The sequence below is a fragment of the Homo sapiens genome, chromosome 20 (genome assembly GCF_000001405.40).
Source record: "Homo sapiens chromosome 20, GRCh38.p14 Primary Assembly".
In the NCBI taxonomy this organism is placed as follows: Eukaryota; Metazoa; Chordata; class Mammalia; order Primates; family Hominidae; genus Homo; species Homo sapiens.
Window position 1 is genome coordinate 22,369,307 of NC_000020.11, and position 144,179 is coordinate 22,513,485.

Consider the following 144,179-nt stretch of genomic DNA (forward strand, 5'->3'; position numbering starts at 1 on the left):
ATCTTTGAAAATTAAAGTTGTTCAAGAGTAAACAACAGAAAGCCAGAGAAGGAATGACTTTATAAACAAAATGCTTTGTGCAGTCAACCTTCAGATGATTTTTCAGGTCTGTCGTTTCTCTCAAAGAGATGAATACTCCGGGCCTGCCTAAGACAGGGTGGAAGCTCTGCAGCTTCAGCCAATCTTTGCTACAGTTAGGATGAGTGAGGATGTTCACCTGGATAGAATAACACCTGGATTTCTTCCGCTTTCTGTGTACAGTGCTTTGTCTTTTCCTTTGTCCCTCAGTAGTAGTTTGTAGCATCTGTACAATAGCTGGCAAGGGATGCAACTGTTCCTAAATGTAAAAACAGGAAGACACAAAGGTTTCTGAATGATGTGCTGTGGTCTCTTTTTGACAAGGAAGAATGTAAAGGGAACAAAACTGGTGCTGGTGGAAAGAGGCACTACACAGCAGCTGCTGGAAAACTGAGTGGAGGCCATCTTCCTTGCTCCTTGTCACTTGTGGGAAAATCTCCAAAAGCTGCCATAGAACGAGAGGTGGAACCATTTAGGATGGCAGCCAAACACCTGCAGATCCTCGTGATTATACTGCATTCTGTGGCTGTGGATGAAAGTTTGGCCACTTTGTTTCCTTTTTATTGTAAGTAATGAATGATGTTTTTAGAGAGTGCTTTGAATTTCTACTGACTTGCAAATGAGTATCTTACCTGAGATGGACATTGCATATTTCTGAGAGCTATTCTTTAAGACTCTATTCTTTAAGGACTTTTGTGTTCTTTGGAAATTGATACCAAGGAAACAAACATAAAGACACCAAAGTGAGGTACATTAATATATAGAAAGTGACCACATTTATTGCATTCCCTGTGAAAGCAAGATGCTCAAATACACATCTTTAACCCCTACACAGGGAGCATCTAATACATACAGTGGCTGTCACTCCTCTCCAATCCCAGGCTGAAGGCCGGCACTGCTACCCATTACAACTCTCTTTGTTACTAAGCCAGGACTGACCTCATAATGAAATGGCCCTGGGTGGTGAATGCCAATAAATCAGAGTTACCCAAGAGGTGATGCCTCTTTGACATGCCCTCCCACCCTGAGTTTGCTAAAACTACCAGCAAAAGGAAAGACTTCAAACAGCAGGAGTTGCTAGTTGTTTGTCAAAATACATTTGCTCCTTCTTTAGTCGAAGGTGCAGATACAGCTCCAGGATCCCTTTCAGTTCTTGTGGGCATAGAACTAAATTCTGCCCACTGTGATGTGAGCAGAAAGGATGTGAACAGTCCTCTGGGTTCAAAAGGAGAGGAGCCCTCTTCTTCCTTCTCACTGGCTGAGGGATAAAGAAGCTAAAGCAGCCACTTTGCACCGAAAGACAGAAGCCAGGCTTTGAGAATGGAAAATTATCTACCTGAGGGAGAAGTGAACTTCTGTCTTGTGCCAGCCGCTGGATATGGGGTCTCCTGTTACAGTGGCACAGCCTGTACCTCTTCCAATACATGTGACCAGCAGGAGAATCCCCTTTCTTTGCTTTTCTCTGGGGCTCCTTGCTCTGTTCCAACTCTCTCGACAGCCCTCCATGATCTCAAGGCTTGAGAAAATAGAGTAGCTTTCTTATAAAAATATCAAGGATTGCTGCTTTGGAACGAAAAGCTGAAAAGAAGTGAATATATGCAAGTCATAAATCAGGAAAAGGGGAAAATACTGACTCCATTCCTGCCTTTGGCCCTGTGTGTGGTCCAGGAGGTTGAAGAAAGTTACAGTCCTCAATGGACAGAGGAGTGAGGAACCCAGATTCACCGGGTACTGGCAAATTTATACTTTGCACAAGGTTTTCTCGTTAATTTTTTTTCTGATTAAATGAGATCTAATCTGAAGTTGCTTTTTAATGCACACTTTTGTTATGTGACTGTGTTTTCATTCCTGCCCCAGTAATTTTCTTTACTTGTGGCAACTTTCTTTGATATTGGAGAACATCAATGTCTCCAAATCTCCATTCTAATCAACAAGAAAAAAAAAATAGAGACAGGGCTGAATTGTTCATTGCTGATTTAAAAATAAACATTTTTTAAAAATCCACATTTGTATTCCACTCTAGTTTGCCTAACATTCTTTTTCTAATGGGAAGAAAGCAGCATATGCAGAGACTGGGTGCAGACACTCCACCCTCACCGGGAGGAGGGAAACTGGCCTTTTTCAAAATAGGAAAAATCTTCCTTTGTTATGAGCAATTTCCTAGTGACAGAGGCAACCATCTATAGACATTTGTCATGTTTTCTAGAACCTACTCTTTGGACAACAAGCAATTGCCCAGGTGGGAGAGAAACATGGGGTGTGAACAGGAGACAATCACATTGCCTCTCATTATGGCATCTGCATCCCTCCCCAGCTGGGCAACTCCGTATGGCCAGAAGCTCCTGTTGTTTTCTGCCTCAGATGACCCAGTGGTGATGCACTGAGAAAACACCGCTGTCCATTGGGTCCAACACAATTCCTGTTGAATGAGGAAAGGAGAAACAGTTGGTTTGGACCCTCTGACTCCCAAATGCCATTTTTGCTAAGTATGTAAGAAGCTAGAAAGTCTTACCCAGGATTTGACATCTGAGTCAAGAGCTCAAAAGTCAATAATGTGACCTGAACCTGAACCTTCGCGAACAGCTTCCAACGCCTGGCTGAGAAGAAAGGGCTCGTGGGGTATTTGGTTGCATTTCTCTTGGCCACAAAGGATCCTGGTTGTTTCAAGTTCCTCTATTTGAAGTGCACATTTCCTGTTGTTTTAATTTGCTTGTGAGTGCACCTCCTGAGAACCTGGTCTCTGTTTCATTCACTTTCCGTGCATTCCTCTTTCTATGCTTGATGCTGCAGCTTGTATTGTTTTCCTCCCCTTCTCTCTCTTTCCTACTCCCCTCCTGGTGTTCTGAGATCATCTCCCAGGTGAATTACCTGCACTCACATCTTTGTCACAGGCCTGCTTTCGGGGCAATCCAAGCTAAGAACACACACAGACACACACACACACGTACACACACACACACACTCGCACACACGTTTTGAACAAGCTCAGGGAACAAGAGCAGATATGCAAAAAATACAATTTTCTTTATTTTTAGAGACAATTTATTACTTTCAGCCCTGATTCTCACTGGTGTCTAAAGGAAATTAAGATTAACTCAACCTTCTTACCCATGATCCTCCCAGGAGTGTGTGTTACTCTAGGAACCTTCAGCACTGTGTTTAACAACTGGTCTCTAAAGGCTCATTCTTGGGTGTCCTCGCCTTGTCCTGGAGTCCATCAGCTCAGCACACCATGTCTGGGCACATCCTACTGTTCCCATGGCATGTTGGGTGGAAGTTTACAGAAATAAGGCATATATATACTTACCTTATATATATTTACATTTATATATATAAAGTATATGTACATTTACATTTAAAATTTACACAGTTTTATCCCAACAAGCAGCAGTTCAAATATCATTCTAGATGTCATGATTTTTTTTCCCTAATTGTGTGTCTTGTTTTTTTGAGACAGGGTCTTTCCATGTTGCCTAGGCTGGTCTTGAACTGGGCTCAAGTGATTCTCCTGCCTCAGCCTCCCAAGTAACTGGGATTACAGGTGTGCACCATCATGCTTGGCTATTCCCCTAATTCTTAAATGTTGGTGGCCAGAAAAAGCACTTGGCATTTCTAAACTCCATTGTCTGAGGTCTGAAATGGGGCCCAGGAATCTGTATGTTTCAAGGGCCCAGGAATCTGTATGTTTAACAGTGCCCAGGTTAGGAAGCTCATGGGAAGAACATAATGAAGTCTAATAAAATAAATTTCTGATCAGACATGTCTTACATCCCAGCTCTCATCTTTTTTGGCGGAATGATCTTGGGGGAGGAACTTAATCACCCTACCTCTCAATTTCTTCAACACCAAAGTGGAGATCAGAGTGCCTACTTCTCAAGTTTATTCTGAGGATGTAATGAGGTTGTAACAGTGAAACACAGAATTCACATATTTGTTCAGCACAAATATGTGCTGGACACACGTCATCCAGGAGCTCTGGGACAGGCTCTGAGCAGTGCTGTGCCTTCAAGAAATAAACAAGGGAAGTGAAGTCCCTGAAGGTGTGTGCTTGACATAAAGAAAGTGCTCATGGCTTTTGGAAGAGAACTAAAACAGGCTGTTCCTGGGGACCCTGGCCTTTCAGCTCAATCCCACTTCCCAGGAAAGGCACCTGGGATTTGGATTTATTGATGCACGACCAAGCGACATGAATTAATTTGAGATCTTTTATGTAAATGGCATCATCCAGGTGCAGTTTTAGTTTAGGCTCTCTCAGCAGCACACCCTGTCCTGCCCAAGGTTCAACTGGGAGGAGGCACTCCCAGGAGAAACTGGCAAGGGATCTGGGAGCAGGACAGGGAAAGGAAGGAAGTGAAATGAGGGTATGATTTCAGGTGAAGTCTCAGCCTCTGCGTGATTCCCTAGGGAGCTCTTAACAGTAAGTTATAAGGCAGAGTTTTTGGTCAAGGGGGTGAAGGGTCTCTGTCTGTGTTTTCAAGGATGTTCCAGTGCCCATGGGCAATCTCTGAAGATTGTAAATGAACCCTCATCAGCAGAGCTTGCAGCTGCTGGGAAACAGGGGCACAGAGCTGGTTTAAAAAGGGCTCCAAAGGCCTCTGGCCAGGCACCACAACCAACTGCCCACTACAGATGTGGGCCCAGGTGTTCCGGCTCCACTCCCAGGGCTTCTGCTCCAACTCTTGCTTTGGATTCTAAGTGGATGACCCACCTTAAAGCCTTGGAGCTTTAGTGTCCCCATGATTAAAATGGGGGCTATGATGGAAACCCATACCTTGTAGTCTCATGCAAACAATAAAAAGTCTTGCAGTTTAAAAATCATGATGAATCATTGTACTACCATCCTCATTTTCCACCTATGTAAACAGATGCAGCAAGTATCACCTGCCCAAGATTGCACAGCTGTTAAATCACAGTAGCAGTCGCCTTCATCCAAGGTTTGCCGTGTGCCGGGCAGTCTTCCAAGGGCTTTACATCAGTTATCACACTTAATCCTCAAACAACATATGAATTAACATTATGGTTAGCCCTGCTGAAGGGATATTAAAAATAATAATAATAATAATAAATAACTTGCCTAAGATCCAAAACTAGTGGACACAGAGCTGGATTTTGAACCCAAGTCTGTTTCACTAAATTGGTCAGCTCCACCACATTCTCTCTAGTATTTGATTATTTAGGTGACTCTGGGATCCTTTCCTATCTACCCTGGTATCTCCAGTATCTGGCAGACTAATTAGACATTTGTACACATTTGCAAGAAGTAAATAATTTTGAAACCACCTTGAAACACTTTGGCCTATAATTGTAACTTGGACTAGAATGAGCCCAACAACAACAAATTTGTGAAAATCAGCCTTATTAACTCATTCAAGAAAAATATATTGGGCGCCCAGTACAGGCTTGGCATTGTGTTGAGTATTGCAGGAACAAGGGTGGAATCAGATCTATTTTCCCAGCCCACATGAGGCCCAAGGAGTTGAGCAGGGCTGTTCATTTAGAAGGTTCCCATGCTCCCACCATGGTGTCTGACAATGGGCCTCTGGCACGGGCCTGGCCAGTGTGTGCTGTACAGTCCTGACACTGCGCCAGAGGAGACTCGGGTCCATCTTTCCACTTTTGGCATATTGGCAATTGAACTATATTCCTTTTCTCTTCTCCTTTCCCTCTCCCCTTCTTTCCCTATGATTATCAGAGGCAAATATCTCAGAGAGTTATAATTAGAAGAAATTGAGCAGAGGGTGGGGGAAGGGGATATTGTTTCAGAAATAATTCTGAGTCACTGGATCAGGTTTCTCAATGTGGAACATGCCATGAAAATATTCTCTTACATCAAGAATTAGAATCACTTCCTGCAACTCCTATGTGTCTTTATAATTAGTAACTGTTAAGTATTTCTAGAAGAGAGGGTTTTCTTTGAATTGTTTACCTTTTTCTGCATCTGTGTTTTCTATCTGATGGGCAAAAACACGTGTTGCTTTTTAATGAAAGAAAAAGTAACGTAAACATGTTTTCTTTTGTCCTCCTCTCAGGTTTGGTGAGTAATTGTGGTGATGAATTGTTTTTCATTCTATGGCGAGGATGAAAAGGACACTTTCTTTGCTTCTTCACCTCTGCCCCACAATGGAGAGCGGCAGCGCCTCTGAAGGCAAGGGGAGTGGGGTTTCCGAATCCCCAGGAGAAAACACAGGTCTCTGCTGCGGCGGTCTGGTCCAGAGAACCTACATCCGGAGGCTTTCATTTCCTCATCTGTACCATCTCCCAAACAGACATTTCTGAGAGTGAAAAGAGGCACCATTAGAATTAGCCTGGGTTAGCCAGAAAGGAGGTGGTCTTGGGCAAAACTAGATGTGATGCGATCCCAGGGGACTCTAGGGTCTCTCCCAGCTGAGACATCCTAAATTATGAAAATGCAAGGCCCATTCTGTATCCCACAAGGGCCTGAGTAAGCTCCGTGAGCCATCATAAGCTGCCAACCTTTAGCTGCACAAGAGAAATGAACTCTGTAGGGGACATATCCAATTCCGATTTAAATTTAATCTGTGTGGTCAATTATTTGTGTAATAATGGAGGAAAATAAAGTCTATTTCACAAAAGTCAACTCTGTAATTTTAGAGCCTTTAAGACATTTGAAAATGCCTTGTGCAATTATGTGGCGCTTAATACTCAGATAATGGAACAATGAAAGATGTATGTTTGCATTTTGTAAAATTAAACTGTATGCAGTTATTTATCTTTTACCTTAATTGTTTGAGCTTGTTTCTAATGTAAACTGTTGTAATTTTAAATAAATATAATAGAAAAAACTTTCATAGGTATCAAGAATCCAGAGTAAATTTACTTTGCAAATAGGCTTTGTAGGTATGTTTTATGCTGAGGATCTTAAACTGACACTTTCATTCAAAAATATTTTGAATTACTCACTGTTTGCCTCTCTGAGGTCAGACAGATTGCAAGGAGACTAGATTTCACAATGGAGTTTGGGTGACTTCATCTTATTCCAAAGCCTGAAATATGATAAATGTATGAAATAAATATGTGAGAAGATTGAAAGTGCATTATTGATTGACTTTTTAAGTACATTGATCTTTATGCTTTTATTTTTCTGTTTTTATTCTTGGTTCCATTTTACATGCTCAATTTGTTCTCCCCTCTAGTCATATTTTTCATCTACTTAACTTTGTTAGCTTGATATATTATGGAGGTTTCAGATTTGGGGATAGATAAGGCAAATTATGGTATATGAATACCTTTGATAATATATAAAATCGTCAGTATAAGACAAATATACTATTGTTTAAATTCCAATGCTGTGAGTCGTCCTGCTGTGATATTCACAGCATGACTATAAATGTGTGTATGATAAATAAAAGAAAGAGGGAGGCCAGGCGCGGTGGCTCATGCCTGTAATCCTAACACTTTGGGAGCTAAGGCAGGCGGATCACTTGAAATCAGGAGTTCAAGACAAGCCTGGCCAACATGGTGAAACCCCGTCTCTACTAAAAATACAAAAATTAGACAGGCATGGTGGTGGCGGGCACCTGTAATCCCAGCTGCTTGGAAGGCTGAGGCATGAGAATAATTTGAACCTGGGGGGCAGAGGTTGTAGCGAGCCAAGATCACACCACTGCACTCCAGCCTGGGTAACAGAGCAAGACCCCATCTCAAAAAAAAAAAAAAATGACAGAGGATAAAACAAAAATGATTCCCCATGAATTTCAGGGCCCTGCGGGATCATGCTCAACCACATTCACCCAGTCCCCTGGGTCAGTTGGTTTGATATCACTTCAGGGTCACTGAGAGTAGGGCAGAGTCCTTAGGAGCGTGAACCTGGAATCCAGATTCAAGTCCAGCTCTGCCTTTTACTGGCTGTGGGACCTCACCCATGTCATCTGAATTCTCCATGCCTCAGTTTCCTTATCTGTAAAACAGGTCATGAAGAAGAAGGGTCATTTGTTTTTTAATGAAAATTTATGTATTAATATATTTAAAAATACTTTAACCATCATCTGGCATATATTAAGCCATATATATATATATATATATATATATATATAACACCTTAGATAACATTTTATTGTTAAATCATTTCAGATTTACAGAAAATTTGCAAAAATGTACAAAGAACTGCTCTAAGTTGCTCACCAAGATTCACTAGTTGTTTATATTTTGACATATTTGCTTTAGACATCATAGTTTTATTTTGCTATGTAACAAATTATCACAAATTTAGTATCTTAAAACAATACACTTTTATTACCTTGCAATTTCTATGGGTCAAGAGTACAGGTACAGGTTAGCAGAGATCTCTATTCAGGGTCTCACCAGGCTGACTTTAAGGTGTTAGCTGGAGCTATTCTCTCACCTGAGGCTAAGGGCCCTCTTCCAAGCTCACTTTTTACTGGTCAAATTTAGTTCCTTGTGGTTGTAGGACTCATGAGGTTCCCCATTTTCTCACCAGATATCAGCCAGGGATCAGGCTTAACTCCTAGAGGCTTCCTGGCATTTCCTGCTGAGTGGCTCTTCCCATACTCCCACAACATGTTGGCTTGCTCTCCAGCAGCATGGAGTCTTTCTGATGCTTCACCTTCATCTAATGGGCTCACCTGCTTAGGCAAGGTGCACCCAGGATCACTTCCCTTTGGATTAACTCAAAGTCAACTGATGAGTAATCAAATCATGGGAGTGGTCTCCCATCATATGCATACATTCTGCTCAAACCCATGGAGAAGCAATTAATTTCTACACCCTGTGTACCAGGGTGTAGAAAGCTTGGGAACTATCTTAGAATTCTACTATATTCATATTTTTTCCCGAGCTGTTTGAGAGTAAGATACAAACATAATGCCTCATCATCCCCAAATAATTTAGTATGTATTTTCTGTGATCTAGGACATTCTTTTACAGAACTATAGCATAATTAAAATCAGAATTTAACATTAGTATATTACTACTTAGAGACCTTACTCATGTGTTGTAAATTATCCCGAAATTATCCTTTATATTAAATATATATATGTATATATATGTGTGTGTATATATATATATGTATATATATGTATATATGTATATATATGTGTATATATGTATATATGTATATATATGTGTATATATGTATATATATGTGTATATATATGTGTATATATATATGTGTGTGTATATATATATATGTGTGTGTGTGTGTGTATATATATATATATATATATATATATATATGTGTGTGTGTGTATATATATATATATATTCCAGGAAACAATTCAATCACATATGTTGTATTTGATTATCATCATTCTTCAGTCTCTTTTAAATCTGGAATAGTTCCTTAATCTGTTTTGCTTTTTATGACCTTGACACTTTTGAAGAAGATAGGCCACTTGTTTTATAGAATAGCCCTCATTTGGATTTTGTCTGGTATTTCCTCATAATGAGAGGTAATTGATGCGTTTTCACCAGGAAAATTGTGGAAGTGAGGTTTTATCCTCCTCAGTGTATCATATCAAGAGACACATAATGTGAGTTTGTCCAGTTACTTATGATCATATGGTTAAGATGGTGTCTGCCAGATTCGTTGCCATAAAGTTAGTTTCCATATAGTTACTTCTACTAATTATTATCAAAAATAAGCATTGTCCAGGGAAAAAGAGTTGATAAAAAAAGCAAAAATAATGAATGATTGTTGCGCATTTCTCTACAGGCCACAAAGCACTTGGCACGTAAACCTTAGACAGTTAGAGAACTCATCTGAGTTTGGGCATCTGTCTACCAGGCTCCCAAACCCTTGTCTTTCAAGTGTCCTGTCCCTTGATTATGGAGTTCTCCCTCTTATCAAGATTCTCTCTCTCTCTGCTGAATGATTCTTAATACCACATCATTACACCTTAGTTTGTTTCATCAAAAAGTGTATCAACAACGTCTTCAAAAGAGTTGCTTACACTCACAGTCTTAATCTACTTGGCATAGCTCTGAGCAGGCTCCTGTCCTCAGCATACCAACAAGAACAAAACAGATCTTATTAAGGTCACCAAGACTCCCCATGACATTAAATCCAAAGGACATTTTTTTCTATCTTCATCATTTTTGATTATCAACGGAATCCAACACAGCCAGCCACAATCTCCTTGAAACATCCCCAATCTTGCCTTCTCTAGCAGCACATTTTGTGGGTTTCCTCCTGTCTCACTGGCTATTCCTTTGGAGTCTTAAACATTACCTGGGAGGGCCACTGGATTGACTCATCTCTGCTCCCCAGGGCCTCTCATCCTCCAGCAGGCTAGCCCAGGCAACTGCCCATGGCCCTGGCTGGGTTCCAAATGAGTAACAGCATGCAATGCCTCTTAAGCCTAAGCTTGTTTTGCCCCCCAAACCCCAACATTTCTGCAGCATTCTATAGGGCATAGTGAGTCACAGGGGAAGCCCTTATTCATAGGGAAGGAAATAGATTTGGGAAGACTTGCAAAGTCACATTTCAGAAGATGTAAATACAGGGAGCTGTGGAGAATTGGCACCATTCTTGAAATTAATCTATCTACTCTTAATCCACCAAAAATAATTCCAGGATAAGAATCATGAACTGTTCCTTCTGCTTTGTATCTGGGGTCAGGTACAGTTCCATGGTTCTCACAGCTCCTGACACATACTCAGATTTTCTCAAGTTTTTCTGTAAAAGACATCAGCTTCTCCCACACCTCTGCAATTTCCTCGTGATGTTGAACTTCATTGATTTCTCTTTTTGCCAGCCTTTGCATCACACCAAGTTCCAAGGCTGGTGAACAATGTGAGGAGGAAGTGGAGGTAAAGGGGGCACCTTGTAGGCACTCAGTCAAGCAATATGATCATGAGTTCAACTTCATTCAAATTTGAATCTTCTTTCTAACTTCACCCAGCTCAGATGAATTACTTTTTTTCTGCCATATTCACTTGTTCTTGTTGAAAAACTGAGATTATTTTTTCCTTTGGTTGAAGAATCCTCTGTCCCTCTATTATTTTGATTTATTTCTTTTCCTTCCTGAGTGATTTCTTTCTGAAGATAAGTCCAAATTTACAAGCCAAGTAGAATTAGAAATGAAGATTGTTTTTCTTCTTTTACTAAAAGAGAATATAACCAAACTGTACATGAATTGGAGAAGGGCTGCCCATCACATCCTTCCTGCAGATTACAGTATCCATGAAGGCCATGAGACCCACCTAAGCATCTTCTTTCTTGGAGTATCATTGGAATCTCCCAGGTTATTTAGAAATACACACGTCCAGTGACCCCTACCTATGGTAACCTTCTACCCTGGAGACATTGGATATTAAGAGGTGAGCTCTTCTGTAGGTTCTGGGATTCGAGATAGTAAGATATCCTATTCTACAGGAGACAGCCTCTCCTTGAAGACAGATGGGTGTAACAGTCACAAAGCAATGATAAAAGTTCAGTCCCACATGTCACCAGAAGTGTTCTAAGGGCATCCATGAAGGTGGGGAGGAAAAGTGAGGTATGGGACATAAGACCAACCGCTCTATGAGTGGTTCAAGGTTCAGGTAGCTTTTGACAGTGTTTATGAGCTGTGTGAGGGTGAAGAAGTCCCTTTCAATAGAGAGGAGATACAGTAGTGCAGTCATATTTGACCTTTCAAAAAATGTGGGATAGCATATAAAATATGCTACCTATTTTGTAAGAAAGGGGAAAGTAAAAATCTATGTTTGAATGCGCTTGTGTGTGCTAAAAATCTTGGATGATTACATGAGAAACTAAGAACAAGGATTATCCAATCAGAGTCTTGGTATATGGGACCAGAAGGGAGATAATTTTACAGATATAAATAATGGATAATTTTATTCTATATCTTTTGACATTTTCTATTTTTTGAACCATGTCTAAACTGCTCATTTAAAAATTTTAAGTTTGAGGATCTACACATAATATTAGCTCTACTCTTATCCATCTATAGAGAAAATATTTAAAGACAGACTGTTACTGTGAACTCAGCAAGATTTTTACATTAATTGTATTTTATCAATCACAGTAGCGTTTATCTGTTTGATATAGAATGGTGCAAATCACTTTAAGACAGACCATGTATGCGGGCCATGGATGATGCTTAGAGCATGTATGATTTGTGGACCCTGTAGTGACTCCTTCTCATGCCACTTCCCAGGGACATCATGGCCTTCTGCAAAGAGGTCTCTCTCTCTCTCTTTCTCTCTCTCTCTCTCTCTCTGGGTACCTGTGCATGTGTTGCAGGTGACCTGACATTCTTGGATCACTCTCCCAGAAAGCCATGTGTTGGACCCCTCCCTTTCTATCTTAAAATGCCCGATGTTAGAAGCTCATAGTAGTTGTAAAGGAGCTAATGTGATGCTTAAAAAGGGCTCAAAACATTGGTTCCCCCGCCCCCACCCCTCAGGGCCTGGGAAGTTTCCCTTTCTCTTTGGGAGAAAAGTTGCTTTTCATTTTTCACTTGTGCCTGTGTGTTCTCTGTTACGTTATTACTATTTCCATCAAAAAGCATTTTATAGTTCAATGTTTGGGGGAAATACAGTCCCATAAGCAGGCCCCTATTCAGGCCCCTATCCAGCCTCCTCGTCCTTTTGCCTCCTCACCCCTTCCTAGGGCCCATACCTTGCAGTGCCTTGTGTGAAATTTTCGAAGGCAGTCCTCACTCACAGCCCCACTTGGAATGTCACAAGCATTTAGCAGATTAAAGGCTCTGAAAAGCCCTGCAGTAAAGTAATGTTTAACTTCAATTAAACCACCCTCTCTCAAATTCACTTGACTGCTAAACTCTTTTTCAAAGAACACCTGTATGTATTCCAAAAAGTTCTGGATTAAATATTGTTAACCTCTCAAAGAACACAGGGTGGGGCCTATTTATCCTCTGTGTGCCTTCAAATCCCAGGAGGCTCAGGCCTTTTCTGCAATAAAAAATGTATTCATAACTCTTTAATTGCTCTCTTCCCTTCTTCCTCTCTGACTTATTTGTATAATATAAAGTTAGTGCGCTATATTTGAATAACATGGATAGAAATAAACTTTTAATGCCAGAACCTCCTCTCAAAAAAAAGTGGTAAAGCTAGAACTCTCACTGTAGTTGCCTGTAATTTAAAGTGAAAGGCTCCAAACAGGTGTTTCCCCTGGAAGAAATGTTCAAGCCTTGTTAAGAGTCTATAATATGTCAATATACACTGTTAAAAGAGATGACAGGTCATGTGCCACATGACAACAGTTTAGTCAAGATAGACTGCATATCAAATAGTGGTCCCATAAGATTATAATATTGTATTTTTAGGGTAGCTTTCCTATATTAGCTATGTTTAGATACACAAATACTTACCGTTGTGTTACAACTGCCTACAGTATTTGGTACAGCAACGTGCTGCCCCAGTGTGTAGTCCAGGAGCAATAGGCTAATGCCACATAGCCTGGGGGTGTAGCAGGTTCTACCATCTAGATTTGTGCAAGTACACTCCATGATGTTCACACAACAGCAAAATAGCCTAACAATGCATTTCTCAGAATATACTCACTCGGTTAAGCAACGTGTTTGTACTTTTCTTGTGACTTGAATCACTTCCGTTTTAAATCTGTAAGAAGCTGAAATACTATATCCTCTTTCTTTCTTTTAATAAACGAGTAGGAGACAGTGCACCTGGGCTCACTCGTCAGAGAGGCTGACCCATGTGAAAGGCAAGGAGTCCTGCCCCAGTCACTCATGCCTGTCGCCCATTATTTTAGTGAATTGTGGTGAAAACCCCAGCTCCATATAGGCTGGCTGTGTCTAGATGGTACAACTGAGTCAGCTGGGGAACACACAAGGCAGCATTGCAGACCATCATTGCAAAATAGCTGTGCATTCCTTCACCTGAGCTTTTGTGACGGGTGCATTGGGTTGGTAAAATGACTAAAATTATTCAGTTGCCCCTGTTCCGGTTGTAGAAAAATGCTCTTCACACAAGGAATGTTTTTGTGGTTTGCCACATTTGGAAATGTCAGCTACTTTGGAAATGCTGTATTTAGCCTCAAATCCCACACCCATTCAATGCTGTTAACCAGATCTCCAGGGTGTAGCGACAGTGCAAGTCCATGTATTTTGAGATCTATTAATACCTTTTGGTTACCAAGTGGCATTTGCTTCCCGTATATTGCCATGAAACAGAACAGCAAGGTCCAAGTTTGCCCTGGTTTATGAAAAGGACCTCATCGTACTGAGATAGTTTGTCAAAGTTAAAGTTAAAATCCCAGAGGGGCTTTCTTATTCTCCTGTCCTCCCATGAATTTTTGATGCATCAGAAAATCACATTTTAAAGGCATGAAAGTGGGGTGAAGCAACAATTTTCACCAGAACTGTGAGTGTGAAGGAGTGTGTGTGTGTGTGTGTATGTGTGTGTTTTGTTTCTCCAAGTCTGTTTAATGGGAATACTCAATGTTAAGTCTCCCAGTGGTGCCTGAACTTATATATGGTAATATTCACATAAATGCAATATGTGCTTCCCTTTTTTGACATATATATAACTTGTCATTTCATTTCTTGGGACTAATAGGCAAAACTAATATTTCTAGAGAAATCTGAGAAAGCATGTGTGTGCTGTATACACGTGTATGTCCCCAGAGTGTTTTATTGCTTAGAAACCAAAAGGGATCACAAGATTAGAATCTGTGCAGGGCAGCCTAACCTGACCCTGTTCATTGATTCATTCATTCATTCAGTGGGATTTGAGTGCCAACTGCATACCAGGACTATCTGGATGCTTCACTGAATAGAAACCACCCACTGGACTTATTTTGGGGGAGTTGGTAGGGAAAGGGGAGGATGACAGACCATGAAGACAATACTTGAGTAAATTGCTCTCGGCCCTCCTCTCACCCCAAGGGCCCTCTTGGGTAGGGAGGGGTTGGGAGGTCCTCTCCTTAAGGGAGGGGTCTCTCTCAAGCACCTTCCCCCTGTAGCTAAGCAACCCCCAACTAGACCATGTTACTTAAGGGCCTGGCTCAGGTCACCTGCCCCCTTCCCACAACCCCACTCTCCCCGAAATGCCAACCTCATCACTGTGCTGATTCATTCCAAGCCATCCCCTGAAACCTAAAATCCTTTAAAATGCCTCTACCTCTTTCTTTATTAATCCACCCATTTTTCAGATCACCGAGGTACTTTCTGGATGCAGAAGCAATCGGAGTGTCTGCTGTCTGGCAGCAGCTGGTCTCTAAAATTGTTCAGGTCATCATGTCAGATCTTGAGATCGGGCTGAGAATGCGCTTCCTGGCTGGATGACTTGGGTCTCATTTGACTCTGTCCAGCGAGAGACACAGCTCTACTCTTTCTCCCCACCCCAACCCACCCCTCAGGTGCTCTCTTTCCCATTTCCACTTTCTGGATGTGAGGTCTACCCAGACCCTCCTTTCCCAGGTAGGCGGTGTCCTTGGTTTCGGGGGTATGTGGCCCAAATCCCCTCCCTTGTCCTGCCCCAGTGGGTTACAGGAACTTTCTTGCCCACCCCCCACCCAGATACGAGGGGCGAATGAGTGAGTGTCCAAGTCTAACTCCCATGTGAAACACTTTCTATGGAAAAACTAAACTCCAGTTGGTAATGAGAGGGAGACACCACATTCATTCATTCATTCATTCCAAAAGCATTCACCAAGAACTTTCTGGGTACCAGGTCCAGGCAGCCAGGGATCCTCCTGGCACTGAGAGGCACCAACAGACAGCACAGGACTGGCCCATGGGGTCACCAAGGGAGTGCAGGCTTAGTGGAGGGAGTTCCGTCTTTGCCTGGGGAAAGGAGGCAGTTTACTTAAGGATTAGCTGCCCCCACCTGCATGGAAGGTACCTTCTACTCTTCCACAATGCAGGCTATTCAGGTCTGAAAATAACACCGTGTTTCCGGGCCTGGGCCTTGAGCCCCAGGCTGACCAGAAGCTAACCAGCTTGATCTCACATTAGCAGCTTCAGCTTGTTGGCTCACTGGGCAGTGATAACCATGCCAGGGTCTCTTCCAGCCTAGACAGGCTGATTCTATGAAATAAACAAAAGACATCTGAGATGTTTTTCTCATCTGAGACACGGGCCCCTGGGCAAACTCCCCACTCCTGCCCAGAAACTGAGGCCTTCCAACCCTTTCTCCTGTACTCCAGAGCCCCTGGAGGGAGCCTGGCTGTGCCCTTCAGGGGCATTCTCCACTCCCTGTCCTGGTGAAACCTCAAGAATGAAGCGCTTCCTTTTCTGAGAATAGCCACCACATTATTCCATTCATGACCCCATGCTTGCAGAAACGCCATGGTCCTGGAAGCAGCTAGAATAGCATTGTGGCTTGCCAACAGTCCCATCTGAGGGTCATTTATTGCACTTCTCTGTTTCACTTTCCTTGAATATATGGACAAATGCAATAGTTTGTGAAAACTAAAGGTGAAATTTCATATTGCTTGTATGAAAGCAAAATATCCTGCACGAAATAAACTTTCCAACCCTCTTTTCTCCCTCCCTTTTTCCTCTCTGTGCCCCCAACCCCTCCCGCCTTTTTCTCTGCCCTGTTCTTTCTCCTCGTCTCCCTCTCATCTGGCATGCCTAATCAATGGTACCTAATCACTCCTCTACAGGCTGACAGATGAGAAGTTCACTGTATAGAGATGGGTTTCAGAAAAACTGGCAACATCTGTCCCATTCCTAACTCCACCTGATAACCAGTTGTGTTAGTAACATGGTAGAATTCAATTTTGTGTTTTCTGTTAAAAATTCAAGTGCAGAAATCTGGCTGTCCAGGGACTAGAAGAGCGTACCTATCCTGTCTCCTTTGCGAGTACCACTTGGGTGGTTTTTCTCTCCTCTCCTTTAGATGGCACCAGTTTATTGCAGTGTGGCCACCCAGACACTCCCTTCTGCTACCTCAATTAGTATTCATTGTGCAAAAATAAGAAAATTCCTTCATTACGCTGGTGCCTGGTGGCAATCTGATAACTAAGGCGGTGCATCTGCATTTCCATTATAAACCACATTTCTCACTTAGGGTTGTCGCTCAGCAATAAAAACTTGCTAGCAAGGTCTTAACCCTCGGACATTTAAAAATAAACATTGCATTTAGCTTTTAAAGGGTCTGTCTTTTCCTAATTATATATGTCAAGTCTGAGAATTTTTTTTTCTCCATGTGACCAAAAAAGAATTAGGACTTTATCTAGGTTTTTGGAAATTTCAACAAGGTATCAGTTTGTATTAAAATAAAATGCAAAAAGTGAAAGGTATTTCAATAGAAACCAAAGAGGAATATAATCCTTTTAATTTTGAAATTTATCTTCCCAGAGATGTGAATGATGGATGGTCTATTCTATCACCTTCTACTTTTTGTGTCTCTGGTCAAACCTGCTACAATAAGGCAAAGCTAACATCTGCAACAATTAACCAGAACTTCGTCCACAGTGCATTCCTTTAGGAATCACCTAGATCCTCACTGCATTTGCTTCTCCACTGTTTCAGGAGAAACTCAGTCATAAAGCGAATGCAGAGGTGAGGGCTCCTTGTCGAAGGCCTCAGCCACCCACATTCACAGTAAATGGAATTACCTTCTTCATGGGCCCACTTCAAGACTCCTGTGTTTTTCACAATAGTTCGTATTTCAAGTATTCTGTCCTGTTATCAGGCATTGTATCAAATCATGCATCCTGTTTTTTGATCATAAAAATATCTGGCCTGGAAAATATCTGGTCAGATTGGGTTTCCCAGTCTGGAACTTTTTCACACACGGCTTCTACATGAACCAACCAAAATAAAATCTCAAATCAATGTTGGCTTTCTTTCATCTGTACAGATACTCCTTCTTTTAAAAATAATTTGAGATTGGTAGTTACTTAAATGTTTTCTGTTTAACTCTCTGAATGTCATTAAAATTGGAATTTGTGAATTAACATAAAATAGCAAAGTCGTAGATTTTCATCAATTATAATGCTTCCCTGGTCTATATTCACTTTGTGTGATCAAGCTAAAATGTCTCAGGTACACATTTGAACTGATCCACATAGAAGAGTGACATTTGAATGTTTGTTACTGATCTCTCTCCATCTGCTATTAGCTGCTATTGATGTTAAGTGATACCAGTTTGCTCAACTGAAAGGCAGATTTGGGATTAAAGCATAAACAGGTCACAGTTATAAGAGAAAAGAAATGTTGCGCACCAGAGTTAATTGATTGTTTCTCCCTCTTGGGCAGCTTCTGAAATGTATGCAAATGACTAGAGCCACAGATGAAAGAAAGAAGTGAAAGAGAGAAAGAAAGAGTCACACACACAGGTTTTATGGGTCTGTGCTACTCCCTGAAAGTATATGTGATGCCTTTGAAAGGGTATTCAGAGATGAATCATGAGAATGGGAGTAGAATTACTTGTGTGTGTAACTGACACAAATGTGGAAAACAATTCCTTTCTCTTCCTTGTGTTGGCTTCAGACTGCAATCCCCATTTCCCAACATAAAAAAATAGCTAGATCTTGAAATGCCAATTTAATTGTAAGTCAAGATGGATCACCAGGAAGCCTCAGCTAGGCAGGACTTGCCCAAAGTGAGGTGGGGATAGCGTTGGAGCAGAGTAGCAGAAAGAAATTGTGCAGAGAAAGCAGGGTTGGTAAGGTGTATCACAAAGGAGAGTTGACTCTAGGTTGCAGCACTGCAGTAAATTATGAGGAAGAGGATGGGTGCTGTCACTCACAGCTAAGTCAGTTAGGAAAGTCATGAAAGAGAAAAAATGCACCACTATGGTGGTGCTTGGGGTAACTCCCATTATTCAGTGAAGCGAGTTGGAGCAGAAACTTAGGAGGCCACTGAGGTTTCAGAGTGTAAGTGACTGCAGAAGGATAATTTTCACCCAAAACATCAGCATGGAAAAGTGTAACCACTATTGAAGAGGTTGAGAAACTTATTTTATAACAAAACCATGTCTATAACTAAATGTGTCTGTGCCCTTTTAAGTTGCTTGGGGATGGAACCTGCTGACTAGGAATTATACCCCAATTCACTGTGGAGCAGGGGTCCCAAAGAGTAGCAACAAAAGATCAGGTGAGGCTGGGTGCGGTGGCTCACGCCTGTAATCCCAGCACTTTGGGAGGCTAAGGCGGGAGGATTGCTTGAGCCCAGGAGTTTGAAAACAGCCTGAGCAACATGGCAAGACCTTGTCTCTACAAAATTTATTTTAATTAGCCAGGAGTGGTGACATGCACCTGTAGTCCCAGCTACTTGGGAGGCTGAGGTGGGAGGATGGCTTGAGCCCAGAAAGTTGAGACTGCAGCGAGCCGTGTTTGTGCCACTGCATTCCAGCCTAGGTGACAGAGGGAGATCCTGTCTCAAAAAATTTAAAAAAAGGTCATGTGGGTCTCTAAGCCAGAGATGCACCTGACCTCCTCCTCTGCCAGACACACTCCTATTCACCTTTCAAGATCCAAGTCCAATATCACCTTACACCTGTTTGGATGGCTATTATCAAACAATGAAAGAGATATTAAATGTTGGCAACAGTGTGGGGAAAGGGAACCCTTGTACACTGTTGGTCAGACTGTAAATTGGTGCAGCCATTCTTAAAAACAGTATGGAGTTCCCTAAAGACATTAAAAATAGATCTACCCTATGGCCTAAATATCTATCTTCTGGGTACATGCCCGAAGGAAATGAAATCATCACCTTTAAAGATATATGCACTTCTCTGTTTACTGCAGCACTATTCACAATAATCAAGATATGGAAACAACCTAAGTGTCCCTTGACAGACAAATGAATGAGGAAACTGTGGTGTGGCCAGGATGGTCTTGATCTCTGGATCTCATGATCCACCCGCCTTGGCCTCCCAAATTGCTGGGTTTACAGGCGTGAGCCACTGTGCCTGGCCAGGAATATTATTTAATCTTTAAAAAGAAAGAGATCCTGCCATTTGCCACAACGTGGATGAAACCGGAGGACATTATTCTAAGTGAAATAAGTCAGACACAGAAAAAAAAATTTGCATTATCTCAGTTACATATGGAAGCTAAAAAAAAGTCAAATATACAGAGATAGAAAATAAAACAGTGGTTATCTGGACCAGGGGTGGGGTGGGAATAAAGAGATGTAGGTCCAAGGAACAAAGCAGCAGCTATACAGAATGAACAAGTCTAGAGCTAAGGCACAATAAGGGGACTACACTGATGATATTGTACTGTCCTCAGGATTTTTCCCAAATTGGTAGATTTTAGCTGCTCTTGCCACACACAAAAAGAGGGTAACTACCTAAGATGATGGATATGTTCATTTGTTTCACTACAGTAACTATTTTACTACCTCTATATATCCCATAACATCATGTTGTGTACCTTAAATACACATAATCAAAATTATTTTTAAAAACGAGACAGAGAAAGAAACACTCAACTCCACATGCCCCACCCCCTGTGAAAGTTTATTTCTTTCCTCACACCCAATTCTTCCTCTATAGCATTTTGTTCATACTTCCTCTGTATGATATTTACTGCTATAGGACACTTAATAGATTAAAAAGCTGATCATCCCATATGACTGAGTTCTTGATGAGTTCTTGAGTGCTTCAGGATTTGATCTTAGCCATATTTGTATCCTCAGCATTTGGTACAAGGTTTTCAGGTAAAACTAGATAACGTAACTGGTTATTGGCTAATGGACAGGTGGATACATGCATGGATGTTGGGAGGGTCTTGCTCTCGAATTAGTCCTTTATGCTGGAGTGGTTATGAAGAAATAACCAGGGGCAGAAAGCCAGACATTTTTCATTATGGCAATGGCGCACACTTTTGTCCTGTAATTTAGTTTGAAGACAATGTCCATACACCAACCTGTGTTCCCGAATAAATGCCTAAGACTTCTTGGGGTGGGTAGGGGACCAATCTAATTGAGGATGTCATTCCATTATTGGCCCTGGGACACATGTCCACCCTGCTACTCTTGGAGAAAGTTAGTTTGTAGGAGGCATTTGCTGGCTGGAGCTGCGGTCAGTCAGCAGTGAATCATTCAGGTGCCCTGCAGCCGTTTCCTAAGAGACCACACGCTGAGTACCTGCTGAATCATGAGCTTCCGTTGAGTAACAATAGCCACTCTGACAAGCTGGAGGGAGGGTTTTGCTGGAGCAGATACTTGGCACACACCTGAGCTGCCCAATCTGAAATTAAGGGAAGAAAAAGGGAAATGTGCAGCTTGACTCACCGATAATCTATCGTGATGGGAGTTGCTCCCAAGGCAATGGTGTGTTTTCAGGTCAGAAGAAGCCAGGCAAACTTTTTACTTCATTCATTTTTAATAGGTATTTTCCTACCCTCCTTTATGTTGCTATGCCATCATATGAAACTAACTCCCTTTTAGTTCTCACTACATAGGCACTAACGGCCTACTTAGTCATGGAAAGAAAATGCAGCCCCACATCTTCTAAAGGAGGGGATACTTTATAACTTTCTACCTTAAAGTGGATGCTAAAGGCCAATGTGTGACCAAGAACAAATCATGAGGTGGTTCCAATGAGACTCAAGGAAAACGTTCAGAATGCAGACGAAATAAACTTGGAGTTTGGAATGGATAAAACTTCTTGACTGAAGTTTAAATATAAACCCAGATTTCTAATCACCCTTTATTCTCCACCTAAATACCCATAATAATCTTCTATGATGCTTGATATCATTAAAGCTCCAAGACCCTGCACAGTATTAGAGTAAGAAACAGCAAAGATTCTCTGGGCCTTTTATTATAGTTCTACCAATTAAATGATGCTTAAGCCCTCATATGAAACTCCACATTTCTGTATCATAATATATACAAGAGATCATTTTGGTAAGAGGTATTTAAAAGGCTGGAGTGACCCGTTGGCCAACCAAAGGGATAAGAAATGTGGAAGAGTGGAATACAACTTTGATTGTTAGTAGCAATGCACTGGGTCAGAGTGACTAGGCTGGGACTAACTTCAGTTAGGAAAATATGACTAGTTAAAAACTATAAAAAACACTAGCTTTTAAAAATATATACCTTTTTCCACCTGTCCCTGATGAGCTCTTTGCTTTTCATGTTGGGTCTTCCTTCTTCTCATTGAGTGAAATTGAATACCCTGCATGAAGCTCATGAGAAATCCAGTTATCAGAAAACCCAGATATTAGGAGCTCATGAGAAACCCAGTTACCAGTGTTATCCAAAGCATAACCCTCTTGTTCTTCATCTCACTCTGTCCATACCCCATTCTCTGCCTCTCTGCATGTGAATTCTGTTTAAAATGAAATGTAGTAGTGAATTGACTCCTAGAAGAGACAGGACCCTGATGGCCACCAGATCTGCCGCAACAATCTATTACAACCACAGCTGAAAGGCCAAACTGTTGATCAAATTGTGTAGTTGTTAATTCAATACCATACTAAATATATGTTATTCTTTCTACTAAATTGACTGATTTCATGGAATTTACCTTTTTTCCAATAAATTAAATAGACAGTGTTGTATATCATAAAACATATTAAGATATCACATATGTGGTACCCTAAACTATTTATAGTCATAAAGTATTAAAGAACATGTTTTCCAAGAATATTTAATGCCATGGGGAAATGCTCACAATATAGTATGAGGGAACAAAGGAGAAAACAAAAACAAAATCTGCATACAACATGAACTTAAAATCTGTAAAAATATATGTGAGTATATTTATATATCAAAATGCTAACTGAGCTGTATTCTCAGTACTTGTATAAAGAGAAGAGAATAGAAAATAATGTTCTCTAATTTTAAAGAGACATAAAGAGAATTATAATAATCAATTTTCTGAAGTTCTGCTCATAAAGAGCCTACTAGTTCACTGCACGACAGTATCTAGTTATGAACATTTGACTTACTAAACTATAGAGAAATTCTGCCTATACTTTACATAAAAACTCATTCATTTCAAACATCCAGGTGTAAGATGAGATCACCTGCACAAAAATACAAAAGTAAAATGAAAAGAATATTACTCACTTCAGAAAATTTAAAAATATGGTTTTTCCCTTAGTTTCATTTAGAGTGTGAAATTTCAGAAAGGATTTGTGAATAAGAAAGTGCTTGACTTATCAAGGAAGAAAAACACCAACATGAAACATTAAACCTGTTAGACTGTTAGATATAAACCTGTTAGATGCATTTGGCATGTCAATTCTATAAAATCACACATACAGTCTATCTATAAAATAAATTATATCATTATATTTTATAGTTAACATTTTTTTCTTGAGAATGCTCCAGTTTTTCAATGAATGAGAAGTAGGAATTATTTCCTTTTTAATAAATGCTCCAGGAGACTTAACCTACATGACCCCATTTTTATGGAAGATGGTTTTATCTTCTCCTGCCACTGAGTCCTCGCATGACAATGCAGCCTTCCGCTTGGTGAATAAAATCTCATTCGAATGGCTGCACACTCTTGCTTACATTTTGAAACATGTTTGCATTAAAATGTATTTATGGCTGAAAACGTTCATGAGAAGTCCCCCTGACTTTTTACTCTCCCAGGGATTATTGATAGGGTTTCTGCATTGATTCTATCAAACTCATTACCTGAGCTTCCTGTGCCTTTACTTCCCCAAAAGCAAAGTGCTCATCCTAATCTTCCTACCTCCCCAAGAGAACTGGGGGTAACATGGCAAGCAGCCTGCAATTTATGGAAACATCCTATACGGTGGCCCTGGTATTTTCAGATTTAACATTTACAAGTGGCCATGCATTAATTGTTCATTTTGCAGAGGGACAAATTTGAATAGAACAAAGTAAGAGGCTGGTGTACAGAAGCAAACACCCAAACTACTGAATCAAGCCAGCCACGCACCAAGTGTCCTCACCTGCCTGGCTCATTTACAAACTCCCCAGAAGTGGAGTGCCGACCTCACGAGGCTAGACAAAGGAAACAGTGGTCTCTTAAAGAAGTGATCATTGAAAATGTTTTATTTTCATTGACTTCCACCTCCCTATCACAGAATTATTAAAGAAGTGATGGGAATCACCTTACACTTTGAGTTATATGGTACTCAATTATAACCAATATTGGGGAACATTATTTGCTAGGGTGGTATTTTCAAATTTAGTGATGTTTGACCACCTTGGGACACATTTCTATCAGATGTGAAGAGACTATGATAAATAACTTCATTATTGGGATAGAAAATAAATGCACCTTTTCTCCCTGAAAACTGCAATTCATGCAGAGTTCTAGCTTGAAGTAAATAACTTCATTTTACAATTACCTCTTTTGTGTTGGCTTCCAAGACTTCTGCCATTTTAGGCTGCTAATGTTTGCAAAATTCATGCAGTGGGATGCAATGGTGAGTCTGACCGCTGCTTGTCTTACCTGGATGTTGTGAATACCTGGATGCCCAACCCTTAAGGACAAGGCTTAAAGGACAAACCTGTAGCACAGCACCCACGAGGCAGTCAGGACAGGTGACTGGTTGTATTGCTAGAAGCTGGCACAGTCATTTTCCCATGTTTCTTACCAGTGAACTTCCCTGGCTCCAGGGCTCCCAGGTTCACCTCTGGAGGTCTGGGCTGGTCTTGGGAATGTTTGGTCAGTGCACCTGTCCCTAATTTCTCTTCCATTTCTTGGCGAATGAAGGCAGAATAATACCATCCCGTCAAAAGGTAACTCTAGCGAATGGTCTTGTCTCCTGCTCTGCCCCACCCCTTTGACACCCCACCCCCATTTCTGGCCAAAGCCCAGCTGCAAGGAGGATGGAGCTCATAGCAAAAGAAGAAGAAAACTTCTGCCAGTTGGTAGAAAGCTCAGTCTAAACGGAACATTTTGCACCAAGCTGAGGTGGAGGACAATGCCTCCAGCTCTCACAGTAGGAACTCCATCCTGGTACTGGCAAAATAGCTCCTTGGTGTTGTGGGTGGGAACAGGCTGCACATCAATGCTGGGACACTGCCCCTGGAGAGGAGGTACTGGCCTTGAAGTGTTGCCTCTCAGGCTCATACCCTGCTGGAAGAACAAACAAGGAGGGATGGTTGTTTGTGTGGACAAATATGGCCAAGTTGGAGGTCTGCCTGTGGGAGGAGCCCTGTCTCTTTTCATCCCTGGGTGAAGGTTGTGGGGGAAGGGGTGGGGATGGAAGACATGAAACTGAGGCTGAGAATGGGAGAGCAAGGAACAAGATTCTGATACTTATCAGAAAGGGTAAACATCTTTTTCAGGTTCCTATCCTGATTGCGGGCCACCTGTGTTGTTTTCCCATAGATTCAATTCCATCTCTTCATTCTTTCAACCAACATTCACTGGGTGCACCCAGGACGGTGCTAGGTACTGGGAGGAAAAATAACACAGCATGGTCTCTGCCTTCAGAGAGCTCACACTCTGCTTCCAGAGCTTAATAAACATCATCCACTCCACCTGCTTTTCTTTTCATGTGATGTAATTCTCAAACCTTGGGTGAGCAGGTGCCAGTGGGCATTGCTCCCATGTGACACCAGTGAATCATATGCTGATGGTTTCTAAATCATAGGAAGCTTGGATTGGAAGAGAATGTAGAATTCAACCAGCACTCTTGCTTTCAAACATGAACACTGAAGCCTAGATGTAGCCAAAGCACACAGAAAGTTAAAGGGGTGGTAAAATCACATCTCCCAGCTCCTGAGTCCCAATCCAGCTCTCCTGGTCCTGCACCTGGTGCATCCTGCCCTTGGGAGACTTTTTCCTTCCTGCCCAACTTGCTATTCTGTGGTTGAGGGATTTTATCCAAATGTGAACACAGAGGAAGTATTCATTTAGATTTAAAAAATTTTTTTTTATTATACTCTAAGTTCTATGGTACATGTGTTGCGACTACTACCCATAAAATATTTTTGGAACACAGCCTTTTCCCCTTAAATAGCTCACTAGGTAGTGAATCACCTACACCAGTAGTAGCAGAATCTCCTTTAGGATGATGCCAAATGCAAAGTATGCCTTCAAGAGGAAGGTTTGTCTTGAAGCAGGCTTTTCTTCCTGAGACCAGAAAATCCCAAAATATGCTTCAAATTGCTTTCTGAATCATCTCTTTCTTTAAGCAGGTCCTATGGTTACATGGCAAGTTCTAATGGTGACTCTTCTAAATTATGAATTAGGGTCAAAAATGAAACCTGTAACTCTTCCTCTTTCTATTGCAATCCAGGGCTACTCATTTTTAAAAGAAACATTACAAAATCTGAGATTTCATTTAATCCGCCACACAAAGAAAAAAGATTTCATAAGCGACAAAATTAGAGTTGAAATTTTAAGTGATTTGATATAATTTCACTCATTTGATTCTGCAACAGTGGAATGACATTGGCCACAGAAGTGTTACAACCCCAATTTTAGGCATGCAGAATCTAAATTTTAAAATAAAGGAATATATTTAAAATCTTAGGTGACTCAGTCAACTCAGTCAATATCACCCTGCAAGCTGGTGAAAATGCCTAAATTAAAACTTGATGCTCACTTCTCAGACCTTGCTGATAAGTTACGTTAAATTTACTACTATTGTCTTGTCATTCTTCTTTAAAGATTACTGCTGGACAAAGCTGATATATCATTAAAACAGTATGATATCAATATAAAAATATGTTAATGGGACAGAATAGAAATCCAGAAAGCTCAATATGTATAAAAGTTTGGTACTTGATAAAGGTAGCTTTCAAGACAACAGGAAAAGGAAAAAATAAATACTAATGAGCCAATTCTTTAAATCTTTAAGGAAAAATCAAAATTACAGCCTCATATAATATCATACATGCACTCACATACTTTCAGATGAATTTTGATTTTTTAAAAGTTAAAAGATAAAGATTTTCACGTGGTAGAATTAGAACAAAATCAGAGAAATAGAGGAATAATTTTATTGTAGAAGAGTCTTATGTAAGCATAAGAGCAAAGAAAGATCTCACCAAATAAATAAGCACTATATATGATTACATAAAATATAACATTTCAAAATACATGCACACACACACATCACAATATACATGACAGAGAAAAGACTAATATCTTTACTATATAAGGATATTTTATAAATAATAAAAAAGGTAAATACATCAATAGATCAATAGAAAACCTGGCAAAAGATATAAACAGGCAACTCACTGAAGAAGAGCTAGAAATAATAGATGGTAAAATGGATGGCAAATATATGAAATAATTTTAAAACCTTGTGATCAAATGAAAATTTCAATAATTCCAACACATTTATCATATGATATATATACACACAATATTCCACATTTATCTTATAAAACTGGCCAACATTTTTATTTTTAATGAATATGCCCAGCACTTAATAAAAATGTAGGAAAATGAACATTCATGCCAGCTTATGGAAATATAAATTGGACTAACCATTCTAATCCACAATTTGACAATAAATATAAAAGCCTTAAAATTTATTCTGTATGAAGTAGGATATATGTTAGGATATCAGATTCTCCTAGGGATAATACCAAGGGTTTGAGGAGACGATATTCACTACAGCATCATATGTAACTGAAAAAAAAGGATAGGGCAATCTAAGTATCCAGCAGCCAAAATGTCCAAACCAATCATGAAATATGTGTACAGGATTGGAATAATATGAAGATGACACAAATCAAGCAGTAGACAAACACACTGAACTATGGAAACAACTGACAGTGTATTTCTAAGAGAAAAATTATCAAAAAGTACATGCTGTCGTTCATTTAGCCAACACATTGAGTGCTGAACTTAATTATACAAATAATAATAGCTTATGTGTATATGTAAAGAAAACACAGAACAGACATAAGGATAAAAACAAATATTACCTTTAAGTGTTGAATATTATAATGAAGATGATGGAAATCATCCATCATCTCACTATTGTTTACTTTAATAAACAGTAAGACTTTGGAAATCAGAAAGTAATAAGGAAGTTAGAAGGTGTCATGCTTTACCACATCATACGTTTTAAAACATGCCATGCTCTTTCAACATGTCATGCTATATTGTCATGCTTTTCCCCATAAGTTATAATATGTCATGCTTTTTATTTTGCAAAATCCTTTCTCCTAAGAGTTTAATAATAATGATACAATGGGATGGCAAAATGGTTCCAGCTGCTTTTTTTTTTTCCTTTTCTTTTTTTAACCAATTGCCCCAGGCCAGTTTAAGAGCTTTGATACATGATCAGAGTTTCAGCCACAGCTTCCCGGCTGGTTCAGAAACAGCAGAAGGAAGAATTTAAAGTGCAAGTAGTGGCTTCAGAGTTTCTTGGCCTCTGAGTCTCCCAGTCACTCTGCACCCTCCAAATCAAGACTCTCCCAAGTTTCTCTGTCACATGGTGCATTTGAGAGAAATGTAGAAGTGGGACTCACTGAAACTGAGGCTGGATCCTGGAATCATGCCTTATGAGTTGCTTACAAGCTTTGTTCCCTCCTTTTTAGTGTTCTCACACCTTGTTAAAACATCAAGTGCAGGTTCTCAATACTGCAAGAGAAGAGCCATCTTCCCAAGCGATTCAACAGCAAAACATTTAGATTTCCTCCCACAAATAAATGTCTTGTTCTATTATGTGCCAGTATAGGAATTATGGGACATGATCATTCAGCACCAAATTTACCTTAGATATTACAGTGATGTGTAAGATATGGCTTTTGTTGACAAAGGATTTATTATTTATTGTGTCAACAGGTCTTCCCAATGCTCCCATGAAAAAAACTTCCCGTGACTTCCTTTCACCTCAAATTACAGCTCCCTGGGTTTCTCCTCCAACACCACCCTTCTGCACTCACTATTTCTACTTTCTGAGCAGCTATTGTTCCACAATTTGTCAGTTGGACTTCTGTACCATTCTCCATCAACAATCTACTGAAAGTGGTCTGGTAAAGGTTGACAGCAATCCAAGTTGTGAGGTCCATCAACTTCTCCATCATCCCACTGTCTGAAACACTCTCTCTGTCAATCACCTTCTACCTGCAGAAAACGTTCTGTTTCCTGACCAGTGACTTAGATTTGCACAGTGATCAAGCTTTCAATGCTTGTCTTTTCTTGTTCCTTGGTCTTTCTCATGTAGACTTACCAGTTCCCTTAACCTTCAACTATCTTCTCATATTCACGACTCCTAAATTTGTGTTTCCAGCTCATCTCTCTCCTGGACTAATACAAATATGAAATAGCTTCCTGATCCTCATCAATTCTCTATTCTTATCCACACCCTCATTCCTTACCTATTGCTGAAGTCATCACCATTACCCTCTAACTCATATTCCTATCTCTGGCCTTATGCCTATCCATCCCTTTCCTTTAAAATTATATTTCTATGTCAGATATGGTTAGCGCCTTTAAGGGTCCAAATGGAAACTTGGAGCATATAAGAAATAGAGTGCAGCTCTCCCTTCGCACTCTTGACTAAAATCTTCAGGAAAACTGTCATGATCTATATGAAAATCCACAATGCCTCTGAATATGAAGCATCCCTCCCCTGGAGTCATGCAATATCCAACCTTCATGGCCATATGCGGGGGTTCTGGTTCTGTTAGTAGGATCCCACATCAGAATAACCAGGTTGACAGAACACATATATGCCATTTAATTATAATACTTTAGATCATCCACATTTCCGACAAATGGTCTTTTGGCTCCTGCACCAACATCTTCAACAACTGGGAACTCTTTCTGAAAGTGTATCTCTTCTTTACAGAGTTCAGAAACTGAACTTGCTGCCTTCTTGAAGCTTTTCTTTATTGACAAGTTTTTAAATATTTTAAGAATATTCGGAACAAGAAAGCAGAATAACACAGTGATTAAAGGTACAACCTTTGATGATCAACAGATCTGTGTTGGAATACTTTCACTATTTACTAAATGATCTTAGACGAATTCCTCAATTGCTCTATTGCTTTGTTTTTTAATCTGCAAAATGGGGATAATATCATTACCCATCTTCTCCCTTTTAGGGTTCTGAGGATTAAATGAAGTAATGCTGGTAGTGATACACAGCACCCAGTCCATAGCAGGGGCTTGGTAAGGCTGGATACCTGCCCTGGCTAAGTGGGTTTTTCATATTTTCTTCCACCTTTCTCTATATTCTGTAATTATTGGCTCTTCCCAAGTCCTGCCCATATTCCTCTATATGTGGTCCTTGGAAATGAGGTATCTAGGCTTGAATGAGGCCTTCAGATGTGATCTTCAGGTCTCAGAATGGTAAACTTACTCCAACTTGCATCTGAGGCTTAATAGTATTCATGCAATCCAGAATCTTGCTAGGTGTTTGGAGAACCACACAATCCCTTCAACCTACAACAATGCTGCAAAGGGAGAAGCTTCCAGGTGCTTTCCCTGGACCTGAAGGTTTGCTGAATCATGGATCCTCAAGCTTGCGTTCGTGCGTTTGTGCTGGGATCCAGCACAGAACCTAACATTGGGTTCTGTTAAATATCTTATCACTTTTCTTCTAAAGAAACTTTGGAGACTCTTCATGACCTACAGAATAAAATCTAAACTTAGAAAACTTGTTGTCTGATTTCCCTGCTCTGCAGCAGGGATTCCCAGAGGTAAGTGGATGCCCCTTGCACTTCCAAGCCCACTGTTAATGACATGCATGGTTGTGCCACTTGTGGTCTGGCTAATTGCATATATTCGCCTCTCTCCTAGACTGTGAGCTCCACAAGAAATTTTGTTCTCCCTTGTGGGCCACGATGCCTAGTACAGCATAGATAACCAACAAATATTTACCAATTTTAAGTCAGGATTTGATCCTGACACCTGCTCCCTTCACCTGGGTGGAATCGGTTGGAGATGGCCCATGGCCTGCTTGGAGTTCACGTTCATGTTGCTTTCCATGGTTCCTCAGGGGCCTATGCAATTCTTTTTGAAAGCTCATTTTGGCTCCATAACACTCTAGATGTCAGGTTTTGCTTCCTTTTGTTTTTTTTCTCTAACAGCTTCATTGAGATTTGATTCATATACCATAACATTTACCTGTTTAAAGTGTACCACTCAGTGGTTTTAGTGTATTCACAGACTCATGCAACCATCACCATACCAATTTTAGAACATTTTAATCACCCCACAAAGAAACCCCATGGAGGGGGCAGGCATTCCCCATTCCTGCCCTCCACCCCCACCCCAAGCCCCTGGCAACCACTAGGTGCCTCCTCCAAGCAGTTCATATAAATAGACATACAGTACATGTGCTTTTGTGACTGGTTTCTTTCACTGAACATACTGTTGAGAATCAGCCATGGTGTGGTATACATCAGTTCTTTGCTCCTTTTGACTGCTGGGTAATATCCCCTTGTATGGATGGACACGCCACATGTTTTGATCCATTCGTCAGTGGATGAACACATGGGTTGTTTCTACTTTTTCTGGCTATCACTTTCAGTGCTGTCTGGATATAGTCCAATGAGGGTCACAGGAGAACAAGTAGAGGGTGATTTTTAAACGTGAGTAAATGATGCACACAGAGGTGCGTTTTAGGCCAGTGATGGTGCATAGTTTGCAGCATGCACACTGCCAGGCCCATACCCTCTTCTGGGTTCTCAAATCCCTTTTCTATGAAGATTATTTCTTCCCTTCTTAGTTAATTTCCTTAGATTCGATAGGCATCAATAGTGTGCTGTGGACGAATTCCGCCTTCTGAAAGCTCTGTAACTGGGACTCTATGAACAACTCGGGTGCAGAGAAGGATGAGCCTGTTGAGTGTGCAGGATCCTTTACTCAGCCTTGAGCCTCTCTATTCACTGGCATTTTACAGTCACTTCAGGCTGGAAGCCATGCTGTGTGCGGTACTCCCAGTTCACCTGTATGTGAACACAGGACACTGAGGAAAAGCATTTCAACAGCCTGACTTCCTCAGATACATACAACCTCTCCTCCCACCCCACACAAACTTGATTTTACTCTCCTTCCAGTGAGGGCAACATGTCAATCTCTTTTCAAACCCCACGTGGAAAGCCTGGCTACAGTTTTGGTAACAATGAGGTACTTTCTTCTCATTTATGTTAGCACTCTTACCTGCTTAGCCTCAAAAACCCCCAGTATAACCTTGCCTGAAGAAGTCGCTAAGGATGCTGGCATTATTTGTAAATCGATTGCAAATGGTACTCAGATATGAAGTTCTTCTGCGGTCTTCGTTAAAGCTTTGTATTATTCTATGTGAATATAAATAGATAATTATTTACTTAAAAAATATTTTGTGGGCTATAAAGGTAAATGCATAAACAGGTCCTACAAGAATATTCTTTATTTTTGTAATTAAAACTATTCATTTCTGCCAAATTTTCTTCACCTTTTATTTCATTCAGAATATTATTATTATTATTATTTGCTCTACTGTGGGCAAAGTTTCTAGAATAGCTCAAATTAAAAATATGTATATACTCCCTCACCCCCTTACTCTATTTATGCCATCAACTTTTCTCCATAAAAGAATCTCATTTTATGCTTTCATTTTCCACATTGAACTTTTGGGTACAAGAAAGTGGGGGTGAAATATGAGTTCAGATGCCTGCAATTGTCTTGGAATATTTTTCTGCACACTCAAAAGCCTCCATTATGAACAAAGTCTGATGTTCGTTCACCCAGTGATGAATGCTGACTTAGCCTGAGAAAAAACTAATTAAAAATGTTGTGGAAAATGCAAACGTGGTTGATTTAAACAGCCAAAAGGAATTATCCTCTTGCAGTGTAAACTACCTATGGAGTGTTAAAGTTCTTGGAATCAATTAGTTTCTAGAAACCAAACAAATGATGATCTTACTCTTGTCCCCAAATGATAAAACAAAGGTTTGGTAAAAGAATACTATACATTACAGTTTTAACATTGGCGTTTAAAATTTTCTGTTTGTTTTTATTTTCTAATTTTTAGATAACTAAAGCCTAAAACTACAGCTAAATAGGATGTTTTAATTCACGCTAATTACCATAAAATTCATGAGGTAGGATTTTTTTTCTTAACCTTTCTTATTCACCTACTCCTTGCTCCAGAATTTCATTTTGGAGTTTATCAGAACAAAATTCTTTCGCTGCGCTCTCCAGTCCTGTTTGCTGAGTTCCGCAGGGTTTGCTGACAAGTTCTACTTGAGTAAATTGTATTTAGACAACCGTATATTTCATTTAGGCCTTTTGCAATGACTGGGCCAAGGTCAGTTTTATATTCTCCTGAAATCATAAAGTGACACTTGAGATAAACAGAATGTTTACTCTCTCCATGTGAGCTGAGGCTGATATGTAAATTTATCCTTATTCTTTCATCAAATTTGCATTTGCCCTCTTAGCCAAACACTACAGACTTCCAAATCAAACAGTTTTGATGATGGTCAACTCTTTATGACCGATGGCCATATCAGAGAAAAAGAAACAGCCATTTAGATTAAAATGAAAAGCACAGTGCAACATAACTCTCCTCTCTAGGTTAGTGGTAATTGGATGAACTTTCATACAAGAGGTGTTTTGATGCTTCGCTGCTTACCAGTAATTACCACGGGCTTCCGGCTTTGTGTGTGCCTGTGATGTACCCTTTATCTGTGACGAACACACCATACTCACCTATCATCATTTTTTTTCCGGTCAAATAAACCAAGTACCTCTAAATAGATTCTTTATATTAAAGAAGGAGAAAAGAAAGGAAGGCGTAACAGAAAGACTTGATCCTCTCCTCAAATGAATACATTTGCTAACTCTAGCAAGAATAAGACACAATAAATAATGACAATACACAAGGTAGAAGATGAAAATCAGAACTCTAGATTTTGTAGACTGTTGTCTTCCTATGAGGTTATTCTGTTTTCCAGTGTGTGCGCTCTACAGAGGTGACTTGTCGCCCAGGGCAAGGAGGTGTGTCACTCGCTTACTCCAAGGTGAGCTGGAATCTGTTAGGTAAAAAGCTCCCAGTGCCCAAACAGCCTCGGGCCCGGTGAAAAAAGCCACTCCCAGCAGCTTAAATCTCTCTGATGCAGTTAAACAAGAGGCAGCCTCTGAGAACGTGAGGGATAAAATTAGTACCTGTGTTTGCTTTCCATTCTTTTTGAACAAAAGGAGCTATTTCTGTGTTCTGAGTTTGCAGAACACAGAGGGGATTAAGCAATGGGACCACACAACTCATTCCTTTCAGGTTGGGGGCTGGGTTAAACACTCAGCATAGCTCCCCGGGAGCGGTAGCGCCCACTAGGTTTTATTCCCTCCTGAAAGTTGTGCTATCGGGGTCTTGCTCAGGGGAAATAGAGCTCCACAGCCCTGCTTGTGTTTTGTTTCGGCACCAAATGCAATGCTAGCAAGTTCAAAGCAAACGGTCTGCGAGACAGGCTGCACAAAGAAGAAAAAAGTGGCATTCTTTCAGGAGCTCCTGGATTCTGCTTCCTGTAAGGAATAAAAAATGAAGACTGTTGGCGCTGAGCCTTGCTAGGTTACTGAAGATCTCCCACTTGGAATGTCAGACACATCAGTAAACGACTTGATCCAGAAACAGAACTAACGTAATTCACGCCATTGATACAACAGGACGAGTGTCTCTACCCAACTTCAGTGCTTGTCTTATGAAGAAGAAGACCAAGAAAAAGAAAGAAAGGAAAAGAGAAAGCAAAGAGGCAAGGGAGTGTGGGGGAAGGCAGAGAACACAGTTTCCTTTTCAGTGTGGCTGTCAAATGGCGATCTAATTGTGGCCGGGCTGCAGGAGAGCAGATAGCTTTTCTGAAGCCCGCAAGTATTTCTGCCATTCACCAGGCCGAAGGATGCCACACACAGTCTGTTTGTTCAACATAAGCAAACAGATTGTAAACTGGCTGATAATTTTTGTACTGACAATGTCATTTACAGCTGTCAGCCTTTCGTCTGCCTTGTTTGCTTTATTCAAATATGAACCAAGTGGACCTCCCTTCCAGCGCTTTCTTCTGCATTAAAATCACATCCATTCCCTTCCAAGCTGTCTTATCTAAAATTCATTGGAGGCCAATCAGTTGGCTGAATGCTTTGTTGTTTCCATGGAGGCAAGAAGTCTAGTGTGGACTTTCGGGGATTAGGAAGTTTCAGATTTACAGCCTTGAAGTGCGTGTTTCTTTCAGTTAGCTTCTTTTGATTGCAAAGAGGCAGGACATTTAAATATAATTTTATGTCTGAACCAGGAAGCAGTGCTTTAAAAACGTAATCATTCTGGTTTGTGGCTCCCTCTTGCCAGCACTTGGCCTTACTTCTTCTGGTTTAGTCCTTGGAATGTGCCACCCTCGCAGCATGGATTGGCATTCTTCCTCTGCCCCTAGGTCATGACGGCTCCTTGGCCAGCGGGCACTGCTCAACTGCACCTCTTCTCTAAAATCCTGGCTTTGATCCTGCAGCCTGTCAGGGTGTCACCCACAAATCTTGAAGCCTCCTCTGTTGTGAGTGGAGGTTGCAATACCTTCTGTTAAATAATTCACATCGGACTGGCTGTCTGGTGGCAGGCAGGCAGCTGCAGATATTGCCACTTTGCTCAGAGAGTACAGGCACAGTCTCCTTAAAAAAATAAGCCAGTGGCAAAGTTGCCTACTTCCCTGCACCTGGTGCTGGTGAGAGTTCCTAATTCCAGGATGTGCTTAACTCTGAACTTCAGCCTCATATTTTAAGGGCAACATCAAGAAAAAAGTGATGTTTGTTCCTGGGGATGGGGAGCCTTGCTGCATTCTTGGGAAAAGAGTGTTCTTTTGGCAAACGTGATTTCTGGTCTCTTACTCAAACAAGGAATATCTTAAAATCATCCATGATGTATTGGGCAATTCATTACTTACACTGAAGGCTTTAAAACATAACATCACTGGTACTCTGATTTGACTTTTGACTGTGGCAATTTGTTTAAGTTTGTTTCCCAATGCTTAAAACGGCATAAAGTTAATCAACCTCAGTAAGTGAATATTGAGAATATATTATATGTAACAATAAATTCATCACAAAAACTTTTATATATTTGGGATAATTTCAAGTTGCATCCCAACTGAAATTTGCTGTTTTTTTCTTTAGATTTATTGCAACCAATCTCAAATATTTGTTTAGTATCAACTCTTAGCTTAGAATACATAAATCCTACTACAGGTACCAAATGAATATTACTCATGAAGTCATTTGAGAAAAGTTTGAGGTAGTGTCCAATCTCATGCTAGGTGGAATTTGGTAGAAAGTATGTATTTTTTAAAAGTTTCAGAGAAAAGAAGACTCAATAGAGGTTGCCACATGGGGGAATATTCATTCTATCTATTTAGTCAACATAAGAAGCATACAATACTATGAGGAAGCTGGTAATTTTATGTGATAACAAGCTGTGCTATTATAGAATAGAATGTATTAGTTGCACTTATGTGAACTAATGTGTTGTATGGACTGTGATCTGGTACATAGGCCTGCCTATTCTTTGTTTCGTTTTGTTTTGTTTTGTTTTGTTTGAGACAGTCTCCCTCTGTTACCCAGGCTGGAGGGCAGTAACACGATCTTGGCTCACTGCAAACTCTGCCTCCTGGGTTCAAGCGATTCTCCTGCCTCAGCCTCCTGAGTACCTGGGATTACAGGTGCCCATCACCACACCTGGCTAATTTTTGTATTTTAGTAGAGACAGGGTTTCATCATGTTGGCCAGGCTGGTCTCGAACTCCTGAGCTCAGGTGATCTGCCAGCCTTGGCCTTCCAAAGTGCTGGGACTACAGACTATCTGTTCTTTAATATAGAATGTTATTAACGGTCTGGAGTCCCCATGGTTACAATGTGTCCTGCTCTCTTGGAAGGCCACGCAATTTGCTACAGCTGAGACCTTGTTTCCCTATGACTTCAAAGAAGACCTTCTTGTTGTAAAACAAAGCATTAGTCTTTGCTTTTTATCTTTAAGACTTTAATCCTACTCTGGTGTATGTAGGGATATTTAGCTGTCAATATCCTGTTTTTTATGTTCTATTGAAATTATAATCATTTTAATATGTCAATTAAAATAAAATTGATCTACTTACTAAATTTTTATGCAATTTAGATGCTATATAGTTGATCAGTCACTAAAGTATTTATCTGAACCTATCCCCTACCATATAAAAAATTACAGCACCCTTTGTGTGCAATTCCAAAAAGCAAGAAGCTCTGAATACTGAAATTTTAACATGACATGAACTGTACTGAGAATATGTAAAATCTTTTATTCTGCATGCATTTGCTGCAGAAATATTTGTGTTTAATTATGAGATTGCTCCCCTAGACCCCACTGGGTATTTTATTAAACACATGGAATATTGTTCATCTTATCTTTAAAAATCTTTAAGTTGCTGGATTCTGAACACTTTCAGACCCAAGGGTTTTGGACAGCATAGCACATACCTGTCTAAGGTGTGTTTCATGGTGACTCTATGAGAAGCAGATTAACACTCACACAAACTATTAAGACTTGTGGCTGAAAGGACTCTGCTGTGAACAGACAGGAAGAAAATTGTAATTAGAAAAGGAAACTAAAACTTTGATCATATATGAGAATATAGAGGAGAGGAATTGGAGAAACAAGTTGTTGGTACAGCAGTCTGTAAAGCCAGGACAGCTGACAGCATCAATTTGATGTTTGGCGAACAATAGGTGGAGAGAAGACAAAGAGTTCTAAAGAAAGATAAAGCACATGAGAGAAAATGGAAATAAATGTGTCATCTGAATGAGGTATATTTTCTCCTTCTTTGCACAGATATTGCAACTCTTCTACAAGTTTGAAGTTACATCAAAACAATTTTTTAAAAAGTCAATAAAACCCCAAAGGAAGCATCAAAGAAAGTGAAGCACTCACAGAAAAACAAAGAACCTTCTTTGACGTTTTCTCCCTTTTCCTTTCAAGTGGCTAAAGTGGAAATGAGCAATCAGAAATGCAGTGGAATAAGAGAGAATGTAAGAATAAAGAAAAATGGGTGGAGAAAAAGAAAGAGAAGAGAGAAGGGGAGTATATCTGAAAACCATGTTTTGATGTTGTCTAACTCTTCAATAGTAGCTTACCGAACATCCCCTATTGTGGGGCTCTGGACACATATCTTAATTTTTGTGTGCCTCAGTTTCTTCATCTGTAAAATGGGAGTGACATGGAATCCATCTCACTGGATTGCCATGAAAAGTAAATAAATAGAGATTCCAAAGGAAGTCTCACAAGCACTCAGCAGATATTTGCCACATTTGCTATTGTGATGTTTATTGGCATTATTCCTACTGTGTGCCAGGGCGGTGGGCCACGATTTTCTCATTCATTACCCTCTTTTTACTTACAACAATGCTCTGAGGTAGATACTAATATTGTTCCCACTTTACAGATGGAGAAACTAAGGCTTAGAGAGCTTAACCAACGCAGGACAAATATGTGAGGACTTGCTTGGAATGAAAACACATCTAGGATTACAGGGATGGAGGAACAAGGTCTGAGGGAAGGCTCAGCCACAATAACCACAGGAGGAGACTGCAGCAGGGAGGAGCTGCTGGGGCATCACATGTACATGGTAGTGCAGGGGGCCTCCAAGGAGCCACATGAGGGGCAGGTGAGCAGGTAAGCTGGGCAGTCCTCCCTCTTCCTCCTGTGCTAAGCAATCCCAGAGGATACTTGCCTCAGCCTGATAGTGGTACGGTAGTGCCCTCTTATGCTTGAGGAATACATTCCAAGACCCCACTGGTTGCCTGCTACTGTAGATAGTACCACACCCTATGTACACTAAATAACTAAGCCGACTAGTAAGTGACTGATGGATGGTGGTGTCTACAGTGTGGAGATGCTGGACAAAGGGATGATTTATGTCCTGTGCAAGACAAAGTGGGGCAGTGAGGAATTTCATCATGCTACTCAGAATGGCGCACAAGTTAGCATTTATGAAGTGTTTATTTCTAGAATTTTCCATTTAATATTTTCAGACTGTGGTTGACCACAGGTAATGGAAATGGCAGAAAGTAAAATCATGAATAAGGAGGGACTACTATATTCTGGTAAATGTCTAACAAATGGCTCTCTGGCAAAAAGTGTGTGTGTGCGTGTTTGTTACAGATATCTAGAAGAAAATATGGGAGAAAAGTTCCTTGACATTGGTCTTAGCAATGTTTTTTTTTTTTAATATGACACCAAAAGCACAAGCTACAAAAGCAAAAATAAGCGAGCAGGACGACATCAAACTAAAAAGCTTCTACACAGCAAAAGAAACAATCAACAAAACAAAAGGCAGCCTATGAAATGGGAGGAAATATTTGCAAACCATAAATCTGATAAGGTATTAATATCCAAAATATATAAGGAACTTACACAACTCAATAGCAAAATAACCAAATAACTCAATTAAAAATGAGTAGGTATTTTTCCAAAGAAGACATATAAATGGCCAAGTGCATGAAAAGGTGAGCAACATCATTAATCATCAGGGAAGTGACAATCAAAACCATAATGAGTTATCACTTCACACCTCAGGATGGCTATTATCAAAAAGACAAGAAATAACAAGTGTTGGCGAGAGTGTGAAGAAAAGAGAGCCTTTGTGGTTGGTTGGAATGCAGACTGGTGCTGCAGTATGAAAAACTGTATGGAGATTCCTCAAAAATTTAAAACTAGAATTATCATATGATCCAGCAATTCCTTTTTGGGTAATATATCCAAGGGAAACAAAATCAGAATCTTGAAGAATTATCTGCACCCTCATGTTTATTCCAGCATCATTCACAATAAGCAAGACATGGAAACAATCTAAGTGTCCACTGACAAGAGATCAATGAATAAAGAAAATGTAGAATACAATGGAATACTATTTAGCCCTTAAAAAGACAGAATTCTTGCCATTTGTGACAAAATGGATGAACCTGGAGGACATTATGCCTAGTGAAATAAGCCAGACACAGAAAGGCAAATACAGCATAATCTCACTAATACATGGCATCTAAAAAAGTCTGACTCATAGAAACAGAGTAGTGGTGATTAAAGGCTGGGAAGTGAGAGACATAGGGAGACTTTGGTCAAAGGGCACAAGGTTTCAGTCATAAGATGAAGAAGTTCTATAGATCTAATGCATAATTGGAGAATGTATTGATAACTTGGAATTTTACGAGAGCAGATTTTAAGGATTAACACACATACACACACACACACACAAATAGTAACGAGTAGTAGTGGACGTGCTAGTTAATTTGACTGTGGTAATCATTATGCAATGTATATGTATATCACGTCATCTCATAGTATACTTTGAATATACATTTTTGTCAATTAAATATTTTTTTAAAATATTATTAATTATAAATTCCATATAGCTAATTGATTTTAACAGAATTCTTTTGTTGATTTTGCTGAACTTTTGCCCTCATAGCCAACTACAAATCAATTCTTTTTTTTTTTTTTTTTTTTTTGAGATGGAGTCTCGCTCTGTTGCCCAGGCTGGATTGCAGTGGTGCAATCTCAGCTCACTGCAACCTCCGCCTCCACCTCACTGCAACCTCAAGTGATCCTCTCACCTCAGCCTCCCCAGTAGCTGAGACTACGGGTGGGCACCACCACACCCGGCTGATTTTTGTATTTTTAGTAGAGACGGGGTTTTACTATGTTGGCCAGGCTGGTCTCGAATTCCTGACCTCAAGTGATGCGCCTGCCTTGGCCTCCCAAAGTGCCGGGATTACAGGTGTGACCCATCATGCTCAGCCTACAAATCAATTCTTGATCACTCTCAGATTCTGCAAAGAAGCCCCTCACCTCAATGATGAGCAAATGCAACTCCAACATGAATGTTAGTTGATGTTTTTGTTGATGTTAAGTAGTAAAATGAAAGTGAAACAATGAGGACATATATTGGGACTTTAGTTGTTCATCAGTGGAATGAATGGCTTCTTTGTTGAATTGGAGAACAGTTTTCAAATACTCAAAAAATATTTCCTGAAGTATGCTTTATGTGTTTTCATAATATAATGGCTATAAACGCAGCACATTTTTAAGTTTAACCTGCTATATTAACATTTTCTCCACCACTTTCTTAAGTCTAGACAAACAACGAAACAATAAATCAAGCTCTGATTTTCAGCATTTGCCAGTTTTCACGGCTTGGATACTCTCATCACAGATGAATTCAAACTATCAACATGAACATGGATTTGGCAAGAGGTACCAACAGGATACCAGTATCTACAGGTCTCATGAAGGAGGAAGCATTTGAATTTGGCTTGTAAAACATGGGGAACTTTGTATAGACAGAAATGGAGGGAGAGGACATTCCTGGCAAAAGACACACTTAAATAAAGGCAAAATAGGGAAACCGTTTTGACATAGAGAGGCATCAAAGGGCCTACAGAAGACACCAAGAAAGACATGCAGGACCTTGGGAAAAAGATCTGGAATGTGATTTCAAAGGACTCTGAATTCCTTTCTTATCCTATGAACTTTCCTTTTATCCCATTAAAGGTTTCGTTTCCTTTTGCTTTTGTTTGGTGGGGAATAATTTGCATGTTTGTATTGTTTTGTTATATGGAATGGAAGACAGAAAGGAAGCAAGAAGGATGGTGTGAAATGGTCAGATTTGATCTTTAAGGATAGTACTCTAATAACCAGAGTTGTGGAAGGGATGGAAGCTGACAGACTAGAGGTGGGGAAAGTTGGGAGGAATTTACAAAAGTCAGCACCAGAGGGAATGAGACTGCACCAGGCCACAGCAACAAGAATGTCAGGTCCAGTGGGCTTGGATGAGGCCTAACTTACTGCCCTCTATGTCCCCAATAATCTAAACAGGGCCTGGCACACAGAAGGTGCTCAGCGACATTTGCTGAAGGAATGAACGACGGAAATGTAAAGTAGGGAGGAAGGGGGAGAGATCTCAAGTTTGTTCATATCAGGAAAATAGCTCTGAATAATACTGAATTCTATATAAAAAATGTAATGCATTCTGTATCAGAGTTTCCAAAAAATATTTTTAAAAACTATGTTGCTGCTTAAACCAGCTCTGACGGGAAGTTGAAAGTATTGCTTATAAGCCACAATTTTATAGGAATCTTATATGTACTATTGAAGTAATGTGGATAATGTAAGGAGATTTTTCTGAATGTAGATCACATTATTTTTCTGGGTACTTGCCTTATTCTAACACTACCTTCATTCTTTGTTCCTTCTTCCTTTTCAAGGGGTTAATAGTCTGCAAAGAATCTATTAAATGCATTTATGGAAACTTCTCATTATGAAATGCTTCTTAGGAATCCACCCAGGGAATAATTTGGGACTTTTTTTTTAATTCAATTACTTCTTTTTCCTCTAGGTAGGAAGCAGTTGGGAAGGGTTATACTGAACTACAGGAATTAACTCTGAATCCAAATTTTGAAGTGTGTTAGTGGCGGCAAACTTCCTTCTCCGAACATTGGTATGACTCAGTATTAAAGTGCTGGGCTCCTGGATGATAAGAAGTCTGTGTGTGGGGGTGACCATTGTATGTACATGTTCGGTTAATCATTACAGGCTTCTCTGCTTATCACCACAGTGGTGCTCACCACAGGCCAGCAAGAGGAATGATGGATTTCTCCCGAGTTCTTGGCAGGAACTGAGCTCCACTGGTTTTATTCTGAAGCTGCTAACAGAGAGCCTCCCACCCTTGCCCTTATCACTTTTTATTCTTCTACATCCTTGAAATTAATGAGACAATGAGTTGGTTGTGGTGACCGTTTCCAGGCCTGTGGCTGCTAAGCTAGCGTCCAAGTCTGGCTGAGAGGTGGGAGGACTACGGCCAGGAGATGTTGGGTTTCACTACATGATGCAATGCTCTAATTTGCTGAATCATAGTTCCTAATTTCCTGGAATCCAAGAAACATGGCCTTGTTTACCCCCGTTTGTACTTAGATTCAAGGGCTGGACATTTAAAGATCACCTGTCAGTCAATCCGCCTCCTTAAACTAAGATCTCCAAAGCAAGATGTGCCATTTTGTAAAAACTTCTATCCAAGTTTAACAGGCAGAAAGAAAAGTGAACATATCATAAATGTACCACCCAGTGATTTTTCACAAGCCAAGCACATCCTGTAACCAGCACCCAAATCGAGACGAACACCACCAGCCCCTTGGAAACCACCGGCTATTTCCCTTCCAGCCAACGACTTTACCCTCCCCAAGATCCCAACCATCTAGCCAGCAGCATGATTCATTTTTGGACTCTAAATAATTGGAATCACATCATATTGACTCTTCTGTGACTGGCTTCTTTTTCTCAACTTTTATCTTTGCAAGATTCAACCATATTTTTGTGCTTATAGCTCACTCTTTTTTCATTGCGGTATACTATCACTTTGTGCTACTATACTATTATTTATTCATTCTAAAGGTATTGTTTTTATGCTCTAAATTTCTGGGAGAGGAGTTTTTGCCACACCCCAATACATTCAGACTTTGAATCATAATTTTAAATCCTCTTTTATTATTATTATTATCTTTGCTGTCTCCTACATCCAATTATTCTAATGAACTTCTAATGATTTCATGGCTTCATCTCCCTTCTCATCAGATTCATTTACAAACATCACCCAAGAGCACGGATCTGACCACATCCCTTTCCACTGAAACTTCTCCTGCTGCAGTCTTCTCACCCAGGCACTCCTCATCCTCCCTGGCTTGGTCCTTTCCTGTATCTTGCCTAATTCGCTTTGAAAGCACAGGATCTACTTTTTCTTTCTGGGACTGCATCATTATTTCCCCAGCCCTAGGCATATGTTGAAGGGTTTCTTCAGTCTAGAAGTTTCTTTTCCCCCCATATACAGTGTCAGACACTGCTAACCCATCCTTGAAGACCCAGTTCATATTATACAGTCCCAGCTCTGGTCTCCAGTTTGCCTGTTTCAAAGTCGGCTCTGTAGGGCTCTGCCCCTTCCGCTTCCCCGTGAGCTAGCAGGCGTCTGAGGGCCTCGGGTTTGCTCCCAGCCTCTCTCACCTTTGCCCCCAGATATTTGCTCCGTGAGAATAGCCTGGATCTTCTCTAACCCATCGTTTCTTCTTTTATTTTCACATTTCCTGATTACGTTCTGTCTCTTTTTCCAGGAAAAATGTCTGTGGGATGGCATGCCTTTCGAGGGCTGTGTGTCACAGAGAGATGAGTGAGGAGGAGAAACCTATTCTGATGCCCAGTTCGAGAGGATTCTCATCCAGACTTGTTCTCCTCTGAAAGCTCTCACTGACTGTACCTTCTTAGTGTTGTTCTCCAGGTAGAATGAGGAGAAGAGCGCTGTGCACATGAGTAGCTGAAATGCCTTTAAATCCCATCACAATCCTGCAAGCTTAATGTGCTCAGAGGTGGCCAAAGGGAAGAGGAGGAAGCACAGCCACTGGAGAGGAGAGACAGCACGAGACAAGGCAGGCTGGCTTTGCATCCTCCTTCTATTCATGCACAGTTGTCATGGTCTGACAATTGCATCATCACATACACCGAAATGTCACAATGTCCTTATTTTCTAAAATTCTTAGTGCATAGTGTGACACGAAAAAATTCTTCTGATTATGAATTTATATGAAAAGCCTTCTAATGGTAGAACATTTAATTTACATCTATACATTCAGTGATTCACATTTTCTGAAATTAATATAATCAAGAAAAATCAGGACTGCCCTAAAAAATCTGCTCTTTGTCTCTGTTACTGATTGTAGAGCCGACCTCTCAGATCTGTTGATGAGATTTCTGCATGCTTTCTTTCTACATGACCCTGAAAAAATTTTTTAATGGGAACTCCTAAGGAGAAATCAGAGTTTCAGAAGACATCAGAGTTCAGAAGAAATTAGAGTGAATGTGCTTGAAATCTAGAAATTTGCTGAGAACAATTTCATGCAGAGGAGAGAAAGAAAAGACTGAATCCAGGCTAGAAAGTTAAAAACTGGCCAGTTATATCAATAATATGTCAGTTCTCAGTCCATCCCTTCTCTTGGCATGTGACCTCAAGATTGTCACCTTAAAAAAATAAGTTCTACGAAAGTAAAAGTACTCAAGAGTTGGCTGGGATTTCCATTGCATTTTAAACAGCTCATTTGTATTCTCCTTGTACCCTAAAAGACCAGCTCGAAAGCAGTGAAGAGCATAAAGCAAGAGGCAGCTGGAAAAAAACAGGTCTTGAAATGATAAATGTAATGTTTCATGTCAGCAACTGGAATTTTTTTGTAGCGTTACTGTCTTGGCCTGCTGACAGCATGATTTAATGGCCTGGTTGCTCCATGAGTTGACATGGCAACCACAGAAAATGCCATAAATATCTGAGTGTGGACGTGAATGCTATGTTTACATTGTGTGTGGTGCATTGTGTGACATGTGGTGGCTGTTGTCTCTTCCAGTTGGAAACGTCTGGAATTGACAGCCATGTTTTAGAGCCATTTGGGCTAAAACAACTCTCATGACAGACACTTTACTGCAAGTCCAGAGCTGTGCATTTTTGTGTATATTTGAGAAATTAAACTCAGTGTTCAATGGGCCAGAGGGCCTTAACACAGTTTGCCATGTACCATAAGCCACTTTCTACCTCAGAGTCAAGACAATGTTGAATTTCTTCTGTTTTCAACACGGTAGAGAACAATTATGTTCATTCAAAATTGAATTTAGTGAGCACTTCCCTAGATTTACTGAAACCCAAATTTTAGAATTGGAAATATTTTTGAAATAACTTCTAGTCCAATAATTTTATTCCTTAGGCAAAGTAACAAAAAAGAAAATGGTTTATTTGTTTCATGCTCCAAGACCTTGTAGGAAAGCAATGACATCCATACTTCCCTTGCTTAGATTTTTGCACATTCAAAGAAATGTGAAATCATGTTTTAAAAAGAAGAAAAAGGGAACTGAAAACTGATTATATTGTATTGACCATCAATTCCCCTGAAGACCACCAGAAAAATCTACCTATCAAGCAAAACTATAACAACCACCATAGTAAGATAGAACACCACCTTGAAATGAAAATTAGGCTGGAAATGAAAATTAAGGTAGGGTATAAATAACACCCTAGGACCTAGGCTGAGTGATTTTTAAGATGTTCTTTTCATGTAGGCAACTGGTTTGAACTGCATGGAGTTTATGGTATTATAGCTTTCAATTAGCTGGACACAGCAAGGCCAGGCTAAGAAGTCAGTCTTTCTGAGTAAATAGTTTGCCTTAATAAATGAATTGTTTAGCTCATTTATGGTCTTATTTTTCAGAAACCGGTATCCCTGGAACATGCAGCTCAGCTACTTTTGCTTGATCTTGGTATTATTTAACATACGGACAGGAAAGAATGAGTAGTTTCAGTACTGTTTAACACAGGGTCAAGACATTATGTTGACCTCTTTTATCAGTAGCCTCAGGTAAGTCATTTACTCTCTCTGGCTCTTGTTAGCTCACTCATTCATTCATTTTCCCTTTCACTAATCATATTCATTATTGAGTACAGATGATTCTTGACTTACTATGGCTTGACTTAAAATTTTTTACCTAACAGTGAGAAAGCAATGCACATTCAGTAGAAACCCTAGTTCAGTGAATTCTGAACTGATCAGAAGATCAGTGAATTCTGATCTTTTCCCAGGCTAGTAATATACCATACAATACTCCCTCATGAAGCTGTGCAGTAGCAGTGAGCCATAGCTCCCAGTCAGCCATGATCACAAGGGTAAAAAATTGGGACTCTACAGTATACTGTGCTGCCAGATGATTTTGCCCAACTGTGGGCTGATGTAAGCGTTATGAACAAATTTAAGATAGGCTAGGCTAAGCTATGATACTCACTAGATTAGGTATATTAAATGCATTTTCAACTTATAAGGGGTTTATTGGAAAGTAACCCCATTATAAGTCTGGGAGTGTCTGTACTTGCTAAATGTGCCCACTTAGGATACAAAGATAAGACTTGATAGCTGTCCTCAAGAAACCTACAATATATACTCTTGGTCATTTAATGTGTTACCATTATGTTAGATTCTTAAGTTTCAAGGAGCCAAGATGTGCGTGGGTAACCACAGGAGATAACTTTTATTATAAGTGCTTTCCAGGATGGTAGAAAGCACAAAAAGTTATCTCAGCAGCCAAAAGCCAGGAATTATGGAGACCAGAAACATTTTTGACCACAATTCAGGGTATTATAGGAGCTCTGGTGATCCTAACACCACTCTGGGGGGCCCATCTCCTCTCCAGAGAGAGGAGTCGATTAGCTGATTAATCACAATCCAGTGTGGTGTACCACAACCTACCCAGGTTTTCACACGAGGCCAACTCATCGAGCAGCTCACAGACAATGCTGTCCCTGGATCAGTGGCAGGATCCAGTTGTGTGTCATTGGATGTATTGCTGAGTCCTGCTACACTCAGCTATGGTTCATGAAACAGGTCCCATGGCAATGTATATGAGAAAGACCTGGGGCATCTTGCTCTGAAAGCCTCTTGGGAAAGATGGACCCCCAAAGACCCATGAACTGCCCAGGGTGAATATATGCTAGGCGATAGAATTATAAAATATTTTAACATTTCAATTACGTGAAGTTTTTCTTTTTATAAATTGTCTCATTAAGCCTTACTTCCTTTACTGAAGCCCAGATCTTCACTAGAATCAAACGCAACTCTCTGTACCAAAATTATTGTATTTCTTTTTTAAAAAAGTTTTTGTGGTATGAGATTTTACTGTATTCAAAACAATTAGGGAGAATATCTAAGTGAACAAACAGAAGCAACCAGAGAACTGAAATGGAAAATTTTTTAAATCTTAGTCTTTCTTTTACTTTTCTGTTTTTTTTTTCTTTAATCTTGGTTTTGCAGAAGAAGCAAAATATTGTCAGTGAAGAAGAGACAAATTTGTCACATCTTAATTTGATGGTAAAGAATTGCCTTTAATCATTGACCTTTCTTTCTTTGTCTTGGGATCAAATTGTAACTATGGAGCCTGTTTTAACACGAAGTCTGAGAGAAAAGGGTTTAACCTCGCTGAAGGTAACAAACGTTGTCCTTCCCACGCCCAGTAGGTATTGATGTGTTTGGTTTAGAGACCCATTCATCACAGCACTGTGAGCAGTCATCAGTCACACTAAGATGGGGACTTCACCTCCCAGACTTCTAATTTACCTTGTTCAAAACTATGAATTTGCATTGAAAAAATGAAAATTTCTCTGTTGTTTTTGGTATATAACAAATGGAGACTGTAGCGGTCCGTTCTTGCACTGCTACAAAGAAATATCTGAGACTGGGTACTTTGTAAAGAAAAGAGGTTTAATTGGCTCACAGTTCCACAGGCTATACAGGAAGAATGATGCTGGCATTTGGGGAGGCCTCAGGAAACTTATAATCATGGCGGAAGGAAAGGGGTAAGCCAGCACTTCACCTGGGTGGAGCAGGAGGAAGAGAGAGAGAGGGGAGGTGCTACACATTTTTAAACAACCAGATCAGCCAGGCACAGTGGCTCAGGCCTGTAATCCCAGAACTTTGGAAGGCTGAGGTGGGTGGATTACCTGAGGTCAGAGGTTCGAGACCAGCCTGGTCAACATGGTGAAACCCCGTCTCTAATGAAAACACAAAAAATTAGCCAGGCGTGGTGGCAGACACCTGTAATTCCAGCTACTCAGGAGGCTGAGGCAGGAGAATTGCTTGAACCTGGGAGGTGGAGGTTGCAGTGGGCCAAGATCGCACCCCTGCACTCCAGCCTGGGCAACAAGAGCAAAACTCCCTGTCAAACAAACAAACAAACAAACCAAAAAAACCCCAGATCTCCTGAGAACTCATTATCGTGACTACAGCTCCAAGCAGGATGCTGTTAAACCATGAGAAACTGCCTCCATGATCAAATCACCTCCTACCAGGCCCCAGCTCCAACACTGGGGATTACAATTAGACATGAGATTTGGGTGAGGACATGAGATCATTTTTAACTTTTTGGAGCTACAGTGCATGGAAGACTCTTCTGCAGTTTAAATTGTTTTTGTACTGTGGGATATCTTTATTGTGAGAGACCAAGTTTTCAGGTCACTCTGTGGCTGACTTCTATGGCTCCTCAAGTGACATTGTTATTGAAAGAATAAAAGTAGATTCACAAATGAAGGGGTCACAAATATAGTACGCAAGTGGAAAAAAGAAATGCCGCTAGAAACAATGTCACCCCAGTAGCAATGAGTAAACCTAGCACCCAGATCTTCATTTCTATACCATTCTCCAATAAAAGGAACCAGGGCTTTTTGGAGACATGGCTGATTCTCAGGCTGCATCACAAAATATGCACAATGAACATGGTACAGCTTGCAGTTCCAGGAAGCAAGGAAGTGATTGGAAAAAAAAAAAAAAAGGACACAATGATGGAGAAATGTCAAATGGACAAAGGAAGCAATGGAAAGAGCTCCCAATGGCCAAAGCTGGAATAATTAGACCAACAAAATAAATAAAACAATATGGGACTATAACCCAGAGTATAAAATAAATATTCATGATTCCATATTGATATAAAAATAATAAAATAAATGAATAAATGGGGTAGGAGACAAAGGTCTCTGCAGAAATTCCCAAATCATTTATGCACAAATTCTGCCCTCCAGGAGGTAAAGTATAACTCCCCGCTCCTGAAGACTAGACTGCATGTAGTGACTTTCTTCCAAAAAGCAAGGTATGAAAAGAGGGGAAAAGGAAACTTACAGTGGAGAAGCCGGACAAACACCACCTCAGCCAGGTAATCAAGGTCAATGCCAATAGTCATGAGTCATGCTGATACAAGCTGAACATTCTCTAATCCAAATGCTCCAACATCTGAAACATTTTGAGTGCCAACATGGTGCCACAAGCAGAAAATTCTACACCTGACCTCATGTGGCAGATTGAAGTCAAAACACAGTCAAAACTTTGTTTCATGCCCAAAATTATTTTAAAATTTTATAAAATTACCTTTAAACTATGGGTATATAGTGTATATGAAACATAAATACATTTCCTGTTGAGACTTGGGTCTCACTCCCAAGATTATGTATATGCAAATATTTCTATATCTGAGCAAATTCAAAATTTGAAACACTTCTGGTCTTCAGCATTTCAGATAAGGGAGAGTCAACCTGTAGAATGTGCCTTTGATATGATGTGTAAGAATGGCTCTTTACCTCTGTGGTCTTCCTTTCAAAAACCCATCAGCTCAGGATAATTATGAGTAAAACATTAGACAAATTCCAAGTGAGGGACATTCTACAAAATTCTCCATCAGCACTCCTCAAACTATCAACGTCATCAGAAACAAGGAAAGTCAGAAACTGTCACAGCCACGAGGAACCTAGGGAGACTTGAGGACTAAACATGCGTGGTAGCCTGGATGGGATACTGAGACAGGAAAATGACATTAGGTGAAAACTAAGAAAATCGGAATGAAATATGAACTTTAGTTAGTAATAATGTATTAATCCTGGTTCATTAATTGTGATAAGTGTACCACATTACGATGTTAATGATAGGGGAAACTGGATGTGGGGGATATATGGGAACTCTCTGTACTACCTTTGAAATTTTTCTGAAATTTAAAACTATGTTAAAAGGAAACATTTTAAAAATATGTGCTAAGACAGACCCCCAAAATGCCACTTTTTAAAACAAATTTATATGATTCTTCTCACAATTCTCCACCCCTTGAGAACTGAAATCAGCATAGTTCCCAGTGTCTTAAAACAACACTGGGGCCAGTCATTTTTTTGTTCCTTATTAAACAATGTTGGAACCAAGCAAAAATCACTTACCTGCTTGCTTCAGGAAGACTTGCTTACCAAAAATGAGGCAGTAAATCCACTAAAATAGCTAGCTTATAAAATCCAGTATCTTTCTTATCTAGATTTGCTTCAGGATCCTTGGCCTTGCGGGGCTTACCAATTGAGAATTGTTAGGGTAGAAACCCTGCCCAGTCCCAAGCTACTCCCCACCTTGCAAAAGCTACCTTAGAAGTCCCCCAGTGCAGACCCTGACTTTGTCAACCTGAGGCACTATCAAGACTCTACCAAGGTGGTTTTCTCTTATACTACAGTAAATCTAATAAACTTAGTTTTGTTCCATTAACATGTTTTTCTGGGGTCTTTTGGGAAGTTGACAGTCAATAGTAATAGGGGTTGAAACATGAGAACTTCATCTTCTCTTTTAAGAGTATCTTGGTATCTTCCAACTAGCGCAATCTCATGTCAGCTTAAGAGCCAGTTGAAGAAAAGTTCAACTCCTATCAGGGCGGTGTGGTTTCTAATCCTTCTACTGCTGCCCATCATGGTGCTGTGAGTGATTTGGTGCAGGAGAGGAAGGGGCTTCCATACTCTGGTTTCCTACTCCTCTCTGCTGTGTGGTGGCTCCAGGCTTGCATCTGCTGACAAAGTCCCACACCCGTGTCTTTCATTAAGCCAGCTGAGTGGTTCTCCCTCTCTAGCCCAACGGAATGTCCTGAGTACCAGCTTTAACTGCCAATTTGGTCTGTGGCTCAGATATTAACCTTGGCTACAGGGTGTTTACCCTGACCACAGTTGATGTGGCCCACCAGGCCCAGCAGCTGGCACCCATAGCTGCCCGTCGTGTTTGCTGTGAGCAGGCAGGCCCTCCTGCAGGCCTTCCACTCCATCCAACAGCCAAAGTAGTTCTGGAGGCTGATGGAGGCCTTATTTCAGCCTAATCAGGCCATCACGCCATTGTCAATCAACTGTAGCATCCCTTGTAAACTCAGGGCCACCCTCTGAGTGCTCTCAAATCAGCATTTCCAGTTTCTGGTTTTCTCAACACCTCCCCTTGCTCAAGATTTCCATCCTGATGAAGGAGGTCAAGTCATAGGTCCCTGAACCCCTGCTTCCACTTGCCTTACTCTTTTCCCTCCACAGGGGCCTTTCTCCAGAGACATGAGACAGTTTCCCTTTCATGCCTGCTCAGGATTTCCTCTGTCTCATGGTGTGCTCCTTCTGGGGTGAAAGTCATGGTATCTGTGGCAGACATGGAGATGCAACCTCAGATCTCCAAGAAAAGATCTGTTACCCAGCTTCGAGGAGGAAACTCCCCTAGGTCTGGCACTGCTTTTGAGCCATGATACTCTTCTTCGGTGGCCCTCAAACAATGAGCAAAATATTGGAACAAGGCAGGGCCATCTCCTCCCAACATGGGACCACTCTATGGGCGGTCTTTGTGGCAGAGCTCCTGGTTGGTCTCTGGGGGCTTTCTCGGAGCAATGCTGTGCTCTAAGAGTCCATCTTTTTAATCCTCCCTTCTCCCCATCTTGTCCTGCTAGTCTTAGCCCCGCAGCATGGTCTGAAGGCTCTCCCTGTCAACTCCTGCTTTTTTCCACTTTGCCATTTGCAGTTGCTCACAATAAATCTCTTGCTCTTTTACCTTCTTCTTGGCATCTGCTTCCTGGAGGACTCAAACAGCTCAGTTCCTGGTCAGCAGAGCTGTGATGGTATATGGCCAAATGTGAACATAATTTATCAAAGAACAGGTAAAAAATCCACCAGGCTCATATTTTCACATTATATTTACACTCAAGTGCATGTAGTTAGCCCTCTTGAAAAAAAAAAGAATCTATGCTGGCTACCTTCCTTGTACAGGAAAATCTGTTTGTATGTTATTTATATTTTTCTTCTTAGTAATTTGAGATATGTTAGAATCTTTAATGATTTAGAATTTTATTGACAAAATTAATGACCTTGTGCTAAGTGAATCTGGATCACTTACCTCTGAATGCAGCACTCACCTTTCTCCACCTACTCAGGCCTTTTAAACTGCATCATCGGCTTCCTTTCTGGCTTCCAGTTAGGCTCAGCCAATGGAAATCACCAGCAGAAGATGTGAGGTGAGAGAGACTGAAGTTGGGGAGGTGCTCTTTCCTGCTGTCTCCCCGCTGAGCCACCACGGTGTCTACTGAAGCCCGCAGCACCTATCAGTGGATGCTACTTGCTCTGGGCTCTGGTGGCTCCTTCCTTCCCTGGCCCATCAGGCTCAGGTTCCCGAACAGCTCCCCACTGCAACTGGCCCTGGGGGACTGCACCATCACTCCCAGCACTTCCCAGACCCTGTACAGAGTTGAGTGTGCCTGCCAGCGCCCTGAGAGACTGAAACAGAAGCCAAACACAATTTTTTTCACTTATCCAAATTCATGTAGTACAAGGTCATTAATTTTGTCACTCAAATTCTAGATCATTAGGTTTAAAGATTCTAACATGTTTCAAATACTAAAAAATAAAAATATAAATACTGTACAAGAAGATTCTATCTCTAGAAATGTGTTGAGATAACTACTGAAATAAAAATCTGCTTGAGCTTTATTATGGAATTATTTCCACCAGTTTGCCATGAGAAGCAATGTAGAATCTGTCAAAAGCAATAATCAGTCATAGCTGAGTTTGTTACAATTCAACATACTCCATGAAAGAAAAGGTCCCATCTGGATCAAAAGTCTTTTGGGATTAATGAATGAGATTCTTGTGGTTAATAAAATTGTTTTTTGTCCTTGAACAAGTATCTCCACCCCGCAATGGGATTCCAATTTCTCCCATACATTGAATGGTGAAATGAACAAAATGATTCCAGACAGTGTTTCTGAAACTTTTTTTTAATGGTTCCTTTAGGAAAGCTGTGATCTTCCTCTTCAGACACAATATGAATCTGTTCCTATTCATAAAATAGGGATGTAATTTCAGAGTTTTGGAAAAACTTGTATCCCGTAGTCCTTGAGCCTTAAATTATAAACCCTACATACAAGCACACACACACAGAGACACACATACACAGATACGCACACACATAGGTGCACATACAAATATACACAATTCAACATAGGAAGGGAGAACTGCTAAATCTGAAGGTTAGTCAGGGAAAGCAAGGGACAGAATATATACAAATATATCTGTGTACGTGTGCACACATACACAAATGTCATTTTTAAGTGAATTTGGGTTTCAGAAAATCTGTTCTTACTCCACAGGTTTACGGTTGGTTAAATTCAGTCCCAGGTTTTCAAATGATTCTTAAATTGTTCAAATGCTTACCCAATTCATAGAGATAATATCAGGAAATTTGGGGGTTTCTACCAGAATGTATAAAGTGTTTCTAAGTCAAATATTTTGAACTAAATTCATGAGCTGAATTCACTTCATTGTCCAATGTCCATACTGTCTCGTCCATGTGCTATTGTTTTCACTTGTTGCACCACCACTGACAAATTGCCCAAGTCAGAAATGTGAGTGGCTTTGATGATTTCTCTTTCTTGTCGACAATTCCTAACAATTATGTCTCGAATGCATCTCAGGTGTTCTTCCTCCCTCTCTTTTCCTGGTCATTGTCCAGTCCTTCACCGCACTGTGGAGTGATTCCTCACTTCCTACTCCACTTCATCCTCACACCACCACTACTTATCCTTCCAAAATGCGCAGCTGATCTCATCATAGTCTACTCAGTTCTTGGTAATTTAGCTGGCTCTTTCTTGATCTCTTCCAGGAAGAAAGCAACAACCCTTTACCACGGGCCTGAGGAAGCCCTTCATGGCTGGGCTTCTGATCACCTCTTCCATACTCACCAGTGGCACTAAATCACTGTTATTTCTCAACACTGCATGACTTTCTCAAGCCCCCATGTCTTTGCATTTCTTCTACCTTCTGTCTTGACTTTCCTCCACTTAGACAGAGCCTTCTTATCCCTGATTCTCAGCCTAAATACCACGTCTTCAGAAGCCCTCACTGACTATAGCAGGACAAACTAATCACTCTCTCTTTTCTGCTACTGCTGCATATTTTGCTGCTATAATAGGTCGTATTACAGGATAGGGTAGATGTTTATCTACACCTCTCTGTTTCCCCAGGAAAGGTGTGCTCCCTGAGGTGGGACCAGATATTTAACCTATTCTACTGATTCAACTTTTTTCCTGGTGCCTAGCATATCGTGGACATCCCAAATATCCTGATTGAATAAATAAATAAACGAATTTCCACATCCCTTTCTTTAAAAAGTACCAACTCCTTAATTACTCTTAAATGCACTGTAAAAAAAAAAAGACCAAGTAATCTTATTGCATTATCCTTTGAGCATTTTTAACATCTCTATGAATTAAGTTATGAATCTCCTGATGACAGGGCCAACCAGGGAAAAATTAAGAAGCGATGAAAGTTCTGTTCTGTTCAGTCTCTAAGCCTCTCCTCAAGCTCACATTCCTTTCAGCTGCAGTGATTGCTACGTATAACCAGACATGCACACATTCACACACATACACACACATGAAGACACATATACTCAGGTACACACATACATGCATCTATCTGTGTACTTACGATACATGCAATTATACGTGCACGCACACTTACACCCAGACTACCCACAGGCAGGCATGCAGACACATATGTGAAAGAGGGTTAGGAAGTGCTACATATGTACACACCAATGGAATGCTTAGTTTCCTCTACATGCTAAGCTAACTATTTCACATAAAATATTAAATTAAATATCACAGTGGCCTTGGAGATAGGCATTATTTCAGATACAGATGAGTCATATAGGTAAACTGAGTCTTAAAACCATTGGAAATCTTGCCCAAACTGCCATCACAGGCTGGCACTGGGTTTCTTTGTTATATTTCAACCTTGAACCCATAGTCCCTCCAGTCTACCATTTTCTATTTCTGCACGCCTTCCCCTTCACAGCCTCTCTCTCCTGCACTCTGGGTAGCTGACACAAGCCAAAGACCATAGGTTCACTTTTTGGTGAGAAATAACTAGAAAAAATGATGACGAGCCAGTCAAACAGAACACTGGCCTTCAGAGCAGGGGTGAAAAGACACTTTAAAGCGAGAATGTAAGTCTGGACCACTACCAGGGTTATGGCAAGCTGGTATCAGTGTATTACTATAAAAAATGCTAGGCTGATGGTTGAGCACTAGGAATGGAGAGTGCTAACATTTAATAGATCTGAAGTTTACTTGCAAATAAGTTCCAGAATAATTGGAAAAATCAATGTATATATATATATTTATATTTCACACACACACATATATATATTTTACACGTCTTCTTCAAAAAGTAAAAATACTTTGATCTACATATGTGTGTACACATGCACATGAGCACACACACAGACACAAATATTTCCACTTATAAGTACTCCCATATTCATCCCCAAATTAGGTTTTACAGAAAAAATTGGCCTAGTTTTCTAATAAACTAAAGTAAAACCTTTTCTGCTCTTAAAGATCAAATGCGAGTTACTTTTCTGAAGACCACAAACTGTTTTCAACTAAGGCAAATTAGAAGCACAAAGCAACTAGATTGTTTTACTAACCCACTCTAATGATGTTAAAGGATGTCCACATTTTGTTGACATTACAAATTTGTCCATAAATCTAATGCGGGACAGAGTAACCTTCCTGCAGCAACAAGAGAGACAAATTCTAGAATGTGTTTTTCTACTTCTAAAGTAAATAAATAATGCTAAGCAAAAAGCAAAGCAAAACCAAAAACAAAACTAGGACCATGGAAGTAAATGCAAAGTCAACTTCGCGATTTAGGAAGGTCAAGCTGTTTGAAGAATTTAGGAAATGTATTTAAGCTGACTGTAAGTCTGGAATGCTCAGTCAGGAGTTAATAACTGACAGAGCTTGAGATACTCACAATGGCTCTGTAAGTTTCCTCTAGAGCCCTCCCTCCACAACAGGGCAGCCCAACTTCTCTTGCACACCTTCCAATGTCCATCACCAGGGATGAAAGAGTGGGCTGGGGAACATGTGAGTTACTGAGGTGGAAAATGGGGAGATAGCATAAGGCAGATAATAAGAAAAGATCTAATGCATTCCCTTTATTCCCAGAATTTCAGAGTTTTGCCCTTAGCCTGACCTGTCATAAGTATGCAGAGAATACATTCATTTCTATGACTGCAGTTTTAGTGAGACTCACAAAATATAAAAAGCCCTGGACTGGGAGTCAGGAGGCCACTGTTCCAGCTCTGCCTTGGCAGGGATTAGGCCTGTAGCAGCTCTGGTTACACAATCCACACATGTTGCAGTTTCTCTCTAAGTTGTGAACGAAATGATTAAAACACCCCTAATTGGCTTTAAAAGTTTTGCTCTCTGATCTTCCTCTCACCCCTTCCCTTGGTGGTACCATGAGGAAAGAACTAAAACTCATGTTTCCCTTAATTGTGGATTTCTTCCCATGTTGTGCCTAGGAGCAGCATAACCAAAAAAAAAAATCAAGTGTCTGTTGGGGTGACAATAAACTCAGCAGCAAGGATGATGGTAAGCCTTTTACAATTACAGTGTCTGGAGATAGCAGCATGGAGCGCTAATGTCAAGACAATTGAAAAGTCATCCCCTTTCAAGCAGTAAGACTTTCAAAATCTTTAGTGATTATGGGTGGCTATCATTCCAAAGGCTTAAGCACAATTCTGTTATTTTAAACACAATACCTCAAATCTGAATTATTTAAAAATAAAACTTCAGGACCATTTTAATAAAAGTTTAATAATTATGCTTTTGGTGTGTGTTATGGACTGTACATTTGTGCTCCCCCAAATTCATATACTGAAGCCCTAACCCCCAAAGTAATGGTATTAGGAGGCAGGGCCTTTGGGAGGTCATTAGGTTTAGATTAAATCATGAGGCGGGGTCCCATGATGACATTAATGGTCTTATTAGAAGAGGAAGAGATGCTGGAGCTCCATCTCTCTTCACCTGGTGGGGACACAGCAAAACGGTGGCTGCCTGCAAGCTCAGATAAGGACCCTCAGCAGGAACTAAAGGGGCCAGCACTTTGTTCTTGGACTTCCCAGCCCCTAGAACTGTGAGAAATAAATGTCTATTGTTTAGGCCTCCTAGTCTGTGGTATTTTTTATATAGCAGCTTAACAAAAGCAGTGTGTTAGTAAACATTCTTCAGTGCTTACAGGAAGCAGCCTCTGCCCATGCTGAAAATTACCATTTCAAATGCAACCTAAATTAGAACAACTATGTCTTTTTTTTTTTTTTGATGGAATTTCACTCTTGTGGTGTGATCTTGGCTCACTGCAACATCTGCCTCCCAGGTTCAAGCCATTCTCCTGCCTCAGCTTCCTGAGTAGCTGGGATTACAGGTTCCTGCCACCATCCCAGATAATTTGTTGTATTTTTAGTAGAGACAGGGTTTCGTCATGTTGGCAAGACTGGTCTCAAACTCCAGACCTCAGGTGATCCACCGGCCTCGGCCTCCCAAAGTGCTGGGATTACAGGTGTGAGCCACTGTGCCTGGCCTAGAACAACTATGTCAAATGGAGAAAACAGGCTCCAGTGAGCATCACTGGCATCCCTGTGGAGATGAGTGCATATGCTGAGCATGTAGATGTGACATCTGCTTGGTTATTACAGCTCTTAAATATCTTTAGACAGACGAGGTAGGCCAGTCATTGGCGTGTGGACAAAGGCCCAGTCTCTGCCTCATCAGTGCTTGACCTGTCCTCACTGAGGCCTGTGAGAAAAATCTCATGACTACAACTTGAGTTTGTTTTGTTTGAGTAGTTTTAGAACCAGGTTTACCTTCTTCCAAATTTTATATATATATACATATATATGCATACACACACACATAAATATGTGGGTATGTATATTTGTCAAGTTATTCTCAATGTTATGAATAAATATGGATCTCTGCTTTAAGATCTCTTATTCACCCCAGCTCAACTATTGCTATGTAATAACCACCCCAAGTTTACTGTAAAACCACACAAACCGTTTATTATTATTATTGATCATGATTCTGCAAGTTGACTAAGTTTAGCCGGGCAGTTCTCACTCAGGGTCTCTCATGTAGGAACAGTTGGACAGTGACTGGGGCTGGTGTTAGCTCACAGAAGACTCAAACAGCTGGCCTCCTTGGGCCTCCCTGTCTCTATGTGGTCTCCCCATATGGTCTCTTACCTGGGGGCTCAAATCTTTTGAAGTGTGTGTCCTAAGAGAGAGCACCAGGTGGAAACTGTATTGCCTTTTACAATCTAGCCTTGGAAGTCATGCAGCGCCACTTCTGCCCCATCCTACTCATTAGAAGTGAGTCACTAAACCCAGCCCTGTTCCATGGGAGGGAAGTTGATGCCACCTCTTGATGAGAGGAGCAGGTCTTCAGCACATTGCTTCCTTCCGGTCCTCCCTCCCTTTCTTCTTTCCATGGGTCACCGATGGTAGAACAGGAAAAAGTCTAGGAGGTAATTGTTTTTTCATTCTGTCTCCAAAATCCCTCACCATTTCTGTATTTCTACAGAGGAAAAACAGAGGCCAAGTAATTTGAATCATTCAACCCATCTCTAATAGTGGAGCCAGCAGTAGAACTCCAGGGCTCTTCAATTTTCTATGGAAAGCAAGAGAATTAAGGGGCCCAACTTATTCCTCCCAGTGTTGTCCAGAGGGACTGGATCAGAAGCTGATGGATTCTTTCCTCTGGCTTGCCAGGCTGGGGCTAGGTGCCCAGCTGTTTGTGATATTATGGAGAGAATTTATGGATGGGTTGAGTGTTGGACAAGAACAGTGTTTTCTAGATCATCATTCTCCAAGCCTGGCAATAAGGTTCTCCCTCTGAGATGGAGTTTAACTTGCAGGATATTTATTCAGGAGAGGCTCTGGGACCAATATCTGTGGAAGGGAGCCACAGTGGATACTACTGGGCATTCTGAAGTGGATTGTTCCTTCAGAGTAGTCCTGAGTGGGGCCAAGCTACAGAGCCTATGTGCACATCCATTTATCAGCCACTGGATGACCTGCCCAAAGGGGCCTGAGCACGGGCTCCAGGTGGCTCTCCACAGCTGACCCATTTCTGAAGGGGCTGATAGTGAAAACTGTCTGCCAGTGAAACTCTTAGCAGCTGAGATTTATTCCTTAAAGTCTTTCTTTAAAGGGGGGTCTGGACAGCCTCCCATAGTGATTTGTTGTGAATCACAAATGACAAGGCCCTGGCCCCCAGAGATTCTGGTTCAGTGGTCTGGGGTCAGGCCTGAGAATTCATGTTTCTTAAAGGCTCTAGGTGACTCTGCACAAGGGGTTTCCGTCATATCAGCTGGACGCTCTGAGGCTCTCCGGAGCAGAATGAGGTGCTAAGGTGTTGTGTCTAAACGCATGGCTTGGTCAAGTGTCCCAGTGCAGTGATCCTCAGAGGGTCAGATGCAGCGAAAGTGAAAATGAGCATGTGGGTTATCCAGACACCCCAAGTTTATCACCCTGTCTGGGCCAGGGTGCATGACGCTCACTCCTGCAAAACAGAGTGAGCAGGCAGGGCTGTTTCTTCCCCCTGCAGCTGGGAAGCCCCAGCCAGCCTGCTCCATTGAACTTTCAGCTCCCGGAGTTGGCTCATTCCCTCCCAGAGAAAACAGCCCTATTATAAACATACAAACTTGAGTTGGGGCGGGGGTCACAGGCTCTTGCCTAAGTCCATCCTGCAAAATTGACTTTTCTGTCAATGAGAACACAGCTCTGCTTTTACCTCTCCTGTGTGCTTTGGCAGTTTCTGCTTGGCTGTAAAATTTATCCAAGGAAAACTGGCATTTATCTTGGGTTCACTTGTACTCAGCAAAACTGATAAACAGATGGGGGCTGGCCAGGCCACGGGCAATTTGGTTAGCACTTTACAAAATACAAATGTCATCCTTTATTTTTACAGGGATTATTTATTGTGAATTAGGAAGTTATTGGTCTGTTATATTCTAACAGGATCATTCACTCCAGTTAAGGGATCCATGTCCCTATTATAAAGTGGTGGGGGGTGTCCTGGGTGGAAGAGACTTTCTGGCATTGTTGGCAATAAAGGAATAAAATGGCCCTGCTGGGTTTGCGTATGCACACACAGGGCACTTATCTGTGAAGACTGTGAAAAAAGAAAGAAGCAAAGAAAGAAATCAACAAGATTTGATGGGGAAGCTTGCAAAGGAGATCAGAATTCAGATCAAATGTCCCACCCCAGTGTCTCTGGAGTTTTTTTTCTTTTGTGTCCCAGCTAAAGGCACTGGGAGGATCAGAGACCTCATCCCAGCTCTGTTTACTTTGGGAACAATCGTTGGTGTATGAATAATAATGCCTCCCTCTGACCATGACTAATTGAATTGCAGCCTGCGGGCAGTGGGGAGGGGCTTTGCCGGGCCAGTCCATCACGGCGTTTCTCAAGTAGCCACCGACAGTGATGGATGCAGCGGCGCTTCCCAGAGTGCATCCTCGAACACCTAAGAGCAGGGGTATGAACCTGCATTCCGAGTTTCTATTAGCCGGGGCCTGGCAGAGAGGACGGGAATGGCGGCAGTTAAAGATGAGTTGGTTGATTAAAAGGAAGAGGAGAGGCAGCCCTTTTCCTAACCTCCTCCTCCCACACCTGATTTTAAGCAAGTTTTGTTCATGGGGACAAATGAGAAAATATTCATCGTGTGACCATGCAGGCCTCAGTGGGGCCACCTCTGCTGAGGCCGTGCCTGTTAAAAGTACTGGGCTTGTTTGGGGTGCAGTGGGAACCCTGGCTTGGAAAACAAAAAAGGCAAAACAGCCAAAGATTTGTCCTGTTAGAGGATGTTTAGAAGCCAACAAATGAGGTAGAAGAGGAGACAGAAAGACAAGAGAGAAGTAGGGGCAGTTGGAAACGGAGTCTATGGCCATGTCTATAATCCAACAATGGATCACACAGGGACCCTAACATTTGGTCGTCCTGTTGTCTGCGCTGTGTTTACACAGCAGAACCATGCAGCTGGGGCCCTGGGCTCAGTCGGACTTTGTTCTCACAGCATGAAGGTGACCCCTGGTGAACTGCGATCCGGGAAGCTTGTGCAGCCCAGCAGTCTCTATGGTGGTCTGGACACAGGGGAAGTCGTCCAATTACAGGGTCACTGCTTTCTATCTCAGTCGGATTTAGTCCGGGCCAAACCCCAGATTGGCACCTTTTTATGAGAGCTGTGCACGCCACCCTGGCTCCTTTTGGTGGCAGAGGCTGGCTGAAACTCCAGGCGGATTTTGGAGGCAGATGCTGGCTTTAAGGGAGCTTTGGTTGGCCTGCTCCTCTTGGAAAGCCCTGATAAAAGCATTCGGGGCAGGGGCTATACTTCTCTTGTATCTAAAATCCTGAAATTTTAAATCCCTCCAAACAGTTTCTTATAACTTTTTTGTTAGCTTACTATGCTTTAAAAATTATCCATAGGTCTTAGTACCAACAGTCATTTTACTGCACAGAAGTTTCTCAGCTCCCTTCTCTTATTTAAGAATGAGATACTCTCTGCCCATTCTGAACTTTACAGGAATAACTCAGGGTGTCTTGTTCTTATAAATAAAAAATTTTTAAAAAATCTTCTAATATGTTTCTATTTTATCTATCAATCCATTGATCTATATGTTTATTTATCCATCTGATTATCTATCTATCTATTTATCTATCTATCTATCTATCTATCTATCTATCTATCTATCTATCTATCTAATCTATCTGCTTTCCTACTTATCTTGGTGAATAAAATAAAGCCAGGAAAGAAAGGCAGGTGTGTTAAGGGAGCCGTCTATTCCTCTGGCATGAGTAGGGTGCAGGATGTAGTATCATGCAGCTGGTATTATGAGCTGTTGGAGGCAATTTCAAATCGATGCATAAAAATTATCTCCCCAGTATGTCCTGAATCCTAACCCCACTTGACCAAATGAACAATAAGACATTCAAGCAAAATAAGTAGTTTCCTGGTGCCTGTACCAAATGTGAAATATTTTCAACCCCTCAAATCCAGGCCGTTATAGCATTTTAGTCTCTGGTTTTCAACCCCCAGCCCAACCTACTAAACAAACATTGTGACCACCCTGGCGTGGGCCACACTCCTGGGGTTAAGATATTCCACCTAAAATCCCTTCAGTCTCTTTGAGCTGATATTCATGGACACTATTCTTGTGCTTTGAATACAAAACAAAGGGAGATGGAGCTGGCTTAGCTGCTGCAAAAGTGAGGGGAAGGAATGGTAAGAAGATGCATTTATGCCTGCAATTTGTCTTTAGAAAATAAATATTTCAAACATTTACTCAGAAACCAGGTTTTACTGTTTGTTATGAAGCAGCAGGATTTATTAAGAGAAAGCAGAAATCAGTGTAATTTATGGAAAGATGGCTGAAGACAGCCTATGTGGGCCCTGAAGCTGACCAAATTCTAATAGTCACCCTCCTTGGGTTCAGATGCATGGAGGAAAGCTGCGTCTTGAAATTGAGGGGGCTTTGAGTAGGACCACCACATAGTATCTTCACCACCCCAATAACCCTATTATAACTTCGTGCTTTGAATCTAGATGGCATCTGTACATCCCCACTCCTGCATTGCATTGAAATAAGGCTTGAAGGAGTATTTAAGAAGAAATTGATCAGGATACAGGGTGGAGAGTGCTAGGGAGGAAGGTAGGGTGTTCCAAGAAGAGGGCAGAGAGTAACTCAAAGAGAGAACAAGAATCAAAGGTATATTCCTATTCCTGCACAGTTGTCACTGGGGCCAGCCTGCAAAGCTGAGAGCAAGACTGATATCCTTCTACCAACTCTTAGTGGTCTAGCAGATGAAACCAAGTTAGAAATAGAACAATATTTTTCTGTAAAAGTGAATTCTTGTTAGTTACTTGAGATAACAGTGAAAGAATGACACTTTAATCTCTATGCTTCCTGTGGGCTATGCTCTAAGCACTTCCAATCTTCCACGTTCATGTTAATCCTCCCAACAATCTTGGAAGTGGATGTTATCATTTCCACTTTAGGCAATCAAGGCACAGAGAGGTCAAGTATATGCCAGGTGGTCTGTCCTCTAACAACCCAGGGGGCTGTCCTCAGGACTCTGGATGCAACCGTAACGGGGACACATTGCCCTCTGACCACTGGGATGGGTGCCTGAAGTTTCTGAAAATATTCCTCAAACTTGAAATACACTCAAACTAGAGAGTATTTAGTGGCTAGCAGAATTTGAATACAGCAAAATGGATAAAAACTTTTTTTTTAAAACTAACTAGTAATATTCAAATGGTCATATCCTTTTCACTTAGTAATTCTACTTCTGTGTGTTCCTTCTATTGAAAAACATGCAATTTTGCAAAGATCTGTTCAACCACAGTCATTGCAGTTTTATATGAGAGAGCAATGTTCCAGACTTTCTTGAAACACCACAAATGCCCTTCCAAAGAGGATCGTTGAGATAAACTATTTCATATGCTAGATATCTGCTAAAAGTACCAAGATTCATGCACTTAGCCTAAAATAGAAAATTCTCCATGATATTTTAAGTGAATAAAGAACCATAGAGAAACATCCCCATTTTATAAAATAATAATCACATAGGGCTATCCATGGAAAACATTCTGAAAGCAAATTCTCCAGTCAGTCAGTTATGGTCACCTCTGGGGTTGGGATCAGGGAAATATCCACTGTCTATGCTATACTTTATTCTGTAAATCTTTATTTCTTAATGAATATGTACTGTTAACAGAAAAAAAAGGAATGCAAAAGTTGTTGCTTAGCTCAGAAAATACCCAGTTGATCACCGCTGTCATCTAGCAATCGTATTTTTAAAAAACCATGTGCTGTGAGGTTATATAAGTTAGGTTCTTAATAGAATTTTTCTTATTATTCAAGAGGTTAATCATACCTGTTACCATGTATTCTGACAGCTGTTTCTGAGCCCTCTTTCCCGCTGCTCTAATGTCTATATTTTAGTAAAGTCTATTTTCAATATGAGTTCCATATTTCTGACCTATTCTCTAAAATTTGTTTGGAACCCCCACATCTTCATTCATGCCTTTTTGCACCCATTCACAGACATGCATAGTGTGGCAAAAATTTGAGTCATCCAAAGTACCTATTCTCAGATGAGGTGGAACAAGCTCCCATTCTGCCTTCCTGTTTTAGCTCTCAGACTATATATGAGTGTTCTTCTGTAGTCCATTCAGTGACATGATTTTTTTTTTACATTTTTGTGCTTTTTAATGGTAATTTTACTATTGAAAATGGCCCTCAAACATGGTGCTGAAGTACTGGCTATTGTCCCTAAGCCTGGGAAAGCTGGGATGCACCTTACAGAGAAAACAAGATGTGTTAGACAAGCTTTCTTCAAACTGCTGTTTGCTATGACTTCATGGTAAATGAATCAACCCTATATAGGAAATAAGGTGTCTTCTTATTTAAGTAAGTGGAAACACTCATAATACAATGTATGGATCCATTGTGGAAATGTTGTGACCAGAGGCTTGCAGGAACTTAACTCTATATTTCCTTTAGGAGCAGTGGGTTGCTAATACAGTGTTTGCAGCAACTTCATAGAACATAACTAGAGTGAATGAGGGAAACGGACTGTACTTTAGTCTGGGCGGCATGATCACAAGCAGGGAGTTCGGAGCTTAAGTCCTACCCCAGTGCTTTTGTGGCCCTGACCGTCACACTCCAGGGGTGCTAAGCCAGAATCTAAACAGCCACAGGCTGGCCAGTGGTAGCTGCTGAGAGTGCTCCTGCTATCTACACCTCCGCCAATGCCAGAAGCTTTGCCAAACAGCACACTGGGAGTCAGAGGTGGGATTCTGTTGATGACGTCAGTGGTACTCAAGATACGAGAAAATGTAGAGATGGTCGACCTCCCTGGAGGGTCTGTTAGCCTAGCAAAGCCCATTTCCATGCTCTTAGGAGTGGTTCCCAAATTAAGCTGGTGTCAGGCATTCACAGAAGGATTTCTGGGTGCCTGGGCAGGCTCTCGGGATGACAGAAGCCCCTGGAACACTGTCATGCCTGCCTCGAGGGCTGCACCCTGTGGCACAGAGAGAACTGAGGCATTTCTGGCCACACCACAGCCTTGGCAATCTGTCTTCCCATCCCCCATGCAACAGATCTGAAGTTAGTGAAATAAAATTAAAAAGGCAAAAAGTGTCTTTCCAAAAGTCCTAAGACCTATGTAACTAGTTAACCAGAAAAAGTCTGGGATTACTGTTAAGAAGTAAAGATGAGTTTGCTGGGATATATACAGTACTTTTCACCCACTACCCACATCCTAATGTAACATCAATTTACTTTTCTCTCCCACAATAGAAGCATATGTATTCATTTAGATACAAATTATATAAATGTATATAAAATTGCTATCATTCATATATTTAAAATCAAATAACCCAATCTTAACTAATTGCCTAAAAAGAAAAAGAAAACTTGTTGCTAAAGGAAAATTCAAATTATAATTCTCATTACCGATGAATACTTGAGTTGGCATCTAAATTCAGAAACTTGCATGGATTTCCAACGACTCTCAGTGGCTTCATTTGCCTTTCCTCTCTAGTCTCTGCTACCACTAATGAAAATCGAGCCTCTTTTCATAAAAATCCCATCTGTCCACTCCCACTCCGGCTCCTGTTTTTGGCTCAGTCAGATCAACTTGGGGTATGGTGGCAGCCTGTGGGGGAAGCTGTGATGTGCTCTCTCATCCGCTTTCAAGGGAGGACATGTTGCTCTGGCTGCTGGAGGGCCCTTCAGGGAAGCCTCAGCTGCCTGGAGCCCCTGGCCTCAGGTCATAGCTTCCCACATCCAACGACTGGTGGCCGTGAATGACCTCAAGCCTGGACATCTTGGCCAACTCAGAATGACCTTCAAGGACCCTCCCAGCTCCGAGACTAGCGCTAGCTTGTGCCAATCTTTGCCCCATTCATATTTTTACTTATTTTTCTTCTCCCATTATTTGCAAAAAAACCAAAAGAAATATTGAATTTTGAGGATGATAAAGAACCTAAGTGGCAGTGATTTTCCCCTACCTCTTAGAACGAGTCACATGCACTGAATTCCTGGCAGTGTCTTTCCTGCTCTGTCTTTGGAAAGCCAGCAAGTCTCCCTGAGGAAGACTATTTCCAATAAGGGCTGAATCTCCCTTTGTTGAATATTTGGATCACTGGGCCACTACCTGATATGACAGAGAGTATATTTGAATGAATGAATTCTTTGGGTCTCTTTCTTCTAATTTTTTTAGAAATCCATCCACTTTACTGACATGGGAATAGACAGCAAGTGCATACCCTGCTCTGTAAGTAAAGGGCCTCGGCTGGAATTTGCCCAGACAGTGACTCTGGTGCCTGTTCCTTTTTTCTGACATTTTGTCTGTTTTCTCCAATACTTGATTGAACAATTAGCTTTCTTTTTTTCCCCCTCTGATAGCTTTCATTTTCTATTTTGGACTGAAATATTTTTATATTATCTTTTTTATATTGGGCTAAACTTTATGACAGCTTAACATTTTATCTTAGAATTTTTTCACACTTTGAAATAATTTCTGCATTTATATTTCACTTAAATTCTACATTTAAATTTTGGTATCAATTATTTTCTACTGGATTAATTTTCCATAACAACGTATAAAATGTTTATAACACATTTAAATAAAACTTTATGGATCATTTATGATAAACAGTTAATGGTTATTACATAATGATTTGTGTTTTAATAAAAGTAATTGTCAATGTAAACTGGAGACCCAGCAATTTCATTCTGGTACCTTAAAAACAATAGACTATATGAACATCAAGCAGAACATTAAATATTGCCACTATAGCATTACTGATAAGGTTTCTTTTTTAAATTTTACACTTAAAAGTCCTCATCTCTGAGTTCATTGCTCACAGAATCTATTTAGAAGTACGGGTTATTTTAGATGTTATTAGATTAACAAGATTGATTGTTGTGCTAATTCTTTAAGTTAAAAGTAAAGTTATTTTACATCCATTGTCAGGACTGTTGTAATATACTGATTTCACGAGACCATGATATCTTATGGCTGCCTTCTAGAAAAATGTCATAACAAATATATAATTCACCTGTCCTGGGAGTCAAGAATGTTAGAATAAAAATACGTAAAAAATCAACATGCAAAGTTGTTAGTGATGTAAAGTGTTGAGGCTTGGATGGGACATCTTTGCTTGGGTCACAGTTTCAGCAACCACACAGTGCCCGGCACCTGACAACCCCTCAGTATCATCACAGTGTCACTGATCAAATTATGAAAGAGTATTCTTTTCTTTTTTTCCCCTCTTTTATTTTTAGTTGGCATGTAATAATCATACATACTTATGGGATAGAGAGGTATACTTCAATAGATGTATGCAATGTGTAATGACCAAATCAAAGTAATTAGTACATACATCACCTCAAATATTTCTTATTTTTTTTGTGTTAGGAATATCCAAAATCTTCTCTTTTTAAAAATATATAATAAATTACTGTTAATCACATTCCGCCTACAGTGCTACATAACACTAGAACCCATTCCTCCTAGTTAGTTGTAATTTTGTATCCTTTAACCAACCTTTCCCTATTCTCCCCTCCCCCTGAACCTTCTCAGGCTATAATAACCTCACTTCTATGGAGTGTTCTTTACTCACTTGCAAAATATGACATGTTTGCAAGACTGTGTGGCACAGAGTAAACACTCAATAAAGGTTAGTTTCTTTTTTGACTTTTCATTGGAGAAGAAATTCTCCCTCCTAAATTTTCAAAACTAACAAAATTTTAAAAAGAGGGTTTTATATACATAGAACAATACTTGTTTGACATATCCTAATAGGTGGGTTAAAAGCCAACCATTAATGGGCAAGATTTGATTCTCAATCATTTTTTTCATTCATAGAAAACACAAGCTTTTGCAACCTAAATGTCCATCAATAGATGAATGAGTAAACAAAATGTGGTATATATTTACAGTGAAATATTATTTAGCCTTAAAAAGAAAAAAATTCTGATAAATATGTTAAGATGATAATTCCTATGTTATGTATTTTTACTACAATTAAAAATTAAAATAAAAAATTGACCAGAAAGTGATAGAATGTACCCAAAATGTTAATAAGAAAACAGGAGGGTCAATAAAACAGAGAACAGTTGAAGCATAGATTAAAGGTTAAATAGAACACTTTTCGTGTCTCTAAAACTAAAAAAAAAAAAAAAAAAAAAAAAAATCTCAAGTATTTTCTGCATACCCACGAAGTACTAGACCCCAAGGGTATAGCCCACTGGTAAGCAAACAATATTGCCATGTGAACGGAGCATTGAATACGGAAGGACAATGGTAACCTCCCCAACAAGTGCATGGAGAGGGAGTTTTAAAAATAAGGAAGGTTACTCAGAGGCTATCCTTGGCTACTATGATTGATACAATCAATAAGCCCTGCTCCACTCTGCCTTAATCTAACCTAAGTAACCCCCTCTTTTCCAATGCCATTTAGTATAGAATTTACAGGAGGTCGAAGCTGGAAGAAAACTAAGAAAGTGTCAAAATATCTAGCACAGGCCCTTCTATCTGTGGATAAGGGGGCTGAGCCCCGGAGCAGGGAGGCATTTACCAACAGCAACCCAGGCAGAAGCAAGGCAGAAACAAAAGGCAAAGCCTGTGACTTCCTGTCCCGTCTAATTCCTGCTACTTTCCTTCCTTTCCTTTCTCAGTTCCTCGAGCTTCTCCAAGATCACACACCTGGTCTTTCTCTCTGCCTGGAGAAGTTTCTTTTAAAATGAGAACTTTCTCAACAGTCATAAAGTTTATTGAATGCGTGGATGGATGATTTAAATCGAACAACTGTAACAGGTGACTGTTTCTTAGAGGTTAGGCATAAAAATTTCCAGATAAATTAATAAACATGAATTATCTATAAATTTTTTGTAATGATAAAATTTTTTGTAAATGATAAAAATTAGTCTGAATGGAAAAAAAAAATGTGTTGTTACTGCAATTTCTCCCAGTTTTTTATGCTGGTCTGAAGTCACAGACAGGCCCTATGAAGCCTCAGGTCTTTCCTTGGGTCCTGGGGCCCACTCTGTCTGTTGGGCAACGCAGACCAGAGTTTCTGGGATTTAACACCCAATTGGAGCAGCCCTTTGCCAATGTCAGATAGGAGTTGGTGGATAAATGCCCCCACTCCTTCACTCCTCAAGTGGGATAGCTTCGAAGTATATGTTCCGTGCTGCCCCTACAGGCCCTGGGTGGAATGAGGCTCCCAGGACCCACAGTGATAATTTTCATGGTAACACTCCCTGTACTAGCCGTTTCCCTTCCTCATGCACCTCCCAGTGCTTCTTGGAGCCACCTCCCAAATGGACAACTGGATTTGAATTCTGATCTCAGGAAAGCCTGGATGTGATATGTAACATTCTCTCCTCAACCAGATCCAGATACCATTAGCAATCATTTTCACAGTGGCTTGTAAATTTCTCTTGCTAAAAGCAAAAGCAACCAGAAATAGTGGATGCATATGGACAGATAAAGGGAGAACATCTCAACTCTAAGTTTCCAGCTGCTTTTATTCAAACATCTAGTCCCAGGGTTTCCTTATTTGAACTGGTTTACTCAACCCACATATAGACACTGAAATCCCTGCCAACCCAGTTTGCATGACAATTTCAGGTCTGTGTACACTCCATAACTTAACTCCCCTGTAAAATTTCCACAGGGAAATCAACGTCTGCCTGTATATTTATTTGTTTGTTTTTTGAAGTCAGGTGGGCTGTCTGTGTTTATCAACTTGGTCTGGCTTGCATATATATTGCAGATAAGGACAAATCAGGATAGTACTCAGAATGCTTTGTTTTTGGATGCTTTCTCGCTTAATATTTCCACAATTTGAAGAGAAGCAGAGAAGAGAGACAAAGAGAGAGAATCAGTGTTATGGTGGTGGTGGTGGTGGTGGAATATGTTATTGAAATTTTCAGCAGATATTTTTACCTTTAAAAGGAAGCTCATTATCATATAAGGGGAAGAATATGGTTTCTTTTCTTAAAACAGAATGAAACATCCATGCCCTTCATTTCAAATAATATGAAAGGAATGAAATAGTAGAGAAGCTATAGGTTGGATTGCACACTCAAAATAGAGTGACCAATTCCCATGGCATCAGACTATGAAGCGGTCTCCAGGATGGGGCCCCTCATGCCACAAGGCAGATGCCTGCTGCTCCCCTGTGCCACAGTGGTGGAAAGGAACCAAAAGTGTCAGATACTCCGGAGTTTTTAAACTTATGATTGACACATAATAAGTGTACGTATTTATGGGGCATAGTGCAAATACTCCAGCTCATCCCCCAATCTGAGCTAGATAATGTGCCCACATAAAGAAAATGAAATGATTATGTCGTCATATGCTTATTCAATAAATATACTTTCTAGTAAAGAAAAAAAAATCTGTGCAAATGAACGTGTTAAAATAGGATAGGATGAACTAAAACAATAAAGAAATTAAAAATAGCAATTAAAAATAGGTATGTTATATTCAGGTAGCACAGAGACGAGAGGTTAAATCCACCTAGAGAAACTGAGAAAGGTTTTTGGCAAGAGTCTATCCTGTGATGGGTTTTGAAGGATGAACAGCAGTTGGCAATGTGGAGAAGGTGGAGAATGGCATCCAATTCCTGCCCTTCAACCTAAAAATGACAGAATAGACAGTGGGTTTTTTTGTTTTTAAACATATAATAGTATTAGAAAATAAAAGTGGAAACCTCAGTGCATCTGAAGTTTTGAGGAATCCTAGTAAAGATAAAGTCATATGAAAGTGGGGAGTGCTACCCAAAGCAAAGGCAGGGGGCTTTGTTGCAAGACAGAGACCAAGCTCCTTTTTAGGGTCCCAAGCTCTGAGGGACCGACAGAGGGGTGACAAAGATTTGCCTGTGGTCTTATCTTGAGCACCTGCTCCTGAACAAGCTGGAGATTGGTGATCTGAGTGTCTGTGTTGTGGAACATGACTTGCCACAGTTTATTCATTTTGGGAGTGATGGTGGCTTTGGTCTCATTTGTCACTAGAAAGACACCAAACTCTGGGCCACGTGTGGTGGCTCACGCCTGTAATCCCAGCACTTTGGGAGGCCGAGACGGGTGGATCACGAGGTCAGGAGATCCAGACCATCCTGGCTAACACGGTGAAACCCCATCTCTACTAAAAAAATAAAAAAATAAAAAATAGCCAGGCGTGGTGGTGGGCGCCTGTAGTCCCAGCTACTTGGGAGGCTGAGGCAGGAGAATGGCGAGAACCCTGGAGGTGGAGCTTGCAGTGAGCCGAGACCGCGCCACTGCACTCCAGCCTGGGCGACAGAGCGAGACTCCATCAACAAACAAAAAAAAAAAAAAAAGAAAAAAGAAAAAGAAAGAGAGAGAGAGACGAAAGAAAGAAAGAAGGAAAGAAAGAAAGACACCAAACTCTGCAGACAGAATCTGTAACTGAAAGCTGGCTCATTTATGAGGGTAAAATTAACATATTCAGCAGGACAAGTGAAGAGATCACTTCTGTGACACAAGAGTGGGCTGTTATGGAAAAGAACCAAACGCAGACTTTAAAATGAGAATCCAGCTCTTCTATACAGCAGACGGGCTAAATAGAAGAACAGATGGAATAAACGCAGGAATGAGTGAGCTGGGAGCATGAGTCGGAGGAAAGATGAACATAGAGAAGGCATAAAGGAAAGTTTAAATGCGGCAATGGATCCAAAAGATGCAATTTCCTTTAAAAGGAGACACAAAGGAAAGAATGGAAAAAATAGATCTCGTGGAAGGCAAAAGACGGACAAAAAGATAGTGCAAAAAGTTCTTCCAGAGTTTAACAAAAAAGACACGAAGTTTCGAAGTTTTATGAGAGTAAAACGGTAGGGATGAAAATGGAGGAACACTCCATTTTGAGGGAAACTGAAGGACGCTAAGAGTCAAGAGTAATTCCTAAAATCTTCTAGAAAGAAAAACAGATTGCCTACAGAGAAAGCAAGAAACTGAAAATGAGGTAGCAATTGCATCAGAGTTCCAGAATTTTCTACCTACTTGACAGTATAATTCAAGGGCTAAACAGTGAACCAAAAAAGCAGAGACAAAGAGGGGAAACAAAATGGAACACAAGAAATGGTAAAAGGAGGAAGGTCTGTTTATTGTTTCCAAAAGAACTAATACCAAGGCAGAACTAAAATCCTACAGCAGCTCTGACCCATAGAAAAATAACGTGGGCCAAATTTGTAATTTCAAATTTTCAATAACAACTTTAACAAAGGGAAATGAGGCGGGGCGCGGTGGCTCATGCCTGTAATCCCAGCACTTTGGGAGGCTGAGGAGGACGGATAGCCTGAACTCAGGAGTTTGAGACCAGCCTGGCCAGCATGGTGAAACCCCGTCTCTACTAAAATACAAAAACTTAGCTGGGCGTGGTGGCACTTGCCTGTAGTCCCAAGTACTTGGGAGGCTAAGACACGAGAATCGCTTGAGCTCCGGGGACGGAGGTTGCAGTGAGCCAAGATCTCGCCACTGCACTTCAGTTTGGGCTACAGAGTGAGATCCCGTCAATAAAATAAAATAAAATAAAATAATAAAATAAAATAAAATAAAATAAAATATTTAATATATTTTATTTAAACCAATATATCTAAAATACTATTTCAAGATATAATCAATATTTAAACAATGCAATTTGGCATGTATTTTACACTTAGAGCACCTCTCCATTCAGACTAGGCATATTTGGGATATTCAGTAGCCTTCTGTACTGGTCAGCACTTCTAGATGACCTCAACAAGTAGTAGGCATGGGAAGAAGGGAGGAAAATTAAGTTCTACTGATGTTTCCTTGTTTGTTTCTTTTGTTTTGTTTTGTTTTTGCACCATCATAACTCACTGCAGCCTCAACCTCCTGGGTTCAAGCCATCCTCCCACCTCAGCCTCCTGCATAGCCAAGACTATAGGTGTTCGCCACCACCATACCCAGCTAATTTTTAAATTTTTTTAAAGATAGGGTCTCACTCTGTTGCCTAGGCTAGTCTCAAACTCCTGGGCTCAAGTGATCTCCCACCTTGGCCTCACAGAGTGCTGGGATTACAGGCCTGAGTCACCATACCTGGCCTGCTGAGGTCTTACTTGGGAGAGAAAACTAATTCCAGACATTGATAAAAATAACATTATAGTACGTTTAAACACAATATAAATTATTATAAGAGTAATCACTAAAGAGGCAAGAGGAAAAAAAGAATATTCACTAAATAATAGAAATTATATGTATAATTTCCACAACACTGCAAAAAATATATAAAACGTAAGAGAACTTGATAAATCCAATAAAAGCCTGCATGTTTCCATTGAGCATTGTAAAAAGAAAACTGAAAAATGAGATTATATGAATATGTCCAAATAAATTAGTAATCACACCCAATATGAAGGGATAAAATTGACCTATTGGAAGTCAAAAATAGGATTTTTAAAAAAAGAAAAAAAGAATCTGGGCACATCTTGTTACATAGACACACACACACACACACACACACACACATACACACACATGGGCGAGACAAAATAAAGAGAAATGTTGAAAATAAATAGAAAAAAATCTGTGAAACATACACTAAAAGCAGGTTTTACTGATGCCAGATAAATAAATAGCATTTAAACAAAAAGCCTTTAGAAAGCACGTAATAGTTCACACTGATAAAAGGAACACTGTATCAAGAGGATGTATTACTCATGGAACTTTTTAGGTTCAAATAATATAAAACAAAACTATCAAGAATAATAAGAAATTTCTAATTCTAAAATTATAGGTAAGAAATTTTAACACTTTTTTGGAATTCAACATCAAAATACGATATTTTAAAGAAAACTCTATATATTCTCATTCCTGAATATTTAATATGTATCTAAAAAAGGATGTCCTCACAATGCCATATGACTCTAAATAAAATTTTAAAATTCCTTGATATTATCTGCTGTCTGATGTTTTCAGTTTTCTCTAATTGTTCATATATGCCATTTTATAGTTTGTTTGAATGAAGATTTTTAAGAGGCTACTACTTGTCTATATTTGTTTTATCTTTTAAGTCTCTTTTCACCTGAAATTGTCCCCTTCTCCCCTCCTCTTTCCTTTCTCTCATGCAATTGTCTTGTTGAAGTCACTGGGCCCATAGAATGTCACAGTCTGGGTTTACCTGCCTGTGCCCCATGGTGTCATTGTACCTGTTCCCACATCCCTGATACATCCGAAAGGCTGGAGATTGGATGTAATGACCTCATTAAATACACATTTCTTTATTTTTTTTAATTTTTGCAAGAATGCATCATAACTGTGCTGTGTATTTCATATTATATCACACCAGAACTTACCTAATATGCAGTTGTGACACTTTTATGAATCCTAATACTGACTAATGTGTTCAAGTGGGAGTTTATGTTTCAAGGAATATGAAGTCTTTGCTGCTTTTGCGTTTTATGTATTTTTAAGAAAGAAAATGGATATATTTTATCACATCAACATATGAAGTTTTGTAATGACACATACCCACCCCTAAATAAAGTTAAAACAAAGGACACACTAGGAGAAAATGTTTTCAAAATGTAGGACAAACAATCTAAGACATAAGTAACTGCAAATTAGTAAAAGAAAGAAAAACAACTAATAAAAAAGTAAGCAAAGGATGTAAACAGGATATTAACAGACAAGTGGAAAATAATTGTCAATAAGAGTATGAAAAAGGCTCAGTTTCAAGAATAATCACAGAGCAAATCAAAATACTAAGATACTGTTTTTATCCTGCCATATTGGTAAATTTGCATTGTTTGATAATATTCATTCATTTTTTGACAAATATTTTTGTGCCCTAAGCTTATACCAGCCCTAATTCTAAGCATAGCTGAGAACAAAGTAGATTCCCTGTCCTTAAGAAACTTGCATTACTGAGTAGGAAATAGTCAATACATAAATAAACAAACATGAGAATAACTTAATTTCAGATAATGACATTTCTATAAATAAATAAATAGCATCTTTCAATAGACTAAGGTGGGAGTCAGAAGAACTGTACAGAGAAGGCATCCCAGAGAGGAAAGGTGGTGGCTAAGGTGTTGCTAGCTATGTACATTTTGGGAGGTGGGAATGAGATGGAGGTAGGTTTGGGTGGGCAGAACTTTTTTAAGAGTGCAGAGCTGGGCAAAGATCCAAAGACAGGAAGAATCTGCCATTCTGGAGGCATAAGAGGCCAGTGTTTCCAGAGCACTGAGAACAGTGCAGTGTACTTTGTATTACATTATGTCAGAATTTGCCTAATGCAACATTTTGAAAGGTAGAAGTGAAGTTCCAAAAGTGGAACAGGACAAGATCAGGTAAGGACCAAGATGGACATTTTAAGATTGTATTTGACACAAAAAGCAGTGAGAATCCCTGAGAACTCTGAAATGGAGGAGAGGCATATCGAGGTCTTAAGTTTATTCTGGGACTGCATGGAGGAAGGACTGTGGGTGGAAGAAGAATGGAAACACGGAGCCCAGTTAGGAGTTGAAGAGGGGCAAATGGGCTCTGAATGTATTTTGGAGGTAGAGCCTCAGGTTTTGCTGATAGACTGGGTGAATAGGGTGAAGGAAAAGGAGGAATCAAAGATGGCTGTCATGGGTTTGTCCAGATACCCTGGGTGGATGGTGGCAAGATTAACCAAGATAAGGGAAAAGGATGGGGGGGATCAGAGTTCCTTGGAGGGGTCTGGCCATGACTGCTCACTGGTGGGGCCACTGAAGACATTGGCAGGGGAGGAAAATAATCAAATAGGCATTTTTGAAGGACGGATTGGAGAAAGGCGATCCTAGGGTGTGCTTGGATGTAAGGGTAGAGGCTCCTGCCATAGTCCAAGCAGAAATAGTGAGGCTCAGAACCGAGGCAGAGAGAATGGCGGAGAAGGGAGAACAGCTTCCAGAGATGGGAATAAAGGCACGCTTAGAACACAATGTTGACTTGGTGGTGCGGCCAGGGAGGAAAGTAGGTGCCTGTCACAAGGGCTCCCAAATTTGTCACCTGAGTAAAGATGTGAAAAGGGTATCATCCAACAAAACAAAACAAAGTTAAGGAGGATGGAGAACAAATGTCTTTCTCTCAACAAGGCTGTAGGTCCTCAAGTATTGGGCCCAGGCCCTTCTCTTGTCTGGTATGTGATCTGTGGATAGTCCCACATAAAGTGAGTGGAATTATCAGATTAAAACAACAACAGTGGTCACAACAATAACAACACTGGAACTATTGGATGATTTTCTGGTCATATTTTCATTAACTTGCTACGATATTCCAACTTGCTATTTGAGAAACAAGAAAAAAGAAATTTGATTTATTGGGTGTGAGGTGGAGGATGGGAGAGTGAGTAGGGTAGGCCAATTGCTTTATTATTTTGTTCACAAACAGTGATTATGAAAATAAGGGCAAAATTGTAAAGAACTGTTGGGGGCTGTAGGATGATGAGCATAGGGTTAGGTGAGCTGCTGAATTGGAAGATAGAGGAGATCCCTTTACTGAGAGCCCATTCTCAACACTGGCTTGAAGACACTTAGGTGAGTTTCAGTCAGATTAAGCCCAGTCATTTGTTAATAAATTAAAATACCAACATTACAAAGAATATGTATTGGATATTTGTGAGTACACACAAATACAACCAATATTAACAAGTTGAATACAACCTTATATTTATTTCCAGGATCTGTGTCTAATTTTCAGTATTAATATATTACTAAAAGAATATTTTAATAGACAGATCTATTTTGTTCTCTACAATTCTTATCCAAAACTTTCTGCTTGGGGAACTACCTAATTTCCTTTTATTCTAATAAGTAGATGAATGAGACTTCACTTAACTATAATTTCCCTCTATTAGCTGTTCATGACACGTTGCTTGGTAATATTTCCAAAAGTCATGCTTACACAATGTTGAGTACCAACTTTAGAAATTATTAATTTAACAAATCCAAATAAATAAACTTCCAGTCAAGAAGAACTGAAGTGATTTCATAATATGCCTAAATATTGACCATTGTTCTTCAACTTTGAGGTGTTTTAATAGCAAAATAAGGAAATACCAGCCAGGGATGAAAATCCCAGCATTCTGGCCATCACATGTTGTGACTTGTGTAACAGCACAGATGGACATGAAGATGGTGAGCCTTGTAAGGCCCCTCCTCTCCCTCACATCTTAGCTGCAGGAATTTTAGTTTCATTATCCAGCACCAATGAGTATCCTTTCCCTCTTCGTATGCTAAGAACATTTATTCCATGATTGTCTGTTTCCACTCTAATTTGTATTCTGTCTACACAAAAAATTTGATGTTACAATGCTTAGCGACATACCACATAACTCAGAGTGAATTCTTTCACACAGTCCCAGAGAGAGAGGGTCGGCCAGATGCCAAAACATTGCTAGTGTGGTGGCTTTCCTTCCGACTGGAGGAGATGTTTAAATGGTGTTGTATCATTTCTTGAACTACATTTTTGCCTCTGTGCCTCCTGGGTATGAGAGGATTTATAGACCAACGTTTTTCCATGTTTTCTTCACATGGATTACTTTTTTTTTTTTTTTCTGTAGGACTCTCCAGCTCCTTAAATAGGCTGCTGTTCTTTTGATTCACTACTTGGAGTTAGAGGTTATAGCATTTCCCAAACCTGTTTTACTTGCTTTAACCCAGGATTTCCTGTGAGCAGTACCTATTTTTTTTCTGTAATACCTGACATATCTAGTGAAGCACACTTTTGCCAACATGAAATGAATAGCCATGTCTTTAATAAGCATGGCTAACTCAAAGAGAAGATCATAGTTTTTACACATTTTGCCTTCTAAAATGTAAGACTGATTCACTAATCAATTGATTCGTCAATAGAGAAACAGAAACAATCTCTTACAAAGTTATCACTGCAAGTTCGCTGATGCTCATGATTGAATCTATCTCCAGAAACAAAGGGAGAATAGAAAGCAGAATCATTTTCCAAATGGAGGAAATAGGTGAACAGAGCCCTCCAATATAGTCAAACTCACCTTCTTGTCACAATAATGAAGGCTGTGTTAGAAAAGGCAAGTTAATAAGAACACATATTAAAAAGAAATTATCCAGAATAACGCACTTTTGGAACAATCTCATCTAACTCCAACTTCAAAGAGGAGGGAACTGGAGATAAAAGCAAACAAAACTAGCAGATGGCACTCCTGTGACTAGCAACAAAGCACCTTAATTTCGAACTCAATGTTCTTCCAAGGAGAAAAATACAAAGATTATCCTCCTTGGTAGTTTAAGTAAAGCTGACATTGGTTTAAAAAACAAAAAAAGGCTTTGGTTTCAAGATAAAGCAGTGAATCTGGCTTTAAAGGCAGCCTAAAGGGTAAAGGAGGGGAATGAATGACTGTAAGGCCCATAAGATCCGGTCAGCAGTAAATGAAAGGGAGGGTGAGGCTACTTTAGTGGAAGCAAGAAGACTTAGGGGGATTGAATTGCACACAAGGCGGTGAATATCCCGAATGATGGCTAAGTCTTCATGATGCCACCAGACTTACAGATCATCCAGTAAGTCATTTTACTAACAACAATTTTGTAACTACTAAACTATTTAACCATGTGCCCTGTTTCTCATTTCTTCTCCAGTGTGTGAGTGAGTATATACTTAGTTTGGCAAAAGATTTATTTCCCAGCTGGAAGTAAATCAGGTCCATATTACACTCCAAAACCCAGTGTCATGTTGATTGTTTATGCCAATTTTGATCCAGGTGTTTCTCACTTGTTGATGTGGAGACAGTGGGAAAGTGCATGCTCCTTGTCACCATACAGAGCTGTAGTTGTAATTTTAGGGCTGCTTGCAATACTAGTGGTGAAAGTCAATAATTTTTGGATAAATATGATGACTGAGTCCAAGAAAGCTTAACTATGTATGATGGGAGATATGGTAAGATGTTTACACCTCCCAGACCATGTGTGTGAACCACCATAAATAGTAAAAGGAGAAGTCACAAAGAAATAAGGATTTGATTTAACTGTGGTGGATGTTTGCTTTGTTTTGAGTCAGAGTCACTGTTGCTCTGAGATCTGTAACAGTTCAGTGAGTGTCCCTCTCTTCCAACCTGCATCCCTTTACTTGAGTACTTTGTCTGGTGCTGACATCTGTTCTGTCCACAGGTGCTACAGGCTGAATGTCCTGAGGAATTAATGCTTCTGGGAGCAGCCTTTGACCAGTCCCTGAGAGAATTAGCAGATAGGCACATGAGCTCGTTCGCCCCTTGGTTGAGATAAATCTGAGGCACATGCTTGATGCTGGCTCCTAGAGGTCCCCAGCAGGTTTAAGCTCTGCATGCCCATGGTGGAAACTGGCCTCATGGCATAACCTTCCCAGACTGCCTTCCTCTCTCACTTCCCCAACCCCTGACTGCTGTTTCCTGGAATCACTCCCAAAATAAACAGCTTGTGCTTGAATCTTCGATTTGGGTCTGCTTTTAGGGAACCCACACAAGACAATATGACTTGACTCACATTTCTCTCCAGCTTGGCCCTGAGTAGGATTAGTAACGACAGGCAGGGATACATCATGGACACCAGGCCATTGTCCAGTGCTTGCTCTCTATGAGTCTTTCGAGTTCCAGTTGGGTGAGCGTGACCCACTTCTGCAGCCCTTCCAACTCAGCACACACGCTGCCAGGAGCAGAGAGCATCGGGGTAAACACGACATTTTCCTCATGCTCAGCAAGACAGGAAGTTTATTAAATCTGGTATAAATCTTTGTCTTTAAAGTGCCAGTTGGTGATTTATTTTCTCCTTCTGTTTAGATTTTTTAGAGCGTAGGTGCCAACCTCTGGAATCCAATCCAAAACCCCAAGCGAAGTCCTGTTGATAAATCAACAAAAGCCCTGTTTGCACAACGCAAGCCAAATGCAAATCCCTCATCCTTGAGAGTGAGTCTAATGATCATTTTTCAGTGTTATAAAAGGTGCCATATCAATGCATCTTACTAATTCTCACCTTGGCTTCTAAGAAACCTCCTCTGGCTGCCTTCCTTCAAAGAAAATCCACAGATAAATAAAACCTCTCAAGGAACACCATAGGTGGTAAACACATCTGAGGGGAAAGAAAATTGCTTCAGGATGCAGTTAGCGGGCATATTCCCCACTATCTCTCCCTTGTATTTGGGCAGCCAGTTCAACCGTGTGTGCTTCTTCATCTGCAAAAGGGTTTTAACATGGATCTGATGCAGGCTCTGAGAGCAATTTAAATAGCGTGGCTAAGACCTTGTTAACCTCTCCTTGTTATGAGCTGGGACTCAGGCATGTGGCCGAATCCATATAACCCTCTATTTCCTTACCCTAGGATGGTTGAAAGGATTAAATGCATTCACTTATTTGTTCCTTCACCCAAGAAATATATATTTGGCACCTACTCTGTGCCAGAAACAGACTGGGCTTGGGATACCCAGGTGAACCAAACAGTTGTGGCCAAAGGAAAGAAGGTTAGTGGCAGTGAGGCAGTGAAAACAAAGAGACGAAGACAAAAAACTGAGGCTGACAACGTCGGCATGAGCCAAACCATACCAGGCCTCAAAGGAGCTTGGTGTTTGTGCTAAGAACTATTGGAAACCACTAAAGGGCATGAAGCAAGAGAATGAGTGGCATGAGAAGAAATTAGGAGGCAAGTGGAGAATGGATGAGCTAAGTGCCAATAACAAGGTCACCAGACCAGTGTCTGGCACAGCACAAATGTTCAACAAATAGAAGTTCTTGCCGCTCCCCTTGCACCCATCCCCTCAGAAGCCAGAGTTATTATCCTGTCCTTAACCACCTCCTCTAAGGTAATATTACCTAGTAACTGTTAAGCTATTACCTGCCTCCATGATCCAATTATCCACTTGGGGGCAAAGATCATTTCTTCTTTGGGAGGAGGAAATTGGAAATTAAGTTTTATGATCTAAGGTAGAAAAGGCTTCTGTTTGACAAGAATCATTGTAAAATTATTGCACATTTCATATCAACGTGTGTAGCTAACTACTATACAAAAGAGGTTATGGGATTCTAGAAATGATATTTATGATCAAAGGCAGCTCAAATGGTTGGGCAAACGTGAAAGAGATATACACAGATATAATATAATCATGTGCCCTTAAAAACAAGTTGGCAGGTTGGCTCAGTCGATTTTTGGTAAATAGAGTAAGTATTTAAAATAACAAGGGCAGCTAATTAGGTATATATCCTATTCATGAAAATTTGCTATTATGTAAGACCTATGAGTTGTTGATCATAAGACTTTATTTTGAAAAACGTTGGAATATATATGTTTATAAAGATAAATGCATCTAAACAATTGTGTCTGGACAATGAGATTTCTTTTGTGCTGTTTAAAATACACAAAAGATGGACAGAGACAGACACAGAACTATGTCGCCATCAAAGAGTTTCAAAGAAACCAATGACTAGGTGTTAGTTAGATGCTTTCAAAAAACTAAAATCTAAGAACCACCAGATGGGTTTATTTTGCTACATTTAGATAAAGACAAACAAAGAAGTGACAAACCCATTACTGGATATAGATTTAATAATCTATCAAGAAGAGTGATTTTTAAATTGGAAATTTGAAGGAGAGATTCAAAAATCCAGAATTGGTGAAGGGCTAAGAAATTGTCCAACTTTACAATGGAAATGGAAAGATCTGGCAGATGAAATCTTAGGGTTTTACTTGATAAGTAAAAAGAGAAACCAATCATGAGAATTGTCAGAAGGCTAGGAAGAAGCAAATGTTGCCATATCGTTCAAAGAATTATTAGGCTACATTCTGGAAATGATGAGAAAATTTGTAGTTGATCCCTAAGAAAATTCAAGAATAAAATTTCAATCATATGACTTCAGAGCTCTTAGAAAGGAATGAGCATCAGGAGTCAAAATAAGTTCACAACAAACAAACCCTTCCACATAGTTGTTGATGTTGGTTTTCATTGTGTTACCAAAGAGGGGGGATCAGGATCAGGCAATAGATCCACTGGGTATATTTCTGGGAAACATGGACAACAACCAGGAAAAAGAGAATTGTTCCAGGTACCTCTAAATCAGAAACGTTTATTGCCAAAGTAAAATGAAGATGAATTCCTCGCTGTGTTCAGTCATGTTTGGTAATCCATCTGCTTTATATTCAGGTTTTTATTCTGGGTTTTCTTTGAGCATGGGTGGACAAATCTATGTATAAAGCATTTCCTGCAAATTAGGCCATGCACAGTAAAAAGTTAACTTGTGACTTTCTAGACAAATGCCATTTCATATCATTACTCCTATTGATATTTATGCTATCCTTTCTAGCATATGAACAATAAGTTACTATCATTTTCTAGACAAATTAAAGCTTTAGTGACTTGTAGAAAAGCGATTGGGTTTGGAATTCGCTAAGCGATAATCATTCCATCGCCCTAGACTAGTAATGCTGGGCGAATGAAGTTAAAACTCCATGATGAACATGGAGAAAAGCACCCATCCTTTTGGAAGAGTTTTAGCTTGGCAAGGAAACTGGCAAGTTTTGCTTTAATGTAGATAGTGGTACCTGCATTCTCAACCAGAGCTCCATTCCAACATGGCCCCGGAGAAGCTCTGTACAGCGGAGCCCTCACATCATCTGCACTATATGTACACTTGGTCAGGCTGTGTAAACTTTGACATGTGGGTGTCAATCTTTCTCATATTTGCAGATGGCTTTATCAGAGCGTGATTAGTTTCCAGAACAAATTTGAGCAAAAGAAAACATTACCTACAGTATGTAAGCCAACAGACCAGCTAGTTTTCAGATTTGTCTATTTACATGGGCACTAGATGTTTTGCTAAGGCTCTCTAACACTGATGGTAATTGAACAGTGCCAGTGTGTTAGTGGAAGCTGATGAGTTGTAAAGGTTTTATAAACAACTAGGGTGGATTTGGCCACAGCCTTTCTAGTAATGTTTGTTAATCTCCCTGAGCAAGTGTGCACCTAACACAATGTAAATACTCCAGAATTTGGAGGTGTCAATAGTGTAACTTTTACTGTTTGTAAAATCATTCTTTGATATCATCAGTAAGTTTACTGAATGTCCCATGGCCAAATATAATAAAACCTTAAGTAAGCGCTTACAGAGAAATAAGGGAAAACATGTGTTTTATTTTTACCCCGCTGCATGTTTGTTAAAGGATCACCGTAGACTGATAAATAGAGTCATGACTGTGCCTGTGTGTAGATTTCCATCTGGATTTCAGTTAAGGCTAGTTTTACTCTATGCTGAGGAGGAAAAGTATCTTTACAATTATTAGATGGCTAGTTTACCTATTTCACTGAGAAAGACTTACCTTAGAACTTTCAGGGAAAATCTTTACTGATCTCAAATTATCAGCAAATTCAAAATTTCTTTAAGATTAATTTCAAGTAGAATTGAGGGTGTGGGTGTAGCTGGTAAAATCTGTGTTCAGAAATTCTTGTGCACACACCTGTTTTTGGGTGTGGCTGTGCTTTCCAATGATGTCAAATCCCATTATTCCTCAGCTCCCTTGTTAACCGCTAGAGGGCGGATCCATTTCCAAGGGTTTCCTGGGCAAGAGGGAAAATCCTTCTGAACATCAAAAGAAAAATAGTTAAAAGTTTTCTGTTTTTTTTCTCTTTTTCCCTTTTTTTTTCTGTGAAGAGTCTCATCCCCACCCACCCCCTGCATTGTTGATGTCTGTGAAAACTTTGGGAATATGCAGTGTCCTAGTGCATCTGATAAGACTACAGCCCCGGAGGTTAACAAGCAGCCCCTCTGGCTGCAGTATTGATGCAGAGGAAATGAAATGGCGGTGACATTTTAAAGAGGAATTTGTGAACCACAGATATGAGCATGGCTAGCGCAGCATAGTGGCACATAAAATCAATACAAATAACCCGAACCTTAATACCTTGATCCAGGGAAGAGACTAGCTTTATCAGACGCCAGGCGGGGAGCGGCCGGTGGGCCACCTGCGCTGGGTGTGCTATTGACCTACTCTGGAGAGGCGTTAAGCCAACCACAATTAGGAGGATTTCTTTTTTAGAGATGCCTTTTGCTAGAGAGAATTTTCTGGGGAAATGTGTGTCATAATAAAAATAATCTTTGAAACACCTCCTTGCAGCAAACTTGATCATACCACATTGTCATTGTCAAAACTAAGACACTATATTTTTTCTCCAAATTTTACAAATTGTCTCTGCTTTATATACACACACACACATACACACACACACATATGTATCTGTGAAAATCGTCTGAAGATGTACTGCCTTCCCCTTCTATAGTTTCTAAAGGCTGAGAATAAAACTTCTATTTTGTGAGATTACAATTACTGCTCTTACTGTTCACTGCAAGAGGAAAAAGTCATTTTCTCTTCTTTGTAGCATGAAATTCTTATTGTGCATAACTAAGTTTATGCAGCTAGCTAAAAAATCAATGGGAGCTAAGACCTGGCATTATAAAAGGGTGGGACTCTATTGATTGCAATATTAAATTTTCCCTCTTTGCATAATTTCATTTAAAAAACAGGCTGAAAAAACCTGTGATCAATTTAATTTGGAAAATGTATTTTTGAAGAATATCCTTTCTGTTTTTTGTTTTACTTCTTCTTGAGATGTTATGACAAAGAGCGACTTCATTTTTCAAAACTATGAAAACCCTTAAGCACAGGTAACACTGTTTTAGATTTTATAAGATATGTGGGGTAAACTCAGGAAATAGAGGTTGGGGGGAGGCACAATCTTTCCCATGCACATCTTTTTGGCAATTTTCCTTGTGTGTAGCTCTTGTCAGGTTTTATTTGCAAAGAATTAGAAGGCCATGCAAACACAAGACCTATCAGAGTGTAGATTACTCCTGATGTTGGAGTGGAAAACCAAGTATCCTCTGAAATCAATCTCCTGTTTCCAGATAGATGTATGAGTAACCAAGTGTCCCCCTTGAATAAGAAGCACAGATTTGGCTGAACAGAAATAGGGCAATCTTTCAATAGTGGGAGACTAACTCTCACAAAACAGAAAAAATAGAAAGAATTTATTTTCTTTGTCATATTCAATGCTTGAATGGAAAGCAAGTACCTGCCTTCTCTAGGTCTGTGTGAAGAAGAGGACAAGATGGTGGATTTCTTTCCATTATTAATGATTGACTTTTCAAAAGAGTTACTTCTGTCTTTTAATTCTGTAGGATGAGGGTGTCTGTGCACAAGAGGTGTTTGTTGTGTAGCACTTTGTCTCGATGAACTGTGATGTCATGGAAAACCCAACAGCCTCTCCTGGTCCACACACAGGAGTGTGGCTTGGTCTTAGGGCCAAACACATCCCAGTCTTGGCCTGAATTTCGGTTTCTCCCTGCCCTCACCTGCCTTGGACAAGCCAGGTGCACGAGTCCTAATGCTGAAAGCTCTCAGGAGACAAAACCCCTCCGTTCCGAAAACTTCCAAGTCCTGTGCAAATGCACGTATGAACCCAGGGCTTGAGAAGGTGAAAGCCACAGTGGCGTGGAATTGCATGTGTGAGTGTGTGTACAGAGTAACTCTGTTTGTTTGTAGGTCCTTAGTAGAAGGGTGTCTAATGTTGACTTTTTGAGGCTAATATTGTTTGAATTTTCTATCCTGACTCTAAGCCACCTTACAGAGGGCTCTTTTTCCCATGCTGTTTGTACACTCATTACCTTTTAAAATGTCTTGAAGTAGTAAACAGTTCAACAGTTCTCCCTTCCATCCACCCATTGTCAAGAATAATGGGGGCCAGACTGCCAAGTGCAGCGTTAGATGTTGTCGCCTGCTGCTGGCCCTGGCCATAAATATTTGGAGCTTTGGGGCAATCATTCGTACACACTATGCAGTTCAACAAATCCTTCATGAAAACCCAGTCGGTTACCCTGAGAAAAATGTGTGGCCCAAGACATATTTATCGGGGTGGATTTCTAGTAATGTGATTGACACAAGGCTCTTGTTTTTTTGGTTGATAATTTGTTGTAAAGGAAGTAAGAGATGGTGTAACATACAGGCTTTCTCTGCATGTGTGTGAATGTGTATTTGCATGGGTGTTTCCTTTCACTTGAATTGAACTCCTAAAGACCACACTGTATTTTTCCTTAGTTTGAGCAACAGAGAGAGGGTTGTGACTTTCTTCTCAGGGTAGAAAGAAAATCATTTAATTTTAGCCACTTTATTCCTGGTCTTTGTGTATGAAGAAATGAATCCACATCTCTATTCCTTTGGCTTAGGACAGGGCACGGGGAGGTGGGGTATGCTTGGAAAAGGCCAGGGAACAGGGGGCGTATCCATCTGACTCCTTGACATTCTTCCAGGGAGAATCCTCCTTTGTTCCTTCAGGCAAGTGAGTTAGAGAAGGCTTGTAATTACTACATTGTCACGTTAAATTAAAAGCAATGCCCTCCTGGTGGCCTGTCAGCTTAAGAGGCATCCCTCTCTTTCAGGGCTCTGATGTGGCTCCTGCCAGGCCCTTATTGTGCTGGTGAAAAGGCCAAGTGAGTCTCAGCCTATTCCCATCCAGAGACATTCTGGAGTAGGATCCTGGTACATTTCTGCCTTAGGGTTGTGTGTGAGTCTGTGTGTGTATTTTAAGTTTGAAAGCAGACTGGCTTGGCTCTTATACAATCTCTACTCTGAAGTACATCTGGCAAAGACACCGTGGCTCTTTGGAGGCTGTTGATTCCACGGTGAATAGAACAGGGCCAGCATGCCCCGGGATGAGGCATGTCAAAGGAGCATCCAACCGCAGTCTCCAGGAGGAAGGTAGGAGCCAATGCCATCACTAGGGACCCAATGCCTTCTTTGAAAATTACCTTCCTTGTGGACTAACGTGTTTTCAGGAGAAAACCATTGCATTATAACTAAAGGCTGCATAGAGACCTTGTCAGCCTCAGCCTGAGATGACAGTATTCAGAGCATATCCTTACCTGGACAAGGACTTTGGGGTTCAGAACCTAGTTTTGAAAGAACTAACCTCAAATTCCCATCTTCAAATGTCTCTGAGCAAGAACTTGGACAAGTCGCTTGGGCCCCGTGAATCTCCTTGCAACCTACCAGAGACTATTTTCTATGTTATCTGTTGCAGCGACTGTCAATGAGCTTATATGAGTGAAGCGAATTCTAAATTGCCAAGTAAATAAAGATTTGGTATTTAGGAAAGAGAACAGGCTATCTAGTGTGTTACCTGTGTTTGGAAGGAGTTAAAAGGAAAATGCTTGATCAAGGCAAGAAACAAGGTTAAAAGTACTCAAGGCTTTTTTCCCAGAAGTTTTATCGAGTCTCATTAGGGAGTCTAACATAGAAGGGTCTCCCTCTAAGCAGACTAAACTGCTGGCATTTACTGCAGGTTATAAATAGAGAAGCAAATCTCTAAAACTAGTTTAGGGTCATGGAAAGGACTACTTTCAATCAATTCCTCATAAATAATATTAGGAACATAATTTCTAATAAGTTACTCTTGCACATTGGTTTCTCTGAGAAACAGACACTGAGATAGAATTGGGAGTGCAGAGTTTATTGGGGGATAACAGTGTTAAAGCAAAAGGGAGGAAGGAAAAAGTTGGAAGGGTCATTGGACCACAGTGCAGACCTGGCAAAGTCTGTGTCCACCACAATGGGAGCTCAGAGAAAAGGCGACCCCTTGGAAGAACCCCTCACTGGGCAGAAGTTGCAAGGATCTTGTACCACTGCTGTGCTCTGGCACTGGCCAGGGGCTGCCCTGTAAGAGCTCACAAGCTGAGATGTGTCTGGAGGCTGTGGGCTCATCTGAATCCTTGCAGCTGAACAGGGAACCCTCCCTTGAAGAGGAATTTGTCATACTGACAAACACTCCCCTCCTCATCCTCATCCCTTCCACCAATATTCAGAATGTTACCAGCAGAGACTCACCGAGATCAACACACTCTGTTGATCAATCCTGCTTAGGACTTGATCCACTATTACATTTTCACTGTAGGACGTGTAAAATGTACACAATAAAATATTTGTTAATAATCAGATCAGATGAATCTGGTAAACTCTTAAAAATTGTCATGATTCTTTCTTATGACATGAAAATTGTATAGTTGTAGAATGCAGAGTTTCCTTTGTGCACTGGCTGCCAGAAGTCTGAAAACTATGGGGAATTTTAGCCTGGGCTTTTGATAAGTATGATCCATGATGTCCTTTCTCTGCATGATTCTCAAACTCTTATTTAAACCTTTTATTTCTTATACTTTATGTTTAGTCTCCATAAATGCTTTTTGGAAATATAGAGAGATAAAATATAGACATGGATATGGATCTCTATTATTCCAGGAATCAGCCAGGGAATTGTGTTTCCACTTGAGCACCCATTCTGGCTCAGTCAGTTCTGCCTTTTGTTTTGCTTTTCCTGGTCCCCCCACTCCCTTACATAGCCTTTGTCAGGTGGTGTCTGCCTCCACATCCTCATCTTTATACCAACTCACTCTATGAAGCTTAATTCAAGTTGTGGGTCTATCAAAACACACAGAAAAAATGGCCAGGCCCAGTGGTTCATGTCCGTAATCCCAGCACTTTGGAGGCAAAGGATGGCAGATCACTTGAGCCCAGGAGTTGTTCGAGACCAGCCTGGGCCACATGGCAAGATCTCATCTCTACAACAAATACAAAAATTAGCAGGCATAGGAGCAAGCACCTTTAGTTCCAGCTACTTGAGAGGCTTCGGTGGGAGGACGGCTTGAGCCCGGGAGGTGGGGGTTGCAGTGAGCCAAGATTGTGCCACTGTACTCCAGCCTTGGGGACAGAGCCAGATCCTGTCTCAAAAAACAAAAATAAAAACAAGCACATACACAAGGAAAAACAAAACCCTCTTGGCATCCCCTGTCTGCAGTCTGTGACTTGCCATTGTGGCTCTCCTGCAGAGATGTTGCATCCTACTCCAGCCATGCCACATCACCACGCCCAAGCAATCCCGCAGGTAAGTCACAGAACTGCTCTGAATGCGAGTTTCTCATCTGTGGATTCGAGCTGAGCTTCCCTTCCTCTCGGTGTGGCTCTGAATGAAGCAGGAGCATGTGCAGAGCACTGTGTACCTGGGTGACCCTTCATGCCTCACGTCCCATCTTGAGACATCCACAGTAACTGTGGGCCACATGACAGTATAAAGCACCTATCCAAAGTCTCCTGGGTGTTTCTAGAGGTCAGGCACAGGTAAGTGTTGTTTTCTATCTATGAGCTTCTTGTAAGATGACCAATGAGGTTTTTCCCCACATTTCCTGCATCTCCATTAGTCTTGGCAGTGCTATTAAGCGTCTAATAAGTTACTGCTTTTAATGATGACTAAACTCCAAAGGGGTTGTCATTTTATCACAATCTTTGGGTGGAGTAGAGGGGAAGGCATGCTGCTCCTAGTCCTCATGAGTCCACCCCACTTAGCTGTTTTAAAGAAAACAAAAGGCCAGGCACAGTGGTTCTCGCCTGTAATCCTGGCACTTTGGTAGGCTGAGACGGGAGGATTACTTGCTGACAGGAGTTTGAGACCAGCCTGCACAGTGGAGCGAGACCCTGTCTCTACAAAAGATAAAAGTAAAAAAATTAGCCAGGTGTGGTGGCGCACACCTGTGATCCCAGCTATTCAGGAGGCTGAGGCAAGAGGATCCCTTGAGCCCACGATCTCAAGGCTGCAGTGATCTCACAACTGCACTCCAGCCTGGGCAACAGCATGAGACTCTGTCTTAAAAAACAAATAAATAAATAAATAATAAAGAAAAAAACAGAATTAGCAGATGTCAATGTTATCTCTTGCTTTTTTTTTTTTTTTTTAATTTGCTTAACCTGCAGACCAATACTTTGGCAGTCTCAGTGTTTCTCAGGATGGCACAAAACCCCACATAAAATACACAGAGCAGCCACTTGCTGAGCCCACAGCCTGAGGCAAACAGGGTTGCCCTGACCTGCACTGCCAGCCTTAGGCCACTTCTGGGGTTCTGTTGGGGTGGGCAGGACAGACATGCAGGTGGAGGGAAGGAGCCATGGTAAGGTAAATCCCAGGGCTTGGATAATGTGGGCTTCTCAGCAAATCAACCATGTCACATGACACAGGTAGTAATGATATTTGATTAAGCATAGGAAGTATGGTGAGTGTAGCTCATTTTTGATATTCTGATGTCATTATTTCAAGTATTAGTTGTGATTTTATGGGTCCTAAGAATTTAACAACAACAAAAAGCAAGCTTTGGCAAAAGTGTTGTGCCATATTTTACACTAACTTTTCAACAAATAACACATACTATATTGCTCTTCACCTCTTAAAAGCAAAATTAAAACCAGTATAGCCTGGCTGTTTGAGGACCCTTCTTTTCCATGCAACTTAATGTCCCTGGAGCTAGGTGACTGGGAAGCATTCCCTGTCCTCTTTTCATGGCAGAGATGATAGAGGAGTGCAAGATAGTGTACTGGCTCCCTACCCACCAGAGAGAGACTCAGCCATCTGTACTACTAGCTTCGCTGAGTGGCAAACACCTGAACTGGAGGACTTGCTTCTAAAGAGGAAATGCTCACCTTTATATTCAGCAAATAGGTATGCATACCTCAAGAGGCCTTGCTGGAAGATTTCATCACAATTTGTGGATGGTAACAAAGAGAAATCCCCAACTCACTGGTCCTCACTTTTCCCTCTACCCTCCCTGCATCCTTCTGACCCAGCCAAAACATTTCCTCTGAAAAGTTACATGCCTGTTCCAAAGACAGATCCTGTTGCTCCTTGAAGTATTCCAAGCCAGGCTTGCACCCCAGGGAGTGACAAACAGACCCACTGGGGCATGGGAAGAAAATATTAAATCCTAAATTTATAAGTATTTTTATCTCACTATGTAAAAAATAACGTTTGTGTGTTTCATAATATTCATGATATAATAATATACTTGTATGTATAAAATAAATACATGTACCTATGTTACGGTACATGCTCCTCTTGAAACTTATATAGAGTACTTAACAAAAACCACTGGAGATAACCACCTTGCAGAAGACCTCCTCCAGATACAAATTTCCATTACTCACTCACGCACATACTCAGGTATTCTGAAATTTGAACTTTGGAAAGAGGCAAATAGTACTGCTGCTCTGCAAAGTACAAGGTAATCTGAAATTGCCAGCTTGATGTAATCAAGGCTGACTTTCACTTGGCTTTGTGTGCATTTGAGTTTCTCCCTACTTCTGCTTTACCTGCACAAATAACACCAGTCTGGATGCAATAGGGATATTGGCTTCACTATCAAGGAATGTGTCTCACTTTTAATTGAATATCTTATTCAGGAATGTACACCATATGCTCTGTTGCCTACCAGCTGAACTGAAGAAATCACAACAAAATCTAATGTCAATTGTCTTATAGCCTCTTGAGCACAGGTCAAATCACATTACAATTGGTCGTCCACATTTAGGGGTTCTGCAACCACGGATTCAACTAATCTCCGATCAAAAGTATTCACCATCCCCCATAAAAGTTAATTGCAGCTCTACTGAATATGTACGGACTTCTTTCTTATCATTATTGCCTAAACAATACAACTATTTAAATACCATTTACATTGTATTAGATATTATAAACAAGCTAGAAATAATTTAAAGTATACAGGAGGATGGACATAGGTTATATGCAAATACTATGTCATTTTCTATCAGGGGCTTGAGCATCTATGAATTTTTGTGTCCAAGGTGGGTCCTAGAACCAATGCCCCGTGGATACCGAGGGACGAATGTAAATCTTCATCTCATACTCCAGGGAAATTCAAAATCCTCCTGACATTTTCATTGATTACTAAAGGGATTATATTCTCAAAGGAAACTATGTCTCCAGGCTCCAACTTCTATTTGTTTCCAAATTTCATCCCAATATTGTGGCACGTCTCCTTTGTCTGTGCCCATATTTTGTAACCCACTGACACAAAGCACTTGGTAATGAATTAGACTTCAGTAACTATTTGGGCTTCATACAGAGGAGTCACACTGTGCCCAACACCAAGCACTTTAAAAGGTTATGTGAGCTGCTCTTCATCTGGTATCATGATTCCCATGGCTGGGTACCTCATGCAGCCAGCTTTCTGCTATCTTATTAGTTCATTTCTTCTCCTCTTGCATATCAACCTGGAAATCTGACTTATCCTATTACAACAAGAAATCCAATAGCTTCCAGCTCTAAACTTGCATACACCTTCAAGTTTGTCAGACCAGAACTGGCAGAATTTCCATCTTATCCAGTGAGTCTAATAGAAGGCAGTTGTGGAATACATGATGATTTTTCCTCTGATGTGGGCAGAGGACAGAGGCAATCACAGTACTTGACTTAAAAACTCTTCATGCTTTCAGACCCACCTCAGATACCAAAAATTCGTAGATAAAATATGCCCCATTCTACACCACCACCAAGCTGAGTTAGACAACATACAAATTCAGGAGTGGAGGGGAGTTGTTTTAAAAAACAATTTGATATTTGATATTTGATAGTGTTTAAAGACACCATGGATGCTTCCTGGTCCTGTGGAGTGGAGCTGGACACCTGGGTCTTATTATACAAGGGACTCTGGATTTGGAAACCCCCACTCCTGCACTGCCAGGGCCAATGGAAGCCCAGTGGAGTGTACGACCACATTATGCATGTGAGCAGCAGGGCAGGGGATGAAGTAGTCTCTGCTGATGTCCATGCAATCCACCCCACCCTTCTGCTCTCCCCATACAGGTCTCCTTCCCACGCCACTTTCTCTTTACCTCTGAAGCTGGCCTGTCCTTCCATGCCCTCCTCCGGTTTCCCATCCACCTTTAACACACAGCTTAGGGCAGTTTCTTCTGCAAATCCACCATACTGATGGCTGTTTGTAGTCCCCAGTAGACATTCTCTACAGGAGTCAAACGAGAATTCACAAGAAAGGATGTAAAGCTATGCTTTGAAATGAGAGTGAAGCACCATTCTCTGACATGCTTACAGCAGGTTTCTTCTCAATGGCAGATTTATGGGGGATTTTATTGATTCTATTTTCATCCATCTGTATTTTCTACAAGAAAAGATTTTTGCAAGAACAATATTTTTCTTAACAGAAAAGAAAATGAAACAGTAAGTTATCTTAAAAGTGAGGGCATGCTCTGTGCAGGATCTAGATTTTATGCAAAAAAAACCCCTAAAAAATAAAAAATAAAAATAAAGCAAGAGTGCTTGCAGAGGTTCCAGGACAGGCTTCCCGCATGCACAAGCTGGAGGCATGCTGACCTGCTTTTCAGCCGGCATAGGGTGTTTAAAAATTGAATGAGTCATCAGCATTTAGAAATCAAGATACTTGGCACATATATCGGGCACCTCCTGTGAAATCTGTCCACCCAGCCCACACCAATTCAACTCCCAAGTCCCAGGCCTGGGTCCACCTCAATGAGCTTGGGGTGCTCTGTCCACAGGACACGGTCTCCACTACTCCCCACTGTGCTGTCTATACTGTCACCTGGAGTTGGAAGCATTTTGTTATCTAACTGTGGGTATCAGGCACCAACTTCCTCCTTTGCCTCCTTAGGACAAGGACCACATGGCCCCTGTGAGATGTTCTCCGTGGGAAGCATGAAGTTCACAGTGCACCTGCTAGGTTTGGCGGCCTGCAAGCGGCCAGAGGCTGTTTGCTGGGAGGAGCTCACTCATGCCAGTGAGAGATGAACTGAGGGAAATGAGTTTTACCAGATCCTGGAAGAGAAAGGAGCAGGGCCCGGTGGGTGGGCCCACTCATTTCAATAAGAATCCAACGTCTCAGTGCTTATCAAAAGCAAACCAAGCCTGCAGGCCCTTTTCAGGTTTATGGATCTCCAGTCCACATCCAGGACCTTTCCTCAGGATTAAATGAAACTTAAACCTGCTAAATAAACACAGGCACAAAATAATCATTGAGAGTCATTCACTGAGCATCAATCATCGCAGCCAGAGTGTTTCTCGTCTTGACAGCTTACTGTAGGGAGGGATCCCTGAGTGCTCAGGAACAAAGGTGAGGGGAGGGAGGAGAATATAGCAACAGAGAGGAAGATCTTTATACAGCAAGCTCAGGAAGAAAATTAAATGAAGAAATACAGTTATCAACAGAAAGAGAAATCCAAAATTGGGTGAGAGGTTTTTGTGGTAGAGGTTACAATGGGCTCTTCTTTCTCCTTTTAATCCAAAGTAATAAAATGCTCCATTTTACTGAGTTCTCTCTGTGGCAAATACTGTGCTGAACACTTCATTCATTTATTTATTATTCATTCATCTACTTATTCACTTACTCCTGTGTCCATTCATTCATTCGTTCAGCAATGTATCTCAGGTGCTGGCAATGCAATGAACAAGGCAAGGGCCCTGCTAAATGAAGGAGACACATGAATATATGATTTTAGAGAGTAATGCATGATATAGAGAAAATAAAACCCAGGAAGGGGAGGGAGGCTGGGAGTAAGAAGTTCTCCTAAGTCAGCAGCTCAGAGGAGGCCACCCCAAGGAGCAGGCTCTGGAACTGAGACCTAAAAGCAGATGCCATTATCAAAGGCCCCTGGGCAGGATGCTGCAGAGAAAAGAAGGGCAAGTGCAAAGGCCCTGCTGTGGACCTGGTTTGGCAGAGCTGAAAGCAGGCAGGAGGACCACATGCTGACCTGCACGTGGAGTTCTGCCTATGTGAATCTGGCAAGCAGCAGCATCTGGTGGTCAGGGATGCCAAATTGGGCTGACCCAATCTGAACCCAGGGTACTGCTGCATTCCAGACCCAAAGAAGCTGCTTTTCTTAAGCCAAGTCCCTGTGGCTCCTAGAAATCCTATCAGTTTTTCCATGGATTTGACAGATATACATATTCACACACACATGCACACACGCACACACACACATGCACAGACACACACACACATATATGGAGACAGATTCAAATGTACTGAAGGGGAGATGCTGAAGAACCTGAGTTCTCACCTGAACTCAGTCACAGATTATTCCCCAGGGGCCTAAGCAAACTTGGAATGGAGAAACCACCTCCCAGGAGACAACAGAACAGCGCCCAGCTCTGCAAGGCAGGTTTCGTTCCACTCTCCGCTTTTGCCCTCCTGACTCAGTGTCCAAGCTCTCTAAGCCCATGGTCTCCAGGCTGCCTCTTCTACCAGGAATGGCTGTGGTACTTGTCCCCTAACTCCCTGCAGGAGATGCTGTGCGTGTCCTGGGAGAGCAAGTGGCTATTCCTGTGTGTGCTTATGTGACACTGTCCAATTCCAAGCACCTTTAAGACTCTCATCTTCAGAGCTCAGGGCTACTCTTGAGGCAGGGCTGAGAATAATCTCCATTAGCCACTGATAGGAGCTGATGGATAAACACCCCACCTCCTTCTCCTCTGGCAGATGTCTTGGAGGCATGCCATGCCTACTGGGGACTCTCCGAGAGGTCCCCATTAGCACTGAGCCCAGTTTTCCACAGTGGTAACCCGATGATGACAAACCCTTCATGGCTGCCTCCTCTTCCTTTCCTGTGTCACTTCCCCACCCTCCCTGGTGCATCCTGGGACTACCTCCCACATAAACTTCTGGTCCTTGTTTCAGAGTTTCCTTTCAGGGACACTAAACCCAAAGCGCTGCCTAAGGTGCTAACTGACAATCAATCTTCAGGACTCAGCTTAGAAGTCACCTCTTCCTGCACACTTTCTTTGATCTCCTTTCACCAACACCAATGTTTGGATCAGGAGTCTTTTCTGCAGGCTCTCTTACCACACAGAAGGTGACCAGTGTTGTTCATTAACAAATGACGTGTCCCTCGGTAACAATCAAATGCAGGGAGTGAGATGTGAAGCCACCATGCGGTCCCCACACAGCTTTCTACAGAAGCATCTCTCCAGATCCAATCTGCCCTGGCCTCACCTCTGATTAGGACTGGGTCCCCTTTGGAGGTCACACTGATTGATTAGTGCTCTCTGGGGACAGTTCTATTGACAATGTGGCTCTTCTCAGAAAAGCACAGCAAAAACAACCTTTCAGATTGAGGCCAGCTTCCATTGCTCAATGTTAGATATTTTTCCTGGAAATATCTGTTGGAGAAGGGATATTAACTACCAATAAAAGTCATTTCTCAAACCACAGTGGACACATGGACCCAAGCACACAATGGACTGTGAACTCCAACCTTTGAAAGTCAAGCCTCTGCTTCAGCATTTGGCCCTGTCCATGATGAAATTATTTCCTTTCCCCCAGGAACTTGAACTGGTAAAGTGACCTCCATGTTTAACGTATCCAGGCAAAAAAGGCACTAAGTCTCTATAATTCAAAGATCAAAAGTACCTAAAATAGATCTTCATTGGTTTGAACTTGAAGGAATTTTACCTCCAAACTCAGATTAATTTCTTGGCCTGAACCCAAAGTAAATGGGCTTGTCTTCTTTGCATTTTAAGGTAAATGTCTCTTGCATATCTGCAATAGTTCAGGGTAGCAAATAGCTGATAAGCCACTGAGAGGTTCATTAGTCATTTTCAGAAGGTGGCTCCAGCAGGAGGTCCATGGGCTGAGCAGTGCAGGCAAGCACACCGGAACTGAAGCTACCTGAACAGAGAGTGTGTTTCCCAGAAACAAACTGGAACAAGAAAAAAATACTCCACAGTGAAAGGTGAAGCATGGTTTCTGGGATCTTTGGAAAAAGAAAGATTCCTTGAAAGCCATATGGCTCAGGACCATTGGAAAAAGCGCTTTGAGGGCTTGGCTAAAGGTGGAAGGGGCTGAGATTCTAGGTGGACAGCAAACTGGAAAAGCCATTGGCCAAACCCCTCGATGAGCAGTGACTCCCTGAGCTTCTCATGCAGATGCAGAGGTGAAATCAAGCCAAGAGGGCCCTGATGGTGACATGCTTCACTTGTGTTCTCTGGCACATAGATGCATGAAATGGGGCACCAGTGCTGGGTTTGGGATAGCTGGGCTGCTTATGAATATTTTTTCCTTTAGCTTCTTTGTGCTGCTTCACACAAACCTCAATAGTGGGGCTGGTAGTTGAGTGCAAAGCCCCGGTGGACACACACATCTACACACAGCCACAAAGGTTACGAAACAATAGTCCACAGACAGGAAGGAGAGGAACTGTAAATAAAGGGAATGGGAATATGGTACGTTTCCCCATTGTGTGAAGCAGGGTCGGGGCAAAAGCTGGAGACTGTTGTAAAAAAGAGTCCTGGGCAGGTGCTCAGAGGACAGCTGTCTCGCACAAAGAAACCTCTTATTAAAGCCACTGTGTTCACTGTATAATTGTATTTACCTGTAGTGTCTTCTGGGCATTACTCATTTGCTTCATTATTGCCCAGCTGAACATTTTATTTTCCATGATGGGGAGTTGATTCTTCCCTCTGTCCCTGCTGAGCATCGATATGTTCTTTCAGAATTGGGAGGTATCAGGCCAAAGGTGCAGTTACCAGGTTGGGTTCTAGAAGACTTTGCCCTGACATTGTATAAATTATTCAGTAAATGAGGCGACAAGGCCATTGAAGCTTGGGCTCTTTCCTGTCTGACTCCCCATCTCATTCTAGTCAATAGCACACCTAGCAGAATTCACGTTTGGAATGGCCTTTGCTTCTGACAGGGAGAGAGCCAGCAAAACTGTTGGTAGAGGGGATCTTCGGGTTTCATGGCACCTACCCCTTAAAAACATTTAGGGGAATGTGTAGGGGAGAGAGATCTAGATCTGGGAGGCTTCTGGAAATGTCGGGTGGGAGTTCTGGAAGGGCTGTGCTGTGCCCGCTGAGGCCCATGTTCGGCACTCTGATACAGAAAAGATGATTCTCTTTTAAATAATCACAATGGAATAAACCCTTTATTTAATAAGAACATTTTACAAGCATAGAAATATGACATGTTTTCTGGAAGTCCCATTGCAATTCACCTCCAAGAAACTATCACTTGGCTGGTTGCAGTGGCTCATGCCTGTAAGTAATCCCAGAACTTTGGGAGGCCAAGGCAGGCGGATCACTTGAGGCCAAGAGTTCAAGACCAGCTTGATCAACACGATGAAACCCCATCTCTACTAAAAAATACAAAAATTAGCTGAGCGTGGGGTTGCATACCTGTAATCCCAGCTACTTGGAAGGCTGAGGCAGGAGAATCGCTTGAACCCGGGAGGTGGATCTGAGATCGTGCCATTGTACTCCAGCCTGGGCAACAGAGTGAGATTCTGTCTCAGGAAAAAAAAAAAAAAAAAAGGAAAAAAAAAAAAAGAAACTATCACTTACTGGGGTTTGGTATGGCATCAAAAAAGAATATCCACAGCTGATTTGAAAACACTATTTAAAAATTTCCTTTTTCAACAACAATCAGTATAGTTTTCTTCCTATACTTCAACCACAATAATATAATACAAACAGATGAACTCGGAAGCAGATACGAAAATCTGGTTGTCTTTTTAAGCGTGAAATTAAAGAGATCTGCAAAAATGTAAAAAACATCACTCTTCTCCAGAATTGTTTTTGTTTTGAAAAATAGTTATTTTTATTTAAAAACATGTTATTCATGTTAGCATTTAACTGGTTGATTATTATTTCAAGATTAATAAATGCATATTTTTATATTTCCTCAATTTTGATTTCTAATATGGTAAATATAAATAGATTTTGCCCACATACGTAAAAGCTCTCTGGGGACTTCAGTAATTTTTAAGAACGTAAAAAGCCTCAAGACCAAAGAATTTGAGGACTCCGAAATTCAAGTACTCACCCAACTTAGCTTTAGAGTGAAGGGTGGAACCTTTGGCCTACCAAGATCTATTTGTCAGTTCCAATCAGAGAAATGTCAAAATCTTGAAGGATATATTTAAGGAGTCCAGAAAGGTTTTCCATACCAGCCTATCAGTAAAGCTCAGAGCTTAGTTCCTTCCTGAAATCTTGTCCACCGGCTCAGCCAAGTCTGCAGAGTGGGGTGAAAGCTTAGTCTTAATAAACATTCATCTAAGCAGCCCCTTCTCTTTTTAAGCAAGGGGCTTCTGAGATTAGGTGTTCGCATCAGAAAGGGGCGGGCACATGTGACACCCTGAGGACATCTGTCTCATACAAGGTTTCTCTAATACTCACAAGCAAATGAGAGCTGCCCAAAGGAGCAGACAGAAAGCAAGTCAAACAGCCCCTAGCCCTGCTCTGCAGGAATAGTGCAGAACTGATCCATGGCAGGATCTGCAGCTTGGATGCTATCTTTCAATTTCCCCCAGGGTGGGTCAGTTGGAGCTGGAGGATGTGCTGGCGAGATGCCCCACCCATCGCACCGTCAGGCCCTGCGAGGAGGAGCACTCCATCTGTTTGCTCATTGAGGAAGACTAGGGTGGGATGTATTACAACCACCACTCCTACTGATTCTCAAATTGGAAGACCAGAGCTTGCAACACATCTATCATCTCCAAGACCTGTTGCTGTTGCTTCCTAGAGTAAGAGAAAGTTTCCTAGATACAGTTTTCTATGTCTAATTCAGACAAAGGGCAGAGGCCCTGAGAGGCCTCCAACTGCAGAAGACATGCTTAAACTTGGAAATTCCAGGCCGTTAATAATCACAACCTGAAAACACAGCATTGTCAGCGGTGGCTGTTGGAGTTGGTCAACTTCGCTAAGAGGCATTCAGTTTCTCAACTCGGTAATGCTAAGAAGCTACTTCCCTTAGGCAATCTTGCTGATTTTGGTGAATCTTACAACACTCATTTGGAAAATTGCTAAAAATGACTATGTTGAATAGAAGATGGCACTCGCCTTCCCTTGTGATTTCTACAGAATATCCTGAAATTGCTTTTGCGTCAGATAATACACATCTTTATTTATAGTGCTGTGCTGCTTTAAATCGCAACCAAAGCCTGCATAATACTTACCTACATAATATTTTATTACATTTTAGGTTTGCATGTTTAGAAAGCATTTAAATTTTATGAAAAACAATACAGATAGTTTCCTGATTGTAAGGAAAATAGAAAAATGATAAAAAGCCATCTTTATCTTTCATGAGAAGACACCAAGCCTGGGTATGTGTTCAGTTATATCTCCTAGAGTTACCATGATGCTTCACCATCACACCTTTTAAAACAAATTAGTCATGCATTTATTTATTTGTTCAACAAAATTCAAAGTATCTTCTAAGCAATGGAGTTGAAGAACTTGAAAGAATATTGTAAAATGTAAATCATGAAAAATATGACAGAAGAAAATCAGTCACTTTATAAATACAAGTTGGCATTATGTAACTATTTTTATTTAATGTGTTTAACTTTTACAGATGATGTTTTTTAGAAAAAGATTTAGTAATTTGCTCAAAGTCACACTTAATTTTTTCAAGCATCAGAAACCAAACAAAACAAAAAGAAAGAAACATGCCTCCCTCAGTTTTGGTCCAAAAATAGGTATTTCATAAATATTTGTTCCTTTTTTTCTCTGAATTCAGATCCTGGTCGTCTTTCCCTAAATTTCCTTTTTTCTTTTGTCGTGGTTATATAGAATTGAATATTTATAATGAAATAGACCTGCTGACTGGGTCACAGTGATAAAAGATGCTGAATGCTTCTGGTTCCAAGTAGTTGCAGTTGATGAATGAATCCCAGGTCCTAGCAACTGTGCTTAAAGGGATACACCTGCTTACAGGTGGTTAAGGGGAGATCTATTTCTATACATGGGACTGCCATAAATCAGAAGGAGATCAAAACATTTAAAGCCAACCAAGCAGGCAACATTTTTTGAGTAATTGAGGCTTGTTTTAGAAAACAAAAAATGTCTGTGTTAGTCCTTGTCTGTCAAACATTATTCTCTGTTTGATTAAGCTATACAAACAGCAGGACTCTGATGTAAGCAAGATTTTTTCTTTTTGTATGCTGTACATAAATGTCTTTAATCTTTTGAGTTAGGAATTTATTGGTGGAGTCTTCATGAGTAAATCCAGCAAATCTCTGAAATAATTTTCCCTCCAAAAGGAAATAGAGCAGGGAGGAGGCAGAGAAGGGTCAGTGAAACTCAACCCAAAAACAAAACAAAACACATTTTCCTGGAACAACAAAGTAGGTAAGAGTCCAGCTGACTTTTAGCCAGCTTAAGTCTGGGGTCTGGGTGAATGTGCCTTGGGTCAGGTGACGATAAAGGGACTTCAGACCAACTTACCAGCTGCAAATGAAAGTTCTTTCTTGGGATTTCAACAATAAACCAAACAAACCCACAGCACCATCCCCAAGTCTGCTATTCCAACTCCAGGAAAAGATTCCACACAGAAGGTCTGCAGAAGACAGTTGGACCTGGAATGGTTCTTCTTATTTTAACAAAAAGAGTGAAATGTGGATGCTTAAAATACACAAAAGGTTTGAATCTTGACTCCTGTGAGTCTTGACATTTGCATTTTATTCTGGGAATTTTCAAAGGATAACTGTGAGTCGTTAATCAAAGGACTTTTAGACATTGGGTGCATTTGTTTGCCATGGCTGTGTAACAAATTCTACAAACTGGGTGGGTTAAAGCACGAAAATTTTATGTCTCACAGTTTCAGAGGCTGAAGTCTGAGATGTAGGTGTTGCAGGGTGGGTTCCTTCTAAGAACCCACTCCATGCCTCCCCCCAGCTTCTGGTGTTTTGCTGGCAATCTCGGACTTTCCTGGGCTTGTAGACCCATCAGCCCGGCCTCTGCCCACGGTTGCACATGGCGTCCTCCCTGCATGTTGTCACCTTGGAGTGGGCCTACCCTATTCCATTATGACATCATCTTAAGTAAACACATCTGCAACGACATAAGGTCCTCTTTCCACATAAGGTCACATTCTGAGGTACCAGGGTTATGCCTTCAACATTTAGAAGTGGAGTGGGGCACAGTTCAGCCCACAACCATGGGTGTGGTAGTGTGTTTGTATGTGTGCGCAGCCACCCTCACCCTTTCTCCACCCCGCCTCCTCAGAGATGCCACACCCACTTCTCAGACTCCACTCTTCTCTCCCAGGAAGCCTGCTAGCACCCAGCCCGCCCCACCCCACAGACAAACACACACACCAGATACACACCACACACACACATCTCCACCACAGCACACCCGTGCACACATGCATCACACTACACACACATCACTAATACTACACACACAACCTGCACAACACATGCACACCACACTACCACATACATACCATACACACCACCACACACACATACACCACCACACACATACCATATACACCACCACACACACCACCACACACATGCAGAAACACATACCAAGCTCCCTTCTATGTGTTTTCGTAGTGTTTTAATTATAGCTCTATTGTAAGTCACCAAATTAAACGTTTATTATAGTTATTTATATTTCCTGCCAACTTCTTCTAATTTGGTCATTTAAGCAGCTGCTATGTCTGGTTAATTTTTGTTTCCCACAAACAAATCGGTGTCACATGCACAGTAGTCTCAATGAACATTAGGTGAATTAAACCGATTACAATGAAATGAGCGTTAATCTAACAGGCACAGAAAAGAGAATGAGTAACTGCACGGCAGTGGGAGCGTCAAGGCCAGGTTGGGGGTGGTGAGCTGCGCGTTTTCTCCCAAACTCCATGATGACAGTGGCTCGGCACCTCACCCCCTGTGCATAGGGATTGTAGTGTAAGCCTAGCTTCAGAGCCATTGCAGCAGGATGTAAGGTCCCCTCTGATGACAGCATTAAAGGACCCTGACCCGTAGGGGGAGTTCACCCACACTGAGGAGAGGCCGGGGCCACACTGCTAAGGGCCAGGCAAGACAGACCAAGGACTTGAATTCCACAGGAAGGGCACGGGGAACCACTACACGTCTTCCCGCGAGCTGAGGTACAATATGACTGAAGCTGCACTTTAATAATGGACCATTAGGCAAATTTATGTGCAAAAATCTCCACATTTTGCAAACAAGGCAGGTATGCGTTGTCTGGTTCATCGGAAATTCCATGCACAACTTGATGCGCTCACAAATTCGCAATTCAGAATTAATTGGTTTTAGGCCATGCATTTAGGTCAGATCACCCAGACATTCCATTTCATGTGGTGAAAAGAAATTAAGTCAATTTTCCCCCCGCCAGACCCTCGGCTCTCATCTCGCAGGCCTGGCGTGCGTCCCTCTGCTCGCACGGGGAGGAAGACAACCTTTAAAGGCATTCTCATTATTTCTCAGGGAGATGTCATTAAGTACTGTAAACATGTCCTGAATGAGTCCGTGTCACAAAGACGGCAAAGTGTTTATAGAATAAAAACCTATAAGCACCAAAATGAGATAAAATGGGGGAGGGGGAGAGAAAGAGGGAAAGAGAGATTTTTTTTAAAAAAAAAAAGGAAAAGGAAATGTCTTCCTGACCAAGTTCAGCTAAGGTGTGGACTATGTGGTAAATTTGCCCTAATGAGCTTTAACTACAAAAGAAAGCAGGGATGGAACCTACCTGGTCCATGGGCCCAACTCTCTGTTCCCAGGACCCTGGCAGACATCACTGACTCATCACGCCCATCTCCCTTCTGAATTCACCCCAACTGCCCCTGTGAATTCACACCTGGCAGACATCACTAATCAATCACACTCATCGCCTTCTCTAAAGTCACAGCTGGAAGACATCACTAATCAGTCATGCCCATCTCCCCTCTGAATTTGCCCCAACTTCCTCTAAAAATTCACACCTGGAAGACATCACTAGTCAATCTCACTCATCTTCTCTAAAGTCACAACTAGCAGACATCATTAATCAATCATGCCCATCTCTCCCTCTGAATTCACACCTGGCCTCAGAATTCTTGCAAGGAAGCAGTCTAATCAGCCATTCTAAGTTGCAGTTCAAACTGATGGATATTTCTGTTGAGGGGAGGCTCCAGGTGTTTCTTTCCTAAGCCTATGCTACTGCACTATAACAAGAAGAATTATTGCCCAAGAATAAATGAACACACTGTCTTACTTGAACATTTTCCTATTTGTTAGTTTACTTTGCATTGTTGTTTACAATCAAGTTCAGGAGAAAGACACTCAGAAGTCTGCATTGATTTTAATCCCCCGGAGCCTGACAATGTGTGAGCACACAGGCTGGAGATGTCTGGAATACCTGGTGCATGGAATTAAAGTTCATCAGTGTGTTCCTTTCCAAAGAGGAATGATAGCATTAAGGCTCTCCTTTGGGGCTCTGCCCTTGGCCACCAGAAGCCTTTGCCCTCCTCATGCAGATGGCAGAAGTGCCTGAAAGTTTATACCCCACCTGGGGCAAGCCATAGACAGTGATTGGCAGTGTGGGGTATGAAAGCACAGCCACCTTGCTTGCAGTGGGACAAGTACCTTACATACCAGAGTCCCTGCAGGGTCAGGCTGAAGGTCCCCTCTGCATGACTTTGAGATAACACCTCTCTTGGCTTCCTCCCTTCCTGGCCTGGTTTTTCCCCTTCCTCATCGACTTCCCCTGGGAATACATTCTTAATACTTGATCACTTGTACGGGCACCCTTGTCTTGAGTACAGAAAGAGCTGTGGGTAATCAGCTCTTATAAGGCAAAGTGTACACCTGACCTGTGTTCTGTCACTCTAAGTTGTGCCAGAGCTGCTCCTGAAACTCCTCTTGCCCTCTTTCCCAGGATATGCCTGGCTGTGTCTGTACCATGGAGAACAAGAGGCTGGAACAGCAGGAGCCCATCTGCTGAGTTCTACAAAGGTCTTCACATGGAGATAATGCACAGTGTCTGTTGCACAAATAAGTAGCTACCAGGAGACTTCAGGCCGGGAAGTCCTAGAAATAATATTGTCCCCAAAATCAACTGAAACAAAACCATTAAAAACTATCAAAATCTACCCAGTAGGAAGTATAAGAAGAAACTAAACGGGACTACAAATGTCTTTTCAGGATTTCTGGAAAAGTCTTACAGGTATACAAATATTAACTGAAGAAGCTGAGAAATCACAGATAAATGAAAAATGATACCACCACTCAGGAATTATGGCTAACACTCAGGAATACTGCTATTTTGGTATTCTACATATAAGAATGTATATGTAGACTTCTGTGAATATGTATGCAAATTTAACCACAAAAAAATTACAGTAGACTTTTTTGTAATCTGCTTTCATTTAATCATAAATGCTAACCACAGAGTTAGCATTTGCTATGCTATTAAGCAATTCACAAAGTAGTTTTACTTATTTTATTTATTGTATTTCACAGGTACAGTGATTTGTTTTGTTTTTAAATAAACAGGCAGAACTTCTGCACCGAGATGAATATTAATTCCTTCACAGCAATAACCTCAGGGGCCTATTCTCTAGTCAAACAGAGTAAGTGTTATCAAAAACAGCCTTTGCTTGTGAAATTTGAAGTCTGTGATGCTTCTAAAAGATACTCAAAATGATGAGGCTCTTCATTTGTTTAAAACAGTTTAAAGTCACTCAAAGCCAACTGTTTGAGAATGCAGATGAGAAAAATGGGTAAAAGTGCCTGCAATCAAAACTAAAATGCGACAAGAGGGCAATTGGGTTGGATAGCAGGGAGGGGATTCACGTTTCATGGATAAACTACACATAGGATAAGTGAATGCAAGTACGTCCACAGGAAGGAATAACACCCACTTAGATTTATATTTACATTGTATTGCCTTTATTTTCTTTTAGATACCAGTCTCATTACTTACAGTACAAAGTCACAGGATATTATTTAGACATTTGGTTCTTTCCTACTGTGGGCCTTTGCTCCAACCGCAGTCTGTACCTGCAATACCCCATGACCCTATTCAAGACTTCTGGAACTCTCAGGTCTGCATCCACCTCCCCCATGTCCATCATGGACAGGGCCTCAATTACACTGGTCACCATCAGAACTAACCCTGAGGATCACACCATGAAAGACCCTGCCTTTTCCATCTTGCTGGTCCAACAGTGCCCACTACAGTGTTTTTCTGAGAGTTGAAACTTGAAATTCTGAACTGAAAATACTCACTCCATATTTGGACAGAGGGAAACTGGAACTTATACACTACTATAAAGAAAAGAGAAACTGATACCCTCCCTCCAAGCCAGTGCTCTCTGATGCTTGACCATGGCATCTCACACACTGTGAGGGTTGCCTGTGGAAGTCAGCCCAGATACTTGCTTTATAAACCTGCATATGTGCCCAGCAGCCAAGCATCTGAAGCCCAGCAATGTGTACGGTTTTTTAAGGAGCCCATCTTGCTTTCCATCCAGAATATGGCTCTCCATGTCAGAGTTGTGACACTTCACCTGGAGGTCATGGTCTGGGATCTCCCCAAATTTAATGCATTTTATTTTTCCTTTGCAGGAACTTTGTGTAACTTTCAGTGGATCTTGAAAGAGTCTGTATCAGTTTTCTATTGCTATTGTAACAAATTACCACAAACGTCATGGCTTTAAACACACATTTCTTGTCTCACATTTCTGTAAGTCAGAAGGCCAAAATTAGTTTCACTGGGCTAACATTGAGATGTGTGGGCAAGGATGCTTTCTCCTTTAGCGGCTCTAGAGTAGAATCCCTTTCCTTGTCTTTTCCATCTTCTAGAAGCTTCCCCTGTTGCTTTGCTTGTGACTCTCTCCTTTCATCTTCAAAGCCAGCGAGAGGGGCAGGGGTTGGGGTCTTCTCTGTGCTGTCTTCTGTAGTCACATCTTCCTCTGAACCCTCCCGTCTCTCTCCTCCACTTATAGTGAACTCTATGTCTACATTGAATTCACCCAGATAATCCATGATCATCTCCCTGTTGAAAGGTAATACTTAATTCCATCTGCAACCTAATCCCCTTTGCCTTGTAATCTGACATAGACACAGGTACAAGGGATTAGGATGTGGCTATCTGTGGGGAGACCATTATTTTGCCTTCCTCAGGGTCTGTGAATATTTCTCTGAAAAAAAAAAGATCAGAAAACATGTTATAAAATATCATGTGTGGCACTTACTCTAAAATTGATAACATAGTTGGAAGTAAAACCATCCTCAGCAAATGCAAAAGAACTGAAATCATAACAAACAGTCTCTCAGACCACAGTACAACCAAATTATAACTCAAGAATAGGAAACTCACTCAAAACCACACAATTACATGGAAATTGAACAATCTGCTCCTGAATGACTCCTGGGTAAATAATGAAATTAAAGCAGAAATTAAGAAGTTCTTTGAAACTAATGAGAACAACAATGTACCAGAATCTCTGGGACGCAACTAAAGCAGTTTTAGGAGGAAAACTTATAGCACTAAAATGCCTACATCAAAAAGCTAGAAAGATCTCAAATTAACAACCTAACATCATAACTAAAAAACTAGAGAACCAAGAGCAAACAAATTCAAAATCTAGCAGAAGACAAGAAATAACCAAGATGAGAGCTGAAGTGAAAGAGATAGAGACATGAAAAGTTCTTTAAAAAAATCAACAAATCCAGGAGCTGTTTTTTGGAAAAAAAAAATAAGATAGATAGACCACTAGCTAGACTAACAAAGAAAAAAAGAGAAGAATCAAATAGACACAATCAGAAATGATAAGGGGGATATCACCATTCATCCCACAGAAATACAAACAACCATCAAATAATAGTATAAACACCTCGTATCCACATAAACTAGAAAATATAGAAGAAATGGATAAATTTCTGGACGCATATACCCTCCTAAGACTTAATCAGGAAGAAAATGAATCCCTGAGTAGACCAATAACAAGTTCTGAAATTGAGGAAGTAATAAGCAGACTACCAACCAATAAAAGCCCAGGGTCAGATGGATTTACAGCAGAATTCTACCAGAGGTACAAAGAAGAGCTGGTACCATTTCTACTGAAACTATTCAAAAAAATTGAAAAGGAGGGACTCCTGTCTAAGTCATCCAATGAGGCCAGCATCATCCTGATACCAAAACCTGGCAGAGATACAACAAAAAAAGTAAACTTCAGGCCAATATCTCTGATGAATATTGATGTAAAAATCCTCAATAAAATACTGGCAAACCAAATCCAGCAGCACATCAAAAAGCTTATCCACCAGATCATGTGGGCTTCATCCTCAGGCTGCAAAGTTGCTTCAACATACACAAATCAATAATGTAATTCATCACATAAACAGAACTAAAGACAAAATCCACAAGATTATCTCAATAGACACAGAAAAGGCCTTTGATAAAAGTCAATATCCCTTCATGTTAAGAACTCTCCTCTCAATAAAGTGGGTATTGAAGAAACATATGTCAAAATAATAAGAACCATATATGACAAACCCACAGCAAATATCATACTGAATGGGCAAAAGCTGGATGCATTCCCTTTGAAAACTGGCACCAGACAAGGATGCCCTGTCTCATCACTCCTATTCAACATAGTATTGGAAGTTCTGGCCAGGGCAATCAAGCAAGAGAAAGAAATAAAGAGTATTCAAATAGGAAGAGAGAAAGTCAAATTTTCTTTGTTTGCAGGTGACAAAATCCTATCATCTCAGCCCAAAAGCTTCTAAAGCTGATAAGCAACTTCAGCAAAGTCTCAAGATACAAAATCAATGTGCAAAAATCACAAACATTCCTATACACCAGCAACAAACAAGCAGAGAGCCAAGTCATGAATAAACTCCCATTCACAATTGCTACAAAGAGAATAAAATACTTAGGAAAATAGCTAACAAGGGAAGTGAAGGACCTGTTCAATGAGAACTACAAACCACTGCTCAAAGAAATCAGAGAGGACAAACAAATGGAAAAACATTCCATGATCATGGTTAGGAAGAATCAATATCATGAAAATGGCCATACTGCCCAAAGTAATTTATAGATTCAATGCTATTTCCATTAAACTATAATTGACATTCTTCACAGAATAAGAAGAAATGATTTTAAAATTCATATGGAATTTTAAAAAGCCCCAAATAGCCAAGACAATCCTAAGCAAAAAGAACACAGGTGGAGGCATCACACTACTGAACTTCAAACTATACTACAAGGCTACAGTAACCAAAACAGCATGGTACTGGTACAAAAACAGACACAAGGATCAATGGAACAGAATAGAGAACTCAGAAATAAGACTGCACACCTACAACCATCTGATCTTCAACAAACCTGACAAAAACAAGCAATGGGGAAATGATTCCCTGTTTAATAAGTTGTGCTGGGAGAACTGGTTAGTCATAAGAAGAAAAGTTTTGCAATCTATCCATCTGACGAAGGCCTAATATCCAGAGTCTACAAGGAACTTAAATGAATTTACAAGAAAGAAAACAAACAACCCCACTAAATAGTGGACAAAGGACATGGACAGACACTTCTCAAAAGAAGACATTCATGTAGCCAACAAACATGAAAAAAAGCTCAACATCACTGATCATTAGAGAAATGCAAATCAAAAGCACAATGAGATTCCATCTCATGCCAGTCAGAATGGTTGGATATTAAAAAGTCAATAAACAATAGATGCTGGTGAGGTTGCAGAGAAAAAGGAATGTTTTTACTCTGTTGGTGGGAGTATACATTAATTCAACCATTGTGGAAGACAGTGTGGTGATTCCTCAAAGATCTGGAGGCAGAAATACCATTTGCCCCAGCAATCTCATTACTGGGTATATACTCAAAAGAATATAAATCATTCTATTATAATGATACATGCACACATGTTCATTGCTGCACTATTCACAATAGCAAAGACATGGAATCAACTCAAACTCCCATCAATGATAGACTGGATAAAGAAAATGTGGTACTTATATACCATGAAATACTATGCAGCCATAAAAAGAAATAAGATCACATTCCTTTCAGGGACATGGATGGAGCTGGAGGCTGTTATCCTCAGCAAACCCAGGAACAGAAAATCAAACACTCATGTTCTTACTTATAAGTGGGAGCTGAATGATGAGAACACATGGACACATGGTGGGGAAACAACACATACAGGGTCCTGTCAGAGTGGGGGAATGAGTACATCAGGAAGAATAGCTATAGCTGATGGATGCTGGGTTTAACACCTAGGTGATGGATGGGTTGATCTGTGCAGCAAACCACCATGACACACATTTATCTATGTAACAAACGTGCACATCCTGCACATGTACCCAGAATTTAAAATAAAAGCTTGAAAAAAAAGTCACATGTATTCATTTATCAAAACTTTATCAAGTATTTTCATCTACTATATGCTGTTGCTGTGCTTAGATGGTAAGATGCAACTATAAATAAGAAATCTGTAGCCTGACAACCATCTTGATTTACCCAGGACTTAAGGGGGTAAATCGGGACACAGAATTTTCAGTATCAAAATCAGTTCAGTTTCAGGCAAATTGGGACAGTCGGTCATCTGAGGTACAGTCTCTGCCATGCAAGAATTTACCATTCAGTGAGAGGCATGAACTAAACACAATCAAGCAGATGTTTAAAAAAATTAAAAGTTGCAGTATGTGCTTTAAAGGAAAAGAAAAAGGGGCTGAGATATAGATGAACAAAACAAGTGCCACCTCTTTCTCTGCGAGCTCCTTCCGGGTAACATTGATCATACTCTAAACACACGTCAGGCGCTGGCTACACACATTGTCTTGCCTAACTTTCACTGGAACCCCATGAAGTGAAGACACTTATTGCCTGTAGTCTTCAGTTGAGGGAATAGAAGAGAAAAAATGCCTAACATCACAGAGCAACTATCTCACATCCTGTTCCCCAGAAACAGACTCTGATACAAGGATTCATGAGCAAGTAATTTAGTAATTTAGTAAGGAAGTGCTCCCAGAGGAAATTAGAGAGTCGAGTGCAGAATAAGAAAGGGAAGGAAGATAGCAAGGATGAGATGTCAGGAAAAATTCCCTGGAGGGTGGCTTCATCCTGATCCTCAGGGGAAGTGGGTGTAAATTATCTCCGAGAGTGTCTTCCAACAGGAGGTGGGGTGGCCCCAGGTCCCTCTGGGGCATGTACAATCCCTAGGCATTTCAGCTCTTTCTGTGCTGTAAGAAAAGAATCACAGGTATGGCTGTTGAAAACAAAGGCACACCAAAGCTAGGAGAGGGAAAACAAACCCTAAAGGTAGGCCAGGTGGTCTGAGTAAGGCAGCAGCCGCCCCACTTCAGCCAGTAAGTGGAAAACCAACATTTGAACCCAAACCTGGTGAATCCCACCACACCGTGGCTAAACCTCTCTTCTATTCCACCTACTTTCACATACTTACACATTTTCTTAAAACCTAAGATTTATGGTTTTTTTTTCCAGATTTTTCTTCTACAGGAGTACATCCTATTCACCAGAATTGGTCCAACACAAATATTAAAATAAAAGTGTGCTGCCATTAAAAATTGATAGGGTCAGTGTCACATCCCAGAGTGACCCTCCCCAGGTAATTCAGTGGCTTTCCTCTAACACTTGAATTGCTAATGAAGAGAGCTAATTAGCATGTCACTGATAAGATTATGAAGATTAAATACTACTTCCTGAATCTCAGTGATTTTTCAAATGGCTTTTAGGCACCACAACCCATCTCAGAATTTATACAAACACATACAAACACACACACACACACACACACACACACACACACACACAAGCTTTAATTATGTCAGTGCTTTATGCAATTGGGAGACCAGGAGGCAGTATTGTGTCTTTTCAGAATTACTGTAGGTGTGATAGCTCCTAATTTCAAACATCATAAGACCTTCATCTTCATGGCAAATGTGATATTTTAGTATGACCTTGGATCTTTACTATTTCTGAGAATGAATCTTTTATGGATGCCAGATGGAAAGTACAAAATTAATATCCCCTTGTAGACTAACACCCATATGTTTTCCATGTACTGCAGAGATGTACTTTGTTCATAGTGCCATTCATTTAAATGAAATGAACATCTACACGATGATACATTGCTGTTTCTAAATTTTGTACTGGACTTAGCCAATAAAAAGTACTTAATATTGGCATCAAAATGTCTGAAAAAAGTAAGGCTGCCAAATAGTGAATAATAATCACTAATCTCTTATAATTGCGTGTGTGTGTTTGTGGCCTATGTGTGTTTGGAGTAAGCCATTCTCATGCTGAAAAATGAACACACATAAAAATCAATACTCAAAATAGTCAAACATTTGTGCATTTATATTACTTAAGGCTAGATTTGACAGCAACTAACAGAGATCCACAATGGATGAAGTAAACAAGACAAAAGCTTCTTTCTCTCTCACATAAATCCAAGTTGTTCTCCAAAAATTCCTTGCAGCTCACTAATCAACTGTCTGTAAGTTATGGCCCTGATCTTCGTGATGCAAGACGGCAACACCATGTCCCCTTTCCAGGTAAGAGGATTCGTCAGTTGTCTTTTAAGAAAGGACCTACAAAGCTGCCATGTGACACTTCTGTTTATAGTTCATTGGCCTGATCTTGTTCACATGTTCATACCCAGCCCCCACAGGAGGCCAGGAAATGTAGTCTTTTACATAAATAACTTGCTAAAAAAAAACTGGGGATATATTATTGTAGGGGACTGAGGGTGAAAGGATCTCAGGGAATTAACACAGCCTCTGCCACAAGCATTTATGATTGTAATTTCTAAAGATGCCAATATGGCCAATTTCAGTAAGAGCTATTCATGTTTCTTTTTTGTTTAAGTCAAAGTGAATTTTTTTTACCCTCAGCTTGCTTATTCCAGGGTTGAAATTAAATTTGAGTTCAACTGTAATTTTGAATGAAGGCCTCTGATACATGCAAAATCCATCTGTGCCAATGCTGGATCCCTTGAACTGGACCAGATTCTGTAATACATCATTTAATTTGCCTTAGGGACGGAAAGCTGCCTCACACAAGGTCATGCCTTCGCCTCCCGGGATCCTCACATTCAAAGACATAGCCATGTGGGTCCATAAAGAGCCTGCCCCTCCCAAGGACAGCACTGAAGGCTCATCCCACCTTCAGAGGGCCCAAGGAGTGGGCTGAGGCTTCCTTGAGCCTGAATGGACTCTCAACGCTTCCTCTGCCCAGTTCTCTTCCTCCCCCTCCCTTGCCTCTATGACTACTGCCCCCCAAGAACACCTCCTAAGCAATTTTCTCTCCATCTCAGAAGCTGCTTCCCAGGGTACTGAAATCCTTACTTGGTCACTCTTCAAGCACATCTCTTGCACTCAACTGATTTTATAATGAGGTGGTTGGGCCCATTGTGCCAGTCAATAGATGCCATTCTGATTTCTGATAGTGGGCAGCTCTGCTTAGCTCTTCTCTCTCATCCTAGGAATCCCTGGGGATACTTCAGGCCTCCTCTTTTTGGGAGCAGATGTCCACTGGATGATTATAATCTTTAAGGAGAATGTGCTGTAGCCAGGAAGAGTGGGAATCAGCTACCTGAGTTCTATCTTTGATCTGCCATATTCAGGCAATGTGATGTTGGGAGAGTCAGTTCCTTCATCTCTAACATTAGAATAGTAACCCCACTTACAAGGGTTATTGAACTAAATAAGTTAATCTATTGTGAACTCCTGGCTTTGTAATTCTCTTCCTGCCCATTTCTTGCATGGCTCAGCCTAAATTAGAATTTACTTGCCCAAATGGTCAGGTGGCTTTGGCTTTCTTATTGAACTTTGTAACATTAAAGGGATCCTCAACGGGAATATTCACAACAGCTTCCCTGCATTGTGGTCTCTCATCGACCTTGTGATGGCCCATCATTTTCCTTGAGCTAGTGGTCACTCTGCCCGAAGTTTGTATCTGCTACAGCTTCGTTTTTGACCTTGCATGGCTGTTCCAATTGCTGCCAAATATGGGTTCATTATCCCATCATTTTGTCTAGTCCAGGAGATTCCACTCAGCTCAGGAAAACATTGGAGACTTAATGTGCTCATTCTCAGGAACATCAGCTGAACCACTGATGGAAATCTCCATTCAACTAGATAACCCAGGAAGAGCAACCATGCCTTACAGCAGCGGTTCTCAAAGCAGGAATCTTTGACCAAGAGCATCGGCCTCAGCTGGGAACTCATCATAAATGGCCCAAAGTTCTTGTTCCTAACCCAGACTTAACTGAATTAGGAACTCTGGGAACAGGACCCAACAGTTCATGTTTTAACCAGCCCTCCAGGGGAGGAGGAGTCTTGCAAAATTTGAGACTCACTGCTTTAGAGAGAACCCAAAGGGTGCAGACAGGAGAGCTTTCCTAGGCAATATTGCACTACTTTTAAATCAGTTTTTTCCCCTCTCTTTCCCTCTTCCCCACTTCTTTCCCTCTGTTTCTCCCTGTCTCCCCATCTCTCTCTTAATTTAGTGAGTACTTTAGGGCTTACCTTAGCAAAATCTTCCAAGGTTGGTCTTATGCCTCTGAAAACACACGCATGCAAACATTCATGAAAATTTTAGAGTAAATACATTCTAAATACTAGGCTTGGTAAATTTTTTTCCCTAGCTGTCCTCAGCACTCCAGCAAAAAAAAAAAAATTGATTGCTAAACTTTTTTGCCATATGACCTGGAAAAGACTCAGCTGCTGATGGTGGCTCTGGCCAGGCTGCAGGCAATAAAGGGCTCGCTAACCTGCCTCTATTTGCTTTCTGTTCAAGATAAACATTTATCACTGGGCGTATTGATTAACACCATATCACTTTCCTTCTTACACTTTCGCAAAGGGAGAAGGCTCCTCTTGGGAGCTCGAACCTTTGTGGGGCTCATGAGACCCCAAGGGCTATGGTGGCTATGAAGAAGCCGTGAGCTATGAGAAGGCATGGGGACCCCCTGCTAAGGAGAGGCCAGCTACCATACTCAGAGCTAGTTGGAATATTAAGGGATGCTTATCCTCAGACAGCCAATCAGGGAGCAAACTGGTTACTGCAGAGTGAGATGTGGAGTTAACAGAAGGATTCATAAGGTCATTAGAAAGTGGCATTGCAGGCCTGGAGCAGTGGTGCACGCCTGTAATCCCACCACTTTGGGAGGCGGAGGTGGGCGGATCTCTTGAGCTCAGAAGTTTGAGACCAGCCTGGTCAACATAGTGAAACCCTGTCTCTACTAAAAATACAAAAATTAGCCAGGCATGGTGGTGCACGCCTGTAGTCTCAGCTACTTGGGAGGCTGAGGCAGGAGAATCGCTTGAACCTGGGAGGCAGAGGTTGCAGTGAGCCAAGATCACACCACTGCACTCCCTCCTGGGCGACAGAAGAAGTCTCCATCTCAAACAAATAAAAATAAAAAAGAAAATGGCAGTGTCCAAGTGTAGAATCCCAACTAAAAATAAAAATGTCTACCTAAATAGCCTGGAAAACAAGCTGCAAATGAACCTTCCATTGTTTGAAGGGTTTTTTCCCTTCTTTTTTTTCTCTTTTTTTCAATGATAGGAAGGCAAGACGAGAGAGAAACCAACAATATTGGCTTGATTTGCAATATACAAAAGACGTACGAAAGGAGAACTATGGTCCCTGAGTGTTTTAATATTTGAGACTGCCTCAGTTCCTAACTGGAAGTGGGTATGGTTTAAATTAAAAAGAAACAGATATTTATGTACTGATTCACCACCAACTCTTTCTCTGATGTTTTGCTTTTGTTGATAACCTTTCCTGTAGCATTAATACTGCTGTTTTGATTCTATGCAACTGGTGAGCTAAATTATTCTTATTTAAAAATCATGATTATGCATCCCGAGAAGGGTATTTTTATTCATTAAACCTAAAGTGGTTAATTCATGGTTAGTACAGACTGTGACTAACCTGTTGTTTTCAAAACAAATTATCATGACATTAAATTGCACAGTTGCTTATTTCTGTGATCTGCTTTGATTCTGGAGAGAGCCTGGGTTGTCTGTCTGTCCTTTAAGAGAGGTAATGTGGAAGGAATCCTGGGGGCTGCACCTATGAGCCCCCCGAGAGCCAGTTGGTGACATTAGGAACATTGGCTGTAGTTGTTTCTTTACATTTTAGTGCAGATATTTTCTGGCTTAAAAACTTAAAAGCTTCTCTTTTTAAAAACTTGGCAAAGGATTTTTCTAACCTACTTTTTTGAGATAATTGTAGATTCATATGCAGTTTCCAAAAATAATATAAGGAGATTCCATATATTCTGTGTCTGGTTTTCCCCAATGTAACATCTTATAAAATGATTGTACAATATGCTAGCCACAATATTGACATTGATAGAGTCAAGATAGAAAGCATTTCTGTCACTACAAGGGTCCCTCATGCTGTCTGCTCGTAGTCAAACCCATTTCTTTTCCACCCTATGCTCTCCTTAACCCCGGGCAACACTAATCTGTCCTCTTTATAACTGTGTTATTTCAAGAATGTTATAGTCATGGAATCACACAGTATAAAATATTGGGAGAAGGAATTTTTTCCCTTCAGCATAATTCTCTGGAATTCTTCTAGGTTGTTTCATGTATCAATATTTTATTCCCTTTTATTTCTGAGTAATATTCTATCGTATGAATGTACCACATTTTACTTAATTTATTAGAAAGACATCTGTGTTGTTTCAGTTTGGGGCTGTTATGAATAAAACTGCCACAAACATTTTAACTTTTGTATGAATATAAGTCTTCATTCCTCTGCTATAAATATCTGGGAATGCAATTGGTGGGTCATATGGTAGTAATGTGTTTACTTTCAATGAAATTGCTAAACTGTTTTCCAGAGCGGCCGTGCCATTTAACCTTCACACTAGAAGTCGAAGAGTGATTCTGTTTCTCTGCATCCTCAACAGCATTCGTCATTGTTACTATTCCTAACTGTAGTTTTAATTTGCATCTTTTTATGGCTAATGATTTAGTTAATCCATGATGACCTTTTAATTTTTTTATCCGCAATTTACATATCCTCTTCCATGAAATGTCTTTTCATGCCTAACTTCCAATAGAATTGTTGGGGTTTTTTATTGTTGACTCTCTCTCTCTATTGCCCAGGCTAGAGTGCAATGGTGTGATCCCGACTCACTGCAACCTCCACCTCCTGGGTCCAAGCCATTCTCCTGCCTCAGCCTCCCGAGTAGCAAAAGTTCTTTATATACTGTATATTTTAGTCTCTCTGAATATGTGGTGTGCAATTATTGTTTTTCCAGTCTATAGCTTGCGTTTTCATCTTCTTAACAAGTCTTTCATAAAGGAAAAGTTTTTTCGATAAAGCCAAATTTATGTTTTTCCTTTCTATGTATCATGTTTTTGGTTTGAAGTCTAAGAATTTTTTACCTAGTCTTAAATCCCTAAGATTTAATATTAAGTTTTATTCTAAAAATGTTATAGTTTTACATTTTACATTTAAGCCCATAGTCCATTTTGATTTAATTTTTGTCCAAGTTTTGAGTCTTAGGTCAAGGTTCATATTTTGTCAATGGATGTCCAATTACTTCAGCACCATTTGTTGGAAAGGCTATCTTTCCTCCACTGAATCTCTTTTGCAACTGTGCAAAAATTTCTGGGACTTCTTGGGTGGGTCTATTTTCAGGTTTCCCATTCTGTTTCATTGATCTCTGTGTCTATTTCTTTGCCAGTTTTACAGAGTCTTGATTACTTTAGCTACATAGTAAGTCTTAACATCCAATAAACTGATTTCTTTTGCTTTGTTGTTTTTCAAAATTGTTTAATCTATTTTTAGTTCCTTTGCCTTTCAATATAAATTTTAGAATAATCTTGCTCATATCTATGAAAAACATCTTGCTGATATTTCCATAGGAATTGCATTAAAGTTGTATGTGAATCTGGGGAGAACTGGCATCTTTGTTAGGTTGAGGCTTCCAACTCATAAGCACAGGATGTGTCCTTGATTTCAATTAGCTCTTCACTGGTTTCTTTGACCAGCATTGTGTAGGCAGCAGCATAAACGTCCTTTACATGTTTTTTTACATTTATACCTAAGCATTTCTCTTTTTTTGAGCAATTGTAAATTATATTATATATTAATTTTGGTGTCCATGTGTTCATTGCTAGTATGGAAAAATACAATTAACCTTTTTATATTTATCTTGTATTCTGCATTGTTGAACTCACTTATTAGTTCTAAGAGATTTCCTACAGATTCCTTCAGATTTTTTATATAGACAAACATGTCATCCACAAATAAACGCAGTTTTCTTTCTCTCTTTCTCATATGTATGTCTTTTATTTACTTTTCTTGGCTTGTTGCATTGGCTAGAAGCTCTGGCAGAATGTTGAATAAGAGTGGTGAAAGTGGACATTCTTTCCTTGTTCCCAATCTTAGGAAAAGTGTTCAGTATTTCTCAATTAAGTAATCCTAGGTGTAGGTTTCTGTAAGTGGTCTTTGTCAAGTTAAGGATGTCATCTTTTCCTATTTTTCTGAGAGCTTTTATCATTAATGGGCACTGAATTCTGTCAAGTAGCTTTTCTCTGTAGATTGATATAATCACGTGATTTTTCTTCTTCAATCTATTAGTATGGTGAACTGCATTGATTAACATTCAATATTAAACCTGCCTTCTATCCTGGGAATAAAACCCATTTGGTAGTGGTGTATAATTCTTTCTATCTATCACTGCATTTTATTTGCTAATATATTGTTAAGGATTTTTTGTTTACATTCATGAAGGTCTATAATTTTATTTTTGAACTGCCCTTGTCTGGTTTTGGTATCAAGGTAATACTAGTTTCATAAAATAAATTGGAAAGTGTTTTCTCTCTTCTCTATTCTGGAAGACATTGTATAGAATTGGTGTTAATTCTGCTGTACCCATATGGTAGTATTCTCCATTGAAACCATCTGGGATTGGAGACTTCTCTTTTGGGGAGTTATTAAATTAAAATTTCAATTTCCTTCATTGTTATAAAAGTATTCAAATTTTCTGTTTCATATTGGGTAAATTACGTTTTTTTTTTTTCAAGAAATTTGCCCATTTCATTTAAGTTGTCAAACTTATGTGTGTAGAGTTGTTTATAGTATTTCCTTTCTATCCTTTGCTGTCTGGAAGGTCTGTAGTGATTTCTCCTGCTTCACTCCTGAGATGGTATTTTGTGTCTTCTCTCCTTTTCTTTGTCAGTCTTGCTAGTGGTGTGTCAGTTTTATTAATCTTTTTAAAGAATCAACTCTTTTTTTCATTGATTTTCTTTATTGCTTTCTGCTTTCACTTTCATTCAGTACTGACTGTATTTTTATTAATTTATCCCTTCTTCTTGCCTTGGACTTATTTGCTCTTCTTTTTCTAGGTTCTTGAGGTAGGAGCTTATATTATTGAGCTGAGAATTGTTTTTCTAATGTGTGCACTTAGTACTATGAATGATAAATGTCTGTCTCTCTTAGCACCACGTTAGCTGTGTACCACAAACATTGATGTATATTTTCATTTTTATTCAGTTCAATTTTTTTTTAACTTGGAGCTTCCTCTTTGACCTATGTGTTATTTAGAAGTGTATTGTCTAGTTTTCAAGTATTTGAAGATTTTCCTCTTATCTTTCTGTTATTAATTTCTATTTTTATTACATTGCAGTCAGAGAACACACTCTCTATGATTTCAATTCTTATAATTTTTTGAGATTTGTTTTATTGCCCGGGATATGGCCAAAATTGGTATTGATTGATGGTGTTCACCTTTTCTCTTTTTCTTGGTCAATCTAGTTAAAGGTTTGTCAGTATGTTGATTTTCACAGAACTAACTTATGGTTTTGATAAACAACATAAAGATGTTGGAGAGCAAGGAGGCATTGGAAATAAACCAAAAGCTGAGTTTTCATTTTGGCCACATGCTCTTCATAATTGTTTATTTTTGGTTTGAAATAAATAAATAAACAAATAAATAAAGGGTTTTTATGTATGATGCTTGTGCTCTAAGTAATTCGGGCAAGAGTGACACCACTGCCTGCCTATCAGCACTTGCAAAGAAAAACCAATTACTGTCAGCCCCCTTCAAAAAAATGTATCTGCTAAAATTGCTTGATGACATGGAAATCCACACTGAGGTGCTTATACCCAGGGGCAACCAAGTCTCCCCTGCAGCTGGGGCCTATAACCATATTTCCTTCATTTCACAAAAATCAAAAGTTTAGGAACCACGAGGAAGGAGCAAGAATAAACACCACTACAAACCTCAAACCAACAGCGCTGAGAGATTACAGCAGCCTCACCCTGCCATTTGGGGCTAGAGACTGCTCACATTTATTCTGTGGTCAGCGTCCATTGGAAAGCAACGCAGCACACACCACGGCTGTGTTTGAGCTGATATTCACTAACACTGAACTAACTGCATTCCAATCCAAAGACTTCGCAAGTGCCCTCTTTCTTAACTGGGAATCTGGCAGAATGTTATATTTAAATATCAAACGTTGTTAATCATGTCAGCGGTACTTTAGTTTGGATAAAATGTCTTTCCTATTGTAGCTAATTGCTTGAATATCTGCAGACTGATATACTCTTTGTAGACATTTATGCTGTCCTCTTTTTATAACTTTATTTCATTTTCTCTTCATTTCTGGTGTTGACTCAAAGGGCCTTTATCACCTCATGCTGATAATCTGTGCTTTATGGCCGCTGGTGTGATTGGGAGCAGTTGAAGCCGCGTGCAATAATACACACATATAAATATTTGAACAGGAAAAAGAAGGTCTGTCTGATGTAGACCAAGGAAGAAATGCATTTAAACAAATAATGCCACTAGAGGGACCTTGACTCTGAACCACGAATAGGCAGGGTCAGACTTGGAAGGGCACCCTCTCATTGCCCGGCTTGTACGGGTGGGCGCTAGTGCCACGGCCCATTTTAAAAAGCAGGTTCTTCCAGGCCCCATGGCACAGGGAGCCGAGCTGGGTCCATGCCAGCAGGCTTATGACGTCATTGTTGTAGCTTGCTTATTTGGTCAGGATCACTAAAATAATTCCCTTTGAGAAGAATAAATTTGCTCTTGCAGAAAGTTAAAGACCTGAGAGGTTTTAATTAGTTTACCCTGCCCTCGCCTTTGGTCGCCAAACGTTATTGCAGAGTTCAAAGAACATGATGTTGTGTGTCTCCCTTTCCCATTTTTGCGTGGGGGCCTTTTCCCCCTTTTTAGCACCTCCTGTGAATAGTTGAAAATGAGTGGCAAAATGACATTCGACTTAGAAAGTAAGAGCACCAGGAAGCAAAACTGGAGGCAAACACAGCAGCTAATTTCACCAGGCATAGCTGGTGCTGTCCGCGGTTGTCCCTGACAGCGCGGCCGACACAGAACCACCTGTGTTTGCTCACTAGCTTTCCCCAATCTGCGAGAAAATGGCCCGGGCCGGTCACATGGCAGCCAGATAGGCCAGGCACCATGGGAATACAAAAGCCGGAGCTTTTAGCAGAGTTAATCATTAATGCGCCTTTTCTTTGTCCCATTCAGGAGTGCTGACAGGGCTTTGATAGCCTGTATTTGCCATCAGCCGGCTGCAGTCCTAGCCAGGTACTAATGAGACCCCTGGCTCCAGGCTCCCTGGCAGAGCCCAGAGCCCAGCCTGGACCCAGGTGCTGCCATCAACCTGAAGCCTGCCTGCCCCCTGAGCTCCCTCCTGCTGCCCGCTGTGCCCCCACTCCTTAGGCCTTGTTCTGGTTGATCACCCACCTGCCTGGAATCCTGCACGTTTCTGCAAAGCATCTGCCTGAGTTCAGCGAAGCAAGGCTAGGAAATGTGTGATTATAAAGCCCATAATCCTCTCTTCCCCTGTGTCATCCTTCCCCCAGCTAGGAAAAAAAAAAAAAAAATTAGAAAGCTAAGCTGAATTTTTTTTTTGTTTGTTTGGATGTGTACCAAGGATGGATTGTTTTGCCCTAACATCAGTGGGGTGTTTTCTTTCCAAAACTTAGCTTAGAGAGTCACCCACGGGTATATTCTAATATTTCCACTCAGCAAGTAAAATGCAGGTGTCCCTGACAGCAATTTTTTTAAATAGAAAACCTCACCTTAACATCCTTAATGGTAAGTAGCTTGTGTGTCAACATGACTGGAGCTAGGGTGAATGAGAACCACATTAAAACCTTCCAGCTACCAGTTCTTTTTTTTTTTTCTTTTTTCTTTTGTGATGGAGTCTTGCTCTGTCGCCCAGGCTGGAGTGCAGTGGTGCGATCTCGGCTCACTGCAACCTCCGCCTCCTGGGTTCAAGCAATTCTCCTGCCTCAGCCTCCTGAGTAGCTGGGACTGCAGGCGCATGCCACCACTCCTGGCTAATTTTTGTATTATTAGTAGAGATGGGGTTTCACCACATTGGCCAGGCTGGTCTTGAACTCCTGACCTTGTGATCTGCCCACATTGGTCTCCCAAATTCGGTTCTTTTATTTGAAATCACCACCCTCCCAAGAACGAGATATCCCAACCTTCTGATTTTATGCTTGGCCTCCAGCGTGCTCAAAATGTTCTTCAGATTTGTGCTACCATCTTACCACTAGCCTTCTCAAAAACATAAACCACAAATGCACCATTGTCCTTTAAGAGTAGTTGAAAACAAGCAAATCAGCATCTTTGAAACCTGGCTTAATAAAGAATAGAGATTTTAAAGTTTGAGGGAATTAAAGAGCAGAGATTTTTTTCTAGGAACTGTACACATGAAAATTTTGCTGATGGCTGCTGATGATATATAAAGGCATTGCCAGTAAACGTATTACACTAAATGCATGGTACTGCCAATGGTTCTCATATCTCCCTTTCTCCAGCGTCAAAATACCTTTAAAGATCATATCCAATTGATCTTTACAACATCTAGGGCATATTGGATGATGTCAAATTGTATTGCTATCTTTTTTTTTTTTTTTAGCAAATGAGGAAGCAAAAGTTGACTTGGAAGTGAAACAACAGACGGATCAATAGATCCCAGAAGGATGTGATTGTGTGGCCACTATTTCGGGATGGAGTGACAGCTTGCCATTGCATGCTACTTCATGCACCTTGTGGCCTGGTTTCATTCTTAAGGAAATTGTCCATCCTCCCTCAATTTTACTGGGCACCTTCTATGTACTGCAGAGCACTTGGCTCTAGAGGGAGCAAAGACAGATGTAATATGGTTCCTGCCACTGAGAAGCAGTTCAGAAGGCACAACATGTACTACAAAAAAACACAGCTCAGGGAGAGAAAGTGTATGGCATTTCACTGCTGTATGAAGAAATGCCTAAGTACTTTCATCCTGGCAGAGGTTAGCCCCAGATCTGAAAACTCTCCAGAGGAAGGAAAAGCTGATGATTTCAGAGGTCCTGGATGTTAGAATGTGGAAGGCACCCAATTCAAATAATGTTATCAGTTTTAACATAATGAGCAGCTCCATAGTGTCATCGGCTTTTATTTTTTTAAATGCTCTTCATACAGGTAGCATGAACACAGTTTATAACCTCTCTATTCCATTTGATCACAAGCTCTTCAACCACAGATTTGTACATAAGGTTAGAGTTGACTCTACTTTTTAAAAATTCCATCTTTGAAGTAGAATGATAGTTACCAAAGGTTGGAAAATGGGAGTGGGGGAGTGGGAAAGGGGAGATGGTCAATGGGTACAAAAATATAGTTAGAATGAATCAGAGCTGGTATGTGATAGCACCGTAGGATGAGTACAGTCAACAATAATTTATTGTGCATTTAAAAATAACTAAAAGAGCATAATTTGATTGTTTATGATGCAAAGAAAGGATAAATGCTTGTGGTGATAGATATCCCATTTACCCTGCTATGATTATGACACATTGTATGCCTGTATAAAAATGTCTCATGTATCCCATAAATATATACTCCTACTATGTACTGGCAAAATTTAAAAAATTAAAAAAAAAATCTTTCTTTGTTCCTCCACCACATGCAGTTGGTCTAAAATACAACCTTTGGCTTTGAAGGAGGCAAAGCTCTTGACTAAGCATGCATTCAATTAAATGTATTTCAATGTGCCCAAAGAAGATAAAATAGAATATTATTTTGTTATTTGGGGGGCAAAGTGATCTGAATCTCTCATTGGGATAATCAGCAATTAAATGGCTATATGAGCCACATAATGCAAGTCAAGTTAACATATTGATAGTGAAGTATTGATATTAATTCATATGGACATTCTCCTATAATTGTTAAAGTGGATTGAATCAAAAGAGAAAGAGGGATGTGTAGTGTGCATAGTCTCATTTTCTGGGAAAATAATGGATATCTTAGTTTAACACCCCCTAAGTCAAGAATTTGAGTGCAAATTGTTTATGTGGAAGGTGATCCCAGGAAACGTGGCAATGGAGAGGAGAGAGGAGAGAAAACAATCACTGACAGGTGTGTGTGATCAGTTCATCGCTGTGGGAGACGGGAGCTCGGCCCTGCAGGGAACCCAGTGAGAAACTGTGCAAAGCCCACTCCAAGATTGTCCACGAGCAAAAGGGAAGCTGGGTTATTTGCCCACCAACTCCTGTCCTTCATTGATTGAGGATGCTTCCTGGATGTGTCAACTCTCCACCACTCTGGCCACCCCAGCCACTGGGGCATACACTCTCCCCACAGGATGTATTCCATACGTAGGGAGATGTCTGCAGGTGACCTCTGATGGGCCAACGGAATATGACCAATGCTTCATCACAAACTTCACTGAAGGGGAAGCAGAGGGCAGAGAAATGAAGCTAGCACTGGGGCCAATTGAAGTCTACACAGTGTATAAGCAGAGCCCTTGGCCCTCTAAATATAAGGGGAAAAAAGATGCTGCTTCTTGGATAAACCACAGTTATTTCCGGTGCCTTCTGTTTGCAATATAAGGATGCTATCGAATGGAGAGACGGGCTCCGCAAAACTCAGGCTGCAGATGCCCAGTGGGTTTACCTTAAAAGCACAAGAAAGCCATCATCAGCTCTCGGATGTTGCACCTCAAAGGGTTTGCATGTTCCCCCGTGTGGACACTCATCTTCCCAATATCCCAGGAGCTTGGTTGGCTTGGCTGTGGTCATATGGGAATGAATAACCAGGAAGTGAAATTCATGTGTTTATTTATTCATGGTGGTAGCCCACCTAAAGTGCTAATTCTTAAAGCCTCTTTGCACAAAGTCAGTTTTGTAAGTTCCATTCAACTCATCCATGCCCCCGTAGCAAGGGAAGCCTCAGGTCACTGGTTTTCAGAGTGTCTTAGGAGATGATGATACCTGCACCAGCAGCACCAACATTCCCTAGGAACTTGTTAGTAAGGCATATGGTCAGGTCCACCCCCGACCTTCTCATTCGGAAACTCCTGCAGTGGGCCTTGGACTCTATTTCCACAAGCCCTCTGGGAGATGCTGAGGGCTGCTAAGACCTAAGAATGCCTGGTGTTCCAGGGGACCCCACTTTAAGGCCCTCTGCCTCCTCTGCTTCCCCACTGTTCTCAGTTCTGTACATTTTTTACCATATTCATGAGATGTAGATGGTATTAATGTTAAAATACCATATCGAGTTAATAACAGCTTTTCAGAATGGAATGGGGAATTATCTTACATCTCAAATGAAAAAAATTATAAAAATATAAAATACAGGCATCTGGAAAACACAGAAACACAGGCATTTGAGATGCCCCATACCTGACTCTAACAACACTGAGGCTTTTGAAATGGAGATTCCTTCTCTGTCTCACAGGAAGGTATTTCTTTTCCGGTATCCTCTCTGAACCAATCTGGAGCATGAGAGCAGAGCAGAGTGAAGAGAGCTGTTCCTACCATGGAGTGGCATAGAACTGCAGGGAGTCCAGTGTTCTCAGCATGATAAGGAGGGGATGCTGGGAAAAGTGCAGGCCCTCCAACTCACCAGGCCACCTGCAAGCTGTGCCTGCCTGCACTGCACAGGCCCATGCACCTCTCAAGGGGCGAATGCTCACCCCTGGGTTTTAGAAAGGTGTCTGTCTACACAATGGCTTTAAATACAAACCAGATGCTTCTCCTGCTGCTCAAGTTCAGCTGAGTAGCCATTTATCCACCCTGGCTCTGAAAGTAACACAGGCTCCTTGGATCCACGGAGAACAGCAATGTTAGTCTCTGTGGGGCCCTTTTAATGGAAATTTTAAGGACAAATTTGACAACACAGGTGTTGTAGGTTGGGTTCCTTAAGAAGGAGACATTGAGGTGGAACCAAGCAAGGTCTTTATTTGGGAGGGGAATGGATCTACACCTATGAGAGGGAAGAGAAAGAAAAGGATGAGCCCTAGCGGGCACCATGGGGAGTTCTGGACCTGGATTGACCTTTAGGGTTGTTCTCATTTGGGGTAAGGAGGCCAAGCCTTTATACCTCAGTGTTGCTCAGGGACTGGGCATGAGATGACCCTGGAGGGATGAACCAGTACCCAGCACAATGGAGTTGCCTTGTCTGTGGACTTTGAGACGAACTCTGACAGAACAGGGGCCCCTTACCTCAGTATTGTGATCTCCAGTTATGATTTTGAACAGGCTATGAAAAAATTATCTGATTTTCTATTCTTATTGAAAAAAAAGTCAGCAGAAAAGACTTTAGCTTAAAAAAAAGCACAAATTATGCTTTTGTGTCTTTTGTTGTAGTTACTTTCTCCACAAAAAGACTTATTTTTTAGGGATACTAATTTTCTACCCCAGCAGTCAAATGGAGGAGAAATTCTCATTCCTATCTTACTCTGTTGATAGAACAGTACTTCAGACTGAAGACACACATTATGGATAATTTCAGGCCATATCCAGATGTGAAAGTTAATCTGGGATGGGCTTGAGGGGTATTTGTTAGCCATTTAGGACCCCTATAGTCAACCTAAAAATATTAACCCATTCATATCAACACCAAAGTGCAAACAGCCTAGGTGTGCATCAACAGGTAAAGGGAGAAACTGTGGTTGCTCCCCTCCATACAATGGTAAACTAGGCAGCAATGAAAAAGAATGAGCATAAGATATATACAGCCATATGGATGAATCTCAAAAGCACACTGAATGAAAGTAACCAGACTCACAGACTGCATAGTGTATGATTCCATTTATGTAAATTTCTAAAACAGAGAAAACTCATCTATGGTGGAAAATTAAAGAATAGTTTTCCTCAGAAAGGGGAGTGCACAAGAAGACCGACTGTGAAGAGGCAGGACCAAACTTTCTGGGGTGATAGAAATCCTCTATTGTGACAAGAATTTGGGTTAAACAGGTGTCTACATTTGTCAAAACTCAGCAAATAGTTAATGTAAGGTTAGCGCATTTTGCTGTATGTAAGTTTTAACTTAAAAATGGAAACAAATTTTAACTCTAGTTAATAATAAAGTACATGCTGAATTGTTTAGGGATGACATGCACAGATGTGTACAACTTCCTCTGAAATGCATCAGAAAGGAAGATGGATGGGTAGAGGGATGTGTCAGAAAGGAAGTGTGGGGGGATGTTAACGATTATCAGGGTTATGAGTGATCACTGAATAATTCATTCAACTTTCTTGTGTTTGAAATGTTTCATAATATAGTGCCAGGGAAACATCATTCAAGATAAATTTACCCCCTTCCAATCCTGAGCTACCCTCTCCCACTTGGTGATCACAGCCCCTGAGTGTTGACGGCCAAAAGACTTCTCTTCCACACAAGGCTCTTTGAAGGCTATTACATAAGTGAAGGGAGAATTTCATGAATATTTTGGTGAAAGGAGAATTTCATGAATATTTTGGAAGTATATAATAAAATGACATGTTTGGTTTGCACCACAGTCAAGTTTTCCATCTGTTTTGAATGTGTTGTGTTACTCCCTCAATCTCGATTGTTGGGAGACCCAATACAGACAGTGAGGTTCTTCCCTAACATCTGGGCACGTAGCATGTTCACCCCTCTGCTTGCAGTGATGAGAATGCTTAGTGGACTATGTTCTATGTCTGTGTTCCATGATCTGAATAAAACATGGACTATGTTCCATGTTCTGAATTGAAACAATCCTTGTTGTTCTAAATGAGTGGCCAAGAAACTGGCTCATTCTACAGTACAGGCTCTATGGAATGACCTCAAAGTTGCTCACTGTTTAGCCCCAGTGGTAACTTATCGGACATCTCCATTCTTCAGTTCTATGAGATGGTGGTTTGAACACATACTTGACAACAGCTTCCACTGTGGACCAGGGAGTGGAGCCCAGGAGCCAAGGGCCTGGAGAAACAAAGGAACCTGCACCCAGTATCGCAGAACTGGCGCTAGTTCGTTGGTTGCCAGAGATGCTGTAGGAGTAAATTCTGGGGGATACTCATCGGGGCAAGTGATTTTAGAGTAAGATCAGGGCTAGGAATGCCTTAAATACAGATTTATAAAAGCAAAAAGGAAAGAGAAGAGAAAACAGAGATCTCAGCATCTTTGGAAAGCTCAACAGGGAAGAATGGAGAAGAGAGTAATAGCCAGCTATCCCAGCACAATTTATTGAATAGTGAGAGCTTTCCCCATTGCTTGATTTCATTGACTTAGTCAAAGATCAGATGGTTGTAGGTGGAAGCTTTATTTCTGAGTTTTCTGTTCTATTCCATGTGTCTGCCTTTGTACTGGTACCATGCTGTTTTGGTTACCTAGCCTTATAGCACAGTTTGAAGTCCAGTAGTGTGATGCCTTCGGTTTTGTTCTTCCGGTTTAGGGTTGCTTTGGCTATCTGGACTATTTTTTTTTTGTTTCATATGAATTTTAGAATAGTTTTTTTTTCTAATTCTGTGACAAAGGACATCTGTAGTTTGATAGGAATAGTGTTGAATCTGTAAATTGCTTTGGGCAGTATGGCCATTTTAATTATATTGATTCCTCCAACCCATGAGGATGGAATGTTTTTCTATATTTGTGTCATCTAGGATTTCTTTCATCAATGTTTTGTAGTTCTCCTTGTAGAACTAAAACAGAGCCGCCATTCAACCCAGCAATCCCATTACTAGGTATATACCCAAAGGAAAGTAAATTATTCTACCAAAGAGATACATGCATGTGCATATTCATTGCCATACTATTTACAATGGCAAAGACATGGAATTAACCCAGATGCCCACCAATGCTGTACTAGATAAAGAAAACGTAGTAATATACACCATGGAATACTACACAGCCATAAAAAAGAATGAAATCATGCCCTTTGCAGCAACATGGATGTATATGGAGGCCATAATCCTAAAACATTAATGCAGGAACTGAAAACCAAATACCAAATACCACACGTTCTCACTTATCAGCAGGAGCTAAACATTGGGCACACATAGACATAAATATGGGAAGAAGAGACACTGTGGACTATGAAGTGGGGAGGGTGGGAAGGGAGCAGATTTGAGAAACAACCTACTGGGGGCTATGCTCACTATGTGAGCGATGGGATCTATACCCCAAACCTCAGCAACATCCAATATACCTATGTAACAGACATGCACATGTATCTCCAGGTATCTAAAGTAAAAGTTGAATTAAAAAAAAATATGTATATGAAAGTTTCTTGTAAATTATAAAGAAACTTTTAATCTATTCTACGATTTTTAGTTTTTTAATGAACACAGAGTGATGATTCTGTTTAGAATGATAAGGAATGAATATTCTAACCATTGTAATAAAATGAATTCCAGAGTGAGGAAAAGAAAGCAAAACTGCAGATAAAAGGAGACTATTGTATTTATTAAGCTCTTATTGGTGCCAAGCACTACTTTACAAACTGTATATTGAATTCTTAATGTTCACAAAAACTCTATAAAATAAGAGTTATGATTGCCTTCATTTGACAGAAACTGAGGCTCACAGAGACTAGAACACCATCACAGAGCCACCATTCGAGTTGAGAGGAGGGTAAGTCCTCCAGGCCACCCCACACATCAGCTCTGCAGACCTCTCTGAGCCTCAGCCCCTCATCCGGACAGCGGTGCTCATGACAGCAGCTGAACAGGGGTGCTGTGAGGATTCAGTGAGATTAGGTGATGGATGAGAATGTGTTTTGGAAAGTCTCTATTATCATTATTTTACCCATCTGTCCTAGAGAAGAGAGATTGCTCTTTCACCGGCTGATAGAGTGTCACCCACACGAGCTGGCAGAAGTGCTCTCTGCCAAAGGGCATGCTGGATGGAGTGGCAGTGCAGCCTCAGACTCTCTCGCTGGCATGAGCGATGGTTCTACAGGCAGATGGTGCTGGGAATGAATTGCTGAGAGGGTCTGCCAGAAACAGCTGCCTGCAAACACAGTCCCCCTCCCAGCTGGTCTTCTAGACACACGTGTTCCCTTAGGCTGCAGGAAGTACCAATGATGATGCTTCACAACCTTGCTCACGTTCAGAGTGAGGTCGCTCTGGGTAATGTGATGGGCCACCACCCTCTTGATTACAGCAGCTGCCTCTCCCACGTGCCTCTTTGTCCTCACTTAGAAAGTGGGTGGTGTGCATAGGGACAAGGGACAACACGGGTTGCTTGGGGCACACCTGCTTCAGAGCTTGTTTGCAGACCTCCTCATCCCCACCTCCACCAGGGATCAGGAGTGCTGTGTGCTCAGCAGATGTTTTGCCAATGCCGTTTTCACAGGCAATGCTTTTTTCTTTCCTTTTAAAATGTAATATATTGAGGACCCCCAAACAGCTGTCTGATGGGTTCCTTGTCTATTAGAGCACATTTCCTCTGCAAACAACAGCTTGCATCTGGAGCTGCCCTCAGACCTGATACCTTCCCACCACGCCCCATACCTTGATTCCTCCCTTGCCAAAAGTTTTCCCAGAAGAGCAACACAGGAAATAAAGTTGAAGACGCATTGCTGATGGTGACCAAGTTCTGCAGCCTCTTGTAGCACTGGGGCGAACTTCATGAAGCCCCGGCTGACCCAGTGGGGAGCCTCTGCTTTTCCCACCACAAAGTGATCCTGGCGCCTGAGCATCATCCTTGTGCCACTGAACGAAAGTGAGAGAAATTCTAGGAAACTGGAGCCACCCTCTGCAGCTCGGGTGGCCTCGCTTTAACATCTTTGTCCTGTGCCTATAGTTGTCCTTAATACCCACCACACTCTGCTTGTCTCTCAAGGTTTGGCATGAAAATGTTTCCTCTGCAAGGGGTCAGAGGGGTTAGTAGGGTGAGACAGCACAGGATACCCAGACAGGGAAGAAGAGGAGGACTGTAGAGAAGCTGAGAAGGTACGGAGACAGGATGGCCAGGGGCTCCAAACCATTCACTTCACAATTGGACCAACTCTTTTTATATCATCCATGAAATGGCTTCCATTTGCCTCCTGTGCCATGGAACCTTCTCTCCGTTCCCTTTTCAGAGTCTTCTCTCCATCACTAACCATCACACTTGGAGCCTGGACCTCGATGCTCCCTACTTAGGGTCCATCATCCCAAGAGGCTAGGACTCAGGCCCCACCAGCCTTGGCTATTGGCTTGAGCTTGAGGGCTTGGGCTCAAGACAATCAACTCAGTCCAAGGTCAGCTTTCTTTCACTTGCATGAATGCTATCATTTTCTATTTTGCAATGGGAATTGTGAGAAAAATGTGAGCAAGACTGTAATAATGCATGCTCAACAGAGGAAAGCCAATTCCAAGCTCATGCTCTATAAATGGGGAGACTATATTGTTGTTTTAGTATACACCAGACAGAACACAGCAATTGATGTCATGTTTTACCTGGTGGAGCACTGGGCTTTGAGTCAGGACACATTGGTTTGAGTTCCAGCTTTGCTGGCAGCCAGCTGTGTGTCTTGGGAAAGTCCCTGGCCTTTTCTCTTTAACTAAAACATAATAGGCATGATCATCAAGGCCACCTACTTACACATCAAAGTCAATCTTCACAGCAAGCTGGGAAGTAGGTGTCTATGGTTCAGATGTGGAAACCAAGGGCACAAAGTAGGGGAGTAGAGGAGTGGGATGTTGAGGGACCTGCCATTCTGAAGGGAAACTTCTGTAGCCACAGCCCCAGAAGAGCTCTGATTTGTCTCCCAATAGAAACCACTTGCTCAGCCACAGGTCATTGACTTCAAGCTGTCTCCTTCCCCAGCAGCCCTCAAGGTGCTCTGCCCATCCAAGGTGCCACGAGACACATGGCAGTGGCTTAGCATTACTCCCCAGATGCACCCTTGCTCTGTGTGCCATCCTGCTTTACTGGACCCTGCCTCGTGTTCTCACCTCTCCTCCCAGCTCCTCTCAGCAGTGGCCCTGGCCTCCATGCCAGCTCTCCTATCTGGGCTCAGCAGTTCTCCTGGTTCAACAAATCTGTGTTGCTTGTGCTGTGTCAGCTTGGTTTACCCAAGAGTTTTATTTCCCAGAATCCCTACCCCTGCAAGAACCTGGGTTAGAGTTGACCAAAAGAAGAATTACTTGAGGTTTGGGCTACAGAGGCAAAGCAGTGTCCATCACCCTCTGAAGGCTGTTGAGTAGGCCTGGCACAAGGATGGATGGACGCAGAAGTGCCTGGTGGGGCTCAACGGGTCCTCGCTGTCCTCTGTTCAGTGTCCAGCTCATTCTCTGCAGGCTCAGCCCAGCTGGCCGGGAACCAGACACCCAGAGCTGCACAGAGGAAATGGCTTCCCGCAGACTTTTGCCAAACTCCCTCACGGCCCCTCTGCCAGGGCAGGTCCTCTCAGATTCACTGGTAGATGACGCTTCTCTGATCTTCCAACTCCCCTTTCCAAATCTCCACTCTCCCAGCTATTCCCACAGAGTGGAAGGTCCGATTCCAATCACACAATCCCGCTCCTGGAGCATTCCCTGGCTCCCTGCTTCCTGCACAGTGGAACATCCCTGGGGGGCCCTCACTGCTGCTTCCCAGAACCAGGAAATGGAAAGCGAGTGAACATTATGGCAGACCGTGGCTACAAAAGATAATGCTGTACTGCCGCAGCATTTTTAACATAGAAATCTTCCTTTGAGTTACCTGTCAATTTTCTTAAATGCAGGAAGAAGCCTTTCCGGAGGCTGGCAGAGACATTTCTTAGCATTTTATTTTCTGAAACCTTCATGGAGATCCACCATGACAAAACAGGGCTGATGGCCGGAGCCTGAGTCAGCAACTCCCAGAGCAGGGTTATGATTTCTCACACCTCCGGGGGGGTCCATCGAGGTTGCAAAATTCTAAAACAGTAATTCTTGTAAAATCACTCTAACCATAAGGAGTTGGGAAGAGAGACGGCCAATGGGAAATGAAGAAAGAGTGGCGGCAAAATCAAACAATGAAACAGCCATCACCCCAGGGAGGTAGGAGTGGAGCTGATGAGAAGAACGGTGGGCCCCTCTCTATAGGCGGAGCTAATGCAGCGCTCAGGGGCTGGGTGGCCAGCGAGCCCAACCTGCTGCAGCTGTAACAATAGTGTGTCCAGTGACAGATGGCCTCCAGCGCTCCTCGGTGACAGTGACGTTACCTGGAGCACTGGGAAGGACCGGCACTGAGGGGCCTTGAGGAGCAGCAATCAGTGAACAGGAAGGAATTAAAGTGTCTCCTACCAGCAGAGAAGATAAGCATTTTATAGGGGACAGGCTGAACAAGAGGTTTTTTTTATCACTTGTCCCTGAAGAACAAAGAAGTCATTCTTTTCCTTTGTGGTGGGGTGGGTGAGGGTGTGGGGAGAGTGAGGAAATGTCTACTCTATTCAGGACACCTAGGCAGCTTTTGAAATCCCCACTGAAATTAACAACCAACGTTCATCCTGTACCTGCTTTGGGTAATGTCTGGGGAGAGAGACTTACCCGAAAATTCGCCCTGTGTGGCTCATGGGATGGAACCAGAAGTTCCCCATCACAGGTGAGGTGTGAGTGATGCTGAGACCAGACAGGCATCAGCTTTGGAGCTTGCAGGGCCTGCTAAGGAGGTCAGACTTGGTTCCCAGGGGACCAGGCTCCGTCCAGAGCCTGTCCCCGCCATTTATGTGGGCAGGTTTGTGTTAGATGCCGGTTGGCTCTGAAGCAGTGCCACAATTATTTCACCCCAAGTTTAAAGGCACTAAATTGTACCTGAAGAACTCTAGGCCCATTGGAAGTGGCCTGGGAAGCGAAGGTCCAGTCACACACTCTTATGGAATGTCTCTCTCTACAGGGTCTGGCAGATTAGAGGTGATGGAGAGCAGGGGCCAGCGCTGGGGAGGGGAAGGTTGCAGACTCAAAGCAACATAGAAATGTCGGCACGCATCAGAGTTCTAGAGTGAGCCAGAGATTGTCTGGGAATTCAGCTTGGGTGAAAAGGTAGGAAATTTACATGTTGGTGACTGTAAAGGTCCAGTGCAGAATCTACTGGGCTGAGGCCTTGGGCCTGCCCTGTAAAGAGAGCCATGTGTCTAGTGCTCCAAGGCCACATGTGGCTAGTGGCTATCATACTGGACAGGCAGGCACAAAATGTTTCCATCACACAGAAAGTTCTGCTCAATGGCCTTGCCCCAGACACTGACATTTCCATCATGACAAGCCATATTAAACAAACAAGTGTTTGAAACCACCTCCCCATGCCCCCATTTTCGGTTGTTTTTCAATAAGCAGAGATGCAGAAACAGGGAATCCTGGAAGCGTTCTGGTATCTAGAAAGCCTCATTAATCAACCAGTTTTATCCCCAGGCCCCCTTACTCTCCCCGTCTCTCTTCCTTACCTGGCCCATGTATGTGTGTTCATGGTTTACATGTGCACGTGTGGGTGTGCACACCTGATACAGCAGTGTTCTCTTTCCTGCTGCCTCCTAAGCAGAATGAAACTGTCTCCATTAAACAAGCTAAACATTCTCATAATCTCCAGCGAGGACACCTCACCTAAGCCCTCTGGTGAGAGAGCCGTCCTGGACATGCCACACCGCCACGGTGCACCTAACATTGAGTAGCTGATGGTTCTTCCAGGGCTCTCCAGGTATTGTCTTTCCTGAATACAGTCAAGTTGCAGCTTGTGAATTCTAACGCCGGTACACAGGATACAAACATGGTTCAGAGTAACCCCTGAAAATCTCTAAAATTTCCCTACAAGGGAATGCTGTATTGTGTCTCAGGACGTGCAACCCTTCCCATTTCTCGGTGGCAGCTGGAAAATGGTTGTTCTTCCCATGAGCAGTGGCATGGTACTTGGCTGAAGTTCCACGATTCATTTGGCCAAAGAAACCCAGTATAATGACAGTTGATGCAACAAAATATTCATGCCAGGAGAAACAGGTAGGGTTCTGAACAAAACACAGGGCAGAGCTCACAGGTGGTACCTTCCCTAGTGGAGCAACGACCTGGCGCACGCAGGACGGGACCTCTCTCTCTCAGCATGGGTGCTGGAAGTGAAGTGCATGTGAAATGGGCACCACAGGGCTGCAGTGCCAGCCACCTATGCAGAAACACAATCAATCCCACCACCACATATGCCTGCACTGCGCTCACACATCTGCTTTCCAATGCCAAACCCCAAACAGGCCATAGCTGCCCAACCACTGGGCAGAATTTCCAGAGTCCAGACTGCTGGGCTGTCCAAGTGGGCAACATTTGAACTGCAGAGGCAGAGCCTGACCCGTAACTCCTTCCTGCCCCTTGCCAGGTAGAGAGTATCTCTCTCTGACAAAGCGGGCAATGCCACCCACAGTCTAAAAATGACAAGGTGCCCTTCGTCCCAGGTAACTGAAAATAAAAGTGTTATCAGGTAGGCACAGACAGGAAGCAAGGCAGGTATCAACAGTGCCAGGCTGAGTGTTCTGGGGCCAGGCACATGGTTGTGGGCATCCCTGGGTAAGAATGTCCAGCAATGCTATTTGATTTAAAGTTTCATTTTCCTGGTAACATGAGGAAAAGTGAGAGCCCTGGGAAAGATGATGGAGAATGGAGTTACTTCCACACTGATTTGTTGCAGCCTGGGGGCTCATTAGAAATGGATCCACACAGCTACATTACATGACCCTGAAAAACACGGGAGTTTTTAAAAAGCAGGTCATCTTTCTTTCTTTCTTTCTTTCTTTCTTTCTTTCTTTCTTTCTTTCTTTCTTTCTTTCTTTCTTTCTTTCTTTCTTTCTTTCTTTCTTCTTTCTTTCTTTCTTTCTTTCTTTCTTTCTTTCTTTCTTTTTTTTTTTTTTTTTTTTTGATGGAGTCTCGCTCTGTTGCCCAAGCTGGAGTGCAGTGGCGCGGTCTCGGCTCACTGCAAGCTCCGCCTCCCGGGTTCACGCCATTCTCCTGCCTCAGCCTCCAGAGTAGCTGGGACTACAGGCACCCGCCACCACACCCGGCTAATTTTTTTGTGTTTTTAGTAGAGACGGGGTTTCACCCCATGTTAGCCAGGATGGTCTCGATCTCCTGACCTCGTGATCCGCCCGCCTGGGCCTCCCAAAGTGCTGGGATTACAAGCGTGAGCCACCGCGCCCGGCCAAAAGCAGGTCATTTTTCTTAATGCTTCCTACTTAACGTGAAGATAAAGTATCAATATCAAATAAAATATTTTTATATTTTCATCAAGATATTTACTGTCTAGACCAGCTAGTGAGGACAGCTCAGGGATTGGATAATTTTCTGTTGATCTTGCTTTTCTAACGTGTTTCTGGGCCAGAAAACATTTGCTTAAAATATTGTCTATTATTTTTATATTCTAAAAATAATTTTGAAACTGGTAATACAATCAGCATGCACAGTCCACTAAGCTAGGGCACTCTGCTGATTCCGCCAGGTGGACATCTTGGTGTCAGCCTCCAAATACAACTTCACTCCCTTTTCCTGGACACTGAGGAAGACATTGAGATTCCAGACAGATTGTTCTTAAAAAGGTATCATTTGCAACTGCTCAGCTCTGTGGATCAAAATTTTATCCAGATTGTGCAACCAAAAAACTTTTTTACAAAAAAAATGTGTTGAAGTCGATATGATTTCCAAATTTCTAAGAGCCTCAACTTTTCTCTTTATATAATAAAAGCTATGTTTAGACATTCGCCATCAAACTGCCATATTATTCTCTTTGTAGGATAATTAAATGTTATAAATTTAAACTAAGGACGAGTATACTAGCTAGTTATTAAACTAATAAAATATCCCCTTTTGGGTTTTATAGATTCAGGTCTGTGCATAAAAATTTATTTGAAAATAAAATCACTTAAAAAATAAAAAAGCTTGAGAGCTTCAGGACCATAAGAACCGTCTACCTCTCCATTTTATAAAAGAAAAATGAGGCCCAAAGAGAGGAATCAGTAAGTCATAGATGAAGATATTAGCAAAGCCACAAGTGTTGAAAGTTCTCTAATACTATTTCTATTTTAGTCTCTGCTCTTCTGCCCTCAGGAAGCTCAGAGACAAGTTGGGATTTTAAAATCAGTTCTCTTGGCCAGGTGTGGTGGCTCACACTTGTAATTCCAGCACTGTGGGAGCCCAAGGCAGTGGAATCTCTTGAGACCAGGAGTTCAAGACCAGCCTGGTTAGTGAGACTTCATCTCTCCAAAAAATAAAATTAGCTGGGCATGACAGTGCATGCCTGTGGTCCCAGCTACTCGGGAGGCTGAGGCGGGAGGATTGCTTGAGGCCAGGAGGTCAAGGCTGCAGTGAGCTGTGCTCATGTCACTGCACTCCAGCCTGGGCAACAGAGCGAGTCCCTGTCTCTAAAATATAAAAATAATAAAAAGTTTAATAATACTAAATAAAATTACTTCTCAAGTAAAAAAATACAGAGAAGCTCTGTGGTATCGCTAACCACACACAAAAAAAATAAATAAAAATATAAACAATTTTAAAGGTCAAGTGAGCTCTTCCGTAGCAGCTCTTCAAATGGCATGTAGATTTCACTGGCCACAGCCCAGCTCCCCCAGCCTAAACCAGGCCCATAGCATACTTGAGCCACCCTGGGGATAGCTGCCCTGAGGGCTCAGAGTAAACAGGTAAACAGCTGTGCCATGCTTTTCAGTGCAAGGGACCTAGGTGAGCAGGCAGAGGTCAATGTCCACACCCCAGTTTCATCAACAACTCACTGGCCACCTAAGGTCACCCAAATGCCTTTTTATCTGAATCTACAAAAAAAAAAAAAAAGAGGCAGAATAGGCCATGATGGAAAAGGCCATACTCTTTCTGAATAGGAGAGAGAAGTGCCTGGGAATGATACAGGGAGAAGAGAGAGGGAATTGAAATAGCAGTCATGGCTAGTAAAGCTGCATGTATAAATGGTTCTTTGGTATCCTTTTAGAAATCTAGTACCTACTGGCGGCTATCTGCTTCCCCAGCATGTGAGCAGCTGCATGAGGCTCCAGCTCAGGTTAGTGGAGTCAGTAACCCCAGCCTGTGGGCAGCTCTGTGTCTGCAGGGACCTGTGCACCCTCAGCCCTGTGAGAGGCAGGAAGCGAAAACCACCTAAGCAGTAGAAGATACCTTTTAGACCTGTCTTGCTGAATTTCTACAACCACCAGGAGAGGAAAGCCGAACAGAAACTGCTGCGTGCTTTGCAGTTCGGAGAAGTAATGCACCTTACCTAAGGTTGTATAAATAGTAGATGATCAGACAGGACCAGCCCCAGCTCTTCCTTGTCCTGGCGTGTTCTTTCCCCTACACCTACCATTTCAGAAGAGGAAGCTCTAATTGACAAGGAGCTCTCAGCTTATCAACTTACTTCATTTATCTGTAGGCTAGAGAACTTGGGGACATATTATCAAAGAAGCAAAGAAGAAAAAAAATCAACAGAATAACTCCACATCCAAGAGGTCAGGTTTTCTCCGCTCTCCTCAACTTCTGTCTCTGTGGCCACCCGAGAGGGCTCCGGGCCCCTCTGGCACCTGCCTCCTTGGGTTTTCCTCTGCTCCTGTTTATGGGTTTTATCGAGAAGAGGACAGTGTGACAGTGCTTTGTGGTGCATTAATAAAGATAAGAGAGGCCACAGCTACTAAACAGAGTTTTCAGAACCCCTCCCCTGGTTTCCCTGGCTGCAGGCCTGCATGCACAGACACACAGAACCACCGATGTGGGAACTATTACTGCCCTCCGATTATTGTTATTGTAATGCCTATTCAGCCGCCCCTTTGTAAGTTCCTAGAGGGCGGGGACCATGTCTCGGGCTGCTTTTCATGAATTCATGCCTTCATGCTTCCATTCACTCACCCTACAAACATTTATTGAGTGCTACCATCACTACGCCCGCCTCAGTGCTGGGGACTCAGAAGATACATCACATCCTATCCCCAGCAGCACAGCCCAACCCTGGCTGCCAGTCCCAATTTGTTCTTTTAGGAATGGAACCCCCCAAATAGGGCACAGGCTGCAACATCTGCATCAGCCAGAAGGTCAGGAGGCAACAGGTGGTATCTTCTTCCTTCATCATCTTCTTTTCCTCCAAACTCCTACAACATGATCATATTTATTTCATAACAAAAACATCTAATAAATTCCACATTTTAAATCTACTATTTTAAACCTAAAATTCTTCTTTTCTCAAACTTGGCTTCCCATTTGAATTAGTAGGGGAATGTCAAAATACTGATGCCTGGGTCCCCACACACAGTGGATCTGATTTAGTTGGCTTGGGCATGGGGATTTTAATAAGCTCAGCAAGTGGCTCGAACTGTGGCCCAGGTTGAGAACCACCATTTCAACCCGAAACAGAGGAGAGGTTCTGGGCTCAGGAGCAGGAATTGCTCCTCCATTTGTTTGCAGATGTGCCAGTATATTCTGGACCCCAAGACTCTGAAGCTCCCTGGTCTAAGCCTATGTTGTCCACCTGCCTTCTGTACCGGAGATCTCACTTCACTCCTTGCCTTCCTGCCCACTCTTGGCCTTGGGTTGTGTCTCTTTGCCTGTGCACACAGAACACACCTCCGTGCTATGGTCCTGTTTAGGCTTCAGGACTCTGGCCCATCACAGGGCCTTTTGCCTAGAAAAGTGCTCTTTCTTCTGACTTCCCAGAGCCTGGCTGTCTCCACACCCTGGGCTCCAATGATCCTGCTCCTTCTCTGCCTGCAGTTGAGTCTTCTTTTCTTTTCCCTTCACTATGGGGTACACACCACTCCTCCTTCCTGGCCTGCTTGGCCTGGTGACAGCGATGCTTCTTAGGAAGGGGGACCTACTGAGGCACCCGCACCTGTGGCCATGTGGTAGCTTCTAGGAGATACCAGAGGGGACTGTGGAAGGACCCACAAATCATTCTCAACCAACACCAGAGGGTGCATATCCTTGTCCTTGAAGTTCAATTCAAAGGACATGTGGACAAAGATGACTCTTGGAAAATGCAAATAAACACCACAATGACACAACATTTCACATCCACTAGGATGACCGTGAGTTCATTGCTGTTGTTGTTTTAAGGGATATAAGTGTTGACAAGGATGCGGAGAAGCTGAAACCCTTTTACAATGGCTGGTAGGAAAGTAAAATGGTGCAGCTGTTGTGGGGAACGGCTTGGCAATACCTCAAAAAAATTGACATAGGATTACCATATGACCTAGAGACTTCTAGGTATACGCCCTAAAGAACTGAAAACAGAGACTCCAACAAATACATGCACATGCTGTTCACAGCAGCATTATTCACAAGTCAAAAGGCCAAAACAACTCAAATATAAAACTGAAGGAAATATTCATGAACATACACTGTATTCATATAACACGTATTTAATGTTAGAATACCTTACAAAACATATAACATACACCGAAATTGGAATTAAAGGATGAGATTAAAAACATGAAGAAACGTGTCTTTCCTAGAATCCCCAGTGGTGACCACCAATCTGCTCGAATGCTCCCACAGTGACTTCCCTTAGCCTGGAAATTTCAAGAGTTACAATCTGAAGAGATTCTTCCACTCCCACCTTTGCTTTAATTCCTGGCTTGAAAGAAAATTTAAATTTAAGGACAAACTTTCTTGTGCTGCTGTTTTTAAGGTGACCGTTTTGTTTCCCAAATTTCCTCTGGAAAAAGAACATTCCTTCAACAAGGTCTCTCTTTTCTAAGGAGAAAAGGATCAAATACAGACCCTCAAACCGAGGCTCTGGTGCTAGTTCGGGGAAACAGACACATGCACGGTAACCATTTCTAAACACAGAGCTGTTTTCAGCTTCATATTCCACAGATCTTGAAGTATTCACACATCTTATGCAGTATTTCCTTTTGGTTAAGCTTAGCCCCTTGGAAAGATTAAGAAAGTCGTGTCCTAAGAGTCCCGGGGAGGCCGAGATAACATAGTGAGTGGAGTCCAGCCTGAGGTCTCCTGTCTGCTAGGCAGGGATTTCAGGGTGAGTTTCAAGGACAGCTTCCAAGGCTGAGTGGATTCTTGTGGTCACCATTGCGAAGGTGTATCTGAGGTAATTGAAATTACGTTAGCATGGTGACATATAGAAAAAGAATATGGGGACATTTTACTCCTGAGCATGAGGGAGAATCGCTGAGAGCCAGGCAAGGTGAAGAAGAAAAAGAGAAATAATAAATTCTCGGCTGGGCACAGTGGCTCACGCCTGTAATCCCAGCACTTTGGGAGGCCGAGGCGGGCAGATCACGAGGTCAGGAAATCGAGACCATCCTGGCTAACACGGTGAAACCCCGTCTCTACTAAAAATACAAAAAATTAGCCGGGCATGGTGGCGGGCGCCTGTAGTCCCAGATACTCGGGAGGCCGAGGCAGGAGAGTGGCGTGAACCTGGGAGGCGGAGCTTGCAGTGAACCGAGATCGCGCCACTGCACTCCAGCCTGGGCGACAGAGGGAGACTCCATCTCAAAATAAATAAATAAATAAATTCTCAAAGGAGACTTTCTTTTTTTTAATAAAAACCATGTATTGGATCAGTTATCTTCTCAAATCTCTAGTCTAAAATAATGTGGGCAGTTTTACAAGGAAATACATATATTGGACCATATGAAATGAACCGTCAATATTTGTTATAAATCTATGAAAACATTAAGTTCAAATGGTTTCGTCTAACACCTATGTAATATAATCAGTAAATTCCAGGTACTGTGCGATTTAGGCAGAGTATATGTGTGTATATGTGTGTGTGTGTGTGTGTATGTATGTACATGCACGTGTGTATATATTTTGTAGAGTCCAGGGTCTCCTGTCAAACTTCTGGGCTCAAGCGATCCTTCTGCCTCAGCCTCCCAAAGTGCTAAGATTACAGTTGTGAGCCACTGCACCCGACATATGCAGAAAATATCTTACTGCAGTATAAAACATATATCTGAGAGGAAAAGAACAAGAGAGAGAGGTTTCTAACTTAAACACAGCTAACCAAGGAAAAAATAAAATCAACATTTGAATGAATATTGAAATTCTCTTAAAAAAAGACAAATGAGGGGGAAATCACATAAGCAAGTAAGGTTTCACACACATGGTGCTCTAGAAACTAATCAGTGGACAGATTCAGAATCCATATCTCCCTTTCCAAAATGTTCTCTGGCAGAAGTCATTCTGTAGGACAAACTGGAATCAAAAGAGTTATGAAAATTGTACAATGGGATGAAGGGGCTTCCCCTGTTGGGGAATAGATAGCTGACATGCTGGATGGGGCCAGGGTTCAAACAAAGGCCCCTGTTGAGTGGGAGCAGGTACAAGACAGATGGTTTGTTAAACATTGCCAGCATGCTTGCGCAGTGCCGTGCGGCGGTCAGAGCCTGGATAATGGTCACCAGGGCATTGTGTAGCAGCGCATTGGCTAATTTCAGCCCAGCTAAAGCTATTGCTTATCTTTGTTGGTTTTGCAAAGATTAAGGCAGTTTCTCTGCTTTGAATGCACCACAGCTGCCCAGCAAAGCATTCCTGAAGTTTTGTCTGAATTCCCACTGCTAAGAGGGGCCAAGCAAAAGGTGGCTCGTGCAAGGACTTGTTTTAAGCTCATATGTGAAGTTGCTTCTCCTCAACTAATCTGGACCACTCTTGACTCTTACTTCTGGGCAAAACCCTCTAGAGTTACAGGGGCCTTCTTTCTCAGTGAGTCCTTTCCTGTGTGGTTCGAAATGCATCTGCTGGGGATTTATATTTCCTAGATTTATATTTCCTATTGGGATTGATTCATTTGCTACTTTTGTGGAAAAAGGTAAACACCATTGTAAATTCCATCCGGTGAATCATGGGGAGGCGGTGGTTCCAATTAAACGTGTTTGCTTTCGGAAGGGGGCCCTTGGCTTCTTATCTTTATGTACAGAAGAAAATAGAGCTCAACCGGGCCTCTGCAGCCAATGGAAACGCACCTGGCCCAGTCAGCTGCTAGGCTGAGTCTCTGCTGCTCTGGGCTCCAACTCGCTCCTCTCGGTTGTTTGCAGACAAAGGGAGAGTAGCTGCGGGTCATGCAGAGGGGACAGTCCCCTTGGCTCTGCCTATAGTCCCAAAGCAAAGCAGGGGGTGCAGCTACTATCTGGGTATGTTAGGAAAGGGTGATGGCTGATCGGTTTAGTATTTCCAACAGTTCAAATGTCTTTATCTTCTTTTAAAGGTAGTGCATATCTATCCCCACCTAATTGAACCAGTGCTGTATTTACTTCAGGCAGCCCCCTCTGCCTAAATTAGATCATTTCTAGCTATAAAATCAAGAAAGTGTGCCCAGCAGATTAAGCCCTAAAAGTGGACTTGTTAACTACATCTACAGAAGCAAAGAGAGCAAGAGAATTTTTATATACTCTCCCTCTCTCCCTCTCTCTCTCTTTTCTCTCTCTCTCTCCCTCTCTCCCTCTCTCCCTCTCTCTCTGCCTCTCTCCCTCTCTCCCTCTCTCTCTGCCTCTCTCCCTCTCTCCCTCTCTCTTTCCCTCTCTCTCTCCTTCTCTCCCTCTTGTTTCTCTCTCTCTCTCCCTCTCTCCCTCTTGTTTCTCTCTCTCTCTCTCTCTCATGCATGCACCACACACCCCTACCTTTAGAACTAGGAAACTAATTCGCCTTCCTGGCTCCAGGCCTCAGCATCTCTGCTTAGCATCAGGCATTTGTCATATAGATCTCAAATCAGGAGGCTTTAGTGAGCAGCTAAGGGCTGACAATGTGTCCCAGGGAAAAGAAACCCAT

At 41.3% G+C, this 144,179-nt stretch overlaps 4 long non-coding RNA genes across 8 annotated transcripts in view, besides 10 other annotated features; all 4 read right to left on the reverse strand.

Moving 5' to 3' along the window:
• Positions 20,675-21,874: an enhancer, noted in NCBI's record as "P300/CBP strongly-dependent group 1 enhancer chr20:22370619-22371818 (GRCh37/hg19 assembly coordinates)". NCBI's record gives its function as "activates an origin of replication core promoter dependent on BRD2, BRD4, P300/CBP, MED14 and CDK7 cofactors, with strong dependence on P300/CBP, by STARR-seq in HCT116 cells {active_cell/tissue: HCT116}" and the evidence as "EXISTENCE:reporter gene assay evidence [ECO:0000049][PMID:35650434]".
• Positions 20,813-21,364: an enhancer, noted in NCBI's record as "OCT4-NANOG hESC enhancer chr20:22370757-22371308 (GRCh37/hg19 assembly coordinates)". NCBI's record gives its function as "activates a minimal SCP1, AML or CMV promoter by ChIP-STARR-seq in primed H9 embryonic stem cells {active_cell/tissue: H9 hESC(primed)}" and the evidence as "EXISTENCE:reporter gene assay evidence [ECO:0000049][PMID:30033119]".
• On the reverse strand, positions 31,027-51,337 carry LOC284788 (uncharacterized). 2 transcript variants are annotated; one of them, NR_027089.2, is made up of 4 exons: positions 50,654-51,337; positions 37,323-37,406; positions 32,020-32,156; positions 31,045-31,805 (listed from the first exon to the last, which is right to left on the reverse strand). It is a non-coding gene; the product is annotated as an uncharacterized LOC284788 (long non-coding RNA). The 2 variants fall into 2 exon arrangements; NR_027090.1 differs by lacking the exon at positions 37,323-37,406 and having other exon boundaries at positions 31,027-31,805.
• Positions 32,569-35,856: an enhancer, noted in NCBI's record as "VISTA enhancer hs2547". NCBI's record gives its function as "enhancer in: hindbrain (rhombencephalon)[6/7] | midbrain (mesencephalon)[7/7]" and the evidence as "EXISTENCE:transgenic organism evidence [ECO:0001131][PMID:17130149]".
• Positions 34,486-34,595: an enhancer, noted in NCBI's record as "active region_17626". NCBI's record gives its function as "activates an Ori minimal core promoter by ATAC-STARR-seq in GM12878 lymphoblastoid cells {active_cell/tissue: GM12878}" and the evidence as "EXISTENCE:reporter gene assay evidence [ECO:0000049][PMID:35858748]".
• Positions 36,605-36,899: a silencer, noted in NCBI's record as "tiled region #10803; K562 Repressive non-DNase unmatched - State 23:Low". NCBI's record gives its function as "represses a minimal TATA promoter and a strong SV40 promoter by Sharpr-MPRA in K562 cells {active_cell/tissue: K562}" and the evidence as "EXISTENCE:reporter gene assay evidence [ECO:0000049][PMID:27701403]".
• Positions 42,236-43,435: an enhancer, noted in NCBI's record as "MED14-independent group 3 enhancer chr20:22392180-22393379 (GRCh37/hg19 assembly coordinates)". NCBI's record gives its function as "activates an origin of replication core promoter dependent on BRD2, BRD4, P300/CBP and CDK7 cofactors, and independent of MED14, by STARR-seq in HCT116 cells {active_cell/tissue: HCT116}" and the evidence as "EXISTENCE:reporter gene assay evidence [ECO:0000049][PMID:35650434]".
• Positions 61,506-61,650: an enhancer, noted in NCBI's record as "145 bp enhancer 246 fragment used in the MPRA reporter construct; PK_construct_1089". NCBI's record gives its function as "activates an SV40 promoter by MPRA in HepG2 cells {active_cell/tissue: HepG2}" and the evidence as "EXISTENCE:reporter gene assay evidence [ECO:0000049][PMID:23512712]".
• Positions 61,573-61,584: a transcriptional cis regulatory region, noted in NCBI's record as "FOXA motif; enhancer activity is reduced when this motif is scrambled". NCBI's record gives its function as "necessary for full MPRA enhancer 246 activity {active_cell/tissue: HepG2}" and the evidence as "EXISTENCE:site-directed mutagenesis evidence [ECO:0005528][PMID:23512712]".
• Positions 80,336-97,939, reverse strand: LOC105372562 (uncharacterized). Of its 2 annotated transcripts, none has more exons than XR_937337.3 (4): positions 97,850-97,939; positions 93,344-93,471; positions 83,945-84,182; positions 80,336-80,479 (listed from the first exon to the last, which is right to left on the reverse strand). It is a non-coding gene; the product is annotated as an uncharacterized LOC105372562 (long non-coding RNA). The 2 variants fall into 2 exon arrangements; XR_937336.3 differs by having other exon boundaries at positions 83,945-84,204.
• Positions 86,697-87,511: an enhancer, noted in NCBI's record as "OCT4-NANOG hESC enhancer chr20:22436641-22437455 (GRCh37/hg19 assembly coordinates)". NCBI's record gives its function as "activates a minimal SCP1, AML or CMV promoter by ChIP-STARR-seq in naive H9 embryonic stem cells {active_cell/tissue: H9 hESC(naive)}" and the evidence as "EXISTENCE:reporter gene assay evidence [ECO:0000049][PMID:30033119]".
• A 781-nt stretch (positions 97,940-98,720) lies between the features above and the next one.
• LOC105372563 (uncharacterized) lies at positions 98,721-102,232 on the reverse strand. Of its 2 annotated transcripts, none has more exons than XR_001754711.1 (3): positions 102,074-102,232; positions 99,298-99,486; positions 98,721-98,758 (listed from the first exon to the last, which is right to left on the reverse strand). It is a non-coding gene; the product is annotated as an uncharacterized LOC105372563 (long non-coding RNA). The 2 variants fall into 2 exon arrangements; XR_937339.3 differs by lacking the exon at positions 102,074-102,232 and adding an exon at positions 101,703-102,057.
• A 38,561-nt stretch (positions 102,233-140,793) lies between these two features.
• Positions 140,794-144,179, reverse strand: part of LOC105372564 (uncharacterized) — a 14,091-nt gene continuing 10,705 nt past the window's right edge. For both annotated transcript variants that reach the window (XR_007067727.1, XR_937341.3), the window contains one exon: positions 140,794-141,493. This is a non-coding gene — a long non-coding RNA (uncharacterized LOC105372564). The remainder of the gene's footprint in view (positions 141,494-144,179) is intronic.
• Positions 143,439-143,940: an enhancer, noted in NCBI's record as "H3K4me1 hESC enhancer chr20:22493383-22493884 (GRCh37/hg19 assembly coordinates)". NCBI's record gives its function as "activates a minimal SCP1, AML or CMV promoter by ChIP-STARR-seq in naive H9 embryonic stem cells {active_cell/tissue: H9 hESC(naive)}" and the evidence as "EXISTENCE:reporter gene assay evidence [ECO:0000049][PMID:30033119]".